This window comes from Polyodon spathula, chromosome 13 (genome assembly GCF_017654505.1).
Source record: "Polyodon spathula isolate WHYD16114869_AA chromosome 13, ASM1765450v1, whole genome shotgun sequence".
Taxonomy (NCBI): Eukaryota; Metazoa; Chordata; class Actinopteri; order Acipenseriformes; family Polyodontidae; genus Polyodon; species Polyodon spathula.
In genome coordinates this window covers 33354532-33483758 of record NC_054546.1, presented here as the reverse complement: position 1 = coordinate 33483758, position 129227 = coordinate 33354532, and the positions used below count along the sequence as shown (strand labels likewise).

Below are 129227 nucleotides of genomic sequence, written 5' to 3'. Positions count from 1 at the left end.
CCACTGGGAGCGCAAGATGAATTATACAGCTTGGACGGTGCCAGTTCACATCCAGGCTGTGCAGAGGCCAAACTTTGCTGGGGACACATTGGCTCTGACACTCCCCGGGGGGGGGGAGGTGGGAAACCAGCAAGGATTGCTTCTCCTCATTGACAGCGAACCCTACTGGCCAGACAACAAGCACATTCAGAGTGGATAGCTGTTCTCTGGGATCGGTAGCCCGCCCACCTCTTCCCTGGATTGCTCAGCGTAAAAGCGGTTTTGGCTTTAGGCCTGTGATATCGGAGGAAACGCCCACAGAACGTCTGTGCTGTGTCGGGCCTCGCTGCGGTGTATTAGAAAAAAACATAACTGAGCGTTCCAAATTGGGGGGAAATAAATCAAAATTAATCACTCTAACTTATTAAAAGAACAGAAGACTTTGCACAAGTTAATTAAACAAGCATGCTTATTTTACATATATATACTTATTTAGAAATGTTTCTTTGTACAGGCAGGTCAATTTATATTTAAACAAATGTCTTTTGTACAAATCCCTTGTGTTGATCCTTTTTTAGGTCTGCAGCTCTGTTATGCAGTAAGCTGACTTTGAAACAGGGAGACTGAAGACCTCTATCTGTCTATCCATAGGGCATTATAAATATAATGAAGTTTATTCTTGATGACCCTGTTTACCTTTACCCACCCACATTTCACAGCCAGCCAGACATCAGCATGTGAAGTACATATCACATTAATAATTATATGTCAACATTGAGTTTTTAAAAGTAAATGAAATCTCATACCTGTCAACTTTTGAAAATACAAAATCCAGAGCAGTGCAGGGAGGTGCTGGGCGTAGCTAAGTTTGTGAACTTGCCTCCAGCACTGAATGCATGCCTGCACAGGACTCCCCTGGGTCCTAAAACCTGCTTCGTACAGACAGGGATTGCATAATCACACACCAGCCATGAATTCTGTAGACAATAAAGGTTTGCTGACATAAGGGGTTTTACAGTAGAATACGGAAGAGAAAATCTGTCCCGGAAGATGTCCGGGAGAAGAGTCCAAAATACGTGAGACTCCCAGGGAATACGGGAGAGTTGACAGGTCTGCACTAATGGTTACACTGTTGAGTTCATCTCTGCAGTGCATTTCTACGGTGCTAAGGTGGGAGATTTAAATTCTTCATGAACAAAGAAGATGATGCACTTTCATGAAAGTTAGCTTCCTCACTCTTTATAATCCCTCCATCACACATATACATACACACTGGCCACTACTCACCATAACTCTTTACTCTAGTTTTCACTTTAAAACATTAAAACCAGTCCATCTAGGTTATTTTGTAATGTTACAAATATGTTTTCCTTAATATTTGTAGACTGGCGTCAACTAGCTTTGATAAACAGGGGCCATTATGTACAAAAACCATCCTGCTGCTTGAAGAGCTGCCTGTCTCCAGCCAGTCACAGTGATCCTTAGTGGTGGACCACAGTACTGCTACCCTGTTCTCCCTCCTCTGTCTCAGAAGGCGCTCTGCAGGTGTCAGTGGCAGCCACAGTCTGTGGCTCAGACCTCTTGTGTGCAGAATCAATCCATCATGTGGCTGGTGTGGCCACCATGGTCGCAGTTGAGGCAGAAATCGGAGGAGCCACGGACAGCCACATGGCTGACGGCACACTGGAAAGCGAGTCGCTTGCAGACGGCACGTATTTTACATGTACAGTAGCAACAACAAAAAATGAATCAAAAGACTATGTTTCCTATTATATGAAAGTCAGCAAAATACTAGGTAGGTAAGATGTGTCATATGCTTTGGTTACAAGACATTAAGGGTAGATATGTGCATGTGCTTCCTTGTAATTTCTAATGGAACTTGATGCAGCACAGATGAGTTTAGCCCATCACACCGAAAGGGGAGTTTCCGTTTGTTCTTTTTGCTCCTTCTCCCGCACCCTGGGGTTGTGTGCTCCTGGTTTACAAAACAATAGTCATCAGGAGAGGATTCCCCCCAGGGTAGGATGTGCTCAGAGTCCCTGCACACTGTAACCAATGGAGATAAAAAGAGTTATAGCGCCATGTCAGATGCCTCAGTACAGTGTGAAACCTCGCAGCTGACCCGCATGCCACCAATGCCTTATTCAGCCCTGCTTATAGTACTACATTTCCATTTACGATTTAAGCAAAAGCTTTGTCAACCATATATTTGGGTTTTAAAAAGTATATTTGAAAAGCAGCAAAGTGAAACTAGAAAAGTCCTCCCAATGCCGCCCCTTGAAACCCTAATGTGATGTTCCTGCTACCTACAGATACATTAGAAGAGCCACTATTACCATCCTTTAAAACGGGAGCACCTATGACCACGACTTGAGTTTAATTTTGAAATATAAGCACTTTTGCAGTAGGAAACTGTATTTTTCACAATGGGGACAACATTTAGTGTTCCAGCTAAAGACCCACATGTTTTCCCTGCACACAGAAGTAACCTAGTAAGCTAGCTGTGATAGATACCTGCCCCTCACTTATCAATATTCCAGACCACTGGTGTTGAAGCCAGAATCAGAGGTGCTGTAGCAGCAACTGATGAGATGTAGCTAGGCTACAGAGAGAAAGAAAACATTCCATTTGTAACTATCTAATGCAGTGGTTCTCAGCCCTGGTCCTGGGGGAACACTGCCTTGCTGGTTTTTGTTCCAACCAAGCACTCAATTACATAATTGAACTTATAATTTGTCTAATCTGAGTTTTTTAATTATTTTAAACAGACGGAGATTTCACTTTAGGTATAAAGTTGTAGAGTGAACATAAATTCTTAAACTTTTTATAAGCTACTCTATTTAAAAAGCTCAGATTAGGTAAATTATTAGTTCAATTAATTCAATTATGTAGTTGAGTGCTTGGTTGGAACAAATCCAGTAGGCCAGTGTTCCCCCAGGACCGGGGTTGAGAAACATTGATCTAATGAGCAATCAACCAATCAATTATGTGAAAGCATGTACATTTGGACCTTCACAAAAGGTTTAAACTAACCCTATAGAAGCTATATGTTTTGAATCCCATATTTCTTCATCACTACATTGTGCAAGGTGGTCTTTAAAGTATGTATTTGTAACATGTCTAAATTACAAATGAATGTTAGTTTACATGTTTATGTGGCAGATTTAATTCTAATGCCTCCTTGGTACCCCGTGAGCTAGCAGCTGATTTACAAATCTGCTGGGTGGTGTGAAGATGGAGGCGTGGTGTGGGACTTGTCCGTAGAGAAAGAGATGTAGTCCTGGGGGCTGCTCTGCCCCTCAAACACGCTACACAGCATAGCCAGTGTCTGGATGTCATGAATCAGACTGAAGTGAGTCAGCCTGGGGAAATCCACACACAAGTAGATGCCATGTTGTTGCTGGAAGGGTTTAAAAAAAAAAAAAAAAAATATTAAAATTAAAATATTATACACTTCTAGAAAAAACAAAGCTTGACGGATAAATCATTCAAATAACATTTTCAATTTGCTTGGTCTAAGCAAGATAACTCATTCAAAACAGCAGACCAGCAAACTAATCTGGTGTATTTCCAAACATATTCATTCGTTTTACAGATATGAAACCAAAATTATTTAGTCAATTATCCAAGGGGTATCGTTCCTAAATTTGAAACAGTTCAAAAGAGAGATCCTAGGGAAATAATTAGTCTGGTAATTTACCAAGTTACAACACTTTAGGTAAAGGAAATACATATTAAAGTTAGGTGTTAATACATGTAGCAAGTAACAAAAATGAGAACACACATTATAGACAGATTGTACATTGTGAGGGGAAAACGGTATTTATACTGAAAACACGTACGTGCAAAGTCCAGGGCTGGCATAAAGGGGTATATGCACATATGCTGTGGCACATACAGTTGACCTAGAGTGCTGAATTATGGGTTTATGGATTTCAACTTCACTCCCCATTAGCATTTTGTTTATGATGGCTTTTCTTTGCAAGTAGACAAACCACAGCATGTGTGGATATACGTCAAGTGGCTTTATATTATTTTTGAGATGTAATCAAGCATCCAGGAAGGCATAATTCAGCTTAAATATAAAGTTAAATACAACAGCTGGTATGAAAATGAGACATGTAAATGTACTGAGAAAGAGAGAAATAAAGAACTATTGATGAGCACTATGCAGTCAATCAGAAACAGGCACATGTTTATCCTCATCTGGATACAATGACGAAAAAGGACATGGGTAGCTAATGAGAGTGAAGACAGTACAGGGAAGTCGTGAATGACCTGTATGGAGCAGCGGTGCGGGGGAGAGAATGGAGGCTTCTGATTAGAAGAGAGCACACCACAGGGAGGAGCAGGGAAGCCAAAACACCAAAAACAAATAGAAATACCCATTAAAAACACAAAGCATCAAGAAGAAACAAACAAGAAATATGAAACAAACTAGACATGAACCAGTGACCATGCACACTGCAAGCAGGTATCTCAACCATTGTGCCAGAGCCAGGTTTGTCTGCAGCTGTCGGTTAGACTGACACTCCCCGAACATGCAGCCAGGTAGAAGTGAGGGGCCAGTGGATATCTATATACACAAGAGATTACAAACGGGGATACAAAAACAACAATCTGTGTGCATTTAGCAGGACTAGTAGCCATTTAACATAAAATAAAGCTTAACTGAGTTGTATTACATTATGACTACTGTATATACCATTGATTTAGTGCAGGGAGGACAACAGGACTGAATCAACAGTGGGAACAGTCATCAATTCATCTTCATTCCTTCTGATCAGTAGTGGGGTGGAGAGGTGAGGTGACATTTGAATTGGGCATTTTAAATTGAATCGGGAAAAAAAAAAGACTTTCACCAACAAAATATTTCTTAAAGTATAGAAAAAGCATGACAGATATAGGATGAGCATTGCCAGACTGCTTAGAGTTGCAATAGTTGGAATTGTTTTTCATGCACACAGACCACTTTAATTGCAGAACCTGCAAAAGTTTTCCTTACTTGCATAACGATTAGCAGGGGATTGTATTAACATTTAGTGGCATACGACAGTCAGTTACCAACACAGAAAATTATGTCAGTTAAACAAAGGATGGCCTGTACCATAAAGTTGTAAATTACAGAATATTCGCTTTGTAAATTGACTGTGATTTTTTTAAGAAACTGTGCAATTAATTTGACCATCCGGACTCCATGGTGCTTTAGTATCGGTTATTATGTGAATATAATAACTTGATTTTTGTTTCCTTTTAGGTAGTTGTCAGGCACCCATCCTGTTACACTATGCAAAGGATAATTCTAGTCCAGGTAGCCTGGTTGAATTTCCCGAATTGTTTTAGGCTTGGGGTGGACCCCAGGCGTAGTGTATCGGTGGGCTCGACCTTCTTGCATGAATATCTCAGGCACTGTAATAGCTGGTTCAAGGCTTGTTTGAAAGTACATATTTGTAGTTTTCCAATGACGTATTGTATGTCCTGAACACATGCTCTATAGTAAACTGAAACTAAGGCTTGAGTCATGAGACATGAGTCAGCTCCTGAGGTTTTTTTTTTTTGTTGCCTATTACTCGTTTGCTTCAATAGATATGGTTCCATTTTCAAAATCATTTAAAAGCATAGGCTTTGTGCTTTCCATTGATGTCAGGAATGCTTTCTACCACCCCCTCATTCAGTGCTCCAGTGCTGTGACGTGCAGCAAATGGTAAGTGTGTTCAACTGCCTATAACTCAAAAACACAAACACAGTCAATATATCAAATGAAAGAGGAAGCTTGGGGTTTTCCAATGCTATCTCATGTGCCCGGATGACATTTTCCTAGAATAAGCTACAGATTTGCAATTTGACCAATGAAAACTCCTGTTGCAGGGTCTGGGGCAGCCCCAGCTGTTCCAATTTCCCAGTTGGTGTTATACTGGACAGGAGGTCAGCTCGCTGAGCTGGGAACACAGTACAGTCATGATTTTTGTGATTCCTTTTCCAGTTTCTAATTAAGGGTTTTAATTTTATTTTCTTTGGAAATTTGCAATGGTTTGTTAGGTGACATCCATTTGATATTTGGTGCATACTAGGCTGACTTATCCACCAATACCAATCTACAGGGTCTGTTTTAATGATCTAACAGTGGTAGATGCCAATACTGCCTTAAAACTCTTAAGACAGATCAAAGACCTTTTTCCATTACATTTTATTGTATTCAGTGAAGTTAATCAGGGGGACAAACAAATAAATCTTGTAGGAAAACACTTTAACTTAGAATAAAGGGAGGCACCATTTGGTTTTCATAAAGGTTGATGATCTGAATCTTGCTAACTCTATGAAGGTTGATGATCTGAATCTTGCTAACTCTATGCTCCAAGGCTACTGCTTTGTTTGTCCAAATACTGTGAAATGTTCGTGTTATTATTTTTTTGTTTAGCTTCTCTCTCACCTTCCTCCTCCTCAGTCCTGTGGCCTGGAATTTGCTGTGGCTCTGAGTCCTGCGAAAGGAGCGTCTTGTCTGACTCCACAGACATCCCACCCATCAGCTCATCCAACCATTCCAATATGTGGTTTGCACATAACCTCAATAATTTCAAGAAAAAACCCTCTGAGTTATTAAAGGAGTGATAATCAAGGAGTGATTTCTTCCACATATGTTGTTTTTTTTTAAATGCTTTAGCAGTATCATAAACCTGCTGCTAAACAAAGGTAGACAGTATAATCGTAAATCTTGAAAAACTACTCACTTCTAAATCTTTTGTAATCATTTTTGTATTACTTTAGTATAAATACATGTTAATTTGGATTCATATGTTGTTTTTTTCTGACTTTATGTGAACGAAAAGACACACATTTGCCCATTTTCCCATTGGAAATAGTGATATTTTGAAATATCACTGTCCTGGTCACAAAAGCAAAGTTTGTGGGGAATAATAGCCATTTTCTATACTTTTGAGGCATAAGCAATTAGGAAATAACACTTACTACCCAGGAACAAAAATTGTGTTACATAGTGTAATCAATAAATCGATTAATTTTTCATTTTTACTTTTCATTTTTTTTTTTTATTCCTTTAATAAAAAATGTGGTAGTCTTTGTAATGAAGTAAAAAGGTTGGTACATCTGTAAGTATAGTGTGGTGCAGGGTAGCATTTTAAAGATGCTGACAGCTAAAAGGATTTACCCTGAAGTTAAGCGAAATTCACCAAAACATGAACTGAGGGAAGTGCGAAGTCACAGGAAAAACAAAGGAAGCTTTCACTCTGGCTTAACTTCTTAATGTATGCAATGATTTAATCATTATCTTTTGAAATGTTTAACTTATTATAGAAACAGAGAAGTTTGATTTCCCTGATTGATGAAGAAAATAAATTACACAACAGGGTATCGTTCTTACTGTGGGCTGTTTAATCTGCAACAAATAGCATTATTGGAGATTTAAAAAAAAACAGAATGCTGCAATTTTCAAACAACTATATGCAGTATGATTCACAAATAACATTTCACTACATTTGTCAGCTCTATTATGTTACAACTTTCTTAAAGTTGTAATTAATTTAATTAAGAAACAATTATCTAACATAAATTGTATCATGCATAAAATATAGTATTATTTGTTTGCCAAAGTATTTTTAAACTTAATATTCCTCGAATTAGTGGCTGGTCAATAAAGCAATTGATTTCACCAGGTTGCAGCAGTCAAAAATGGTCCCCAGCCTACATTTTTGAGTTGACTATTGAGCTTTCTAATGCAAGAGGTTACAAATGAAAGAAAGGTGAGCTTTTTTTTTTAATTCTGGTAAGCTCTTGTGTATAATTCAATCAATTACTTTATTGACTAGTCCCCAATTAGATGAAAGTTCAGGTTGAAAAATACTTGAAACAAATGCTCATATATTGGACTTTATATAGGACTTTACAGACAAAATCCTTTATTATAACTTCAGATGGACTGAGCATAAATTGCTATATTATCAGTATTTCACTTGATCGTGAGTTCAACAACACCCTGGCAAAATAAGTATTAAAACACAGAAAATATTAATTGAACAAAGATCCTTGTTTTGCAATGGAAAATAAAGCTGTTGCATTGATTAAGAACATTATTGTTCCTTAAAGAAAAATGTATTACCCAGTACATGTACATACATTGTACTGTTCTGTATGCAGTACTGTGGAACTCAACTGTACATGAACTCTTCTGATTGTTAGATTTAAGTGATATTACACAGTGTGATAATAACTGATGAACTTGCCCCCATTACTGTATCTTGTAGAGCGCTTTGTGATGGTGGTCCAATGAAAGGCACTATATAAAAAAAAGATCGATTGATCAATGATTGATTGACCCCCCAATATATTCTGTCCAAGGCTGCGTTGATGAAGACGATTGTTAGCTTTAATGGGAGAGATATTAAGCGGGGTTGACAGTACTAGGAATAAATCCTTCAACAGGTAAACAGTTCAAAGCAATTTACCTTTTAAAGGCTACTAGTTTAGCTATGTATGGGCAAGGTGACCAAGTGGCTCTGTGTTCAGAAGGACAGTTTGGGATCGTTCAGGCTTTTCAACTCACAACCCAGTGCATTCTGGTAAGTGTAGTCCTGATTCTCTTAAAAGTAAGAACGGTACCTGAGACAGGTAAAACGGACCAGAATGCATTGGGTTGCGAGTTGAAAAGCCTGAACTGTCCCAAACTAAATCCCTTTAGTTCAACTGCTACCACCTAATCCCTATCCCCCGGTGTCTTCTAACTTTCCCCAGCGCCAAGGCCCAGTTTCCCGGTACGTGCGAGTCCCTGAACTCCACCACAACATTCTCGCTACTCCAACGGGCCGCCATCTTCCGGGTCTCTGTGTATAGCATGCGAGGAAAGGATAGGATACAAAGTCGCTAGGGTTGCTGGGAGTTGTCGTTCTTTGAGGGTGAAAAAACATAATTTCGAATTCTGTCTGGAAATTTGCCATGAAAAGTTAGTACAGGTTGTTTTTGTGTATATTTAGTGGCTTTATTGCTAAGATATAAGACAATGCACAATTATATTATATAATTATATAATTACTTAGCAATTTATTTTTACAGTCTAAATTCCAGCAAGACATTTTAATTACATTAGATTTTGCAAACTCTATAGTCAAAGAACATAATAACAAATTAAGTTGTTTAAAATTGTCAAACTTAATAATTAAATTATTTACTTTTGAAAATTTATACTATATATATATATATACTATATATAATATATTATAATATATAGTATTATATATAATATATATATGGATATATATATATATATAGTCTTGCTGTACATGACATATATCAGATATATTCTGGAATATAGTCTTTCCACATATTACATACTGTAGTATATGTTTAAAATATATCAACGTGGACAAAAATACATGCTTTAGACATTGAATTTTAAAATATAAAGTTTAAAGTTATGGTTTCATCAGTTTCATAGTTTTATATATAGTTCAATGAAATTTAAACGTTTTTAAAGGCATTCCTGTGAATGTTTACTACAGTACTTTAATTGTCCAGTGTTAAAAATACAGAGCGTTCAGTTGACTTTGACAGTGAGTTGGGTGCGCCATCTAAACTGTGAGTACTGTTTTGATCTCTCTAAGCCATATTTAAATTGCATTTAAAAATCAACTCCCTTAAGTGACTTTAAATACAATACAGTAACGTGGAAGTCGAAGCAGTTGTAGTATGTATTTAGAATTTTGAATGTATCTAGAGATCCGCATGTCCAATGGTCACGAAACTTGCTAAAGTTAAAGATGCATGATTCCTGGGGTAGGAACCTATATATGGACGTTGTTGTTCTGTTCATCGGACTGTCTTCCCGTGTGTCATTTTAGAGTTATATATATATATATAGTACCGGACGTGTTTTTATATATAACTTGCATTGATATTTTGTGGTTAGCTAATATAACCTAGGTGACGGTGATCAACTTTTTTCCGTTAACAGATATATTTTGAATTTACAGGTGGGGGTAGAATTTCAAGGACAAATATATTTAACTATGGAAACTCCGGGATTGCACCATAGAAATGCATGGCTGTTTTTACCAAGCAGGGCAGGAAACAAGATCTGCTCTCTCGCGAACAAGCTTTACAGAAATAGCTTAACAAACAGAAATAGATAGCCTTGTATGTGTATTTGAAAATGAGAAGCACATATTTGTTAAGAAACAAAGATCACCTGATTCCACGTCTTTTATATGTATCTCAAGAAAATGTTTTTGAAAAGTCATTTGTAAGGGAATTCATTGTATTCGTCATATTACTTTCTCATTAGTGGTGAAATGCCTTTACAGTGAACTTTATTACACAAACTGCTGAACACTATATAAACTAAGGGTAACTTTGGGTACCCGTCTAAATAATTTTTGGATCACTGTAGTTCTTCATCATAAGTGATCACAAAGCAGGCACATGCCGTAAGAAACATGCACCTGTGTCATGGTGTGGGATTTGTCATTAACCCTATGGGGCTTTAAGGATTAGGAGACACTAGGGCCCAGGGGAAGAAGGGCGGGAGGCGTGGGCCGAGTGGGAGGGATGGTTGTGACCCGCATTACAATAAATGTTTGAGGACGGTAGAGCAATTTGATTTTCAACCTGAATTGCACAAGTCGAAGGAGCTGAAAATTGCAGTTTCTTTCAGAGCAGAGGGGAATTCCTGTATAGGTTAGTACCAACAGTCTGTTCACTTTAACTGCGGATGAAGGGTCTGAATGGGTTAATTATGTATTCAAGTGAAATCTGTGAAGTGTAGACTATACACCTGGGGTGCACAATGCACATCCTGGTGTTAGTTCTGTCTGTACCATAACTTTATTGAACCAGTTAAACCTTCCCAGGTCTAAATCTGTGCATTATTTAATGATACCTTTATCGCTGAGGACCGTATTTCTGCACCTCAGTATACAATCTACATGTTAAAATATACTCTTTGTTTTGTGTGCATTTGATAAATACCAGAAAACATTATGTAACATTAGAATACAGTGTGTGTGTATGTGTGTGTAGAACATACATATATTACAAACATGTATAACAGGCCATGTAATATAATATAACTATATAATACGTTATATATATATATATATATATATATATATATATATATATATATATATATATATTGAAACTGTAAACGTACAGAAAGTTAATATATTAATGTTTCATGACGTGATTAACTATTTTGATAATTAGTTACCAATAATCATAAAGATTCTTTTGTCAAATTTAACACGTAATAGTCATTATCTTATATCTTAGTAAACTGTTGTGTTCACTGTTGCACATGTACCAGTTTTTTTAGTTAATTTTTTTTTTTTTTTAGAGGATGTGCTGAACTCAGCTGAAGAGCCTCGAGTTCTGTGCATTCCTTCCGTGTTTGCTCACTTCCCATATTCGCGTGTCGCGACCTTGTTTTTATATAGTTAGACAAGGCAAAATTTCAGTTGTGCTGTATGAGATGTGTATTTCTGCATTCAAATCTTGTTTTTCAAGCAAGGGATACATAGTTTTCAGTCTCCCCCTGCACTGACAGGCTTTGGAAATAAACATGAGAAAGCAGAAAGTACAGAAGAGAAACAGGTTTCACTTCCTGCAGCAAATAATAGTGTCGGCAGATCATGTCTAGCTGTTCAGTTTGTAAGTTTAAAGGGCAAGGAAGGCAAAAACAGCAGAACCTTTGTGATGTTCTCAATCAGTGCGTGTGGAGGGGTGATGTTCTCAATCAGTGCATGTGGAGGGGGTGATGTTCTCAATCAGTGCATGTGGAGGGGTGATGTTCTCAATCAGTGCATGTGGAGGGGTGATGTTCTCAATCAGTGCATGTGGAGGGGTGATGTTCTCAATCAGTGCATGTGGAGGGGTGATGTTCTCAATCAGTGCATGTGGAGGGGTGATGTTCTCAATCAGTGCATGTGGAGGGGTGATGTTCTCAATCAGTGCGTGTGGAGGGGTGATGTTCTCAATCAGTGCGTGTGGAGGGGTGATGTTCTCAATCAGTGCATGTGGAGGGGTGATGTTCTCAATCAGTGCATGTGGAGGGGTGATGTTCTCAATCAGTGCATGTGGAGGGGTGATGTTCTCAATCAGTGCATGTGGAGGGGTGATGTTCTCAATCAGTGCCTGTGGAGGGGTGATGTTCTCAATCAGTGCGTGTGGAGGGGGTGATGTTCTCAATCAGTGCGTGTGGAGGGGTGATGTTCTCAATCAGTGCATGTGGAGGGGGTGATGTTCTCAATCAGTGCGTGTGGAGGGGTGATGTTCTCAATCAGTGCGTGTGGAGGGGTGATGTTCTCAATCAGTGCGTGTGGGGGGGGATGTTCTCAATCAGTGCGTGTGGGGGGTGATGTTCTCAATCAGTGCATGTGGGGGGTGATGTTCTCAATCAGTGCATGTGGAGGGGTGATGTTCTCAATCAGTGCGTGTGGAGGGGTGATGTTCTCAATCAGTGCGTGTGGAGGGGGTGATGTTCTCAATCAGTGCATGTGGAGGGGTGATGTTCTCAATGTGGGGGGGGGGGGTTGGGGGGTTGGGGGGGGGGGGTTTGTGTTATATGGCTTTCTTTATTTATTCAATGCTGCTCATGCATTTCCAATGAACATTTTCTGGGAATTTCCAAAAATAATCATCTTGGATTTTCCTCAGCAATTTGATCCAGCAGAAATTCCAGAATTATGTACTTAAAAAAAACAAAAAAAAAAAAAAACATATTATTCTGTGTAATGTTTCAAATAGTTTGATATTCATGGTTTTAGAATGTTACCAGAAAAAGAAAAGGTTTGTAAATGCTCTTTGTATACAAAACTTTATTTAATCCAGCAGAAAATACCTTTGTTATTATTAGAGGTCACTCTTTTAATAGTAAAGCTGCTGTTAACAATGCTGCTCTGTAATTTCGCTGCAATACCATCGCATACAATCCGAATGTGTGCTTGCATGCAATCGATCGCATGCAATCACGGCTGATCGCAGTTGATGCAATCGAGTGTCATTCGATCACATCCACATCATGACTGGTGTTTGGAAGCAGGACTGGGGAATGGGAAAGGTGTTTTGAGTAGAAAGTAGAAAAGCAAAAGACATAGAGAAGACCGAGGACGAAAATATTGCATACACCTATTGAAGCTTCCATATCTCATGATTAAAAGTACAACATTAAATAGATGGACCTGAAATCCTGCATGAGTCTGTAATTTTACATAGCCTAATTTACTGAGCCTTACCTGTTCTGAGTTTCTGATCTAAATTGGAGAGCTTGTATTTTCCACTTGTGCATTGTGCTGGTGGACTCGGGAACACGTATTATTATACAGTCTTGTATTAGGCTACATATTATAGTGCATGCTTACTATTGTGTTTGTAAAGTATCACTTAAACACATGTCTGAATGTGTTTATTTTACAGAATTAAGTTTTTTTTTTTAAACTACTTTTTTCAATCATTGTTGTTTTTGCATTTCATCGTTTCGGACTGCGTTTAGGTCATTTATATAACTATATCACCTAATTTATGACGCTGTCCTAGGTTGTTGTTGGCTAGAATCGAAGTCTGGAATAATTGTCTGGTTGCCGAGGGAATACTTGCATGCGTCCAGCATTAGTAAAAACCAACTGAAGCTATATGTGTTCAGATTGGCTGAAATCATCTTAAGCGTTGCGTAATTAATATTTACATTTTTTGTAATTTAAACCAGATTTGAGTTAAAGAAGCTTTGTGAATAGGGGGGCCCTGTATTTCTCAATTAAAAAAATATACGTGGCTCATCCAGTATGTGTGCCTCATTGGGCTGTCAGTGTTCTCATATGAAAAAGTGGGGTTTCCCTTATTACCAAGCCACAGTACAGGGTTTTCCGGCAATACTTTGTTTTGTCCTATATCAGAGTTTGTTTTGGGTTGCATATTCATAGGCTGCTTGGTTTTATGTTAGACGGAGGTGTGGCAGAGGGATTGCTCTACCAGCAAGATAAGAGGGGAAATTCTCAAAAATAACAGCCATGTGATCCTCTTTCATCATCTGAGCTTATGTAAACTCCTGGAGTATAGAAACAGAATGAAGGACACTTGACCCTGGAGCGATAATCAATGACAGCGAGCAGCTGGCCAAAATCAACACTCCCTGTCCGCTTCGCGCTCAAAAGGGAACACTCGTGTGTCTCCCTTACTTAGACTGGGGAGATTTTGGAAACTCCTGCATGTACAAACTGTGACTCCAAAAAGTATTAATTTGACCACAACATGTATGTTTCTACAATAGTGACTGAAAAGACAGGTATTGCATTACTTATCACTATGTAACACAATTTTTGTTCCTGGGTAGTAAGTGTTATTTCCTAATTGCTTATGCCTCAAAAGTATAGAAAATGGCTATTATTCCCCACAAACTTTGCTTTTGTGACCAGGACAGTGATATTTCAAAATATCACTATTTCCAATGAGAAAACGGGCAAATGTGTGTCTTTTCGTTCACATAAAGTCAGAAAAAAACAACATATGAATCCAAATTAACATGTATTTATACTAAAGTAATACAAAAATGATGACAGAAGATTTAGAAGTGAGTAGTTTTTCGAGATTTACAATTATACTGTATTTACTGTATTGTACCAATAACAAGTATAGTACCTAGTTGGTTTAAATGTGCATGTAGGCTATGATAAATATCAAGAGGAAGTGTTTTAACTTGTGTTTTAGTCCGGATTAATTTAAGCAAAATTCATAGTCAAGTATCCACTGACGTCCATTTTGTGTAACTAAATATAGGTATAAAGTGTTTCGTCCTGAACTTTAAATGGAGACTAAATTAGGCACTAGACTGTATTGCATTTGAACCCTTGTTTCAAATAGTTGAGAAATCTTACATGTTTGAGATCATTCATTGAAATGGAGATTTTAAAAAGTTTAGTGGATTTCATCCCCTGCGAGGGTTGATAAGGACACAAAGATATATGAATCCTGCCCACTTGCTTGTTAGATTTAATATTTGTATGTTCTATGCAGCAGTTGTTTATTGTATGCTATATATTTTTATAAAGCTCATTTAGATCCTTCAGTTGGTAATTGTATAATATTGTGCTCTATTAACCCTTTCAGTCCTGGCAAGGAAATCAAGGTCCCTTCTTATTTTAGTGCTGTATGTTAGGAAATCACGTTAGAACCTCATGGGACTCCTAGGTCCCAGTCTGAGGTAGTGCATAAACATGTAAAACATATTTTTTGTTCTGTTCTCATACTCAATAAAGGAGTTCCTTCTTCAGCTCGACAAAAATGATTGAAAAGGTTAAAACAAAAAGGGAGGGGGAAGTAATAAAACAGTACAAATAATTCAAACAAAAGGCAGAGCTTCTTGTGTCCCCTCCATGACATCATGCCTCTGGTATCCTGGCTGTAGGAGAGTATTGTTTCCATGTGTGTTTGTAGATTACTGGGAAGGGCAGTATTGCATGCTTAGTTTCCAACCTCCACTTTCCTTCTGCATTGCAGTTTTTGTTGACAGGCCCATTGCGTGAGAGAGGGCAATCGGATTCCAAAGGAAATGGGAACTGAGGGAATGGCATTATTGGAGGGAGGGTTGGCTGGCACAAGGATTCAGTGCCACACTGACGGAATCAGTTGTTCTGTATCCAAAATGCGCTTTTAATCAATCTGCTCCAGTTGGCAATGAACAGATGGTGTGTAAAAACAGGTACATATACTGGCTTTAATAAGCAGAACTAATTTACCTTGTTTGCACTACCCGGGTCTTACTCAACACACTCTTTCACTGTTGTGAAAAAAATTGAAAGAAAAATCTTAGTTTTATTATACATTTAACTGGTTTCACAAGCCCAGATTCAAACTAATCTGGGAGAACCATACCTAAGGTAACAATAGTTAGTCCAAGATTAGTGTTCACTCTCAAATCTGGCCTTTCAGTGGCGCTAAGAAATGACTTCTAGACAACTCTACATCAATGTACTTTGTGTTATGTTGTATGAATCTTAGAGACTAACGTAGAGGATAGGTAATGCAGTAACCTTGTATGCCTTTAATCTCTGCGAGTTCTGCTAGTAAACTGGATGTGACTAAATCGGGCAATTGATTGATTCTAGAGTAATTTCATAATATTTCAAAATCGATGGATAGGCTACGTAGCTACCAGGATCTTGTTCAGAAACACATAGCTTGTTTGTTGAGATGGATTGAGCAGTGATTTTCAGTTTGGGTGTGAGATATGTTTTGTAAGAATTATGTGGTGGCTTTTAGACAAGTTGAAACTGCTAAACTCGTGCTGTAATCGTTGGAACGGATGCATAAACAGCAACACGGATGTTGATAGGAAAGACTTTGCTGCTGTGTTGTCCAGTGTAGCTGTTTGTACTCTGAACTAGTTGGTCTTTAATATTATTTGTTTCGGTTTAAAGAAAACAGTAAATGTAACTACACCAGTCAACATCTAGAATAACTTTAACTGTACTACCTGAATGGCAGATTCACTGCAAGTTTTTTTTTTTTTTTATGCAATCAATTACAAAAAATACAGATTTGCCAGCCTCCTTAGACAAGTTCATAAATCAGAATGTTCAAATTATTTATTTTTTTGTTTAGTAACTCTAGTTTTGGCGTTTTCTCTTTTCTGAAAAAAAATTGTGCTGATAAAAAGTGAAGAGACCCCGAACGCAGAGGGATGTGAAACTAGCTGAAACATGCCTGTTTGAATTCAGTGTCAGCACCTCTGCATCTCAAGGGCATGATGTAGAGCAGTCAGAACATCTGCATAGCTGTAGTGCAAGAACAGGTTTTCCATGTATTTTTTTCAGACCCTATTCCACTGTATTGTTATGTAGTAATGTTATTAAATCAGTGCTGTTAGTTAAAGGATAGCAGTATTTACAACAGCTGTTATTTTTATTTGTTTATTTTAAATACTCCATTATCTTGTTATCTCCACATCTCGATAATTATTTACTAATTGTAACTAATATCAGCTTTCCCCCTATAGAATTAACTAATTTTGTTTCATAAAATCAAATGAAACCTGCTGAATGATGTTATGTTAACATATTGAATTACATAACACTTTGTAGTTTTCCATATACTTAATGAAAAATTGACAAATGAAAAAATGTAATATTTTAAAATCAAACATGGAATACTGTACTATTATGGCTTCCGCTAGACTTTTGCAATATAATTGTGTTAACAATTACTGTACCTTTAATAATGTATAGAATAAAATTAACAAACATGTACAGATTAACCCGTTTTATTTCACCTCGCTTAATATCATACACCGTTTATTGTCAACATTTTTCAAAAACCACTCGCCATGCCCCATAGGTTTTTTGAGAAATTACCTGTCTTAATATCATCTCTCAAAAACCACTTATTGTTACGTTTTGTGCAGCCTGTAAAATGCTTTGGCTAGGCTTTACTAAGGGTGCATTCAAGGAGATCATTCTGCGCAGATTCTGGGCTGATTCTGACCAGTTTAGCCAATGATCTTCTAAGAATGATCTCTGTGAACACACCCATTGGCTAAATTGGTCAGATTCTGCACAGAATCATCTCCGTGAACGCACCCAAAGTAACCACAGGATAGAATTAAGTTCCAACAACCAATAATCATTTTGGCTGATAAACTGACATTTTGCGCAGCCAGTCAAATGCTGCATGGGCGGTCTTAACGGGATACAGTTCAGTTACAAAACACCAACGTTTTTTTAACATAGTCGGTCTTATTCCCCCCAAAAAACCCACCAAGTGCCATGCTTAATTGATAGCTCTCATCAGTCAACAATTCATGCCTTTTTTTAGATAATGACACAAACTGTTTTGTTCCAGTTAATGATACAGAACGTATCTGTCCTGCAGTAAACTGGATTTGTTTAAATGTAAAGAATGACTACCTGTACAGTATTAAAACACTGCTCTTTAATTCACTGTTAGTTTTCTTTCTTTTTTTTCTTGCACTTGTAATGTGCTGTCACAGGCAAACGCTTTATATCATAACCCGCATTATATCACGAATTATCATGATATACCGTGGATTTATCTGTACTTAGTACACAAGTACCTACTGATGAGCTAGTAATCTATTCTATTGCATTAAGCATACAAAATTACAAAGCTTTACAAATCATTAAATTAATGCAATTCAGTATAACTTTGGCAAATTACAGAAGGTATGAAAATGTTATATCGATATCGTGCATGTATTTTGATATTGATATGTAACAAAGTGCCCGCCCCTGTGTATATTATCTGTTATGTGTTGCGTGTGGTGTGTTTAAATGTTGGTGTATAGACATTGGTACACGGGATATAAACGGGTCTGTGTAACACGAGTGTTTAAAAATGTATATGTGTATTTAGGCACGAGGATTGCACAGCACTTCACGTGCAAGTAAAATGTAGTAATATGTGAGCACGGGGAATTGCACTTTATTAATTCACGTGCTGGGATTCAAGTGAATAATTAATTGGTAATTGAATCCCAGCACAATAGTATATATAGATGCACGTTGTCACATACTGGGGTTTGGGTGTTCGGTGAGCGGAGAACGGGATTGGAGACGGAGGAAATAAGTATAGTAGTAATAATAATAATAATAATAATAATAATAATAATAATAATAACAGAAAGTATCTGCTCACCGTGTTTGTCAGTGTCTGTCCGTGCACCGTTTTGTTAAGTTTAGTCTGTTTTTGTTTGTCTATTTATTTTGGCGTAGAGTGCCGTGTCCTGTGTTTTCGTGTTTGTTTAAACCTTTTATTTTGTAGTAAACCGGCGCCAACAGGCATCTTCATCATTTCATTTCACATCATCGTCTTTGTATATTTCATTCCTTCCTGGTTCTGACGCCGCCCACTTCGGCCGTCTTTGTGACACGTGGTGTCCTGCGTGGGATAACAGCGCCTCCAAGCGTCAGACCAGGAGAGGTGTTTTGTGGGGAAAAAAAAAAAAAAAAAACAAACAAACAAAAAAAAAAAAAAAATGATAAGGACAGCCAAGGCAGCAACCACAACACCAGCTGGTCTTTTAAAAGCAGCCCGGGTGTTACTGCTGCGCGGAGCCGGGGCATTCTAGCACCAACTGCCCCCGGTACCCCCTTGGACAGCTACCCCAACTATGCCCCATCTGTGGTGGTGAGCACTATGTGGCCCGCTGCCCTGTCCATCAGGAGAAGGAGGAGCAGGGGTTGCCTCAGTCTTCCCCCACCATCAGCTTGGAGGTTTTTTTAAAGAACCTTGCAGCAGAGTTATGTCCGGGCTGTGGGGCATATGGGCACACGTTAGCCATATGCCCTACGCAGTATGGAGAGGAGGAACTGGCCCAGGAGAGGAAGGTGAGGAAAAGGCAGAAAAGAGGAAAGGAGACGAGGAAGGCAGAGGTTCCACCGCTGTCTCCAGAGTCGCACCAGTCTCCTGCAAGGGAGGGAGAGCCACACCAGTCTCCTGCAAGGGAGGGAGAGCCGCACCAGTCCCCGGTAACAAGGGGAGACTACACGCCGCTCCCACCTCCACCACCAGGAGACTACACGCCGCTCCCACCTCCACCGGCAGGAGCAGAGCAGCAGGAGCTGCCTCTGCCTCCACCACCTCCACCGGCAGGAGCAGAGCAGCAGGAGCTGCCTCTGCCTCCGCCACCTCCACCGGCAGGCGCAGAGCAGCAGGAGCTGCCTCTGCCTCCGCCGCCTCCACCGGCAGGCGCAGAGCAGCAGGAGCTGCCTCTGCCTCCGCCGCCTCCACCGGCAGGCGCAGAGCAGCAGGAGCTGCCTCTGCCTCCTCCACCAGCAGAGGGTGAATGCCTGCTGGGTCCCTGTCCACCAGCAGAGGGTGAATGCCTGCTGGGTCCCTGTCCACCAGCAGAGGGTGAATGCCTGCTGGTATCACTTCCCCCACCAGCAGAGGGTGAATGCCTGCTGGTATCACTTCCCCCACCAGCAGAGGGTGAATGCCTGCTGGTATCACTTCCCCCACCAGCAGAGGGTGAATGCCTGCTGGTATCACTTCCCCCACCATCACGAGGAGAGGAGCTGGAGCTTCCTCTGCCTCCACCTCCATCAGGGGGAGAGGAGCAGGAGCTGCCTCTCCCTGCACCAGAAGGGCCAGGACTAGATGCTGGCGGTCCTCAGCAGCCCTTGCATAGGCTGCTGAGGGAAGCACGGGGAAGAACCTCCCGGCTGCAGTGGCCGAAAAGAGGGCCAACACCCGCACCCCAGCTTGTCCTGACTGCCAGCCTCGCTTCGCCCAAGGATGCCAGCCTCGCTTCGCCCAAGGATGCCAGCCTCGCTTCGCCCAAGGATGCCAGCCTCTCTTCGCCCAAGGATGCCTCTGCATCGCCTGGGGTTGCCCGCCGCTCTGCATCGCCTGGGGTTGCCCGCCGCTCTGCATCGCCTGGGGTTGCCCGCCGCTCTGCATCGCCTGGGGTTGCCCGCCGCTCCGCATCACAGCCGGAAGTACTGTGGCCGGAACCCCACGAAGGGGAGCTGCCGGCCACGAAGAAGGGGGAGGAGGTCTGGAGACCGCCAACCCCAGCAGCAGTTTCGCTGCCGGAGAAGGGGGAGGAGGTCTGGAGACCGCCAACCCCAGCAGCAGTTTCGCTGCCGGAGAAGGGGGAGGAGGTCTGGAGACCGCCAACCCCAGCAGCAGTTTCGCTGCCGGAGAAGGGGGAGGAGGTCTGGAGACCGCCAGCAGTAGTTTCGAGGGGGTATATGTAACAAAGTGCCCGCCCCTGTGTATATTATCTGTTATGTGTTGCGTGTGGTGTGTTTAAATGTTGGTGTATAGACATTGGTACACGGGATATAAACGGGTCTGTGTAACACGAGTGTTTAAAAATGTATATGTGTATTTAGGCACGAGGATTGCACAGCACTTCACGTGCAAGTAAAATGTAGTAATATGTGAGCACGGGGAATTGCACTTTATTAATTCACGTGCTGGGATTCAAGTGAATAATTAATTGGTAATTGAATCCCAGCACAATAGTATATATAGATGCACGTTGTCACATACTGGGGGTTGGGTGTTCGGTGAGCGGAGAACGGGATTGGAGACGGAGGAAATAAGTATAGTAGTAGTAATAATAATAATAATAATAATAATAACAGAAAGTATCTGCTCACCGTGTTTGTCAGTGTCTGTCCGTGCACCGTTTTGTTAAGTTTAGTCTGTTTTTGTTTGTCTATTTATTTTGGCGTAGAGTGCCGTGTCCTGTGTTTTCGTGTTTGTTTAAACCTTTTATTTTGTAATAAACCGGCGCCAACAGGCGTCTTCATCATTTCATTTCACATCATCGTCTTTGTATATTTCATTCCTTCCTGGTTCTGACGCCGCCCACTTGGCCATCTTTGTGACATGATAATATCGCAGTCTTCCGAAACACAGCAAAGTATAATCACACGATTACAATATAAAATATATGTATGTAACCTACAGTAAAGAGCTGCGATATCCGCTTTTCTTGCTCAGTAAACAAATCGTACAGACAAATTCAGCTTCTCTGTTGCTGCAGCTGAACAGCCTCACGCAGCCCCACACACAAAGTGTAAACAAACCAGCATACACTTCCATTTCCTGCTCCCATGGAGACGAGCATGTATATATAAACATTAACATAAGAGATATTTACATATGAAAGGCAATAACTTACTTCAACTTAGTGGTGCTTTGCTTCATAAATATCCATAGAGAAAAACAATTCCATCCACCTCAAACCCGAAATATTTCCATACTTCACTCTGCACAGACTTTGAACTTGTTAATTTTCCAGCCATTTTGGAAGTAATTGAATCGTAAGCTGCTCTGCTGACTCACAACACCAATAAAAGTATGGTGTCATGCTGAATTTTGCATTATTTTGAGATGTGTTTTGATGGGGTTTTTTTTAATTGTCTCAGGTGATGCAAAACATTTGTCCATGGCTGTCCTGTATCTAGGCCTGAATATGTGGAATTCTATCACTTCCTCTGCCTTTCCTGCTGTTTCAGGCATGGATTTCATTGAGCCAATCCTAGGCATCGCTCAGGAGCTGTATTCGCTCTGCTCTAAGGTGAAGGCTAACCGCAGTCGCTGCAGGCGGCTGGCATCCCGGGTCCAGGCTCTGATGGGCACAGTGAAGACTATCCAGACTCAGGGGCCCGAGGGCCAGCCGGCAGCGGTGCGCAGGGGCCTGCGGGAGCTGAAAGGAACCCTGGAGTCGGCGCGAGAGATGGTGAAGAAGTACTGCTTCATGAATAAAGTGCAGAGGTTCATTGGGGGGCACGGCCTGAGTGAAGACTTTAACCTGCTGAACGAGCGGCTGAATGATGCCGTCAACGACCTCTCGCTCGCCCTGCACTCCGACGAGAAGGAGCGGCTCCAGAAGATCTTCAGAGTGCTGACCCGGGCACAAGAGGACAGGGAAGACAGTGAGCAGGACAGGAGGGACATGGAGACACGTAAGAGCTACTCTGCCTGCTCCAAACAAGATAATTGACTTACCACAGCTCAATGAAACAGGCTATTTTAGAGTAAATGATAGTCAGTCGAATATAGAAATATGATGGTCAGCATAAGAAACTGGTAGTCGACGTCTCACATGTCATGGGATTGTGAAGTAATTGTGAAGCGGTTTCAGATGGACAGAAGTGCAGTTGGAGTTGCAATCCCATAACATATAAATGACATTTTAGAACAATAATAAACTAGTTTTAAAAAATGACAGGCATATTTAAACTATAGTGCACAAAACAGCAAAGTGTCATGAAGCAACGAACAAATAAAGCACTAAACATTATCAATTTTGTTTAAAACTGCCGACTAGTTGACCTGTTCTACTATTTTTTACCTCAATTATTTGACTCAAATGAATAGTCTTTCAACCACGAACACACTTTATCTGTTGAAAGGGGGTAGTGATCCAGAACCACAAGTTGAAGTTCAGTTTTAATGTGTTGCTTTTATTAGGAACTAAATATTGTAACTGAGACTATGACCTCCTTGTTCCCTCTAGTACTCTCTCAGCAGCTAAAGATAAATGAGAAGGTGGAGACTGTGAGTGAGGCTGTGGACTCCACCTTGGAGGATGTGAGGGAAATCAAGAGCATCCTGAAGTCCAGTAAGTAGACCAGACTTGAAAGAAATATACCACCTGGATTGGATCCATGCAGAACCTTTAGCAAACCACTATTATCTATTGTGGAATTTTCCCATTGTCTTTCCAGAAAGTCATGTAAGACTGTTGTTTTTTGTAACTATGCTGCTTCCACTTCCTCAGTACTAGACTACTGTGAATTTAGCTGAATGCAAGATAGAGACAGCCATTGGGGAAAAGGAATGAAGTCTTTATTAAAATAGAATGACTGGTGCTTCTATTGCCCTTTGTACCCCAGTCATAGCCCTTATCAGGCCTGTTTCCACCTGGCCTCATCATTGACCAGCAGGGGTTGTATGAGCTCTTCATAGCTCCCTGTGGCCCACCAGACAGTTTTATATACAGTTGCAAATTGTATTCCACAGATGGAATGAGATGAGATTGAGTTTTCAGATTTGCTTTCTATTACAAATTAGAAAATGGCATATCTGATATATGCTGATTTTTTGTATTTATTTTTTGGCAGTGAAGGAGCAGAGTCCCCAGCTGCCAGACATCAGGGAGATCAAGATTGAGGAGCTAAAGTACAACAGCAAGCCCTTTATGAAAACCAACAACTCAGAGATGTACAAGGGAGAATACAACAAGTTCACTGTCGCCATCAAAAGATTCACCTACCAAATGAGCACTAGCGCAGAGTAAGATCCCCCCCCCCCCCCCCCCCCCCCCACACTTCTGTGAATCTGAAGGAGGAATGCTCACAGTTCCTCTAGAACAATTTGAACACAAATCGGTACCTCTCAGGTTTCTCACAATGCTGTGACAGCTGTTTGTAATGTTTTGTCCAATAATTAAAATAACCTAAAATATCATTCTCTCTTACAGTGAGGTCCGGAGAGTTTTCAAAAAGGAGGTCGAAACAATGAGACGATTCGAGTCCCCTAACATTCTGAGGATGTATGGAATTTGTGTTCTGAACGAGAATAGTGAGTGCTGACAATTCCACTAGGATCCAGTTGCAGGGGTACTTTCTATCAATTCTGGAACATTTCCTATCGTACCGTTCTACCCACTGTACGTGTATCTGAGGTGGGGTGGTTCTGCTTTTTTGTTTAGCTAAAGCATAGCCTCTGACTCCTGTGTCCTTTCTCTCCCAGGCCCTGTCCCAGATTTCCTGATCGTGATGGAGTTCTGTAAGCACGGCAGTCTGCGGCAGGTTCTGGACGGGAAGCGGGAGCTGTCGTGGCAGACAAGGATACAGATGTGCCTGGACGCGGCCCAGGGGCTGTACAGGTACCACACTGCGGACCAAGAGAGTGGAAAACACTCCTGGGTTATTTTTAGTAGGAAGCCATAGTATTTTTCATATGACGTTGCACTGCACTGTAAGGGTACCTCCCTTATAGTTTGAGTTTCCCATTTTTAAAGCTTGTTTTCTTACCTGTCATTAACAATTTTTTTTAATACACACTTTTTATTGTGATTATGAAAAAAGGAAATACAGTATTTCAATAGAACTTAAATAGCAAAACAACAACATTGTGTTTACAATTGTAGCATTATAATATAGAGCACAACATAACATAATTTGTATTTTTCCAATGGCAGCATTATATAAGTCTAAATAAATTACATTATAATAACATAATAGTACTTGTGCAGGCATATTACTTTTTAGAATTTTTTTTTTTGTGTGATAGCTTTCAAAGCAGACGCACTTCAAACCCACATCAATGCTAACGCCTTTATCTAGCACATATACATCAGAAAACTTGCGTTGCAAATTTTCAGTCACGTCATATACTGTATCTTCCCCAGTTTCAGGCACGGTGTATAGCACTGTTATTATGCATTATTAGCTGTGACGTGTAAGTACAATAAATAAATAGGTTGTTTTGACCAGTACCAAACCTGACAAGGCTTCCTTACAACCTGTAACACCAAAAAATAAAGAAAGCAATATTTTATTCTCTCTAGCTACACAGGCATCCATTTTTCACTCTCAGCTGTGTATATACAGATGGCCCAGACTGTCAAGCACATTTAAGGACTGCTGCCACCTGCCAGTGAAAAACAAAACTGCGTACAATTTTACAATACAGTTTTCTTTTTTATTCATTGAAGCACATTAAAAAGATGTGTTTAACTTTGCAGATGCACATATAAGCGCCTGCACGCTATTCTCACGGGACTGACACATTTGGACTCGCTTGCGCTCCATGTGGAAATGGCGGGTTAAGCAGCTGGGGGGTTAATATTACAGTAGAGCAGTTTGTTTTACAAACTGTTTTTTTTTTGCTTTGTTACAATTTCCTGTGGGCAGCTTGGCAGGGATGACAATTGAAAAATAGAGAAGGGCTCTGTATTGCATTTGAAGTGTTGGCTGGGTATACATTCCTTTGCAATGTATGCGTATTAATTGCAATGTGCTTGATTTATTTATTTATTTCAGACTGCATCAATCAGAGGAGCAGTTTAAAGTCCATGGCTGTATTAACAGCATCAAGTTCCTTGTTGATTCTGGGTTCAGGGTGAAGGTAAGGTGCTTTTACTATTTTAACTGGTTTCATAGTGACTTCTCACCACACATGGGGTTTATTTTTGTCACAGTGGAAGATCTTATTACTGTAACGCCACCCTTGAACTACATTAAAGACCAGGAGGTGGTTTATTAACCTTGCCAACTAGGCTAGAAATATAGGGTGGAAAGGTGTGTGATAGAGAAGGTTGCAAGTTATGCAGTGGTATAAGTTATAATTAAAAATAAATGTCTTCTGGAAGAGAGATGGAGTCTGCTGTACGTGGTGTTTAGCCTGGAAGATGAGAGGAGAGTGCTGGCTACTGACCCACTTCTGAGCTCTCCTTTACCAAGCCGTGACCACAAGTGGTTGAGTCTAATGAAAACATCATAAATGACGGTTTTACTAAACTGATTCCCGACTTAGCATCTGACTCTGTGCTTTTCTTGTCCCTGTGCAGCTGGGAGGGTTTGAGCTGGCAAAGACCGAGACCTCTCTGAGGAAGAACAAAGACAAGAAGAGCCATGCGTTGTGCTACTGCTCCCCCCAGCAGCTGGATAGCATCAACCATCAATATGACAAAGCCTGCGAGGTCTACAGGTAGACACAGCACCGTGATGCCCCACCACACTTCGCCACACAATTTATTTGTTGAGTAAATGTACTCTGCCCACCGATGGGATGGTCATGTTGGTGTGAAATATGGTCTCCTCTGGGACCAGGCTTGTGGTTGTTGAGCCTGTTGCTAACTAAAAGGTCGAATTGAAGAGTATTCAAATGGAGCAGGGCATTATTGGATTTCATTTCATTTTTACCGATTTTATATCTCTGAAATTCTCTTGACTGTCCTGGAAATCACTAGATTTGCAGCTAGTTGCTTTTGACAACAAATCTCGCCAAGTCATCCCTTAGTCACTAGATTTGGTGAGAAATTTGCTAAATTGGCAACACTGCTTGAAGGCGCAGAAAAAAAAAAATTTGATTTCTGCACGGCTGATTGCCTTGACACAACAAGGAAAAAGAGATCTCTTCATCGGTGCCCAGGCACTGACATTAGAACGACTGTGTGCCATTCTTAAGTCAAGGATCTGCCTATAGAAAAAAGTACTAGAGGATTTACTGTGCACAATTATATGATCGCTAACCTACACGTTAGATACCACTTTTATAGTAGTTAAGGAACGCAGTACAGTACTGTACAAATAAGGTACAATGAAAATATGTGTCTGAAGTAACCTGCGTGTCCTATATCAATTGTTATTTATAACTCTAAGCTCATGCATGGTGGTAGAATCCACTGATCATAAATATTGTAGTGTAGAGCTGACAGTAGATGTCACTACCGTTTGTAGCCAGAGTGATGATTGTCTGGTGTGCAGTGTCTGAATTGTCTGTGCTCTTTTTCCCTTGCAGTTTTGGTATTGTCCTGTGGGAAGTGGCCACCAGGAAGATCCCTTTCGAAGGTAGGTGTTGGAGTCGACCTTTTTGCAGTTAAGGCATTATCAGCAGGTTTGTTCTTGAATAAACGCCTGATTTTAATGGTTTAACAATAGTTTCAACAGTATCGGAGCAAAACAAAAGCTATTTTACACAACTTTCATAACCATTTTTTAATCGGATACATTTCTTGATTTTTGGTCCCCGAACAGTATAGTTTGACGCAGTTAGGGGCAGTGAAATCCCAAATTCAGCATCTGTACTGAGGCACTGGTGTCAGAGCTGTTTGACCTTGAAGGGTAGAAGCTCTCATATAACCTATAAAACTTGTATCTTTTGTTGGCTGTGGCCAGAATCTGTTTAATCTCCCACTACAGCCCTGTCTGTCACAGTTTCCTAATAATTATAATAAAATAAATACTACTGAAACCAATTGGGGTTTAAAAAAATTATTTTTTACTTGGCTTTCTATCAGAACATCTGTCCAAATGTCTTGGTTGCTAGGTGCCCAGATGTAAATATCCAGCATTTCATTGAATAGCACCGTACAACAGGGCTGCATTGCAGGCAGTCGGCAGCAATGCATTCTTTTTATGGAATGTACCTCTTAGTGGGATATTATGAAAGTGTAAATAGTATAAAGCATTCCACCCCCTTATTTGAAGGCAGTCTAATTTTTATATATATAATTTGTGTGTGTGTCATTCTCCTCTCTTCAGGCTTGACACCCAAACAGATTCATCAGCAGGTCTGTATAGAGAAGTACAAAGAGCCCCTCCCCCAGGACTGCCCCCCTGAACTGGCCAAGGTGATTGACGCCTGCCGCTCTTTCGACCCCTTCCAGCGGCCCACTGCGGGAGGTACGGTAACCATGACTACAGCAAGACCTGCCCTCTGCATAGTCTTGCATGCTAATTGTATATAAGGCCAATATATTTACCATTTATACAAGCATTGAAAGAGCACTGATTTTTTTTTTTTTTTTTTATTTCATATTCAGTGACTTTTTGACCTGGTTTCATTTTGAAATCTCCTTGCAATCATTCAAATCCAACAACAGCACAAATGAGACCACACCAATACAAAAAAATAATATGTTTTTTTTTTTGTAATACTGAATAATGGGGAATCATGTAAAAATATAATGCAAAGAAAATATAGTACGGTATTCAATGTGTTCTCTCCTGTGGTATCAATCTCTATGTCCTCTCTTACCCTGTCATTCACCAACTCTTTCGCTCCCACTCACTCCCTCCCTAGCACCTCCTCTTCTCCTGTTCTCTCTTGTGCTCACTCCCTCTCTCTTTGCCTTCCGGCAGCGCTGGTGGATGATTTACGGAAGACTGTGGAGGATGATTGCTCCCCCATATTATAGAGGACAGCTTGTGGGAATACCATGATGATGTGAATCCAGTCATCATAAAAACCGAACATAACAAAACCAGGTGCTGAAAACTAGAATGGAGCTGAAACATGTCTGTTACCACCACTACTTCCACTTCCCTAAACTGTTTTTATTGTCGAAATGCGGTGTGGTTGTTATATTTTTTTTTCCTAAAAAATCCATCCAAGATACAAACAGGAAAGCAATATTTTCATGCTGTAATGCACTGCCATTTCTGCCCATTAGATTGAATAGCAAGGCAAGGGCTGGACACGAACCGCAAACCATAGAGTTCAAAGGCAAATGCCTTGCCATGAGCTCTGTAGTCGGGAAGCAACTGTCTTATGCTGATGTCAGTATTAACTCCCTACCCTCTAGATCTATCCACCCCCCCACCCCCCCCTTATTCAAATCTCCTCCTTGAGCGTAAACACAAGTGGATGTCCACTGAGCGAGTTTCACCATTGAAGAGGAGGGAACAATTCCACCCTACAGGAGAAACGACCAATGAAGTGAACCCCATCTGCTCATTCGGCCTCCCCCAGGATCTGGAGCGACTACAGAATCACGTGTCTCACTAGCCAGCATACATGCTATAGCTTATATAATCATGCAATAAACATGAATATTTAATTCCGTGGTTCAACAACAGGGGTCACAATTTGCATATCAGTGAGCAGGAGAATGGTTTGTGAAGAGTGTGTAAAAAATTTCATGCAGGCAGCTACTTACATTGTGAAAACTGATCAAAAAATATATTTAGTGACTAGTGGGTTCGCACTCAGTTTTGCTGCATTTTGTCTGTATATTTTACCAGAGGCTGCTGCCTTTTACAGTCTTTCTGAACTTAAATTGTTTACATCAAATCAAAGCTATTTAGGAGCTCGTTCAGCCATATTCTATATGGCTGAAATGCCATCAAGTGGACAGTCTTGTTCAATTTATTGGAGGGTAGTGTACACTGATATACCTTTTGCAAACTCTTAGTGTGTCAAACCCTGCCTGACTGATGCCAGTAACAAAAAACACAAACTGCAATATTGCTACATTCAAATCATTATAGTGAACAGTCTTACATAGTTTCTACTTCCAGTAGCTATGTAGATCTCAATTGTGGCATTTTCCAAGAAACACATGGTGCAGCAAACATGTCTTTTCATTTTAAAACATGAGATCCGGTACTACATCAGGTTAAAGAAAGTTCTCATTTCCCATGCATTACTCAAGAATTCTTTGTTACATGTTGTTACACTTCCAGTGGATAGTATATTTATATAAAATGACAATCGGGATGCTTTTAGAGAGCTTACATGGAAACTTTTTATATGATTATTTTATTGATAAATACCGGGTGTCCTAGCATGGATCATCCTCTGCCTTTTGCTTTCTTTTGACAGGTGTCCCCAAAGGCTCAGTCCTGGGACCCCTCCTGTCTTCTTTCTACACCCACTCCCTTGTTCCCCGCATCTCTGATGGCTTCTTTTATTATTTCTACGCTGATGATGCCCAGACCTTTTCTTCTCCCCTCTTCCTCCCCCACTGCTAATCGCTCTATCTCTATTTCTCGTGAATCCATAACCCTTTCTCCCTTCCCATCCACTAAGAACCTCTGTGTCACCCTCGACCCCTCCTTCTCCTACTCTCAGCACATCTGTACTCTAACACGCTCCTGTCGCTTCTTCCTCAGCAACACACACAAAATTTGCCCCTTCCTCACCAACTACTCCACGCAGCTCCTAGTTCAGGCCCTGGTACTGTCCCGCCTTGACTACTGCAACTTTCTCCTGGTCGGCCTCCCTGCCTCTGCTGTCTGTCTGCTCTAGCTCATCCAAAACTCTGCTGCATGCCTTTTCCCTTCCTCGTTTCTCCCATGCTATACCACTGCTCTGCTCCCTCCACTGGCTCCCTATCGTCGCAATTCAAAACTCTTCAACTTGCCTATCGTCGTCTCAACCTTTCTACTCACTCCTATCTTCGGACTGTTTCTCCCTACAACCCCTCTTGTCCCCTTCACTTCTCATCCAATGGCAGATTAGCTGTCTTTTGCTCTTATTGGTATTTGATCTTACTATCTACAGATTTTATTGTACTTTATAACTGCTCTTATCTGTAGTGTGAAATGGTGTAATGTGATATTTTGTATTGTGATATTTTGTAACAACTAAGTTGCTCTGGATAAGGTAATTTAATAAATAAATAAATACATTATAAATAATGTAAGTCTGGCATACTGTTGTACTGTCTTATGCACCTGAAAGGTTACGTATACAGATGTATACATGGGCGCTTGAATATTAAATAACATTTAATGCAGCCACTCTATTAAATAACAGGGAATACAACTTATATTAAATCATTTTGTTTTCCCTGTAGCTATATTATCTACTCATACTGATTCAGCATAGTATCCCGTATGCATAAATATATATCGTATTATTATTATTAGAAACAGTACGTAACCTACATGCAACAGCGCAAACAATACCACAGCTTTGACCAAGAACTGCTTTGCTTGGCAGGGATTGGACGGTAAGCCAATAACAATTTGCAATATATTAGGAAGGGCGGGGCATTAAAAAGTTCCTTCCAAAAGAAATGAGCAGCACCGAAGGGGCGGGGTCTTTGGGCTGGCGGGGAGATTCGGTTGAAATCAGTAAAACCGAGCGCTCTGGAATCGAACCACCGATCGGGCTCTTCGGAAGAGATTAAAAAATAACAACAATCGCACGAAGGAAAAAAAAAAAAAAAAAAGAATAATGAAAATACACACTGTAATTGTTTGTCAGAGACAACGTGTTAAAACGCGATCGTGAGTGTTTTCAGCCAAAACACTGCTTTAGACAAAGTGAGTATAAACTTTATTCACTGCTTTAAATATTATTATTTGTGGTTTTGTTCTGGTAACATCAACAAACAGTAAATATCGCTGTTACTGGTACAAAAAAAATCCATTTTGATTCCAGTATGTATAGATTTTTCTCTCTACCACAATCCTGCACGGGCCTCTCCTTGCAGAAGAGGATCCCCGGGCTTGCGTAGCTCAGACTTCGGCGGTAAAAGCCTGAGAAACGGGAAGACTGAGCTGTTTGTTATCGTCGTGTTGTTTTTAAGTGCATGCTACAACCGTAATGTTTGTGTGGACCGAGACGCTTTTCACGAGATTTTCTTTGAGATAATCGTTTGAGTGAGACAGGTGGCAGGTTGATTGGTTTACATTTTTGTTCTACGATACTTGTGTAAATATTATCGCGAGGTAATTTTAAAGATGCTAACCCTAATTGGTTTCAAGGGGTTTGGTTAACTTTTTTTCTTTAAGCGTTTAATTTTGTTTTCCTTTTCAAAACATACTGGGTCAATTGCAGCGTACTGCACTTAGTCCACTTAGTGTCTATAACTGGCGGATTAAGCAGGTTTAGTCCACTTGATTGAACTAAATTAGTACACTTGATAATCCCGATTGCATCGGATCTGAAGTTAATCCTCACCGGTGGATCGTCTGCTAAATCAAACTAAACAAGATCATGATCGCAGCCTGTCCAATCAGTATCGTGAGGATCCTGTTCAGCGGGGTTCATTTAGTACTGTGAAGGGGACTAATTTAGTCGGCTACGCTTGAAAGTCTTGAAAGTGTTTTGCAGAGATGGCTGCATTTAACGATTAGTGCATCTGAAAACTTTATTGCGTACATTTCTCATGTCTGTCTCTTTCGGGCAGTCAGACCCGTGATAATAAACAAAGGTCTAGCACAATATGTTATAGGCCGTGCATTTAAAATATCATTTTTAATCGTGTTCCTTTGTCTGCAATCACACTGGGGCCGTTTGAAACGGACTCGGTCTGGTTCGTTTTGTCTGAAACAATGTGCTTGCTGTTCACACTTATCTGGATGCGAACTAAAGTTCAGTTTTTTGGCCCTTTTCCATTTTTTCCGGACAGCACGTTTGTATTCGCAATGCAGTTTTCATGTGAACTTGGTTCGTTTATCTGGTGTGTGAACCGGATGTTTACAGTATCTACAAGGCGTACTGAAAGATTGCGGCTATTGATGTATTGCTGCGGTTTTTAATATAGCAGGTATCAGGTTATTACATATTGCTGTGGAAGAAAGCACTGGGGGACACTAAGCTAATTTAATTAATATAAGTATTCAATGCCTACACTAGGAGAATGCAGTTTACGCAATTCTGCACGGTTCTCCTACTGTCGGCATCAAACAAAGTCATTTAAGAAAAGACTAAATATATTTCACTGAAGCTGTTCAAATAACAGTATATAATAACACAATAATAGTTTAAAAGTTAAACATCGGGTGGATTTATTGTAGATCCTAAAAGCTGTGTTTTATTTATATTGTCATCTAGTCAATGTATTGTCATTCCGACTGGGGTAACAAATTAAGGCTGGAACTCTGACAATGCACGGTTTCACAAGATGTGGCACCCTAATGTATTTGCCAGCACTTTTAGTTTTTTTTTTTTTTTTTTTTTTTTTTTTCTCTACCTGTTTCCAATAGGAGCTAAACTGCGCGAAAATATTTATTTCGAGTCAGGTTAACATGTATAGTTCGTTCCCGATGTGAAAAGGGAAAGTGTCGAGCAGCTGTTGACACTGACGTTTTGCAAGCGAACCAGACTCGTTGCCTTTGACAAAACGGACCTGGCGGGCTTTGTTGTTCACACTGCACACCAAACCCTCTAAACGGACCCAGTGTGAACACACCCTTTGATACCGTTTTCTGTTTGACCCAATACAATTTGTTAATGTGCGTTAACAATAAACAATAAATGGTCCATTATCACGCAGTTACAACTTTTTGTGCCTATGTATCAATATAGGCATCTTAAATGCAAGTATGATCTGCCAGTTTGAAATGTGCACACAAATACCTAAAAACAAAAAGAAAATACAAAGGTTAAATGACAGTGGACTTCCTGGAAGGCATGGTTTGCAAACATATTTTGGAAAATATATGTTGACGGTCCAGTGGTCAGAGAAATTGGCTTTTTACCAGGATGTTCCAGGTTTAATCCCAGCTCTGCCACTGACTGTGTGACCCTGAGCAACTCTCTTAACCTCCTAGTGATCTGTCCTTCGGAGGAGACGAAACTCGAGGTCCTATTGGAAGTGAGAGCAGCAGTTGTGATGCATAGGTCCCGCCAGGACTGAAAGGGTTAAAGACTCCTTGTTTTTGTGTTTATCCTTAGTTGCTACAATGGAAGAGATGGAGATAGACCTGCAGCTGGGGGGAACAGAGACGGTGTCACACCAAGTGGAGCAGGGTGGCTTGAGCGGTGTGTTCCCGATAATCATTCCTGAATCGGAGAGTGACATAGAGGAAGAGGAGTGGCCCGTGCCCATTCTGAGGGGGCTGCTGCAGGGGGGTACCAGCTCTGAGGTCGAGCCAGCACGACAGGGGGCTGTAACCAGGAGGAGGCGGGCGACGCGGGCGCAAAGCCAGGCTACTCGCACCTCTGCAAGGTCCAGGTGGCCCCTCACAGCAGGAAGTGCCAGGTAAAGTTCTGAGTCACTGAGTGTTGATTACAGGCTCACAGTTCACAAAGCTTCCTTGGCTGTAGATACAGTACTGAGTTTTTTTGCAGTTCAATGCCTTTTGAACCTGTTTTACTCTGAAAAAAAATACTTTAAACAGCATGTGTAAAATAAACAGTGCATTTGAAAATATTTTGGACCTGACATGCATGAATGGACCACAAAAGGTTAAAATAAAATAAATATATACTTTTTTTTTTTTTTTAAACTTTCGAATGTTGGATTCACTTGTCGATAAGTGCCATCGTTATCGAATAGTCGAATGTTCGACTATTCGGTCTCACCCCTAGTTGTAATGTGGGAATAGCATGCTGCAGCTCGCATGCTCAGTGTTGGTGAAGTCCTGATCTGACAGCATGTAACACGGGCAGCTCTTATGATTTACATACTGTTTATTTTTCAGTAAAAATACGTTTTAAATTTCAGTGAGTTTGTTCTGCTATATCTACATCTTAAAAACACCCCAGCAAGCACGTTGTCATACATTTTCATTAGCACAATCTGAAAGCTAAATTTAGTAAATGCTGTTTTTTTTTTTTTTGGTTTACTGCAATCAAGTAAGCTGCAGTACATAGTACACTTCCTAATTACAGTCCCAAGTATTCTTGTGTGTTCTGCTTTCACATTTTTTAAATGATCAATTTGACAAATAAACTTTGCTTTCCCTGCAACAGCTGGCCCTGCTTTAGTACAAAGCTCATGCTACATACCGTTTTACAGAATGGTAACTGCTCTGGGTTACTGTGCCTGCTACTTTGGCTGAAGAGAGATTATCAGCTCTTCATCTAACTATTGAATCTTGTGCAATTAAATCATACTTAAACTCCAGACTGTAAACAATGTAATTAAATCTATTATATCTGGAATGCAAGACGAAACAGATGAGAAAAATCCATTTGTGTTGACTCAAAACTATTTGGGCACTGTACGATTTGACTTGTGAAAGATAACGTTGTTTTTTTGGAGTTGATAGCTTTTCTCAGCTTGGTACGGTAATCTTTTCACTTCCCTGTTTGTTTAATTCTTGCGCTTTTTTGCTGCATTACAGCCCTTTAATTATTTTCTTTAAGTGTCCAGGCCATTTTGTTAATGGCACGTTTGCACTACACAAACCTTAATTTCTTTTTATTTGTTGCTGTTCTTGTTCTAAGTTTCTTAAATGCAACTGTTCATTTTAAACTACTTTTTTACACACCACTACTCGCATGTTTGGTCACCATCTCAACTTTTTGCAAGATACTGGGGTTCCCGTATTCTGCTGGTGTTAATACAGCAGCTCTCTGCACTTACAGGCGTTTTTATTCAATCAAGTTGTTAGTCCTTCTCGCACTTCAATTCATTAAAACATGTGATATGCATTTTTTGCACAGACAAATGTCCTGTTGCATTCATAAATATTGGCACTTGTGTTTAAAGGGAGATGCAGGATATTTGAGCCTAACTCCTAAAAAACAGCTGTCATTGTTTTTTTGATTTTGCATTTGTAACCATTTAAGTCATAGTCTGGAGCCCTGCATCATAATTTCTCATTTCTCTGTGATTCAGTGGTACAATCAGATTGATACATTATGATGGTGTGACTGAGGGAGGATTGTTTTTTGAGGAAAATTCCCAGTCTAAATGTTTTAAATGTGTTTAATGAATGTTTAGGGAATGAAATGGACTCGAACAGCCCTCATTGAGGTACGATAAGACCAAATACTTTTGACTGCTAATAAACAGTTCTGTTCTGTGGCACAGGCAGGCCTCCGCGATGGACAGCATCTTCCAGCCAAGCCGCAGCCAGACTGTGCAGCTGCCTTACACCGGCTCACTGGTGCACATTGTGGGGGACTCTGCCACAGTGAGTGTCACTGACCCGGGTTCAGGGAACACCACGGAGCAGAGTGACTCTGAGGAGAGCCTGACTGACCTGGAGGAGGCTGCAGCGCCTGCAGCCCCCGTCGTGCCCGCTGTCTCTCTCACCACAGGTACCAGCTCTTCACTGTCTGCTTTCTAACTTGCAGAGCGAGGCTTGAAACCTGCACCCAGTCCTGGGTTTCTAAAATGCCTTCACTTAACTATATTATTTAAATCAGGAGCCAGTAGTTTGCTGATAAATGAATCGTCCCTAGCCACATGAACAACTATTAATAAACCTGAAAATGTGTTCATGCTGCAGTTCAAAATAGGTTTATCAGGGCTCCTGTTCATTCCAGTAATATACCTAAACTAGCCCTGGTACTGAAACAGGATTGTTCAGCTGTTTTCCCTGGCATCAACGGTAGTTAAATGCGGTGACGTTTGTCATTTTTATACATGGAACTGTGTAGGGGTAACATGCTTTTCAATCACGCTGATTTTTCAAACGGTTCTGCTATTTAGACAAGCACTGCCCCCAACAAAACATTGTACATTAAAAAAAAATCATCCATTTTATTGAAACTTTAAATACCGATGCATTAGGAATATGTTTTCCATGGCAAACTTGAATCTTAATACTCCCCTTGCATATTACTGCCGTAATCTGGGGCTATTTTGGACAGTTTTGAGACACTTTTTTTTGTAGTAGTTTCTTTTATAAATCATTTTTTGGAACTAAGTTTGTGATATATTTACAGGAATACCTATGTAATAGTGTTGAAACATTTTTGTAACATGTGACTTAGACCCTTTTTTCTATTTAAAGTTTGTCCGATGTTCCAGGGCTTTGTGGAGTCTTTGGACACCCCTTTAAACCTTTCCTCATTTCAACACTGGACACCTGAGAAGTTTATTTTTTTAAAAACTAAAAATAGTGGAGTTTGTCCACAGGAGAACTTTAAACCCCTGAACTGCTTTTTTTGCTTTCATTACTCAAAATGCTGTAGAGAACAAACATAAACTAAGTAATGTTAACCTGCAAACAAATATTTTAAGTTTCACAGACAGCAGCTCTTCGGCAATTTCCGTGTAACCATGGTAGCTTTTTTCTTTTATATGTTCGAACCATTTCTACCGTCTCTGCAATCTAATCCCTTTCAGATCAGAGGATTTCCTAGTCTGAAATTTTCACTCCTTGCGCAAATCATACAAAGAAAGTAGGGAAACCCAAGAATAAAATAAAACTAAACTCATTAGAAAGCTAAGCACCAGGGTTTTAAAATAGTCCATAGTTTGTTTAAAATGTACTGTTTTAATTGCAAAAAATAACTTTAATTTCTGTCCAACGTTTAACGACGTCCAAAATAGCCCCAGATTACGGTGTGGGTAAAAGACTTGGCTTCACCTGTAAATGGATTTGTGTGTGTGCAGGTCTTGCAGTGCCAGCAGAGGGCCGTGCTGAGACTGTAGGGTCTGTGCAGAGGGATGTAGAAGGTCCTCTCCAAGACTCGGAGGTAAGGAGGCCTGGTTATATATTTCTTCCATTCATTTTGTTAAATATCTGCTTCATGTTAACAAGATATTCAGTAAGAGGTGCCATTACCATTAAACTGTGACCCTGGGGACAATGTGGCCTTTTATTTGCAAAATGTGTAGTTTTAAATATCAGTATAAATTACCACTTAGTTGACATCTCTTTGAGAAAGTGGAGATAATCTCATACATTTCGAGATACATGGCTGCTGAACATACAATGATAGCTTTTGTTTTATTGGGTTTTTATCTCTGTCCCTCTTTCTGTCCAGTCAAGCTCTCCAGTGAAAATTTCTGGGCCGAAAGAGGTGTCCACTGCTTCCATAGCACCCCCCAATGGTCCTGGGGAGGAAGAGGGAGATACCTGTCCTATCTGTTTCGAACCCTGGACCAATGCAGGGGAGCACCGCCTCTCCACCCTGCGCTGTGGGCATCTCTTCGGGTTCACCTGCATCGACCGCTGGCTCCGGGGGCAGGGGGGCAAGTGTCCGCAGGTTAGTCACTGCTGCAAGGTATGCCAGCTTTTAATAGCAATATTGCTTCCCGGATTACCAGCAACCCTACGGAAATGGAAAATAGCACTGTCCAAGTATTTACGGTAATCATCGGAGCGAGAAATTGCCAGCAATCTTCCTGAAGAGAAGGGCTTCAAGTAGCAACAATATACTATTTGCAAGACTATAGTAAGTATTTCACGTTTAAAATGCTGTGCCATTGCTGTACATTTTAAAAAGACCTTTATGAAACAGATTTTCTGCAGTCCCCCAAGTACACCCTCTGTCTGTGGACCATGTTGATTGATCATTTGAGCAATGGAAAATGACTTCACTTTTGCTTTATATGCAAATAATTGATATAATTAAAAAAATAAATAATTGCCATAGGTTTCCATCATCACTAATACATTTAGCAGCATTACATCCACTTGTGTAAAGGGAAGTCGTTCAGATGACTGATCAATTAATTATGCAGTGGAATTTGATATAAGACAACCCATGTGACGGACTCTGTTTTTGATTGTTTCTCTGAGCATGCTAATGCTGTAGCACTAACCAGCTGAGTGCGTCTCCCCACAGTGCAATAAGAAGGCGAAGCGCACGGATGTTGTGGTGTTGTACGCTCGCACGTTGAAGGCCCTCGATACCAATGAGCAGGAGAGGATGAAAAGGTACAGGACTGAGCGTGGTTTATAATTGCAATATTCTGTGGTGTTTGTATATACTCGGGGCCTGTGGATAATTCTTACTGCATGAAGTTGTGAGCTGCTGTGAATTAACTGGTGCTCCTCTCCTCCCGCAGCCTTCTGGAGCGCGAGCAAGCCCTGCGGAGGAAGTCTGAGCTGGAGTCGGCACAGTGCAGGCTGCAGCTCCAGGTGCTGACAGACGAGTGCGGGCGACTGCGCAAGCAACTGCAGGTACCAATGACTCCCTCGCTACGCACATTACCTCTCGCTCCATTCTGAAAACTGCTCCCTGATTTGCTCCTCCTTTCGTCATCTTCTCTTCTGTTGTCCACTGTGTTTCAGGAGTTGAAGGTGTTGATGTCCCAGCAAGGCTGTAGTTCCTCTCAATCGAATGGCTCCCGCACCACCCTCTCGCAGGGCACCAGCCAGGCCCAGGGGGGCCGCTACACTTTCAACAAGGCTGTGATGGTGTCTCAGACAGGGAACTGCCGCGTGCTTTCCTACTGCGAGCCTCTCAGCTGCCTGCTGGCCTCCCAACCCTCCCCACAAGCAACACTGGTACCAGGTGAGTAGCAAAGAGTTACTGCAGCATGGCAAAGTTACTGCAGCCCTCCACAAAAAACCACTGCAACCAGCTTTACATAACATAGTCCTCAAAGTCATGGGAGTCACTTCTCGCTCTCTTTATTCCAGTCCACGGTTTTATTAACCCCTTACGGTCCTATGTCGGACCAGGTCCGACATTACAATTTTCCCTATCCAGTCCGATGTTGGACCCTGTCCGACGTCATCACAAAGACGTAAAGCACAGGTCTCTAGCCGAAAAAAAATGGCCGTATCTGATAGCCCCATGCACCACAGAGATAACACAGGCATAAGCAAAGGAGATAGTTGCTTCTGCATTCAGCGCTCAGTGAATATTTGCAAAGCTTTTTGAGATGTTATAGTAATAAAATGACTTGGATCTCATTATTGAGGAGTTTGGTGATAAAACGAGTGATCAGGAGAGGATTTATCAGTATGCATGTCTATAAAGAGGTATGTGAAAAATACAGCGAACAAGGGGTGGGTTTTGGCTGTAGTTACAGTACTGAGTGTCCTTTTGCGATTCAATGCCTTTTAAATCTGTTTTACTCTTGGGGGGGGGGGGGGGGAATATTTTAAACGGCACATGTAAAATAAACACAACGTGTGAAAATAAATTGGACCTGAGAAGTGCTGAATAAATGGACCGCTAAGGGTTAATGAAATCAGAAATCCAGAGGTTTGTTCAAATTAGGTCATTGATTATTTAATTGAAGCAAGGTGTTCAGTTAAGCTATTAATTCAGACAGTAATATGGTTATTGATTAAGACCTACAGCTATATCCAAAGGTTTACTTCACCTATGATCTTCAGGTTGAGACAAAAAAAAACAACTATAGGAACATGATTTAGATCTTTTATTTAACATCATATAGTGAAAGAAACTACAAAATTATATAGCAAGTGTCTACTGGAAGCCATAATAACAGTACAGTATTTAATGTTAGAAAGCATGTTGTAATTCAATAGGTTGTTCAGCAGATTTCAGTTGACTTTATTCAACAAAATGCGTTTTCTACAGGGTGATGCAAAACTTGTGGCCATAGCAGTAGTATAAAAATACAGTAATGTCTGAGATTGGGCTTTAACTTGAAGTGAACTTTTGAACTTTTGATTGTTTCAATGCCAGTAAAGAAACTAAGCAAAGGGCTGCCTAAAATGGTTACTGTAGCCTTGGTTGATTTATTCCTCTAAGGTGACTAGGGCGTTATGTTTCCAAGGGCAGTTGAGTTGTTTTAGTCAGAGTAGAAATGCATTCTGGTACCTTTTGCTTAACACTGCAGAACTACAAGTACCAGAATGAACTGTGATATTAAACAGCCTAAACTGTCACAGTGTTCTGTAGTTTTTATAGGAATGTGCCTGTGTGTCTCAGGTTGCGGTGTTAAGAAGATCAGTGCAGTCAGCATGAAGGCGTGTCAGTACGTACCAATCCACGCCAAGCAGATCCGTGGCCTGGCCTTCAACAACCAGGCAGACAGTCTAATGCTCTCTGCAGCGCTGGACAGCACCGTCAAACTGACCAGGTACAGTGAAACCTACATGGTCAAATCAGTCAATCGCAATACAACCCCCAAGCCTTTTTTAAAATGTACACTATATGTCCAATCCAATTAGAATATATATTATCTAGACTAATAATGATCCCGATATTTTGGATAATTCTAATGTTTTTATGAAATTTTGAAAAACTGCAAGGTTTGGTCTAAGTTAAAAGTGGATTGGATTACACAGTCGAAATCTGGATCAAAGTTATCCTGATCGCATTTTGAAAAACCCAGTTTCAAAATATAAAATATGTAATGCACAAAGGTTCTTAATGGGAGTTGCCAAAGGCTTTGGGTTATTGCACTTAGAAAAGAATGGCGCTGTTTACAAGTCTGGCTCTCTAAATACTGCACAAGCTCGGATGTGTGCAGGTTGGCATGCCTGTGGGAATGACAAAGCGTTTCTCATTGAATTTCTTTTAGTATTTGAGTGTTTTAATAGTTCTGGATGTTGCCTGTGACAGTACAAGATGTGACTCTTCTCTTTCCTCTTGTCTTCCCAGCCTCCTGACCAACACGGTGGTGCAGACCTACAACACGGGCCGTCCCGTGTGGAGCTGCTGCTGGTGTCTGGATGATCCCAATTACTTCTACGCTGGGCTGAACAGCGGCTCTATCCTGGTATACGACACACGGGACACCAGCACATATGTGCAAGAGCTCGCTCCGCTTGGGTCCAGGTAACCACAGGGGGGTGGAAGGGAGGAACTGTGCGGGAGAAGTGAATGGAGTGATAACTAATACTAGTGGAAGCGAGAGGACTGTCAATGATCAGCAGGAAGTAGTGTATTTTTACAAGGTCTTGCAATTGTATTGTAGACCAATTCAATCTATTCAGGGATTTAATGAGCATAAAAATGATCCCATGTGAGCCTTGCACTCCTTTTTTAGAATGCTATATTTACAGTCAAATAGGATCTTTACTGCTACACAGAATGTAAACTATAACAAAATCTGTAGCGGTGTCAGGATAGTGGTCTTCAGGGTGAGTGTGACAATGGGGGGTAGAAACCATGGTTATGAAAATTTAGACACAAAAGATCACAGTTGAATTGAGTGCAGATATTGCTTATGTACTCCGTTTCTTGTCTGTTCCTAGGTGCCCGGTGGCCTCCCTGTCCTATCTCCCTCGCGCCGCCTCTGCTGCTTTCCCCTGTGGGGGGTTGATTGCTGGGACCCTGGAGGGGGGCAGCTTCTGGGAGCGGAAGGATGGGACGACTTACAGAGCCCACCTCCTCCCGCTGGAGACGGGTGGCTGCACAGACATCCAGGTGGAACCAGCCAGCCGGCACTGTCTCGTTACCTACAGGCCAGGTGAGTAAGAGAGCGAAGCCCTCCCAGCCCAGAGGGATGCTAAAGCAATGGATTTCTACAGGGGGACAGAGATGCCAATAAACAGTTTTTTTTATTGTGGCTTTCTAACTGACATACTAAAAGCTCTGAGCCAGGTTGCTTAGTAACCAGTTTAGGGGTCCTTCAGAAACAGCTGTGCAAATGTTGCCTTGCTTGCTTTTTAGTCTGGGATTAAGGAACGGTGGGCACAGGTTCTTTACCAACACAGCTTGAAATTCCACCTTTTAAAATAATCCAGAATAAAGAGAATTCCCAATTTTAAAATCAGTGAAGTATTTTATATTGGGTTGTTAATTTCTAAATGCCATGTGTTTTTCAATTACCAAAATTATAGATTGAACAACAAAAATTATTTCTAAGGCTAGCAGCCCCTGGCTTTTATATAAAAAATAAATAAATATCCCGCTACTATTTTCTGCTTTCATAAATTGTCATTTCTGGGGTGAAACTGGGAGTATGCTTGACTATTCTAATTGGATACCAAGATGCAAAATTGTACAAGGCCTCAGCACAATTCTAAATTATTGAAATTTCATTTAAGTTTCAATTGTTCAATGCATCCTAGAAAACTGCTTAGCCATTAAAAATGATATCCTTCTTGCACATGCCACACTTACTCCTATAATTGTAACACAACTAGGTATGAATTTTCCTAGGCACACGTTTTTAGGGTATCCATGTCATGTGACCCCCTTTTGTATGAGTTCTGATCTGGTTTTGAGAGTGATACTGATCTAATGACAGTTGCTTTTGTCCTAAAGCTTCTAAATTATGTTTTTATTAAAAAATGTTTTTATTGTCTTCTGGGTATCCAGTTACTTTGAGACATTGGTCAAACAAGAAAAAAAATCATTCTAGAATTAGGGCATTTTGGTATCTGCAAGATCCCAAAAGAGACCTATCAAACAGCTGAAGGTGTTGGTTGGTGTACTGGTTTCAGAACACTATTCTGCCCATTAAGGCTCATCCCTTGTTAACACTGCTGGGACGGTCCAAGACATGTTGTTTTAGCTGTTAATACTTTCATGCATTGTTTTCTTTCTATCTTTAATACTTGCCCCTTTCTTTTTCCCCAAGGCAAGTCAAACCCCTCTCTGCGATGTGTACTGATGGAGCTCAGCAGGGGGCGCCAGATAGACTCGTCTGAGGACCCTCCGTGTACCTGCCACCCCATCCAGTCCTTCAGCGCCGGCTCCTCCTGCAAGCTGCTCACCAAAAACGCTGTGTTTGAGAGCCCGGCACGCGACGGGGCCATGCTGGTGTGTGCAGGAGACGAGGCTTCCAGCTCTGCTATGGTAAGAGCCCTTTTGACTGAAGGGAGGGTGGTGTAGGGCCTTGAGGTTAGAGCTGATGGACTGACAGGGAGCCATTGTGAACTGGTGGTTGTGAGTGTTAGGCAGGCAGTGTCCTGGATGGTTAGAGCTTACAACTGGTAGGCTGTGTCTAGTCTTTGCTCCAGGTGACTGAAAGGGAGATTGTGTATTCTAGTCTATGGGCTAAGGGACTGGGAGGTACTCTGTAGTTTAATCTTTGGGCTGAGGGACTGAGAGAGAGGCCGGTGATCTTGGGCTAAGCTGTTTATTGGGCTGGGCTTGGCGAGAGTATACAGTAAATTCGTCTGTATGGTACTGTTCTGTAAATCCTTACCTGTGATGTCTTGGCAGCTGTGGGATGCCGGTCGTGGTTCTCTGATTCAGAAACTGCAGGCTGACCAGCCAGTACTGGACATCAGCCCCTTCGAGGTGAACCAGAACAGCTACCTGGCCTTGCTCACGGAGAAGATGGTGAAGATCTACAAGTGGGATTGAGATAAAGAACTGCAGGAAGAACCAGTATGTGTGCAGCATGTCTGGAGTAGATTGAGGGAATGTGGGAGCCCTTTAACACAGCACAACAGAAGGGCTTCTGGAAGTGCTTGAGATAAGGCAGCAGTTCATGCGGCATGATTTTGAGGGAAGGGGCATTCTGGGAGCACTCGTATTTGGGGTCGCCATAGAAATAAAAACTAATGATCCAATGAGAATTGAGAAAAGCGTCAAACCAAATACACCATGGAGTTGTGGGTTCCCACTAATTATGACTTTGTGATCTTCAGAATGAATAGGAACTTGGGGTTACAACAGTTTTAACTTGAGTAGAGTCCCCACTGTAAATTGGGACAAATGAGGGGAATGCCTATCGGGCTAAAGGTCCAGTGCTGGGGTGTGTTGAGTGCATCATATACAAGATAGTGAGGCACAACTCTCTGCATGAATATGGACCAGTGGTGACCATTGTACAGGCAGCAGTGAAGATCTTAAGTGTTGTGTGTGTTTTTTTTTTTTTTTTTTTTTTTTTTTTTAATTTAGAAGTGATCCCAAATAGCTCACAGAGCAGCAACATCGTGTTTCCAGTAGGCACTCTCTCTTCCCATTGTTTCTTTTATATTGCTTTTATTTAATACAATGTTTGCACATTTGGATTTGTCTGAGGCCTTGGTAGCTGTCCCAGATAGGCATGCTCAGTCTCGCAATACAGTTTTCAGTACTTTGCATCACCAAAATAAAATTCATGAAATCAATTCACATGGGAAGAGGAAGACTGGATTTGCCTGAGAAATTGGGCACAAAAAGCTGAATTTATCAAGATATTTACATAATGCAGTTTGCGCCATTAAAAAAAAAAAAAAAAAAAAAAAAAAAATACAGTAAACTACTTTGGGCTAGAGGGTGTTCTGATAATCAAATTACAATTGAAATGTTAATGACTTTCCCTATCAAGAAACCTGAAGACATAATACAAACCCTTTACCCCGATGACTGGCCTGCTAGGGCATTTCCTGTGATAACAAGGCAGGAGCGCACGGCACTCGAGGTTAACAAGTGGCTGTTTGGAAAGTGGAGGTGTTTGGATAATCGGAGTTTGAAAACTGAGTCTGTAATTCTGTCAGTGTTTCCCCACTTACAACAATTAGCCTAGGCGTGCTTTCTAGTAACTTAGTATTACATTAAGTTTGTTTAGGTACTTGAGTTTTATTCTGGTCCTATATTCAGGTTGTCACTAGCAGCTTAACCTTTAAACATAAGCCTATTTTTTAAAACTTGATTGCTTTTGTATTTACAATTTATATCTACAGTGCCCTGCATTTGTTTTCAGTTTTCTGCTGAATGATTCCTTGTTGACTGACTATGTTCTTCCACAATTCTTAGCTTTTATGTGGATACTTGTTTGCTGCCCTGTTTGTTTACATTCCCTTAAAGCAAGGGTCTCCAATCCTGGTCCTGGAGGGCTTGTATCCTTCCTGGTTTTTGTTCGAACTGTACCCTAAATGACTTAATTGGACCAGTGAAGTGCTTATTAGAAGCTTAATTGGTCCAATTAATTTTAGTGAACAGTTAGAACAAAAACCAGGAGGGACACTGGCCCTCCAGGACCAGGCTTGGAGACCCCTGCTTTTAAAGTGCTGCTGCTGTCAGAACTAAACAGGAGGTTATTTACATCACCAAGCTCAGGAAGAAATAAGGACCAAGAGTATATGGTTTCAACATGGTCTTGTAAGCCTTGGTTCACTCAACACTAGTTACAAAGCTTTGTTGCCCGAAGTTGAAATAAAATTAAAATACGGCCTCTAACCTCAAACTTCCACTATTTAAATGAATAATATTAAACTAGAAAATGGAGGTTGCTTTTGATTTTTAAACAGGGTATACATACATAGTCAGTGTGTGTGCATGCTATAAACTGTGCAGAGGGAGAATTATTTATATATGTGTGTCTGTGCTTTATATGTTTCTCGATTTATGATTGTTTAATTTTGTAATAAAGTAGATTCTGTAATTCAGTTGATTGTGTTCTGTTTCTTGTAGCTGCCTACCAGGAATGCCTGTATGTGTATATATATATATATATATATATATATACGTCTAAATATATATGGTACGTACAAGGTTGTGTGTTTTAAGTGGTGTTTACAGTCAAATTACAACAACATGCTGGACTTCTACAATATTTAACTAATTAAAATTATTCACTGGATACAAGACAGAACCTATCTGTCCTGCTGTGACACCTTTGATATTTTATCATGTAATTTTACCAGTATGACCTGAATGGATTGGAATAAAGTAATGGGACAAGCCAGAACTTGTCAAGTAGAAATATGGTTATGACTCACGCTAACTAAAAGAGGAATAAGTGATTTTGTGACTTTTCTGCCCACCAGGGGCTCATGTTATGCTATGAAATATATAGAAAACAGTCCCATTTACACGAATGTAATCGATTGGCACATTCTGTGCATGCGCCCAGTGGGATAAGAGTTTGATCCACTTGCTTGGACTAACATTAGTACCATTGCTAATCCCAATGGCAGCATAGTAAAAATGGATTAGATCATTGGAATCAGCAGTTAAACTAGATTAAGTTTACTGATTGCAATTTATAAAACCAGACCCTTGTGGTTGCAAAAAAAAAAGGGGATTAAGTTATTCCTGTGAAGTCACTATATGCTAGTCTGGTTGTTCTGATTTGTCCCTTTTTTCTCTATTTGCTTGCAAACCTGTTTAATATGGGATATACATGTGAAAACTCTGTTCTTTACATTCCTTATGTATGTATTACATCACCCAGGAATAATGTATATTTTTAATAAGCTTTTACTTCTAATGCAACTACGAAGGCCAACTTTAAAACCGGTAATTTTACACTGTAATATTAAACTTTCAAATCTTGTTCTAATGTGAATACTGTGCATTTACATTATTATTATTATTATTGTTACTCTGCTCACCTGTTGCTCATGCTTAACAGTCAATTGTAATACAGTGCTATGTTACTTTTTTTTAACTTATTTTTCATTCTTGGTAGAATATGAATATTGTTTAAGCTGTGTACAGTTATTATATAACAATAAACTGTTCAGTCTGTAGATATTAGAATCTTGATACAGCTGTTTAAATAACGTACCTGTCATTTTTCATTAACATCCTGACAACTTTTTACACTTATAACTTTAAAGTGTTTCAAAGCTTGTTTTAAAATGGCCACTGTACACAGGTTTGAGATCTGTCTTCTAAATCACTGCAGGAAGAGCGATAAAATGTGTGCTCTGGCTTTTCTGTTTCTTATCACATCGTGGATCGTTATCAGGAGGGGATATATCAGGTGTCTTCATTTATTGGTGTATTTAAAATGTTTGACTAGAATAATCCCTCCTCCAGATTAAACAGCCTGGTTATAATGAGATGCAGGACTAATCCTGAATATCCTGCTCACCCCTACATCACAGAGTGGCATCATCCTGCTACTGCTTGCAGCAGTGCGAGGTTATAGACTGCATGTCATCTGCTAACATCCGGATTTGAACTACTTCATGAAAGATGCTTTAACGTGTCCCCTGCAACAACATGTTTAAAAGTTGCCAGAATATTGCTTGGTGTTAGTTGGGCAGCTGTACTGCTTCATGTTATTTAAAATACAAGATCTTACTTAGATTCTTATTATCAATCTCAATATGGCTCCCATATGACATTTCATAAAAAAAAAAAAAAACGCCAGACAGTGTGTGAGAGGTTTAGGATTAAGTGACAGGGTATTTAGAGAAGTACTATTATTAGTAGTAGTTGTGGTAGTAGTGTCATTATTATTATTATTCATTACAATAGTAACAGTAGTGTTATTATAATTAACAATCAATCACAATCCCAACAATACTAAATGACTGGTAAGTACTGGTATACACAAGTTTAGGCATCCGTCTGTGTTACAATATGTGTGTCAATTGTTATCTGGTTTCATAGACCCCCTATAGCACTGTTTATGTACTTAATATGATGTTTACAGTGTTTAAATGTCTTGCTCACAGCCTTAAAAATACAAACACATAATCAGAGAACTCAAAATATCTTTTTAGAGGTAGTTAGCAGGCAAATACACCTAGCTGATATTTACCTATTTAACACATGAGGTTATCTTAGTATATATTTGAATATTGTGCTGCTTGGAGCTGAGGGAAGGTGGTTACAAAAGTACTTTGCATATAAATGCTTATCTTCTTGATCTAGTTTTGAATTGAGTTAACAAACTACCCAGGAATTAACACGTGGCCCTTTTCAAAGGCACCAAAAAACAAATGCAACAAATTCTGTGTTATAGACAGATATCATAATATTTTTTAAAAGATGCTGTAAGGATAGCAGTTCAGTGCATAATACAGTACGGGGTGTAGCAAAAAGTCAAATTTCCACTTGGCTAAGAGGAAGACAGTTTATCCTGTCCTGTGTTGGTCCTGTAACTTTTTTTTTTTTTATTCTGATATGTCCACATCTCACTTGGTGTGTGTGGTTTTTTTTTTTTTTTTTGTTTGCTATAGCCCCTGGTCTAAGCTACAACCACACCAAGGCCCTTTGCTGGCTTGAGTCTGATTGGTTGAAGCTAGCCTTTCTATCTAAAGGTTTACTCTCCTTTCTCTGCTCTCTCTGTCTCACCCTCTCTCTCCTTCCCTTCTTTAATATTTTTAATATCGTAAATATTTCCAGTACACATATTTGGTTAATTCACTGGTAAACATGTTGAGAGTAAATTGTCCTATATTTTCCCTTTACAAGAGCCCTTCACTAGTTCACTGTTTTCAACATTTCATGTTTTTTTCAAGTCAGATAGAAGAATAAAAAGGGTGTACTCTTATCTTTTTTTCTAGTAAATTAAAATTAATACATGGAAATCAATTCTGTCCAACATCAGATCCAATATGTTGACAGCCATGCAAAGGCTCTTTAAAACTTACATTTTAATCTAATCAGTGATCAGCACAGCAAATTATTTTGCATTATAAATCCAGTATGAGAAACATTCCTGTTTCTAAAGAACAAAGCACATCCTGTCCACAGTTTCGCCCCATTCTTCCTTCAAAACAATATGCTCTTACAGGTGTTGAACTCAGTTTCACCCCAGCCTTCATTTGAGCTCCTGCAAGCTTTGCAAAGTTCTTTATTAGCAGTCAAACTATACCTGCTTCTCTCTTGCTATGTTTCCAGCTAAAGTTCATCTCCACAAGTCTGCACAATTTATTTATGATCCTTCAGAAATTGAGCACTTTTTTTAATCTAACGTGATAGCAGAGATGAGATATCATGTTTTCTATAATGTGTTTCTTTCAAAGCTGCACACTTGAGACCTATGTAGCTAATGGAAGTGCAAAACAGGTATGATTTATGGAAGCATTTGTTAGCTAAAATTACTTTAAAAGTTTATTTTTTATAAGCTTCCTGGCTATGCACCATAAAACTTACAGTAAATGTTGTTACAGAAGCTCCTTGTTTTACTACGGATTGAAATAAACTACACCAGAAGGGGAAGGGTTACATTATATTCGTGGATTTGTTTGCACAAAGTAAAACACTGCTATCTTGGAGCTATTACGCATGTGTGGAAGGCTGAGAGCTGCAGTGAACACCTGCACTGCACCCTGCAGGTACAGTGTAATCTAATACTGCAAGCCTCTGGAAAACCTTCAATCCACCATTCCCAATTAAGTTATAGCTCATAAAATGAGTGAAACTTTATGCCCAAAATATGACACTGGACATCTTGCAGAGGACAGCTGTGTCTGACATCCTATGTTAAATTGATCTACTATGATAAGCTATTACATGTCCCGGCCTTTACAGTCGTAATTTGAATACTGGCTCCCTGCTGACAATTAGGACACATATTCACTGTTTAAAAAGGTATTTGTTTTCTTTTTTTTTTTTTTTTTTTTTTTAAAGACGGACTGGTTTTATGGAGATTGACACTGGAAATAATTGCTATATGCTAGTTTTAAAGTGCATGTTTTTATTCATCTGTTACCAAGTGTTCATTAATTTGTTTGCAGAGGGCTAAGAGAGCTAAGATGCATTGTGTACTTAATGCATCTCAGATAGCCACTTCACTTGAGCCAAATTCAGTGTATGCAGTTTATTCTGCATCTGCAGTTCATGAGGATTCTAGTTATGACAGTACCTGTGCCCTAAAATCCTTATCGTTCAATTGATTTAGTCTTTTCCTTACACAATACAGCCAGATTGTGCAAAAATGTATTTTGTAGGATTTTTGCAAAAAAAAAAATAAAAAAAAAAAATCTCAGAATAGGAAAACTGTACTGCTCCAAAAATATATTTAATATCTCAATGTCAATTTCAGAAAGTATATATAGAATGAATGAAGAGTTTGGGGGTCGGCCATAAGGTCAAAGTTTAATGGGTTTGTGCATTTTTATGGATTTTGACAGCTAGATGATTACAGTCATTTAAATCTTTGACATTGCTAATAATAGTTATTTCCAATGGAATTCAAAGACTGCAACGGGGAAGTCAAATTAACACTATAAAAAAAGGCATTTTGTATGAATTATCAAGGTTGTTATAATATCAGATGGATCAACTCATCCCGTTCATGATGAAGCAGTCAGTAATTGGGCAACTGGAGCCGGAGCCAGAGCCAGAACCAGCGCCAGCTCAGTACATTCAAATCCTTACATCTCTGAACCCATTTTAGATGCGGGGATCATTTGTATTGTTCCATACCTGTAACTGAATTTGACTGAGAGAACCAAATAATAAATAGGGCCATTCTGCATAGCTTAATGCCAGTCCTCCTTTAGGCTGAAGATACATGAGACTTAAGCCTGTTAAAGCAACAAAGATCAACTGAAAACAAATAAAATACAGTACAGTATTGTCTGACCAGTGCTGGTTATTTCTAGACTTTTATAACATGGTTAAAAACATTGCTGTAACACTGGGCAAATAGTACATTAACAGAATACCAAACAGAACGCTTCACAACAAGGCAGTCGCAGTGAGTAACACTAAAATCGTCACACAACTTGAACCAATACTAGCCATGTTGGTGGAGGATTTCCACGGTAACTACTAGAAACGCTGATGGCCACTCCATCTTGTTAAAAGGGGGAGCGTACGTTTCCACCGCGCACACCGATAATATAAACAGGAGTGGCTTAGTACAGTGCTGCTGCTGCTGGTGTTGCTATTTCCACCGAAGATGGCGGCGTGTAGACGTGTTCAGCTGCTTCTTCTGTTGCTGTCTGTTGTGGTCTCTGTGTGCTTCTCGCAGGTGCAAAAACTACATTTAAATGTCAATGATGGTATTCCAGGCCAGATGAAGATCCAGGGACCAGGGCAAGCACCCATCGCGGGGAACCCGGTAGCGCCCGCAGCCGGGGCCCCCCAGCCCCGCCGGATCACCGGCTGGAAGCTGGCCGAAGAAGAGGCCTGTCGGGAGGACCTGACGCGATTATGCCCCAAGCACACCTGGAACAACAACCTGGCCGTGCTAGAGTGCTTGCAGGATCGGAAGGAGGTAAGCTAGTGGGGGAGACAAGAGGGGTGATCGGTGGAGTGAGACGGGAGTCGGGGTGTGCCTGCACATTACTGTGAGTGAGGCAGGACCGAGGTAGGGGGGGGACCGAGGTGGTCTGCATGTAGCTGTGTGAGGTGATGGCGATGGCGATGGCGAATGATCTTGCACATCTGTAGCCAAGGCCGATTCCCCAAATTCTATTGCAAACCAGACCAAAAGATGTAGCATTTTTAATCGGCGGAACTCTATTTTGGGATTTAAACAGATTTGGGAATCGGTGGGCTCCTTTTGCACGGATACTGCAGTGTATGCCGTAGACGTAATTTGGTTGTTACATAGGTAGTGGGTTAGTTAGCATTAGTTTACAGAGTAATGTGGATTAATTAAAATCAGCACCAAGCTATTGCTGTAGTGTGCACGTAATGCAAGTGTGCAAAATGGTAATTGTATGTAGTTACTTTTTCCTCCGACTAAAATCTCGTGTGTCATCAGAGCTAAATATGTCTTAATTTGTGTAGCAATGTTATTACGTTTCCTTTCTCCTTATGGACATTGTCTGTCTGAAAGAAAGTTCTAGAAATTCATATTATCTTTCTGACATTAGTCAGATCGGCCGTGCCGTCTATATAAACTTCCGTAATCAGATTGTCAAGCTGATGAACAATAAATACATGTTGAAGCTGACACCCTGGGATCCATCAAGAAGCTGCTTGATGAGATTCTGGGATCAGTAACCTACTTGCAACTAAACGTGCAAGATGGGCCAAATGGCCCCCCTCATTTATAAACTTATGTTCTTATGTTTCTTATATCAGACTTGATACAGATATAAAAATCTACCAGCAATTTAAAAATACCGCTTGCATTTTGTTCGCTTGTAAAACTGCCACTTTGACAGCAGAGTGTCTGCCCTCCAGAATATCTGGGAATATTTCTAAAGTGCAGGACCACAATGTGGTAACAGTGCACCAATGCTAATGATTGTCATTTCAGTGCAATCATTCTAAACCTGAAGTACTGTTTGAGGGTGAATATTTAAAATCACTGAAAATATGCACTTAAAGCATGTTTTCCTTGGTTTTAAAAACAGGACAACACTTACATTAAAACAAATAAATATATAATATATATTTATATAATATAGAAGCTAGCTCCATCATTTATTTTTTTTAATTAATCTGTGACCAAAACGAATGTATCTGCCATGTACTGTAATGTCATTTACAAGTTTAGGATTCTGCTTTTGTTTCAGGGTTTTTGTTTTGTTTTTTTTCAATATCTTGATGTGTGCCACACATTACTGCTCCAAAGTAGCATGAAGGTTTGAAGTAATGGCATTCGGGAAAATAAATGTCCACCCAGTGTTCCTCATTTCCACACATGGGAAAGGCAGTGAAATAAACCGGAATCCGTCACTATGAATGGATGGGTACCATACTGACACCGTGGCACTTCAAGATGCAAAGGTCTTTCTTGCTAGCTGTTGGGACTGACCTGCCTTTAGGCAAACCATGCAAAATAGCAGGTAGTCGGTCCTTTATGGTTCACCAAGGTATGGTCATGTTGCAAACCGGAGTATATAATAAACAATGTGTTGTAACTACTGATGTTCAACCGTGGCCTCTTAAAGGATGCAGTTGTGATTTTGAGCTCTGCTGCTCCAGTGTTTGTCGGTTTTTATCTACAGATTTGATTCGATGGGCCATGTCTGATTAAGTGACGTGATTTCTGAGACCGGGAAAAGCGAACGAACTGCATGAAAAGTGAGATTGCTGGAATTATTTTATAGCTAGGACCACTTTAATGTTGCTGCTTTAGCATGGCAGTTTTAAGTCCCTTATTTATTTGTTTCCCCTTTTGAAGCCCATTCATCGTGGCACAACAAGGATTCAAGGATGGAAGCCCTTTGTTTCCTCTCCCCTTTTTACTTTCTGTGTTGGTTGCCTGGTGCAGCATTGGGGGTATATATAAAATATTGCAATGCTGGTTAAGATATGGTATGTATCGCAGTTGGCCTGATAAACTACTTTGTATGAAATACACGATCAAATGATAATTAAAGATAAAAGAAAAAAAATGAAATTATAGGAGTATGCCTTCATACCAACTATAAATCACTCTTCTCCCTCATTCAAGAACCATTTGTTAAACTACATTAAGCTTTATTGTGCTTTTTGGTCTTCTGTTAAAGTACAATCTGTCACATGGTACTCAATAAATGATTACATTTCTACCCCTACGCAACACTGACTTCTACTGTGCCACATGGAAGGCAAGTGTAAGGTGGAGGTGGTCCTATAACCTGCATTTGTTGTGTTGTTGCAAGACGAAACAAGAATGGGCTTCTTGCATAGAACTGCCTGTTGAGCCTTGGTTATACTAAGTTTGTATATTTAGTGTTTTGTTTGATCCATACTTGCTGTTCAGCATTTCTTTCTATTGCACAAGCAAGCCCACTGGTGTGTTTCTAATAGGAATGGACGGCACTCGGATGTTTCCCAGTCTTTGCTGCGATAACTAAAAAAAGCTGGTATTTCTAGCACAGTAGATGTACGTAATGTTAAGAAGATGTGACTAGCTATACCAGTCTAGTAACGTGAGGCTTTTTGCTAGCAATGATTTGTAAATGTGGAATAATTGCACTGTGAGCGTGAGATAGATACCCATGAAGTGTACATACCGTGACATTAGATAACCGTTCACCCCTAATTAAGACTCCAGCATTCTTTTCTGGTGCAGCAGTTGCTTTTGGATTATCCTCAGTTGTTAAATTGCTCACTAGACATGGGAGCTTGCTTGTGACGATGGGGTACTTAGTGTTAAATGATAAAGAAGCAGGATCCCACAATGATATTCTTTTAGGATCGTTTATGTGTCTTACATACATTTGAGGCTTCACCGCCAAAGCGATCTTTTGTAGATTGTGTTTCTAGAATCTGTGGTTTTGTGGCTAGTATGGTTTTTTTCTTCTGATAAACATGACTCTGGTTTACAGGGTATTTTGTTGTGATGGCGTGCTGTTGTAAGACGGGCCAACGCGTGAGAACTCCGGGAATAGATGGGGTGTTCACATGCCCTTTTCTGTTTCCCCAGTGCAGCCAAATGAAGATTATTCCCTTGGTGGGGGTTTGCTGAGGGGTAGAGCTATGCTGTGTGGGCTTTGTCATGTGAGGTGATGCTGTTTTATGCAACGCTGATTAGTAATTGGCCACCAAGGACTATCAAGAGTGACCTTTTGGAAAGATACACTCCTCTTCCCTCCTTGTGAGTGTGTGAGCGAGGGAGGGGACCTCAGGTAACTGCAGAAGCTGAGGGAGACGTGATCGTTGAAAGGTTATCTTCGTACTATTCTATTCATTTGAAGGAAGAGTAGCTGCATCATACCAGCCATTCCAGAGAGATATTGCAGTTTATCTTATCTGGTACACGATTGAGACATTGTGTGCTACGCCACTTGAAATGAGCAAAGTGTTATTTTGTTACAGGCATTCATATTGAAATATTAACGTTGCTACTCTTACATGGGGTAAAACCTGACCCAGTAGAAACCAGTTGTCTTATTGTACAGTAGTGTTGATGTTTTGCAGTGTTATTTAGTTTTCTTTGGTTAACATTGATCAAGAAATGAAAGGAACAACACTTAGTTTCAACATTAGGTCATTTGCAGAATGTTTTATTCTGGAATGTGTTTTGTTTTTGTATTTCTTTGCTTGTGTGCAGTATACTCCTCATTAGGGGTAGCACTGAATAGCAAAGTGATCGACTGATCGCACTTCATGTAGCTGTGAAGCGTGCAGGTCATGGACGGAAGTGCAGTGACAACCCATTATCATATCGGTTACATTTTTCAAACCCTAATATAGCTGCAAAAAAGTCCAAGGTGTTTTACAAGATAGTGCTCAAACAGCAAAGTTATGAAAGCAATGCATTCCCAAATAAGCACCAGACATTTTAAAATGTAATTTTATTAATATTTAACTTGACAAGTTAACCTGTTCAGGTATTTTAACTTGGCTTTCTCAGCTATTGCACACTGTCAAATTTAGGAGTAGCTATAGTCCAACTCTTGCAATATTTCTATGTACTCTGTCTAATGTTTGTCCCTCTTTTTCAAAAAGCTTACATTTGTTTACATAATGTGCTTGATGTATTGAGATTGATTCTTTAGAGCAGATCTCATTTCTCTGAAGTTCATTTTAATAGCCTGCTTTCAGCCAAAACAGTGCTGTAAAACAAATCTTGTATAGTTTTGATGTTATTAAAATGTTTTAAAAATCCTGAAATAACCTGGATGAACGGGGATCAGCAAGAATCCATGCAACTGGATTAATCTCATATCCTTGTAAAGGATTTGTACCAAAATACTATTGGAATTATTTTTGAATTGAATACACAATTCCAGTGAGAGCAGTCTAATCTTGATGTGAGTCTAATACCACTTTCACACACAAATGCCGCTAGTGAGCCATTCACACAGCATGAAATTGTGCAATCTATGCTGGTATAATCCCGTCAGAACCCTTTCACACAGCCACAAATTCTACAGTTCAAAGTGCCGCATCTGTTAAGTAGCTGCCACTAGAATTGAAAAGTTGAACAATTCCTTAAATTCTTCCGGTCTTCAATTACTACCTCGTTCTTGATCAGCCATTGTGTTTGAAAAAAAATGAAAGCATGTAACACAGAAGACAGATGCCCAACACATCTGGTATACAGTCATGAAGTAGTTCAGAGTCTGCATAAAATATGATGGCTCTGTGACGGTAGGCAGTTCACAGAGACCAAAGTGCCAGATTGTGGTTCTTAACTGTCCATAAATAGTCTGTGTGAAAGGGGTGAAAGTCACTTGGTCTTGGCTGAATATTTTAAATACTGAAAGTAGTGCTGGGAATTGCGGATGTTGGAGAGGCACTTTTCATCATGGAGGCACTACTGTAGCTGATATGTATTCAGTTACATCCTCAGCCATATCTTTTCACCCCGCCAGCTTCTCTATTCAGTAGTGTCAGTCTTGGTTAGTGCTGGACAATATGTGGCTCTCAAACTATGGGTGGTTGAAAGGGAATGTTTTCATGTATGATTTAACCTCATTGATTGAAACTTGAATTAAAATCTCGTATAGACACAGGGTTATACGCCGTTTCTCTGACAATGCAGCGACTCTCTTTTTATAGTAGTTGTGTGGTTTGAGATTCGCCCAGTTCAATAAATGTGTACAATATCAATAGATACATGGAACTACATTTAAGCAACTGGCCTGAAGTCTGAAAAGCACTGAAACGTTTGCAATTTAAGATCCTGAGGCTTCAGTGTGACAAAATGGTGAAACCAAAGACTAATTTGTACTGAAGCATCCCCGATTTACATAGTGCAGTCATGCCTTTTGTTCTGCTTACAGGTTTGTGATCCACCAAAATGGATTGCACTACTTTTCTGTATTTAAAAACCACTGGTAAATAAACAAATGGGTAGCTTTGTCAATGCAAGTGCAGTTTTACAACATCTAATCTAGTCTAAACACTAAAACCTGAAAACGGGAGCAGCAGTACACTGTGCTGGTTGATAACAGATTATATAGATGTTGTGTAATTGCTGGCTGTATGATAGCGTTCCTATTAAGATTAGCAGCGTAACAAGCCTTGTATCCCATTCCCTATAATTTTGTGGACATGACATCCACAGGCAGCAGCAACCTGGTATAGCAAGTTTTGACAGTGGCTCTTAAGCTGTGGATCCACCATTTAATGAATTGATTCGAATCGTGTCGGCTCAAACAGCTAGTACTGCGTGGATGATTGGCTTGCAACCCATTTGTTATAGGTGGGTGGGACAGAGTCACCTGGTTAATCACCCCCTCCCCCCCATCCTAATTGCCTACTACTTGACCTAAGGTGAGTTCTGTCAGTGTGCTTTGTTTCTCTCCAGATATGTTTCTTAGGTTTTCTTTGTGCCTAAATAGATACTTTTATTGGATTCGTCACCCTTTTCTTGCAATTCCTCACATTAATCCCGCAACAAGCAAAGACCTGCTGGACTGATCTGTACAACATGTTTGTTGCAGGCTCTTGAATTTCTTTTAAAATTCACTCTCCAGCAGAGCTTGACCTTTGTATAACACCACCTTTAGCAGCCAGACATCAATGATTTCCTGTGTCACTAGTGTTAATGCTACAACATTCTATTTTATATCTCTGTTCTAAATGTCTTTGGGATTCTGAGCTTTGCAGAGAGGCGTATTTATGGCACGTATGCTGGGGTACACTGTTTTGTTACGTTCTGGAGTGCCTTTCATCTGCTGTAACGCGACGGTGTACCCCCACCTCCCACCCCCCATCCACCCCCACCTCCCACCCCCTAGGGGGGGGGGTGGGGGTGGGGGTGGGGGGGTGGGGGGGGGGGGGGAATGTTCTACATTGTCAGTAAATGGATGATGTGTACCTTACCACTGCACTGGTGCGAGCTAGGGTTCCTAACTGCTACCACCCCTGCGCTGACTCAGGAGGGGCGAAGACTAACACACCCTGTCCCCCGAAGCGTGTGCTGTTAGCCGATTGTGCCAATTGTGTGCCGCCCCCTGGGAGCTCCTGTTCTCAGTCAGCAAAGGAATAGCCCGGACTCGAACCGGCGATGTCCAGACTATAGGGCACTACTTTTCTACGCAACTGCTTTTACTGGATGCGCCACTCGGGAGCCCCAGGCTTAAATGTTTATGGAAAGGCTTAATGTTAAGTAGTAGGGAATCTGCATTGGATATGATAGTGGCATATCCTCCAAACCCTGTGAAGCTCATGGAGTGGGAGTGGGAGTGGGAGTGGGGGTGGGGGTGGGAGGTCAAGCAGCTTGACTGCAGGGAGAGCGCTGGAGGAACTGGTCTCGCCACATGCTCATCACTGACCTGAAACGACAACATGTGGGGGGCATGTGATCACTCGCACGAGAGCTGCATTCCGGCTGACTCAGGGCCCTATCCAGTCATATGGAAGCTCGACTGCAGAGCTAGACAGGGGCACCTGCACAGTTCATGATTTCTGTTTGACTTCTGTTTTAGTGTTCAGATAACAGCCTGATACCTGTGGCCAGGATCCGGCCTTTTGATACTAGTTTTGTTCTTTTCTTCTGATAGTGCTGTGCTTTGTCAATGCAGTAATCCGTTGCATATCAGATTGTGGTGGGACCAGAGTAAGGGTGGATATATAAAGTCAGATGAATTAATCCTAATTTTAAATGGCATTATACACAGCTGTAACAATTACTATATTCACCCAATTATTGAGATTCAGGTTTTATGATGGCGCTCTCCTAAATCCCTTGTTTATAAAGTTACAAGGTATTCATGCTTGACAGAGTCGCCATCTGCTGTGTGGGTGCATGCATTTGCTGCCGAGTGACAGGCAGGAGATGATGAAATGATACACCCCGCAGGCGAACAGGATTTTACATAACACACTGAATAGCTCACGTGACGGAGCACAAGAAACAGTGTACGAAAAATTTGGTGGGATCTACAATCTCTGAAGTAATTTTCTCTATTCACTTATAAACTAGTGTTGCTGAAGAAGTTGATATAATGGCAGATAAGTGAATATGTGATGGATGGATACTATTCAAGCAGTTCTCTTTCTCTCAGCCAATACAAAGATCACACAATCTTAAGATAAATAATACGTTATCTAGTATCGTAACTTTTCATTTTTGGTTGTCCCGATTTATTTGTTTATTTATTTTTTTAATTCTTCAACCGCCCACCCCCAACCCCCCCTCCTCCCGCACAACCAGATCTCATTTTGGAATCCTATCATGCATTCATTGAAATCGAACGCCTGTTCCAAATTATGCTTTGTTGCTCAGATGCAGAGTTGAGCGAAGTAATTCTCTGATATCAGCTGTTATATTTAAACACTTTATTCCCTTGTTATATGAACAGAATACTTTATACTCCACTCCTGTGTTTTTCACTCATGAGTTTGTGGATCAACTACATTAGGGTCCTGCATTGGGTTGGGTACTATTTTGCAGATTGTGTTTGGGTCGGACTGTGAACTTTTTCGTGGTTCAGGTGCGGGTCAAAAAATAAAAATTTTCGGGGCAGCTCAGGTCTGAATTTTAATCACCGAAAATTGACACAGTGTACGACAAAACTGGTACTAATCTCTGCAAAAGGACAAGTGTAGCTCTTTCCACTGATGGCATGAAAGGAATATATTTTACAGTAAAGCAAGTAGAGATTGTAACATATTAACTATGTTAATATATCCAGACCACTAGAGAAAGCTACCACGCTATATAGCCTATTGTATAAACTCAATCTGAGGAGAATGGTAGAGATGTGTGTGTATGAGATTCAGTCATCTGCAGGCAGTAGGTAAAGAACAAACGCTTGCGGATTCGGGTCGAGTCGCGGGTTGTAAAAACCGCACTCTGAACTACAGTACTCTTTCAACATTTATGGTGTATCCTGTATTTATCTGTATATGTTTGTAGCTTTGCTGATAATGCCAACATCAAAGGGGGCTATCTTTACCCTCCCACTCAGTTGACAAAATGCAGTTGGACAGGGATGGGTTATCTTGGCAGAAATTGGATATGTGCCGTATGTTCATTGGCTTCTAATTTTATAGTGGATTTCATATTTTTACATATTCTACAAATACGTTTTTTTTTTTTTTTTTTTTTTATATAGTGCATTTCATAAGAGTTATCACAAAGCGCTGACCAATTAAGAATAAGTCAAATCAAAAAGATACTTTTTAAACTTACTTTTAAAAAGCCAAGTGAACGCTCCAGGAGAGCGAGTCTGGAATTGTGATTAGCGAAAGCTCTAGCACCCATAGACAAGGTTAAAGAAGGAACAGAGAGCAGACCCGAGTTTGAGGAACAAAAAGTGAAGTCTTTTATAAATGAAATGTACAATCTCCTGGTCTGCCCTGAATCTTTACATTTTCGCTGCTGTGTTGGATGTGCACTTAGTGGGTAACCTGAAGCTGGAGCAACCTGGTCTCTACAGGGAGTGCATGAGAGAATCTCCAAAGACGCACCGGTGACACTCAAATGGACCTGGGCTGTATTTTTAGCAACAGCTTCAGGCGATATTGAATGTTTCTTTTAGGTTTCTCCAGGAAGCATTGTTCTTCATTTTTTTTCTGAAAAAAAAAAAAAAAAAAAAAAAAAAAAACAGTTTATGCCAAGTTGAACATCTTGTGTAACCATGTCTTAACTGCGTGGTAAAATAACTGTTCATATTAACAATATGAGGAACAGTGAAAGTGATGCTGAAATACCTGTACAGCTCGAAACATACATTTCAGAATCGACCTGTTGGGGCGAGCCAGTTGTCTAAGCTCACATGTGTCTTGTATGAAAAAGTCTTCAAGTTCAGTGAACACTCTTTTCCATGTATATTCCATAAGTATTGATGCTGCAGTGTGGAACGCTGCCAGTAATTGGGCTATGCTGATTAATGAGAAACGGCAAGTCTGACACCGCTGTAGGGATTAAAAGCACAGTCCGGGAAGGGATTTCGAGGAATCTAATTTAGAAAACAATTGATTTCCTATAATGCGCCCATCCTCCAGCAAATAACAGAACTTGAGTCGCAAATCATAAAATATCTGTCTTCCAGCTCACATTGTTGATTTGTGCTGCTTTTTGAAAATGTGTTTTCTTCTGAAAGACATGCATGCAGAAAATGGGTGTTGGCCTGGGTGTTTACATAGTAGTAACTGTACAGTGTAAACCAGTTAATATTAAATATTTATTTGCGGTCTTTTCCATTTACAGTTAAATGCTGTACATTATACACAAATGCATGTTGCAGATTTACAGTATAAAATGGAGGTCTTTCTTATTCTGGCTTTTTCTGACAGGCTATTTATTTTGAATATTGTAAACTTTAGTATTAAACAAGTTTAAAGTTAACGGTTAAGAAATTAAATGGGAACTAACACCCTTGCAGTTTAATCTCTAAATACTTTCATTTTTTTATTTAGTTTTGGAAAGAATCACTTGCTTGACATCTTGGCAACAAAGAAAGTGTCTCCCTTTCAGTACAGATTTCACTTCGTTAAATATTAACCAACGTGTAGTTTTCAACATTAAATATTTAGTATGGGAATTAACTTATTAAATATTAATCATAAACATGGTGCAACATGCACTTCAAACCAATGTGTATAAAAATCAAACTCGCACACCATAAAGATCTTGAAGGGATGTAAAATAAAAGGGGGCAGCTAATGAAAACAATATTGGATGGCTGGCAACGTGGCTGAATGTAGATCAGTCTCATCCTCCCTCCCTTGGCTGGTAAAAACCATCTCTATCCTGCTTGGCTACCCAGGAATCACCCCATACAGTAACTTGGTTGACTAGCCACTGTGGGTCGAGTTTACCAATGGAAAAAGTGAAGTCTTTCCTGGACACGCAAACGCTGTTTAAAGCCTCTGCTTAAATTGACACCTGCTTGGCCAACCACAGCAGAGTACAGTTAATTATTTAAAGCTAATAAAATGTGTTTGTTGATAGCTTGTCTTGTTTCTGAAAGAACCGCACTCTGTCATAATTTATAGTAGCAGCCTCCACTTTAAACTTGCGTGCTTCATATGAGGAACTGTGTTTATCTGGTCCAGTGCTCAACCTACTGTACACATTTTTTCAGCTCTGTAAACAAAGCAAATTCCGGCTCTTTCTGCCTCCCCTTTTTTATTACATTAACTTATTTAACAAGTTGGCAAACATTCAGCCTGCAGCTGTTTATTTCAATACAGTAGTTGTATGTTCTAAATTATACATAAATAAATCGCAGTGCCCAAAATGATATCTCCAATGCCTCTGTGAATAAGATTACAGTATGTGACAGACTTTTTTTCTGTTTTCTTCTATCAATTGTCTTGTGTGAGCAACTATTATTGATTGGGAAAGGTCAATCAACACTGAATTTAAAGAAATGTACAGTATTTGTGTTTTTAAAAAAGCAGTCTTTGTGAGCCTGGAAATACAAATGAACAGTTACAATTAAGGCATTTGTAAAGAAAGTATTGCATGCTGACAAACTATTTAAGGAATCATGTGGATGTTTATTTTGGTCAAAGGTTCGTGTACAGCGGAAGTAATCGGTAATTTCTACTCTAGTTAAAACCGGATTCTTTATTCAATGCTTGCATTGGCATTTTTTGTCTTAAGATTGCACCATGCGGAAATGAGCAACTGGCTGCTTTAGTGCCAAAGTACTTGCATGCATTCACTCTGGGGCCATATTTAGATATCAAAGTTTCTCAGCCTGGCTCTGGTACGGCCCTACAAAAAGATCACATGCCTGTCTGCCCCCAGGCCAATCTTCATTTCTTTTTGCCTGCATAATGAATACTGTACCACAATCTTGAATGGTTTGTTAACAAATCATTCAAGATGTGTTAACAAAATAGTCAATGTAAGTATTGTATTGCAGTTTCTAGTATTAGGTTTGTAAACATCAGAGTTGTGTTTTTTTATTTTTTATTAGGGGGATTTCAAACATATTTTTGTGTTTTACCCCCAGTTATGGCCTTGATCTTTGTTGGTCTTCCCAACGCTACAGCCAGTGTGGAATGAGGGAAGCATTCCCATCTTTGATGTGGAATTCTGATAGTCTAATTTGACAGCTTTGCTGCTGCAGAGGGAAGTTTTTTCTTAACTATGTTGGATCTCTCTCTTGTTTAACCAGGCATATAGTTTTTCCTGGTACTATCCAAACAGGACCCCCTGTCTTTCCCCACCATACTCTGTGTTCTCTTTGGAAAGGTCGTTGGGTTAGGGTTCCTGTGCCTTAGGCTTTCCGCCATACAAATTTAACCCATCCGGAGTCAGTTATGTATTCACTTTGCAACAAAACGTCTTAATCTGTAGAACATCATCTAGTTTCACTTGATACATTTAACAAGTGGTTTGTTTTAAAGCGTACGCCACACTTGTTGTAGTTAAGGTTTTAGTCCATGTGATGTGCGTCCAATCATGATTAGTCATGGCAGTTAATTTAGCGTCCTGACATCTCAGGTGTGCCTGTATTACTCATCTGCATTAAATGCACTGTGATGTTTAACAATGTTACATGTGGACATATGACAAATGTTAATTGACATATCAATTTTTCTGTGCTTGAGTTTGTTACACGCTGCCTTCCACCCTGCATGCTGTGTACCAGGGTCTGTTTGTGTTTCATTTTGAAGGGTTTGTATTATAGGTTGACATGCAGGAGGTAACAACTCGGGCACTCCTTTGTTTACTTGCTTGAAACAAATCTGGTTTATCTGAATGTTAAGGAGTCCTGTACATGTTGTTGATGCAACCAAGGTCAGGAATGAAAATGCATGGACTCATTGCGTTGTAGTCTAAATATGTAATTTCCTTGACCATAAGAAAAGAAAAATCAAAGGGAAGAATTCTAGTACAGTGAGATTCATTCTTGCCACGCTGAGTTGAAGCTGGACTGCGTGTGCTTCTCTTTCAGGTGCTCTTGTACTGTAGCTCGGTTAGAACAGGGACTGATATACAGTATAGCAAGCTGCACCATTTTAGCCTGATGGAAGAGAAAGTCTCACTTAATATCTATCTGTTTCAAAACCAGTGTTAACTGATTTATGGCTGCCGATTTAGTTGGGTAAACTTGCTTAATTATTTGTTAAATACAGGATGTCCCCGCCCCACAAGTGATTGTTTGATGTGCATATTAACTAGCTGGCTATGTTTGGTAGTGTTGAGAGCTGATGAGATTTGGAGAGGTTTAGTTCAGTAGTGTGTGTGTGTGGTGGATTATGTTAATGTTTGATTTGCATTCATTAGTGTCACAGTTGATTTAGATTTTTTTTTTTTTAATGGTTCAGGAGGTCCCCAGCCTGCCTGGGAGGAGGATCAGCAGAGTGGCTGCCTCGGCTGTGGTTCATCTTGCTGATCAACTCCTCCACAGACTTCACCTCCAGGACTCTACTTCCATATAGCTCATTGTTCTGAGCTGCAAGCTTGCATTACGTCATAACTCGTATTACTTGTTGTATTACTGTGGTATCATGCATTTCAACCTTTACATTTATAAAGAAACTGGCCTTCCTGGAATGCAGTAAGCTTGACCTGAGGCAAAATGTTTCTACTGCATAAACTTAAGTTAAACATAAGTTGTGCAGTTTTATGCAGGAATTCATTAGCTTCTATGCAGGTTTTGAGAGCAGTTTGTCCATTTTCATCTTGATCTTTTTTTAATGAATGGTTTCAGAGTGATAGGTGTAACCTGCTCGGATGTCTCTGGCTTCTGATCTCTGCAGTGAAGAAGGAATGGGTGAGAGTGGGCTGGGGGGGGGCCCTCAGCCTCCTCCTCCTCCTCCTCAGTGTCTTGCAGAGCGGCTATGGTATTGCTGTGCTGTTAGTTTTGTGGTCTGTACTTCCTGGAGATTGCATGACAGTGATGGTCAAATGCACTCTGTTTAGCTAAACAACGGCCAGCTACACGAAGACACCCACAATCGACATTCTGTGTGCGAAATAAAGTCACAGCAAACCCCTTCAGGGCTACTTGGGTGTAAATAATTAAACTTGAAAGATGAGTAAATGGGAAGTTTAGCTATTCTGCTCAGACAAATGTAGAACATTGGTTCATGTCAGTCTCCAGAGTGTCTGGAAAATGACTTGGTTTGGGATCTCTTCACAATGCATTGTGGTTGCTGGGTACGAGTAGCACAAAAAAAAAAAGCAGCACACGAGAGTTAAGGAGAGTATGTATTCATACTGTACATCTCTAAAACTCATCTATTTATTCAAGAACCACTTGGTAAACTATAATGAGCTTTGTTATGCTGTTGGTCTTGTGCCACGATCCAACACATAGTTCTCTTACAATACGGTATGTTATGTAAAGAAGGCAAGACTATTTATTCATTGATACACCCGTATTTATTCCTTGCATTTAGAGATTTAGAACTTTGTGGATAGTAATACCCCTTCTGAGTTTAAGAAACATTAATATTGATGCAAATTGCATTATCAGGACAGGGGGATCCCTGTACCACTGCACTTTTTTTTTTTTTTTTTTCCCTTGTTATATAGTTTCCCAGAGGACATTAATAACCTGCACCTGTTTTCATTCAGATAATTGCAGTGGGTGGTCACAGTAAGTAAGCTTCAAATAGCAAGCATTGTGTCTGTCTCTTGAAACCACCTTTAGTGAACATAACTATTAAGCCTTTCAGAGCACTCATTTCAGATGGCTTTGTTAGAATTGTTATCCTCATTTTCTGCGGGACGGGGGACGGGAACAACTCAATGGTTTGTCATTTGAATTTCAGTTTGAGTATTTCGGACACAGCTGTATTGAATGCAGTTTTACTCCCCAGTATGTTGGTAGAAAACGGAATGAACATGACTGATTGTGTGTTTTTGTTTAAATAAATATTAGTCTGGCCTTGTTTCTGAGAAGTTCGTGTGGAATCCATGAGACGAAGGCAGTGTTTGTTATGATGTGGTCCCTGGAGTCCTGTCCGATTTTTATGAGGAGGCTTTGGTTTGTGTATCGCTGCAGTTGGAATGGATATCATCAGGAATGACTGATTAAATAAGGCTTGGTTTCTTTTCTCCTCCTGAAAGGGTGATTTTTTTTTTGGTGGGGGTGGTGGTGATTGTGTAACATTGTAAGCTTGCAGAAAAGGTTTTGCTGGTGAGGGTTCTAGTCTAAAATGGCTACTGTTTACATGTTAATGGAACCTTGGAATACAAAAGGGAGTGCTGTTTGTATTGCCTTGTTTAGCTGGTACTTGTAAATAAACAAAACAAAAAAAACTATACATTAGACACAATAGGTGTCATGATATGCAGGCCACAATACATTTGATGGTCTTGAAGGGCTGATTATGCTTTAAGGAATGATCACTAGGGCTGTGCGGCAGCAATTTCTGCATCTGACCAAATTAGAGATAATGGGGAAAATCATTCTACAGAATCGGTTACCTTTTTAATTTAAACCATTGGTTAAAAAGATAAGCCTGGTGATTTTAATGAGATTGATAACAGTAGGAAATAAGGAACACAGATACAGGATATTGAGCAGGTCAATATATTTTAGTGGTAGATGGTATAATAGTATACATTGCATAGCATGGGCTTCAGCATTTCCTTTGCCCTTTTGCTTGACGCTGTTTTATAACAATGGAGCTGGAGCCTGCTATTCAAACAGTGAACAGGAATTTGCTGCATGCATTTGTGTCCTCATGTTTTGTTCAGTCTAAAGGTCCCAGTTTCAGTGGAATTTACAATAACTGTGGCTGGATGCACAGGAAGCCGATGAAAGATTTTTCTTCTGAATGATCATTAGAAGCAAATTCACATTTTATAGAAAATAAGTGGGATGCAGGATACTAAAATATGTTGGCCATATCCAGAATGATTCTAGTAGAAGGTTAGATGCTGGATAGGTCGTAGAAGTAAATAAAATGAGAAAATGTTGGCCGATTTTATATCTTAATGGGTTACATGCCAGTGTCGTGTGTGTGTGTGTTGTGTTTTTTTTTTGTTTTTGTGTATTTAGTCTTAATTTAATTAAATGCATTGGTCAAGTAATTAAATTACCATACCAGAAATATCTAATTTCTTGAGCATGTACGTTTTTAGACCATCAAACTGCCTGTCTGGTTCAGCTCTTCACAGCTGGTGCATGCTGTGAGTGTAAAAGTAGAGCTGCAGTTCTGAATTTTATACTTATTGAATTTGCCCTTCCTTGTATGATCAGCTGACCGATGTTTCCTCCTTTTTTACTGTGTTTTTCAGGACACGGAGATCGCTTCAGACTGCAATCATGTAAGTGTTTTTATCCTCTTATTGTATTTTCTCTTGTGCTGATCCCACCCAGAGGATTCAAGTACTGCTGGGACAAAATAAGTGTTGATTCAGAGGTTAAAATTTGACTCCGTAAATTGGAAAGTCAGCAAGTATGCAGTACCTCACTCTCAACAGGTCCCTGCTAAACAGTTGTTGTGGAATTGCTTGTAAGATTGTTTTGTCTGGCTAAAACAGCATCTGGTATTCTGTATTTTAAAGGGCCAGTTAAAAAGACTGTAAAATAACTACTGTACATTATGACATACTCATTATTAGCTAAACCATATTTTTGGGTTACATTTTCATGTAATATTTGGGTCGGTCTCCAATTCTTTGTACCAAAAGTGGGAACACATGGTCAAAGTTTAAAAAACATTTCTTGTATGTATTTCTTTAGTTATCCAGTGTCTAGTGTGTCAGTTTATAGAACAAGTAAGTCTTAGTCATTTTTGTTTGACAGTTTTATTCAATGACCATCCTACTATTTGTATGTAACATTGACAGCAAAAAAGGGGTACTTTTTATATTTAGCAAGGTGCTTGGAGCTGTAAACAGTCTTTTTGATTGATTTCTTACATTTAGCAAAATATAATCCAAGTAATGTTTTAACATCCTCAGTCATGTAATGCATGTAACTGTGTTAATATTATCTAAGTTTGTTGTCTTAATATTTCTGCCGTGAAACAGATACTTTTATTTTAAATATGCTTGTAACATGGACACTGTATTTGTTCATTTGTTCTATTTTTTTTTTACATGGCTAACATACTATAATAGAGGGCATTCAAGAAATAGTAAGCTATATGCTTCATTTAAATGTCCATATTTATGTATAGTGACATCTGTAACCTGTATTGTCTTTATAACCGCAAGCAAAACTTCACTCGGCAGTAAACGGCCCACCATGCTGAGACTGGGGTTGATTAGTTGATTAGGTTGATTAACGATCAATCAGCGCCCAGCCACCTGATAAAAGGAGGCCTCTGCTTCTCATTTGGAGAGAGGGAGCTGAGGAAGCAGGTTGGTTTTTTTTGGGTTGTTTGGAAAGTTTGAATCCAGTGAAGGGATTGCCCAGCCTGGAAATTTGTTATTTTTGTAAGTTTTGCTTTTTGTCTTTCTTTGTGTTTAAATTGCTTTGTTTTGGCCCTTGTGCCCTTTCATTTTTGTGTTTATTTATAATAAAAGTTTATTTTTTTGAACTGCAGTCTGTCTCTGGGCCTCTATCCACTCGCCAGCCTGCCACATTTGGTGTCAAAGTGGGATAGCGCCACCTAGAGGCTCAGAGCAGTATTTTTGTTTTGTTTTGTGGAATTTTTGGGATAAATTTTTTTTTTTTTTTTTTTTGGAAAAAAAAAAAAAAAAAAAAAAAAAATGGGAAAGAGCAGACAGCGGCAAAAGCAGGAAAAGCAGCAGCAGCTGAAGAAATGTAAGCTGCTGCAGCCACCGCTGGAGGACCCGGCCAGCCTCTTCCCCTGGTGTTCCTGGTGTGGGAAGGAGGACCATCGTTGGCGGTCCTGCCCAGACGTGCCACCGGCAAACTGGTGTGGCCGGTGTGAGGAGGACGGCCACAACTGGGCAGGATGCCCCTACAACCAGGCCCAGGAAGAGGTGCCGTGTTCACCCCGGGCATCAGGGGCCACCCCACTACCTCCAGCACCACCACCTTCACAGGAGATCTGGGACTGGTTGATGCACCCTGAGGCAGACCTCGTCCACGATCTCCCCATAGTTATCAACACGCTGTGGCGTCGAGATGGGGAGAGGTGGGAACAGTGGGAGGAACAACACCACCCGGCCTCCTTCCCAGAGGTTGCCCTCATGGTGGTTAATTACCTGGCTGTAGACATGGGAGATGCCCCGGTCACTCCAATAAAGAGGGGTGAGCCGCCATCCCGAGAGCCCGAGAGGGGTGAGGAGCTGCCGTCGCTCCCAGAGCCCGAGAGGGGTGAGGAGCTGCCGTCGCTCCCAGAGCCCGAGAGGGGTGAGGAGCTGCCGTCGCTCCCAGAGCCCGAGAGGGGTGAGGAGCCACCGCCGTCGCTCCCAGAGCCCGAGAGGGGTGAGGAGCCACCGCCGTCGCTCCCAGAGCCCGAGAGGGGTGAGGAGCCACCGCCGTCGCTCCCAGAGCCCGAGAGGGGTGAGGAGCCGCCGTCGCTCCCAGAGCCCGAGAGGGGTGAGGAGCCGCCGCCGCTCCCAGAGCCCGAGAGAGGTGAGGAGCCGCCGCCGCCGCTCTCAGAGCCCGAGAGGGAGGAGCCGCCGCCGCCGCTCTCAGAGCCCGAGAGGGAGGAGCCGCCGCCGCCGCTCCCAGAGAGGGAGAGGGAGCCCGCCGCCGCTCTCAGAGCCCGAGAGGGAGGAGCCGCCGCCGCCGCTCTCAGAGCCCGAGAGGGAGGAGCCGCTCTCAGAGCCCGAGAGGGAGGAGCCGCCGCCGCCGCCGCTCTCAGAGCCCGAGAGGGAGGAGCCGCCGCCGCCGCTCTCAGAGCCCGAGAGGGAGGAGCCGCCGCCGCCGCTCTCAGAGCCCGAGAGGGAGGAGCCGCCGCCGCCGCTCTCAGAGCCCAGAGGGAGGAGCCGCCGCCGCCGCTCTGCAGAGCCCGAGAGGGAGGAGCCACCGCCCCGCTCCGCTCGAGAGGGATGAGCCGCCGCCGCTCTCCAGAGCCCGAGAGGGAGGAGCCACATCAACCGGCCCAGGAGGGCCACCACGAGTGGGCGGGTCTGCGGGCGAGAGCGAGTATGGCCAAGGATGCCTGCCTTGCACCGCCCAGGGGATGCCACGGCCCGCTCCGCATCAGGGATGACACATTTGGATCGCCTGGGGTTGCGCTGATCCGACATCAACCCCGCCCACCACCACCCACCATAACAGCCCACCCAAGGGACATAATTGGACTCTTGGGGGGAGGGGAGTGGGGAGGGTGGGGGGAAGGGGGGAGTTGGCCGATTGCGGCCGGTGTACGTTGTACATGGGGGGAGGTGTGTGGCAGAGCAAAGCTCTGCCCTTTAAATTGGCAGGGATGGGGTTAACTTCCCCTACCTGCCTGGGTTTATTATGTTCAGGTGGCTGGGGTTGATTAGTTGATTAGGTTGATTAACGATCAATCAGCGCCCAGCCACCTGATATAAAAGGAGGCCTCTGCTTCTCATTTGGGGAGAGGGAGCTGAGGAAGCAGGTTGGGTTTTTTTTGGTTGTTTGGAAAGTTTGAATCCAGTGAAGGCATTGCCCAGCCTGGAAATTGTTATTTTTGTAAGTTTTGCTTTTTGTCTTTCTTTGTGTTTAAATTGTTTTGTTTTGGCCCTTGTGCCCTTTCATTTTTGTGTTTATTTATAATAAAAGTTATTTTTTTGAACTGCAGTCTGTCTCTGGGCCTCTATCCACTCGCCAGCCTGCCACAGTCATATTAAAAGGCAAGTCAAAACTGTAAATTAAACATCCTGTAAAAACAGCGTGCGCTCTGAGCGGCCATTTTGAGAACATCTTTTCTGTGGACTTCAAACTTTTAAAGTGTAAAAGTGTCAGAATACTTACTTACTTAAATTGATTACTTAGCAACATGCGGGGACGGATAACTCCTTATTTTTATTTATTTATTTATTTATCTGTCTCTCAAAACCCTTATAGTTGCTCTTTAAACCGAACTATAAAACCTGCTGGACAGGATTGGGGAACCCTGCTTAAAGGACACAAGAAACAGCCTCGTAGGGGCAGTGTGCAAGATGGGGGCTCTGAGAAACTGAGATTTCTGGTACAATTAGATGTAGTGAAAAACTTGCATGCTACAAGGTCCATTTCATTTAAACAACTGATAGTTAGTTTATCATGAAGATGTAAATATCACAACTTGTGATTTTCAGGTTGTTTGTGTACTATCAATTTGAGCCCGGATTATTTATTTATATTGCTTGTAAACACTGCTTTCTGCTGAAGTGTTTTTTTGCTGACAGCTTGTAGTATGACAAATCTTTGATTTGGAATTCATGGAATTTCATCTCTTTGCATGGTCTTCTGTCCTTGATCGCCTCTTCAAAGTTTCTGCTAGTACTTCTCATTAAGCGGTACTTTTTTAGCACACAAAACGCACTGGCCAGATTCCCTTTCAGCTGCCTGGCCTCCTTCCTTTTATTTTTGAAGTACATACTTTTTATTTTGAACTCTTGAAATTCTTGAAAAATTTTGAAATTTTTTTTTTTCCCATGGTAGTGCTTTGAGATCAATAACTGTCTCTGCATATTTTCGGCATGGCATTTCTTGCCCTAGAGAGGGTTTTTCGTTTTGCTGAGTCAGTCCTGCAGTCACTGTCAGCCCCACATTGGGATGAAGTGTCCTCTGTGCTTGGGTTTCTTTGTTTACTCCAACCTTGCTTTTTTTTTGTATTGTTTTTATATTCTTTTTTTATAGCTGTCTTCGTCTCTTTTGTGCAGGTTGTTTGGCTCGTTCCTCTTGCCTCTTTGCGCCAGTATGCTCTTTTGACTGCTTGTTTTTTTAATCCCCCTTAGTCTTTATTTTGTTAGTCTTTGGCATACTACTCACTTCTGGTAAAGACAACTTTTTTTTATTTTCTGTTCTCTATTTTCTAACATGTCATTTTGCATTTTCATTTGCTAACTTTTTGGGAAGTGCATTGGTTTAAGCGCTGCAAACGCCACGTGGCAGCATACTTCTTATATTGCTCATACAGTTCTGGGTTCTGATTTATTTATTTATTTTTACCTTGTTTTTTTGGCAGAGGGTGTGTAACTTTACTCGGTGAAGGTTTCATTGCTTTTAGCAATCTTCCGTGTTCTCAGTTTCATTTTTAAAGAAATATGTGAATAATAATAAACAAATGGGCTATATTTTTAAATCCTTTCCTTTAACTGAAAACTAAACTTAGTCTTTTATATATATTTAAAAGTAGGGATTATAGTTAAGAGTCACGTACCAAATACACTTCTAAAATAATATAATTGAATTTTAAACAAACCTGATACCCTTTTTCCCCCCAATTTGTGTTGTGTGGGTTGTTCCATTTCCACCGACGTAAAATAGCTGGACACCAATGTGGTGTTGTGCTGAGGTAAGATTCGTGCTTCGAGCAATGCGTTTTTAAAAAAATAAAAATAATATTTAAAATCAGATTGGCGTAAAACACAGGATTACGACAGTGATGAAAAAGCAGTTTCAGCTTTTGAGATTGCCAACAACGTCGCAAATACCAGGGTATTTTTCAAGATGTGTACATTGTTTTGCCAGGTTTCCTAAATATGTCAAGTTACAGTGATGCACTTATGTTTGTGTGTATATAACGTCCAAAACACATACAGTCATCTTTAATAATATATGTATTTAATAAAAGATGTACTTGATCAAATGTTAGTGCTTGTTGATATACAGTACTGGAATGACCAGTTTAGATTTTGTTTTGAGTAGCTTGTAATACACAGTTTAGTCTCCAACTACCATTTCTTTCTCAGACTGCATTCAATTACTACATTCCAGTTAAGCCATGTTTATCTAGGAGACATCAACAAACAGGAATAGCTTTTCATTTCCAGATTTTATTTATTTTATTTTTATACATATACCTGTATAGTCCACTGTATCCCGGTGATTAAAAAAAAAAAATCTGCGCATGTCGTCATTCCACGTAGTCCAATCAAGACTGCTTATATAAAGGATATCCATACTGAATCGAGATAAAGGATATTAAAAGTGAACCTGATCTTTAACATAGAGCCACAAGCCACTGTTCGTCGTAGCCCTGCAGTCTACCCCCCGCCCCCCCCCCCCCCCCCCCCCCCCAAAAGTAAAAAAAAGATTTAACGGGTAGTACAGTAGTAGTCTTGTGTAACTACTGGCCCTTTTAAAATCAACCTCTTTAAAATAATGGTCATGAAAGCTTTCATTTAGTCTATTAGTTTTCGCCTTACACTTTTTTTTTTTTTTTTCCCATGCAGTGGTATCCCATCCCACACCACTCTCTCCTCTGTCAAGGTCAACCTGTGATTTTTGTCTCTGCTCTTTCTCAGTGTTCAGTTTCACAACATCAATTACATGTTCTGAACTGCAGTTGCTGGCTTGTAAACATTAATGCATTGCCAGTAAAACAGTCAGGGTTTTGGATAACTTGTTTTGAGCTGTGCTTGTTGGGTATCGTTGTTGCACAAACCTGTAATGCACATTCATTTGCAACACTGCGTGCTAGTGTAGCATAGGGGGGAAAATAACAACACATCAGCTGTCTTGTGTATTCTCCTGTAAAATATGTGTGAATACAAAAATAACGTTGGTTGCATATTTGAAACTGTCTTGTTTATATTTTATTTATTGGGTTAATAACTTTGCTTTTGCCCGCCTGTTTTAAAATGTTACACCATTCTCCCAGTGCCAGAAATCAAATGTCTTATTCTACTTGTGCACTCCAGCTAAATTCTGACTGCTTTGTCTTCTAGCTACTCTGGAACTACAAATTTAACCTGACTACAGACCCAAAATTTGAATCTGTTGCGGTAGAAGTCTGCAAGAGCACAATTCCAGAGGTAAGGGTTCCTTCTATTTCTGTTTGTCTGTTCCACCTATTCAGCAGGTCTCCTAGGGAAATAGACCTTTATTCCAACACAATTTGTAACGTACAGATATTTTTTGATTTGATATTTATTTAATTTTGGGTTGGGAAAGTTATTGCATTTTGCAGCCAGGTATATTGCAGTAAGTGTCAACTGTAAACTCTTCCTGTGTTTGCCCAGCCATTTGTTGGGGAATTCTGTCCCCTCAATAACTGCATGTTCTGCCAATAAAGACGATCAGCTTCCAGCAGCCACTGTAAATTGAGAAGCATTTGCTGTGCTAATCCTGGCACTTTGCTGCCCAAATCATTGCTAGGACAGACATTTTATATATTGTACATGGAATCTCCCCACAGCAGCCACTCCAATGATAGGGACAGATGGATTTATTTATTTTATTTTTTAACCCTATTGTAGTTCTAGCCAATTCTGCTGGAGCGCCCTCTGCTGGGAGTGAAGTGAAACCTGGGTAAATGGGCACGTTTTGAGTAGAAAATGACTGAGTTGTTCAATATAGGATGACTATTTTCATCCAGCATGTAAGAGTGTGGACATGAGAGGAGGCTGTTCAGCCCATCGATGGCCGTCCTGTTCCTAGTAACTGATTGTATCACTTAATTTCCATCTGTATCTTCTGGTCTAGGTTTCAGTGCTGTGCTTATTATTGGTGAGGGTTAATTTGGTCAACTCCTTCTATTAAAACAAAAAACTCTCCCTACAGATTAAAGAATGCGTAGAGGAAGAGAGAGGCAAGGGCTTCCTAGTGTCCTGCCTGGTGGATCACCGTGCCAACATCACAGAATACCAGTGCCACCAGTACATCACAAAGATGACGGCCATTATCTTCAGTGACTACAGGCTCATCTGCGGCTTCATGGGCAAGTGCAGGGAGGACGTCAACGCACTCCGCTGTGGCAGCATCTCCACTGGAGAGAAGGTAGAGAGCTCTGTGCCATATAACACATGGCAAAGTGGGCACTTCCAAGTCAGGTCTTTGTTCCAGCCTTGTTCTAGATTGCTTAATTGAGTGTAAAACCTCCACCCAGATCCTAACGTAATTATATCCTTATACAGTATGTATTTAGCTTAGTAGCAGATAGCCTGCTGTAGCATCTAATCACATGCTTATAATGTGAGGTCTTTATTAACAAAGCCTAAAGAATGATTGCTATATTAAATATAAAATTTACATAGTCAGTTCATATTTGCAATTTACATGGTTATGTATGTGTTTTGTTTTTTTTAACCTTGCAATAAATATGTGCATACCAACATGGTGTAGGCATGCTGATTTTGCCAACATCCAATGTAGTGCGTTTCAAATAACTGGGTTCCATGACATGGCAATGGGTGAAAACTTTTCACTAATCACGAGTTTAGCTGTGCTATGAATTGTGTATTTAAAGCTGGAAATCTAGTAGACTAACCTGTAACTGGTGATCTGTATATGGAAACAAAGATTCTGAGTTGCATTCACTAATGCACTAGTGTTGTGTTTTTTGTGTGTGTGTTCTCCCCCAGGACATTCACTCCCAGGGTGAGGTGATTGCCTGTCTGGAGAGGGCTCTGGTGTTGGAGTTGGAGGAGCGGGAAAACCGTTACGAGATCAAAGAGGAGTGTAAGAAGGCCATCCTGCGTGTAGCTGAGCTCTCCTCTGACGACTTCCATCTGGACCGATACCTCTACTTCTCCTGCCGCGAGGACCGTGAGCGCTTCTGTGAAAACGTACGTACACACCACTCAACACTCGCGTCCCTCTGGGGACTGTATTAATATAGTTTAGTCTTTGTAGAGGACTACATGGATAAATTAAGGAAATTGACGACTCTGACTGTCCATGTGATGAGAGCTTGTGTTTTTTGTAAATCTGCTACCGCTGCCACTGCATGTTCATCTGCGTCTATCTCAAACCAGTTGTTTTGCCAACTTCATACGTACAATGTGATACAAACTGTCAAATTGAAGGGCACCCTCCTCTTTGACCCAATGTGGCTTTGGATGATGAAGAAAATATGTTTCACCATTCAGTTTCCTTTACATTACTTTGTACCAGTTGTGCAGTATACAGTTTAAAGGGTTGGCTAGTTTGGTTAGCTAGACATGGTTTTTAACTCTCTTGGCAAAGGATGAAGCAAACATGGAAGGAAACATTTAATATTCTAAAATTTGCTTAACTGTGGTGAGTTGTTTCCTGCTATTATATCTTGAAGAGATGTTAAGTAACTGCAGGATGGGGATCTTGCTCTGTGACTTGGGGTTGTATGTTAAATATGTTGGTAACCATGACGTTCACCTCTGACCTGATATGGCGCGCATATATATATATATATATATATATATATATATATATATATATATATATATATACACACACACACACACACACACACACACTACTGTTATTTTAAAATTAATTCAGCATCTGGACCTTACAATATGTAAGATGTCAGATATTATTATTATTATTATTATTTTTGTCAACAGGCCTGGAATCTCAAGTCTGCCTTTCTTTTTAATGTGTTTTGCTTTTTCTCTCTCAGACGCAGGCTGGCGAGGGCAGAATCTACAAATGTCTCTTCAACCACAAGTTTGAGGAATCCATGTCGGGGAAGGTCTGTGAATGAGATTATACCGGTACTCTATGCAATGAAATGCTATTCCACTAGTGGCGGGGGGGGGGTATTTAATTTTGGTTAAATAAAGAACCTCATTATCTAAAACGAAACAGGGATGAAAGATTTTGTTGTTTTTTTGTAAATATGGTTGTGATAAAAAGCATTAATGGATTGTAGCTAATAATTCCCATACGTCTTGCCTGTTCCTTGTACAGATCGCAAATGTGCAGTTTTCAAAGAAACATAACATCGCACATTTTAAAGATATCTGGTTCTACACTAGGCTAAAGGAATCTTTCTGCAGCTTTGCTTTCAAATGTTGCTCTTCCTTGGTAATTCCACTTGCAGGAATACATTGCTCCACCCCTTTAATGGTTTCTTGTTGTTCATCAACCAGCTGCTTCCTCTATTGACTAGCATGCTTTCACCCAGTTCCGTGATTTGACTCAAAAGACAGTGTGTGGGTGAAATAACCTATGAAGAGCAAACGTTAACAGATATACTTTGAGTGAGGCATTGAAACGATTTTTTTTCTTAACCTAATGTACAAAGAATGGCAATGTTGGGAAGATGTATACCCCAAAGCACTTTAAGATTTCTAAATCCCTACTTTACATTCCTGCGAAGTTAAAATGTCTGCCCCTGGTTGTGTTTTCTTTTTTGCTTATTTTAAGATTTGCAGAATTTATATTCCTGATAACTGTATCTAGTTTCCATTTCCTCTTTGTAAACAAACAGCCCATCCTTTTCAGTGTTCCTTTCATTCATGTACATGGTGGCCACTGGAATGATTGGCAGAGAACACCAGCTTATTTTATTCAGTCAGCATTTGCATTTAGTCAGTCTTGGTCTCTTTCAATAAAGCTCCAGTTTGAAGAAGCTGACTGTCTTGTTTAAGAATAAAATGAGCGACTAACCCTGTTGTGTTCTGAGCTGAATTGAACTGTACCACCATTTTACTTCAACTCATCAAGGAGAATGGCCTAACAAAATAGTGAGACTGAATTGTATCAAATAATGTAACATTAATGTTAGGACTGAAGATTCTTAAAAAAAAAAAACTCTGCTCTCGCCAAGATAAGCACCAACTAAGGCGTAGCTTCGCAGTAAACTAATGTGATCCATCTGCATCTCCATCCATTTGCGTTGTTTTCCATCTGATGATGTAGATATCCTTCTGTCTGGTGTTGATTGCTGAAGTGTAATTCTGACTCCAAGGATCAGCTCATTTTGCCTCCCCAGCACATTGGCACACACAACGGCTGCAATGCTGGCTGCAGGGATCAACCCAGTGCTGTCTCCCCAGTTCATCAAGATGACAACCGTCTGGATTGAGCGAAGTAGGGTGCATCTCTGGGGTCTTCAAGTGGGCACCTTCCATCCTTGGTGTTTCGTTGACTAGGCCACGACACCTCAAGAGGGCTCAACAGTGATTCTGTCGTCCCAGCATCACCCCACTCCTCCCCCCACTCAGCTCAGCCCAGCTTTCTTACCTGTACATCAGCGTTGCTTTCTTTCTATTGTGCTTGAGATCCCCATCCAGAATTTTTCTGTCGCAACCACAGCCAGTTGCTGCTCCTTTGTGCTGCCTCAGAGAAGTTCTTCACTGTGCGACGCAACTCTTGGCCACTGAACCTGACGTCTCTGAGAAACCGTGTTGTAGAGTGTGCCACAAATCCTCGACAACTCGCCTCCACTGGGTAAACTCTGACTCTCCATCCTCGCTGTTCCGCTTCAGCGGTTAGTTGAGCATACCGAAGTTTTTTTCTGTCATACGCCTCATCCACAGCATCTTCCCATGGCACTGTTAACTCTACCAGATGAACAAGGCGTGCTGATCCAGACCACAAGACAATGTCTGGTCGAAGGTTGGTGGTGGCAATCTCAGGTGGAAAAATAAGCCGTTGACCAACATCTGCCAGCAACTTCCAGTCTCTAGCAGCTTCCAGTTGTCCTGGGTGAGGCTTGGTTTTAACACCTTTTCTTAGTGGTTGCTGTCCTGGACGGAGGAATATTGTCTTTTGTGTGTAATGCTTTGATGGAACTGGTGGCAACTTATTGGTCAAGTTACGCTTGTCTTTTAATGCTAAGGCCAAACATCGCAGCACCTGGTCATGGCGCCAAGTAAACCATCCTTGGCTAAGACCCACCTTACATCCTGTCAAAATGTGCCTTAATGTTGCAGGTGATGAACACAAAGGACATGAGGGATCCTCACCCACCCAGGGGTTTAGGTTCTGTGGTGATGGGAGAACATCATATGCTGATCTGATGAGGAAACTGATCCTGCTCTGTTCCATTGTCCATAGGTCTTGCCAGCCGATCTTGCGTTGTTCCACGCTCTCCCATCTCATCCATTCTCCCTGCTTGGCCTGGGAAATGGCCTTTACGCACCTGATCCTTTCCTCCTGCTTTTGCACCTCATTGACTAACAGCTTCCTCTGTTGAGCCGGGGTTGCCTTGTGCCATGTAGGAGGAGCTGAACTGAGACCAAAACCTCCTTTTCCATGCTGAACTTGCCCCATAATATCTCCGATTCGAAAGGCAGCCTTAGCATCTTCCACAGCTTTCTTTGCTGTCCATTTTCTTCCAGTTTTCAACAGGTGCTGCCCCCCTTACGCATTTGTCACGTGAATCTACTAACGTCATTTCCAGTCGGACTTAGGCGCACTTAAACTCCTCGGTTAGAGTCGAGCTTGGTAGCTGCAGTATTCCTTTACCATAAAGTCCCACTCTGCTGAGGCAGCGTGGAACTCTCAGCCATTTCCTGATGTATGAACAGATTAAAGCTTCCAGCTTCTCAACTGTTAAGCAAACCTCGGTCACAGTCAGTGGCCACAGCAGTCTTGGCAGTAGACCAAACTGAAAGCACCAGAGTTTGTTTGCCTGGTAAAGCGCTGCTGTCTATGCTCTTCAACCCTTCCACTGCTTGTTGTCTAACTTCTGTCACACGAACTGTGTCCTTTTAGATCCCTGTCATACCATCTCCCTAGACTTTTCACTGGCTTCTCGGACACTGTTGGTATTGTAGAACCTTTTATCTACTACTTTGCCTTTTAATTACAGAGATGTTCCTTGATTTAGTGGGCTTGAATTGCATTCGTGCCCATTCAATGTTATTGGTTAATTTGCCCAATAACAGATTAGTGCAGGCTACGGTTGTAGTCATTGTTGTCATGTCATCCATGTATGCTCGAATTGGTGGTAGTCGCATTCCAGAAGCCAAGCGCTGGCCTCCCACTACCCATTTTGATGCCCTAATAATTACTTCCGTTGCCATGGTACAAGCCAGTGGAGAAATGGTACATCCTGCCATTATTCCAACTTCTAGGCATTGCCATGTAGTACTGAATTCTGAAGTTGAAAAACTAAATTGCAAATCTCCAAAGTAGGATTTCACTAAATTTGTTATTGTCATCGGTACGCTGAAAAAATCAAATGCTGCCCATGTGGCACTGAACCATATGCATTAGCCAAATCCAGGAATGTTACATGGAGCTCCTTCCTCTCCTTTTTTGCTGATTGAATTTGTTGCCAGATTACGCTGATGTGTTCTAAGCATCCTGGGAAACCTGGAATGCCTGCTTTTTGTACTGAAGTGTCAATGAAGCAGTTATTTTAATAGGTAGGTTGACAATCTCTGAGCAATAATGCTGAAGAAAATTTTGCCTTCTACGTCTTAATAGGGAAATAGGACAGGTTGGCTATTTCACTTTGCAGTTATACTGTGGGAAAATGGGGAATGGACTATTTTATTAAAACAAACGAAGTTATAAGGAGAGTATGTGTTAATACCAATTGTAATTACTTTTATTTTTCAAGAATTGTTTTGTGTAGTACAATCCCTGAAGTACAGAGTAATGTAGCCCAACACCACACAACGATGTCCAATGCAATGTTTGACAATTTTTTTGATATGCAGTGACCCCCGACACGTCTGCAGGGTTGTAACAAGTCACTGTATTGATAAATCATAATACATTATATTGTAATTGTGGTGTGGTATTGTGATACATTACTGGGTACTTCAGAGATTGCAGTCCACAAAACTATTCTTAAATGATAAAGAACATTTTAGAATTTGGTATGAACACATACACTGTCTTTTTTTGGTTTTTTAAATAAAATATTTTAACTGCTAGTGATTACACATCATACAAGATCGCCCTTCAGGACCATCCCATTATGAAAGTTATTGTATCATGATAGTAGTGCATCATTGCACACACACTGGGTGTTCAAATTGGTTTAGAAACGTTTTTCCACATCAGCAGTTCAAAACTGCATGCAAGTGCTTCACATAACTATGAAGAGTGACATTGAGGTTCTAGGGAAGCATAATATTGGTTTTCTTCCTCTATTTCTCTTAGATATATGGGGGAGGGCCTAGATGTATGGTGGCAACTATAGTTTTTTTCTTAAACTAATTTGCTGACGTTGCTTGCGGTTGTTCGTTGCAGTGTCGGGAGGCACTAACGACGCGTCAGAAGCTGATCGCTCAGGATTACAAAGTCAGCTACTCGCTGGCCAAAGCCTGCAAGGTGGACCTGCGGAAATATCGGTGCAATGTGGACAACCTCCCCCGTGCCCGTGAGGCTCGCCTTTCCTACCTGCTGCTGTGTCTGGAGTCTGCTGTGCACAGAGGTGGGGCTGTGTGTGGAATGCTGCTGGGAATTAAGCCCAGTATTCTTTGTTGAGGTCCTTCCTTAAAGCAGTAATAACCCAAGGGTTTGCAACTATCTATTGCTGTTCTTCTCTATACATTTTTGCACCACATTTTTTCAATTTTACACCTGCATTTAGTGTACAGTCTGAACAGTGGGTGAGAACTGACCTGAGATTTGCTTTTAAAATCATGCCTAGGATTCATTGATTGCAGCATAAATTCCCTGTCAAAAAGCAGTGTAATCTGGGCCCCCAAGTGGCTAACCTGGTAAAAGCATGGTCGCATGGTGTGCTAGGTGAGTCATACAGTCAGGAGAGCACAGATTCATGTCCTGGCGGTGCGAAGTCCCCAGAGGCATTGTCGTATTGGCTCTAACTATCCCATGGGATAGTGCCTGGTAAGCTTGAAAGGACACCTGCAGGGGCTGGCTTTTGTCCTTCAGAGGCCTGTATCTTGACGACCTCCGAGTTTCCTGGGTGTAAGAGGAAATTGGCTTGTTTGTGGGGGGTACACCCACTGACCATCAGTTCTTCTGAGCTGTTGTAGGGAATTGCTGCCGTGAGGGAATGATGTTCCAAATTGGGGAGAAAATCGGGGGTAAAATAACTGGTCATTTTGAATTTAAAAACTGAAGCAATGCAATGTATTTGAGTAGTGTGTGTCATCTGTGTGACGAGTGTGCTTGTTGTTTGCAGGCCGGGTGGTGAGTGGGGAGTGCCAGGGGGAGATGCTGGATTACCGGCGGATGCTGATGGAGGATTACTCGCTGAGCCCTGAGATCATGCTGAACTGCCGTGGGGAGATTGACCACCACTGCTCCGGGCTTCACCGCAAGGGACGCACCCTACACTGCCTCATGAGACTGGGGCGAGGAGAGAAGAACAGCCTAGGGGCCACCTGCCAGCAAGCAGTAAGGAATGAGAGTCTGGGGCACCCTTTGTCTTATACAGATCTATAGATGGCAGGCAGATCGGACAATTGGTGCCGATGGCAATTCTTTTAGCTTGACAGCCGTAGCGCAGGTAGTTTGAGGAAGCTGTTGAGTCGGTAATTTTACAGGTAGTGAAGATGCTTGTGTCCTGTTTCAGCTCCAGACTCTGATTCAGGAGACGGACCCTGGCTCTGATTACAGGATCGACAGGGCACTGAACGAGGCCTGTGAGTCTGTCATGCAGACAGCCTGCAAACACATCCGTACCGGGGACCCCATGTGAGTAGTGCTCCCTCCCTTGTCTCAGCCCCTCTGTGTGATCCTGGGAGTAGAAGCAGACAGCTGAGTCTTGTGAATTGAAGGTTAGAAAGTTGTTTGAGGGTGAGGAACATTTTGTAGTGTTAAGGTGTTTATCTTGGCTATTGCCTTGAAACATGCACACGTTATGGTAAGGGTGAAGATTTATTTTTTTTAAATTTGCATTTAATGGCTGGAACATAGTTTAAGTTACTGTAAAGTATATAAATAGCAGACATTAAGAATGTTTCCCAGAAGAAACTTACATATTTAACTTTGACTTCCTTCCTTCCTGCCTTCCTTTTGACCAGAACCACTGAATTGGAAAACCTTTTTTTCATTCACTAACTGGCATGAAAAAATAAGATTAAAAATAAAATATAAAATAATCCAATTGGAGAATAATACTAGATAAACTAACTTTTTTATTATTATTTATTATATTACTTTTTATTATTATTCCAGCATTGTTATTGTATTGTGGAAGACTCTATCCTAATTCCCTGTTTCTCCCTCTCCTGCCCAGGATCCTGTCCTGCCTGATGGAGCACCTATACACAGAGAAGATGGTAGAGGACTGTGAACATCGCCTGCTTGAGCTGCAGTACTTTATCTCTAGAGACTGGAAGTGAGTACAAGCCCCTTTCTTGGGCAGATATCCTGTACTGTGAATTTGTTCTTGTAATAATTCCACCTCCTGTTAATCTGAGCACACTGTGCAGTATACAATTTCCATATCCTTAGAGTGGTGGGTTCTCTTTTAATTTCTTAAATCTTCATACCTTTTAAGTAAAACACATTAACCATTTGGAATAGATTTGTTTTGAAAATTGTTTGTGACATTAAAATGTCCAACATTAATCTGGAAAGGTTTTGAAAAAATGTTGAAGATTTAAAAATGAGCGTTTCACTACACAAGTACAATTGTATAAACACTAAGGCTAGAACATTAAGTCACTAAAATATGCAAAATTCTAAAAGATTGGCTGTTAAGAACTGCCATTGTAATTGTAATGTTTTATGCATTGTTGTACCCATATGAAGTTAAGGCTCACTGCTTGATGCACAAGGTGGTAAACTGTGATGGATAACGTGGTCCTATCCTGTCCTAGGCTGGACCCCATCCTGTACCGCAAGTGCCAGGGTGATGCTGTCCGTCTGTGCCACACTCATGGCTGGAACGAGACAAGCGAGATCATGCCACCAGGGGCCGTGTTCTCCTGCCTGTACCGCCATGCCTACCGCACTGAGGAGCAGGGCCGCAGGGTAAGAGAAGCTGAGGGTCACTGTGCTGTGTGTGTGGGGAATGGGATACTAGGTGGTTTTCGTAGTGGCATTTGTTGAGCCCATTCCATTGCTGTTGCCATGGTATCATTTTTGGCTTGCGTTTGGATTTCCTTTGTTACTACTGGCCAGGCCTCTTGTTCCCTCTTATTTGCAGTGATCAGCTGAGCCTTTATTCAGTTCTGCACTGCATTTTGTTATTTTCATCACAAATCTGCCCCAAGCTCCTCTGACATTGACCAACTCTGGCTGTCTGGCTATGAAAGCACTGATTGATTGAACTTTGCAAACTGCTTGTTGATACTGAGTAATTTGGCTAACACTTTTTTTTTTTTTTTTCCAGTAAACAAAAAACTATTTTTAGTATAATGTCGTGCAAGAAATTAAAGTATCACATTTAGCAGTGTGGCGTATGAACCAAGGAGATCGTGTACATTAGTGTTGTGTTACTAAATTATCTGCTGTGCCCACCCCATGCTTCCTTTTTTGTCCCAGCTGTCCCGGGACTGCAAGGCTGAGGTGCAGAGGATCCTGCACCAGCGTGCTCTGGATGTGAAGCTGGACCCCATGCTGCAGGAGCGCTGTATGACTGACCTGGGCAAGTGGTGTAGCGAGAAAACCGAGTCAGGCCAGGTAAACACAAGCACTGCTCAGTAATGGAGAGTCCGGCTTCTGTAAAACTGGCAATGAAGGATATGGGTTGGGGTGGAAATGGACCTGTGGGCTACAGGAAACTTGGCATGCTGTGCTGTTCTACAGATTCAATGCAGTCCCAACAGACTATACATACAATTGTTGTGCTTATAAATGTATTTGCAGGGGTCTTTTTGAAGTCTAACCCCATGCTGTTTATTTCATGTGTTTCGGTTGCTGTCACTGTTGTGTAGGAGCTGGAGTGTCTTCAGGATCACCTGGAGGATCTGATCAGTGATTGCAGAGATGTCGTGGGCAACCTCACTGAGCTGGAGTCTGAGGTGAGGTGGGACTCTGTTAAAACACTTAGGATTTGTACCCAGCTGCAGTATTACTATTAAGGGGGGGGGGGGGGGGGGGGGGGGGGTGTGGGGGGGGGGGGGGGGGGGGGGGGGGGGGGGGGGGGGGGGGGGTATTCTTCTGAACTTTAAATTTTGGCACACTGATCTGTTGGAGCCCATTTCTTCTCCTCATTGGGGAGGTCCAGAACAGTATTACAAGATTGTCTTAATGAATAGACGGCTGTATGGCTGATGTTCTAAGTTCTAAGTATCTGTGCATAATAAGACACAAATATGTAGAGTTGAGTTTTCAGTAACAGGTTCCACTAATCTGTTTCACAAATGATGAAATAAATGATATGAAAGTAGCAGATATATTTCTGGTATTTTTCTAAAACTGATCCTATAAAACAATGCTGTTTTTAAGAAGAAAAAAAATCTAGTTTTATTTTAAGACCCTTAAATTGTACAATTGATTTGCACATTTTTACATACAATGTCATTTAATGTCCAGTATATTGGATGCAGTACAAAAGGTTGAAACCATCTCCTAAAAAGCCAAAAAACTGAATAAAAGCAATTTGATAATTAGTTCCTGTAGCACTGCAGTAAAAATATTGTGCTTCTAGTACTCCTAATAGTTTGTGGTGTGCAGTGCTCCAATACTCTCCTTTCCTCCCTGCAGGACATTCAGATTGAAGCTCTGTTGATGAGAGCCTGTGAGCCAGTGATCCAGGCCTACTGTCATGTGAGTTAACTATTTTTTATGTGTTTTTCATGTAGAAAAAACAGAAAACCTTAAAGCTTCAAACACTTAATCATAAAGTCATATTGGCACAGGTTGGAATGTATTGCCTTGTATGATGTTAGGTAGCGAATGTGTGTGTGTGGTATTGATTCAGACTACAGAAAGTTTTGCATCACCCTAAAGAATTAACACATTTTCTTCACACTCGAATGAAACGTGCAGTAATAATGTTACGTTAACATATTGAATTGCATACCGCTTTGTAGTTTTCTATATACTTAATGAAAAACTGACAAATTGAGAAATGTGATATTTCAAAATACTAACATTTAAAATACTGTACTACTATTATTGCTTGTGGTAGAATTTTTTTTAGTTTCTTTGATTTGCATGAAAACTATTGTGACAAAGTGCCCGCCCCTGTGTATATTATTTGTTATGTTGTGTGTTTAATGTTGGTGTATAGTCATTGGTACACAGGATATAAACGGGTCTGTGTAACACGGGTGTTTAAAATGTATATTTGTATTTAGGCACGAGGATTGCACAGCACTTCACGTGCAAGTAAAATGTAGTAATATGTGAGCACGGGGAATTGCACTTTATTAATTCACGTGCAGTTGTACCGAGACTCCAACTGAATGATTGATTAGCAATTGAGTCTTGGTACAGCTGCATAAAAACATCATGTTTTCACCCAGTCGCGGTTGGGTGTTCGGTGAGTGGAGAACGGGATAGGAGACGGAGGTAGTAATTGTGATAATAGTAAAATATCTGCTCACCGTATTTGTTTAGTATTAGTCCGTTTTTGTTTGTCTTTATTTTGGCATAGTGTCGTGTCCTGTTTTCTGTTTGTTTTAAACCCTTTTATTTTGCAATAAACCGGCGCAAGCAACGCCATCATCATTTCACATCATCTGTCTTTGTGTTCATTCCTTTTCCTGGTTCTGACGCCGCCCACTTCGGCCGTCTTTGTGACAACTATAAATTATGTTCATATCCTAAAATTCTATGTGATGCAAAACTTTTGGCCATAGCTGTACAATCGGGTGCTGTGTCACAGAAAAGCGAGCAGTTTGATTAATGGTGCAAGTTGACAGATACATTTGAAAGCCGTCATCGTTTCCCTCCTTGTCCCTCAGGAGGTGGCTGATAACCAGATCGACACAGGAGACTTGATGGAGTGCTTGATCCAGAGCAAGCACCAGAAGGAAATGAATGAGAAGTGCATGGTCGGGGTCACCCACTTCCAGCTGGTAAGAGTCCCATCATATGAGAGGACAGCAAACTGGTAACACGAGCATCTGTCATTGGTTAAGGTTCTCCACCTGCTAGAGACTAGAGGTCTGACTATCTCAGCTGGTACCTGAAAAATTCCTAACATAGCCATTAACACACCAATCCCTCCTTGTGCTACATTACTGTACACTGCATATCCACATACAAGTGATATGCCGAACACAAAACTCCTATATGTTCCTGTAAGTAGAAGGTGGTGACCTGTTTGTCATGATAGAATGAATCATTTAGGTCATACCGAATAACATGTATTTGCACTGTAAATATTTTGGTAGAGCATATAGTTACGATTGCTATCTGATAGGGTTCAACGCTCCCAGTTGTGTAGTCAGAAAGTATTGGAACAACAAACCAATTTTTTTCCTTATGGCCACATTTAAAACAAAAAAAGAATACATTGTATATAGAACAAATGTATTTGAAAATATTTTATAGTATTTAAAGTGCCAGTGCTACTTCATTCCTTCTCCACTTGAGGCACATGGTGCCGAGAAATAAACCAAGGGGTCCCCAATTCACGTGTGCCTTTATACTATGCTATCCTGTGTTGATGTGTCTGAGGATGCTTGTTCATAATCAATGGTCACTTAGCCTCTCCTTTCTCTCTGCAGGTCCAGATGAAGGATTTCCGGTTCTCCTACAAGTTCAAGATGGCTTGTAAGGAAGATGTACTGAAGCTCTGTCCCAATATTAAAAAGAAGTACGTTGGGGATGGGTTCTGCTGTGCAATTTCAATTAATTAATGAAGCATGTGATAAGCAGTGTTGTCACCTCCAGATTTTACGGAGTGTGAAAGTTCAACTGCAGAGGGGAGTAGTGAAGAAAACCTATTAAAGGTTAGGAAATAGATATACCCCTTTGAGTACACATCTTAAGGTCTCTGCTTAACCTGCAATGTCCTTGGTGCTAGTGTTTGTCAGCAGCCCCAGACTGTGGCACTGTGTGTATAGTGACTGTCCTGTTCCTCCTTGGCAGGGTTGACGTTGTGATATGTCTGAGCACCACAGTGAGGAACGACACTCTGCAGGAAGTCAAGGATCAGCGTGTCTCAGTCAAGTGCCGCAAGCAGCTGAGAGTGGAGGAGCTGGAGATGGTGAGTGACTCTCTCTCGCACAGTAGACTCCATAGCCAGACTGCTGATCAATACACAGAACTACAGGACGATTTTAGAAACCAGGCCAGCATGAAATGGCAGCAAAAGAATGATTGTACAAGAACATGGCATCAAGGGGTGCCACCAACACCCTGAATGGCTGGGATGGTTACTTTTCATAAAGTCCTTGTTTTGTATCTCCTGGGAAAAAAATATTTCATAATAGGGTGATAAACACCTCTGCAGCGTAGCTTGATATTTTGTTGAAATGTAATGTGCAGCATGCTGTAACTGCTTATCCATGAGCTGCTTCTGACTGCAGCTTGAGTCTTCATTTTTAATGACTTGGTCATAGGATGCATGTCGTGTCCAAGTTAATCTTTTTAAGCTCGCATTTAAAACTGCAATGGTTACCTTAAAGTATTCCCCATCAGCCTAGTAATATGTACTCCTTATAAATGCACTTTTTTAAAAATCAAATAATCCACTTAAATATTTAAACTTCTTAATTTTATTATAAATACTATGTTTTATGTTTCAAATCCACATTCTATTGAAATGCAGTCAACTGTAAAAATGTATCCAGTGGTACTTCCAAACAAAAAATCTCTGGAATAAACCTTCCAGTAGTTACTTACCTGACCTCTCACTAGAGATACAGGTGAAATATATATTTGTTTCTAAATACAGTAAGCTTTTAAACACATCCTGTATTCGAATAGTACTCCATAGTAAATGTTTAAAAATATAGCACGTTCTCTGTTTATATTGCATGATGCCGCTGTGGCACATAGAACAGGTATGGGAGTCGACTCTAGCGGTCCCATATTTAACACAATCTAATGTCTTTTCCTTCGCAGTCTGAAGATATCCGTCTGGAATCGGAGCTGTTTGACTCCTGCAAGCAGGACATCGGGAAGTACTGCCAGAATGTGCCTTACGGGAACGCTCAGGTATATACAGAGACTGGCAGACAGGACTGTGAATACTTTTAAAGTGTAGATTTTGCACCATTTCCCAGTTGTTAAATGTTTTATTATAAATCACCTATAGAAAACCAGTTAAGGATTTGCTAAAATTCCAGTTCATCTTATGGGTACATACGTCAACCTGGCACAGTTCTAAAGTGAAACTAAGCTGCAGCACTTTTTATGTTCAACAGTTCCTGCAAATGACCATATTTATTTATTTATTTATTTTTAAATACGTTAATGCATCTCAATGTAGAGTTTCTGTTACTATAGGACATCATTTTCCATAGTTTGAGCAGCTCAAACTGAAAAAGATGACATTTCTTAGACACTAAAATACAATGTATTAACTTACAGAATTGTTCCTAAACCATTGTCAAAAATATGCAAGTCAAAAACAGATGTATAACCTGTTCTACAGGAATTGTCATGATGATCTTAAATATCCAGTCTAAATATGTGTTCATCCATCCTAGTGTTAAACCAGTTTTTTTCATGCGTTTAATGATTAGTAGCTGAAAGTAACACCACTAGTTTTCACTATGTGCTTTTTCCCTCTGTCTCCACCCCAGGTGATTGAGTGTCTGAAGGAGAATAAGAAGCAGCTGACCCAGCGCTGTCACCAGAGAGTCTTCAAGCTGCAGGAGACTGAGATGGTGGACCCTGAGCTGGACTATACCCTCATGAGAGTGTGCAAGCAGATGATCAAGGTAAATGGGTGTGGGAGGGTGCATACAGTATGTAGGAAAACAGAAACATAACCCAAAGAAGAATTCAGCTACTTCATTAGCCAGTCCCAAGGATATGTCCTTTTAACCCTTTAAGTCTTGAATTTATATTTTTTGAGCTGAACAATGCAAAATTAAGTTCTGCAATTCAAAAAGGAACCCTTTTTGAGTGTACCTGATAACAACATATTTTGGTAAATGAGAATGCTAAGCAGTGCCAAGGTGAGAAAGGGTTAAGAGCTTCATGGAAATGTATAAATGCAATGCAACGGAGTGTCTCATTTGAGCAAAGTATTTGGGAAGTTGAAGATTGACGGTACTGTGTGTGTTGCAGCGGTTCTGTGGTGATGCCGACACGAAGAACATGCTCCAGTGTTTGAAACAGAACAAGAACAGCGAGCTCATGGACCCCAAATGCAAACAGATGATCACCAAGCGGCAGATCACCCAGAACACAGGTGATGTGAACACCCTTCAGTGATTCAGTCATTGAAGGACAAGCAGAGCCATACAAAAAATATCCCACCTAGGAGGTGGTGGGAGTACAGTAGCTTACTAAATATTAGGGCTGCAACGAAGGGTCGGAACACATTACCAAAAGGAAGGTTCGAACCTTCTGTGGTACTAATTTGCATAATGTACTGATGACGTCACCATAGGTACTTATATTTGATTGAAAATCCTATTACTTTACAGGTAATCCATATAAATAGAATAAAACATTGACAGTAGTTTAAAAATGTTATGTAGAACCGTAATCAAGTTTTTATAATTTTTAAATACATGTTTATGTACATGTAATTGATGCTGCTTGCAACGTATACAGTAAGTTTGCATTGCAGCAGCCCTTTATAGCCAAGTAAAAATGCTGCAACGGATTTGGCAAAACAAAGCTTTATTTAACAGTCACCATTCTAAGCAGGTTATCAGTCAGTCACATTTGACTACTACCAAAAACAGAAATATGAACTTTCGCTTGTCAAGTGACCCCGCATATTGGTTGTGCCTCTGATACATCAACAGTCACTTGCACAGTTTTCATTAAATTTTTTTATTTTTTTTGGTCGTCTGGGCATTTAACAAAAAAATCCCAAACAGCAGAGGGTGAAACATTTCTTTCAATACAGCTTGCACTATATAGTGCTTTGCTGTCGAGATGGTGAATGAAGAAATTAAAGTTCTGCCTCTGGGTAGCGCGCGCTGGAGGGGGAGGGGCGAACGGTGCTCAGTTTTTGAAATTAGAGTTGTGTTGGCGTATGTTTTCAGACACCTTCTAGCATAGCATTTTTCTTACACTGTCTTGTACGCTAGGTATTCAGTACATGTTTTACTGAAGCACTACAACCGCTACAGGTACCCCTCCTCCAAGTGCTTGTGCATAATATACCCTGCTCCAATGCACGGCAGTGGTGCCATAGAGTTGCTACGTATAGCGATTTTGGTATTGGATTTTAGTACAACTTTTGTTTTAAGTAATATGCATCATAAAAATCAAAAAAATGCATGTGTGACTGTGATTTTATAGTATTCGCACATTGTCAAACTGTTTCTGTTAACAGAAAAAAAAAAAAAAAAAAAAAAAAGCACAGTGCATGAATACCCCGATGAACCTTTGAAGGTTTAGAACCAACATTGAATTCCTGGCTAGTGAATGAACCTTTGAACACAGCCCTACTAAATATAAACTTCAGTAGTTTTCAGCTCATTTAAACCTGTTTTAAAATACAATTTTGAATGTAGCTTAATACTAGAGAGTGGTCCTTTCAGTCTTAAACCTTTAATGGGATATAGTACTGTGGCCCAAGAAACATTTATTAGACAGAGTATAGATATGATCAAACTGAATAAACAATTCAATATCCCCATTGCATTTCATCCAGGCATATTTACTGTTGGGTTAAATAAATTAATGAGGAACATGTTTCTAATATTTCCGTGAGTATGCATCATCTGACGCAACATCTAAACCTCTACGCCTGTCATATTTTTTTTTTCCATGTGGAGCTGCTTTATATTTAAATATTCCTCCTCCCTCTGTCTCTACTACAGATTACCGTTTGAACCCCGTGCTGCGCAAGGCCTGCAAGGCAGATATCCCCAAATTCTGCCAGAACATCCTGAACAAGGCAACCGACGGCAGCGAGCTGGAGGGACAGGTCATCTCCTGTCTGAAGCTTAAGTATGCAGACCAGGTAAGAGCCCGGGACCTTGGTTTTATGGATGTGTGTGGACTGGACTGTAGAGCTGAGAACAGGGTGTGAACCTCTGTCTTCTCTCCAGCGCCTCTCCCCAGACTGCGAAGACCAAATCAGAGTGATTCTTCAGGAGTCTGCCCTAGACTACAGACTGGACCCCCAGCTGCACATGCACTGCATGGAGGAGGTAAGCAGTTCCAGTCCCATTGGACCAGCCAATAAAAGTTGTTGTACCTTAAATCCCCAGCAAAGGGGATATCGTGGAGGTGGTTGCACCTCCGTAAGCGCTTGTCACATTTTTCCATGCATCTAGCGAACCACTTAGCCATTCATTGTAAAACTTGGTATCCAGATTCAGTTAGCATACGTATCAGATTCTGGGGAAATATGAAGCAGTCTGTCACACCTTTGCATACATCCTGGTGTAGTTTATCCAATTGTTATACATTGAGTTGCTATTTTTGATTCTATACTATTCGGTACATACTGTTGTATGTTATACTCATAGCTCTAATTCTAAATTTATAGCCATGACGGGGGGGATGTATGTTTTGATCCTGATTGCCCCTGTGTCTGTTTCACACTCTCTCCAGATCACCAGTCTGTGTGCTGAGGAAGCTGCTGCCCAGGAACAGACTGGCCAGGTGGAGGAGTGTCTCAAAGTCAACCTGCTCAAGATAAAACAGGACACCTGCAAGAAGGTACAAATCTTACTCTACACTTGACCTCAATTTTTGTGGTTAAAGGTGCCCTATTGGATGCAGGGATTTCTGTCATTGCAGTGTTGTATTATTATCATTCAATAATACAACAATGATATTGTTTTAAAGCACATTTGCCACATCAAGGACAAATTCTGCTAATTAGCTGTATTATGAAGCAAACCTACAATTGCACACCATTTATAATTATGAACTATGCACTAATGCTGGGGTAGATGACTAGCACTGTAGTGTAATTACATTACAGGTTAAATTTGTATGCAGACAATTTTCAAACTATGTCCTTAATTATTAAATTGTACCCTGAAACCTGGAGGTGAGGTGTCATTTTGGCCTTACTCTTTGTTAATGGTAACTGTGTATAGATTTTAGTACTGGAAGAATTAGTGTTCAATAGGTATGTTTTGTAATGAAGTTCTATGTATGGCCATTATTGATGTGGCTTTCCCCTTAAAACTCCAGTTGAATTGTTTGTACTGACCCTGTGTTGAAATACTTGTCCCATGTAGGAGGTGCTGAACATCCTGAAGGAGAGCAAAGCAGACATTTTTGTGGATCCTGTTCTCCACACAGCCTGTGCCCTGGACATCAAACATCACTGTGCTGCCATCCCACCAGGCAGGGGGCGACGTAAGTGTCTCAAACGAGGGAGGGGAGGGGAATGTGAATTGCATTAGGTAGGCCTCTGTTTGGAACATCAAGCTGTGGCAAGAAGTGTCAGCATTGAGTCCAACACTGGGGTGAGTAAGATTGGAGTACAGATGATTTGAATGCTCCCCTTCCTCCTCACAGAAATGTCCTGTCTGATGGAGGCCTTGGAAGACAAGCGGGTCAGACTTCAGCCAGAGTGTAAAAAGAGACTGCAAGATCGCATTGAGATGTGGAGCTATGCAGCTAAGGTGGGTTCTGTGACACTTTTTTGCATTTTTATTTCACTCTTAACAAAGGTGATAAAAGCATCCCCTTTGCCTCATTATCCAGTAATGGTCCGGAGGGCTTTGCAGAGCTACTTGCAATATAGCACCTTGTTGCAGCCTGTGGAATGGGGCAATAAGACGGACCGTTTCTATTTATAAGGGTTTTTATCTCAGTAACCAAAAATATTAGCATTTGCTGTAAATTCCTTGGAAATATTTTCTATTTTAAACCTGGCTGGGTTTTCACTTTTACATTACTTGGCATTGGAACAAAGTTATATCCTATACAGGAATATGGAGAGGGCCGTTACTGTTCATATGATTCTCATAGTTTTATTTGTTCCTCCTCACTTCAGGTGGCGCCAGCGGAAGGCTTCTCCGATCTGGCCATGCAGGTGATGATTTCTCCCTCGAAGAACTACATCTTGTTGATGATTGCGCTGTGTGTGTCCATCCTGTTTGTGGTGGGGCTTCTGTGTGGCCGTCTAACCAAACGGTTGACACAGGAACAAAAGGATAGGTAGAGGGGGGAGCCAGCCCATCCACCCACTCTCTTCCCACCTTCCCCCACCTTGTACAGCCCAGCCCTGTGGAACACAACACAACGCAACGCAGCTAAACTCCACCACCAGTGCCATTTGCTGCCAGCTGGGACCCCCTCCTCCCTATCGGACCCCGCTAGACAGGCAGCACCTCGCGTGCCCTCTAGAGGACCTGTTTTAGTGACCTGTAGCCTCATTTCTCCATTGTGTATATCTGAATCGCTGCCACCTTTCAATCGGATGGACTTTGACTTGATGGCTCAAGCAGATTTTGTTGTAAAAATCAGACTTTGTCTTTTTGTTTTGCAAATAGGTTTTGCTTTGTACCTTTCTTTTCTTGCCAAATAAATATAATTTTTTTTCTGCACCAGGTGGCGCTAATGTACATTGGCATCTAACCTTCTCTGCCACCTGTTGGGTCAATGTTGAATTTTTATTTTCTTGTTTTGATTTACCAACAGAAGGTGTGGGATTAGGGGGGATTAAAGTGGGGGCAAGAATAGAAGTCTTGTTTTGCTGGCTTTAAGGTTTATTGGCTATTATTGGGTTTTTTTGTACAAGGAAGGACTGCCTGCTTTGGAAATATGATTGTTTTCTGAGCCATGGAGGAGGGAAAGTGTTGTGGAGAAATGTAAAATAGCCCTGCTTTGTTTTAATAGTGAGACACAACCAATTGTTCAGAACACTCCCAAGGCGGCAATAGCTGGTTTCAACACTCCCAAGATTCTCAGTTATAGACTTTCCGTCCTGTACAAAGTAAAATTTCTCACCCCATCCGACAACTAGAAGTGCAAACCTGAACCTAGGCTCAGTTTTTTGTTTTTTTTTGTTTTTGCTTTTCAGTTGATTCCACTGGGAAATTGAGAGGAGTTATTTTCAGCAAAGTAAACAATTATCCTAATTGGAATAAAACTTATTGCCTTATTTTCACCTTTGGGTATCCTCTGCTATATGTACCTCGTTTTAGCTCAGAGGTCCAAGACAGCACTTCGGCATCAGTACTGGTGCCAAGTAGTGCCGCCTTATTTTGGTCTAAAGCAGTTTTGTGTTAGTTGGGTATTGGGTTGTAGAGCTCAGAGAAGCTTAATGTATCCAAAGCTTTTAAAATAAGTAAAGGATTGATTGATTGGCGCTTGGCAAGCACGTTTATATGGAACATTTTACTGTGTCAACTGAAGTGCCACTTGTCCAACTTATTTTTTATTTTTTTGTGCTGCTGACAGTCTGGTACAAATGACCGTTTGCCCTAAAAATTGGTACGAGAGAAAAAGACAAAGACTGTACTCTGTTGATAATGAGTGTTGAAAAACTGGTCTGTCTGGGGATCTCTGTTGTGTATTTCAATTTGTTTCTTCCCATGCGTGGATGCAGTACACGCTGTGTGTGTCTCTGGTTCATTTTTAAAGTTCAAAAGAATACAGGAATTGAATTTGAATAAACAACTTGAGCTGTATCAACAGACACACGTGTAATAAAATGGTATTCAAATTTTGAATAAAATGTCACTGTAGCAGACACGCACACATTTTGGCTTTAAGACTTCTTGGTGTTCTTGCCTGCTTAATTATGACTATCTGAATTTAAGCCCTGGGCCATTCATACATATGTTCGTTCTAAAGCAGCACCAGGTAGATGGTCTGTCTGAGACTTGGAGTGCTGCAGATCCTATGTATTGTCCAACAAGTCGTCTTGACTCGGTCACTTCTGAACGATTTCTGGGGTTGTATGGATTAATTTTAGAATCAACTGATTCTTTTTCAAGAAGCATATATATATATATATATATATATATATATATATATATATATATATATATATATATATATATATATATATATATATATATATATATATATATATATATATATTGCTAAACAGATGTGGGTTTTTTGTTTCCCTAGCATGCATTTTGAAGGTCAGAAGTTTTGAATGTTGAATTATTTTTTGATCTGAAGATATCTGACTTGGTAAAAGGGGTAGGTTGGTGGTGATGGTGGTGGTGTTTTATTTATTTTTCTACTGGTTTGCAAGTGCTTGAGAGGTGTAAGTGAGGTGGCAGGGTAGCACAATGAAAGGGGAGGTGGAGCAGGGTGGGAGAGTTGACAATGAGCTGCAGCAATAATGCTGAAATAACAGTACTCAATCTTTGGTTGGGCGGTGGTGCATGCTTTAGGTGTTTCTAATGATAGACTAGGAAGGGAGACTAACTGAAGAGGAACCGAAGACACTGCTATGTCTGCCTGATGTGTGGTATGAAAGTTTTAAATCAAGATTTTTTTTTATTTTTTTTTTGGATAAATATGATTTTGTACATATGTCAACCAGAATTAATGGTGCCCTTGGTGAATTTACAAGGTAGCTTGTGTAGTAAGAGGTACTGAATTGAACTGGGGTCCTAGAAACATATATATTCCCTCTCCTTTTTATTACTGTTTTTTTCTTCCTCTTTCATCCATTGTCTGCATGTTGAGATTAAGTTATTATCGATGGGTTCAAATTTTTAAGCTTATTTATTTGTCATTACACTTGAGCTTGGTAGTCCATCTGGATTCCCTGTGTTCTCTGGTCTCAGTTTCTCAAAGCGCACAGGGTTTCAAACCTCTTTACCCATAAACAGCCAAGTTGCAGGTTAGCTGCTCGTAATGAATTGCAGACAGAGCTGGCCTTCTAATGCCTCTACAAAGTGGCCTCCACAAAAGCCCTTAGGAACCAACTGCAGACTACTGTTTTGGGGGGGGGGGGGGTCGGCTAGATTAGTTGTGAAAGGATGCGAAAGAAAAAAAGGCTTGTGGAAAGGGTTTTCTGGCCTCTCATTCGGACAGCATTCTCCACAAGTCCTTTTACTGTATTGCTGATGGTTTCCCAGACTTCAGTGGGAACCAGTTACTCTTTTCTATTCCTATTCGCTTCAGATACAGGTGAACAGACCCCATCTAATTCTCCCATAGTTAGTGCAGTATAGAAAGTCTGGGGAAAATGGCCAGAAAAAGGGCCTTGAGTTGTGATTTACAAGGTGGTTTTTAAAACACTGGTTATCATAAATAACTTTTGTTGTAAACAAAGTGCTTCAGATGGAGCATGTCTCTGTGCATTAACACCCCCCTCCCAAGTCTGGATAACTCCATTATACAGACCCCTCCTCTCCCAAGTGTACAGACAGCATTAAATATCATTCACCATTCTACAGATCAGTAGTTACTGTTTTTGTCGGTTTAAAGTGAGATTTACTCAAAATAAATAATGTTTTTGTAATATCTTTCTTTTTGTGTATAAAGTCATGAATGTACTATTCTGTTCTAACTGATTGCCATGTAATATTGAGATGTTACAGATAAATAACATCATGTGCATTGTTTTCGTTCTGTACAGATGAAATGGGACAATTTATTAATAAAACGGTCTGCAGGTTTTTATATCTTGGCTTTGCTGGAGTTCTGGTTCCCCCACATTCATTTCAAACCTGTTATTTTCTTACTACAATCAAGTCTCTTTCACAGAATGAACTACATATGCAGTTGCACTGATATAGGGTAATCTAAAAAAATATTCACTTTTTTTACTAGGTGCAGCACTTTTTAATCGCTGACAGTAAAATACAATTCTATCAAACCTACTTCAGTGAAATTAATCTCTGAATTGACATTTGTGGGGGGGGGGGGGGGGGGGTCTTTATTCACCACCTGACTATTTAATGGGATATGTTTTCAGAAAGGCCTAGTTCAGAAAAGATCATAAACATCAGATGTATTTCACACTGCTGGGTGTTTCTCTCCCTTGGTGGTCAACACAAAGGTTTGACTGTGTGGGGAAATAGAGCTCCTACTGAGAGGGGCTTTAGCTCTGGAATACTTGAATATAGGCTAATATTGAAAATTTTCAAACCAACATTACAAAATTGTATTTAGTCTTTTTTGTCTAGACAGTATTAGTATTCAAACACACTGCATTTACTGCCACCTGAAATAAACAAATACTGCTCGTATCGGCAACATCGGCTGGTATCGGAAAATTATAACTTCAGTATCAAAGTAGATTACCCTAAATATATATAAAATTGTAAGTGAGATGGACTGACAGGTTGCTCAGTATAGCCCTTGGGTTCTTATCTAAAAGGTGTCCTAATTAAGTGTCATCACACAAACTCCAAATTGTGAAATTTTTCCTGCTATATCCCTCCATGTTTTTCCCCAGCAATAACGTCAATACTAAAATATTCCAATGAAACTGCCTTTAACCGATTAGACTCAGTATTTTAGGATCCTTACACAGCATACCTATTTGGAGTGGGTCAGATTGTCCCCAAGCGCTTATTGTATTAACTTGCTAACTCAGTGTGTTAATATAAACAGGAAGTCTTCTCGAAACAGCAGATCCACAATTCGAATAGCGTAGCTGAAACTCCTGTATTTAAAATGAGTGCCCTCTTACTGTATTGTTCCCAGAAGGGCCTGTGACTGTGTGTGCAACCTTGACCTTTTCTTGTGCCCTTGAAAAGGTCCGTTCGGGTTCTTCTTGTACTCGGAATAACACCGAGAATCTAATATAAATCCAAAATTCAGCACCCTGTACCACTCTTAAAATCTCAGTTTTGCTTACATGTCTGGATCGTCCTTAACTTATCAATTGAGTGTAAATTAATTGCAGTGTATTTTATGGAGGGCAGTTTGCTCCAGGATCTCCACTGGTTCGCATTCCCTGTTTACAGAGGTACACATTTTAATATAGGCAGCCTGTGCTTCAGTAATCATGCACAGTTTGTTTCTATGAAAAAACAAATAAAGTTTGATTTTCCTAAATTTGGGTTCTTTAACAACTACTTCCACACTCTCCCCATATCAAGACCGCAGTATTTATGGTGACCGTGGTGAACTCAACTGTAACTCGGACCTTACAAAACTAAACATTTATTGTTTATTTTAATTTATTTTTTTTTTTTTTTAAACTAATTTCTCTCTGTATATATTGAGTCAGTCTTCTAAACCAGCTGTAAAGTTATTGATAAATCCAAAAATATTATTTTGTTATAGTTATGTATACAACATAAAAAAAAAAAAATAAAGTTATGGTCATTCTTACAGAACAACACATCGTTTAGAAGTTTGTGAGCCGCTATGTTACACCGCAAGTAAAATATTCCAATGCAATTAATAAATTAACAATGAACAACATAGCTAACAGGCTATATGAAAGCACGCAGAATAACATTTCAATAGTGTAATAAAGACCTTTCACCTCATTGCCGCCGGTCCAAGCACTTCACCGCACACAGTTCAGGATCTCTCCTGGGAGTGTTTTGAAAACATTAATCACGTGGAGCAGCATTTCCTCTATAAGCGCTTCTGTAATTGGTCGCTTTTGGGCTACTGGAGGTGTGTCGCACCAGTTCATTTAATGATTGGTTAAAGCACAGAAGGCGTGACTTAAGATATCGCCTTACGTGCAGACGCAGAGTTGTAGTGTATTGCTCCCTCTACGTTTAGGGTGGCAGTGTTGAACTGATCTAGCAATAAACCGACAGACAGAGAGTTAATTGCGTATAGGCGGTACTCGGAGATCGGGGATTTATCCGGGGGTTAGGCCGTCGCTGATCTACAGAGAAAGACGCTAACTCGGAATTCAACTGCCTTTTTTGGGATGACACTAGATGTCTCCCTGGGTGACATTATGGACCAGCGAGCGTGAAAAGGTGAACCTCGTTCGATAACAAATAACAGGTTGTAGAGTAGAGTTGTACGAGTGTCTAAGGGCACTCAGGACAGGCGAGCTGTCAGAGAACTGAGATTGGGAGTCAAGTGGGAAGTGTTAAGGTTAAGCAGGTCCGTAACGAACGAGGAGGCCGGGCCCGATCTAGAAAACCCCGGGTCGTCGTTGAGTTGAGGAGGAGTGGGAACTACTAAAAAAAGAAACAGAAAAGGATCAGTTTCCCGCAAAACCAGGCGGGGGGCATACCGCAGGCGCAGGGAATCTCGGCTTGAATCATCAGGGAACTCGCTGATAAAGTGGGTGGAGTTACAATTTGCTTTGAAAACAACATAACGTGAGCAAGGATCATAATGTAATTTGTAATAACATATTTGCAAATGCTAGTATTTCTCTACTTATAATAATAGTCTTTCTGGGGCCCAATAAACCTTTTGTTTGGCTATCAGTTTGATCTAACATACCAATGATGAATACATTTGATTTCTAGAACAGAAATTAGAACATGATACAGAACACAACTGTGTGTTATTCAGAGTGACTATCTTGTTTGAAACGGTTGCTTGAGATGCCTCAGTAATTTGTGCAGTCACTAGGAAAGCACCTGCTACCTGATCTGCTGTCTTTACTAGCTTTTATATACAGTATTACATAATACATGTTGTGCAATACACACTCATCCATTACCCAGGGACTGTCCTTTAACACAACAGTGTGTGCTGCCTATTGATTTTCACTCCAGCCCCAATCTTGGTGTTGGCTACTGTGAGATTCTTGTATAGAAACTACAGACCGCAGTTCTTTGTAGTTTGTGGGTCCCTGTGTCCTAACTTTGCCCCTTCTCCCTCAGTAGGCACTGTGATGCGAGGCTGCGTTCGAAACTCCAAGGCTCTGTCCCCTGCCATGTTTCCCAGGCTCCTGTTTGACGTACATCGGTGGGGCTCGTTGATGGGGCGACGGGGCCTGGCCTCTGTAGGGGAACCCCACCCCACCCCACTGCCCAGCCAGGCCCGAGTGGTGATCTGTGGAGGGGGCATTGTGGGTTCCTCTGTAGCTTATCATCTCGCCAAGCTGGGCTGGAAGGACGTGGTGTTGCTGGAGCAGGGAAGGTAGATGGATAGCATTGGCTTCATGCGAGTCTGCTGCACTGGATTGTTTTTTGGCCTTGTGCAGCAAAAAGCTACACTCCCCTTAAGTTAAACAAAACACAATAAAATTGTGTAAGAGTATTTTTGTTTTGTTTTTAGTAGTGTATATATTGATGACCGTGGCATTGACAAGGCTGCCATATTGAGGACTTGTTTTAATAATATAATTCTTCTTTCGTGTGGAAATAACTGCTTGACTCTTTCTGTGTGTCAGGCTTGGCGCAGGGACGACTCGGCTGTGCGCTGGTATTGTGAGCACAGCTAAGCACATCCCAATTGAGAGTAAGATGGCTGACTATTCCAACACACTCTATCAACAACTGGAACAGGAAACCGGGGTGAAAACAGGTAAGTCTTTCAGCCTTTAGAGCAGCGCCTGGGAAAAATGATCACTGAGACTATAATTCTGCTATTAGCACAAAAAAAGTCATTGTCAACAATGTCTTCTTGCTCAAACTGAGTGTGTCAGTCAGAAAAGCAGTACAGAGTAAGCAGTATATATTGCCCGGTATTAGATTCCCATGGTGTGTGATGCCTCTTGTCGCCTTGCAGGGTATGTGAAGACAGGGTCCCTCTGCCTCGCCCAAAATCAGGATCGATTCATCTCGCTAAAGCGCCTCGCCTCCCGCCTCAAGTGAGTGCAGCTCCGGCTTTCTACCTTTATCCTTGTGTATTTGTTCTCAGTAATGTGGCAGCTCCTGTGAAACTGACTGGATTGTTTCTGTGTCAAAAAGAGTAATAACCTTAAACAAGCTTTTGGGTCATGCTCATTTATCCTGCCACAACGCTAATCTGTTTTGAGGAGAAGCACTTTATTTTATGTACAGCAGGTAATAGGATCCCCCTGAGCCTCGAACTTAGGCTTATTATGCACCTGTGCTGGTCATTTCTAATGTCATAGTCCCTGGGAGGAGTAATTATCCCAGTCTAACTTCACTGAAGTAAGACAAATAAACAAATAGATAATTACAGTAGTCCGTCACATATCCAATTACGGTGGGACAGGAGTAAGGGAGATATGTAAAAAGCGGATAAATGAATCCTGTTTTAAATGCCATTATACACAGCTGGAACAATTACCATATTCACACAATTATTATTTTGAGATTCAGCTTTTATTAAGGAGCTCCCCTAAATCCCTTGTTTAGAAAGATACAGGGTATTACTGCTTGTGACTGAGCAGCTGTCTGCCGTGTGGGTGATTGCATTCGCTGCTGAGCGACAGGCAGGAGATGGAGACGGAGGTGGAAGTTGATATGCCCCACAGGCGAACAGGATTTATTTACATATCAACACGCTGAACAGCTCACGTGACACTACCAGAAATGGTAGCGCACGGAGTACATACTACACAGTGTACGAAAACTTTGGTAGGATCTACCATCTCTGAACTAATCTTCTCTGTTCAATAATAAACAAACTCCGGCTACTCTCCTGGCTGTCGGCGGTTTTGACTTGCTTACTCACTCTTTGGTACCCAACCCTTGTTCTCATTCTCTCTCTCTCTCTCTCTCTCTCTCTCTCTCTCTCTCTGACACAGACACACACACACACACACACACACTGGCGAATTTCAGCTTCTTTAGCCCAGTGGTGAATAAATGGAACCTTTTTATACCCGACGCCGTGCTGGAACACACCTACCTGCTGATTAGATTCCACACCTGGTAATCACACACAGCAGACAGGCTCTCCCAGGAGCGTCAGGTACTTAATTAATTACAATAAATACACAACTTTTACAATATACGTTTACACTAAAACCCGTCTTCATGCGCAGGGCTCCTGCACTGCCACCGTTCTGTATACACTTACATTAGTGTAATTTACATACTAGCAAAATACACAGGTTTACAAAAAAAAAAACCCTACATTTTCAATTGTAAGCGCAACTCACTTTCACTTTAATCTAGCCATTTTGCATTAGTGCAGCACAAGTGGGTGATAAACGGTTAAGAAGGATGTGTGACAGGCGAATACTTATTGCACAGGAAGTTAACTTGGACAGGTAGTAGTGCTTCTCATCAAACCTCTACGGCCGGTTACACAGACCCTGGTTAGCGCAACTCTGCCTAATGTTACCTTCGTGAGGAAGTCCAAGATTAGTGCTAATCAGGAAGGACAAATGGACTTCACTGGAGTCAAGGTCAAGGTCCAAGACTGAATTTTGGGGTGTGTTCAGCTCAACATGGAGACATTCTTCCTTGCAGACTTGTGAGGGGTTGTAGCCAGTGTCGTTGTCCCTCGCCTTTCATGAGTAATAAAAAAGGGATATTCTAGCAGTTTCCACATGCCCTCTTAACGTTTCTAATAGATGTGGTTACTCTGTTGCTTTCATTTTCATCATATCCAGAGCATTGTGGAATGGGCCATCCAGAGTATGCAAAGCCATACACTGTGTTTTGCTGTCTGCAGGGTTTTGGGGATCCGTTGTGATGTCATCACTCCAAAGCAGGTGGCAGAACTCCACCCACTGGTTAATATTCATGATTTGGTGGGGGCGGTCCATGTGCCAGGGGATGCTGTGGTCTCTCCTCCCGATGTTAACCACGCCTTGGTGGTGGCTGCAGCAAAGAACGGTGAGTTAGTTAGTTGTACTTTTCAAGATTATATTTAGTGTTTTTGGGTTTGTCCTTAATACTAAGATACACTGTGGCTCCAGATGGTATTTGTACACCCCTGCTGGCTTGTGGTGCTTTAGTGGGCCATTTCTTGCCTTTTTTTAATCCCACCTCTGACCCCTTGCTTGCTAAAAATCTTTGAATCAAGGATAGGTTATTGTACTCTCTTCAGACAGATGCAAATGAGTTAAGTAAGAAAGCAGTTTGCTGCACATTTGTAAGGATAAGTGCTAATTTGATAACAGCAGGTGAATTGTTTACATACGCCACATTTTTAGTGACCGCTAACTTTATATTGGCCCCTAAGTTTATTAAATATCTTGGTATCCCTAAATAGTGCTCCCTAAATATTATATATCTGCTGGCAAGAGTGGGAGGAATATTCTTCACGTAAACAGTAAAGTGTTTTTCTTTTTGCAGTGGTGACTGACCAACAACATACAATAATCAGTGTTATATCTGTAGATTCAATACTCGGACAATTACCTAGGGATACATATTTAGTAAGAAAGAGGTGATTTCTATAAAACAAAAGTTTCTCTGTCCATGTCTTTCAGTGTCTTTATATGTTGGCACGCTTGACTAAATTTATTAGAATGTTTCCTTTTTTATTACAATATAGGCTCCAAAGCTTTATATGTAGCGAAGTTATTTCTTACTGGTTTTGTAACCAGATAAACTTCTTTTGACAAGTGACACAAAAGACTTTCACACCTCACCATCTTTTATAGACTTTTAGAAATAAGTATAATTTTTTGTACAATCAGTCATGATTGAGTGTTTATAGTTAGGAATGAGTTGTGTAGCAACATGATCATTTTAAAAAAATCAGCCACTGTGATCTGTTGTAAATGGCGGCAGATCTAAATGCACTCTGCTTTTCTGAGTGACTTCTGGCCCTTTTTATTTCAGGAGTACAGATCCATGAACACACAAGTGTCAATCACGTCATGGTCCAGAAGGGTCACGTGACAGGGGTGGAAACGGACCGCGGGAAAATTGACTGTGACTATTTTGTGAATTGTGCCGGACAGGTGTGTATCCTTACATGTGGAGATTCCATTAAACAAATCACACAGTAACTTGTACTTGCTTGTGCTTCTATTTGTGAAAAAACCTTTCCTAAATCAGAGTCAAACAGAGCTTTCTTAAAATATTAACTAACAAGAGATTATTAACACATTTTTTCCTCTCAATCTTCATCGGCAAGCCCGTAATTTAAAAATGTTAAAAAAAAATCCACATTTGGTTTCTTTTACCTGATGTCTATATGGAGTCATGTCCTCTGTCTGCAGTATTTTCTTGTCCAGTTTTGTTATTTTTGGCCTGTGTAACACAGTTGTATTTCTTGTTGAAAATCAAATGCAATTTCACTGGTTACGAATATCCCTAACTGCATGGTTCCTTGTCTTCTGCTGGCAGTGGGCGTATGAGCTGAGCCTGTCCAGTGAGGAACCTGTATCGGTGCCTGTGCATGCCTGCGAGCATTTCTACCTGCTGACCAAGCCTCTGGAGCAGCCTCTCCAGCCACACACACCTGGTGAGCAGGATGATATTTTCTCCTATGGATTTATCCCAGCTCTGTCTTGACCTGCACAAGTCTTGGAGTTACTTTGCAATTCAAATGATCTGTTTCATCTTCTCGGCACAATAACACCGTAACTCTTTTTCAACTTGCTACAGTTGATATTGGAGTTATGGGGACTGGTTGGGTAAATTAAAGGCTGACCACCTGAAGCTGGTTTTTATGTCTCCTGCAGTGGTGATGGACCTGGATGGTCGGATCTACGTGAGAGCCTGGCAGGGGGGCGTGCTGTCGGGCGGCTTTGAGAAGAATCCGAAACCCATCTTCACAGAGGGCAGGAGTCAGCTCGAGATCCAGGGCATGCAGGAAGACTGGGACCACTTTGGTGTTTAAAGTTTATCTTTCTCTTTTTTCTATGTTACTTTGGCTCACTGCAGTGCCATTGCCACTGAGCTACCCCACTACCTTCCACAATTCAGCCCATATTGCAAACTGAGCTACTCAAACCTACTGCCTTTCACACCACAGCCCTCTCTAACCACTGAGCTACTCAAACCCACTGTCTTTCACACCACAGCCTTCACTCTAACCACTGAGCTACTCAGACCCACTGCCTTTCACACCACAGCCCTCTCTAATAACTGATCTGATCTGCTGCACTTCTCTCTGACCAGAGCAGCACAACCTTCCATTCTACAACAGTAACTGTACAGATACATAGCGTACCAAAAAGAAACTTCTTAGACAAATCTGACAGTTCGATATGTCACCTGCTTGCATGTTTAAAGTTGTTGATGCACAGATATCCACAGCTGTTCAGTGGGGGTTGATGTATAACAGGAACGTATTGCAGCGATTGAAGAGATTGGCACACACACACATACACTTCGCTCTGGGCTGTCCTTTTTGTCCTCCTAGCTGACAGCGCACACCACGACCGTTAAAAATAAACTAAATTCCACAGCAGGCTAAAAACATCTTGCCCCCAGACCAACATTGCTTAGGACGTTGTGCTGTCAGTCTTGGTGAACATGACTGACCTAATATGGCCTAATATGTCAAGGTCATGTGACTAGGTTTGTGCTGTGTAGAGACAATGCACTGAGTTGTTGCCTTAATGTTTGGTACACATCCAGGGTTGGGGTCAATTCCTGTTTTAAAATCAATTCCCAGTTCTAATTTGAAAAGAATTTATATTTTAGAGCAATAATAATTGTGATTGTTAAGCTGCTTTCATTTGAAGCCTATTTAATTGCCTAAAAGTGCCTTCAATTGAAGTAATGTGCTGCCACTGTGTGAAGTTAAAACAGAATACTGCTAATTGTAATTCTGAACAGTGTTGGAATTGATTAAAAGGGATTGTGAATTGGAATGGACCCCAACCCTGTACATGTTTGTATTCTTTGATGTTCTTAGTTCCATTCCCAGTGATGTCCAATAAAAAGTAACCATTCCTTTGCAAGATTGCTTTATCCTCTGGTCATATCGATGCTATAGACCACTTGCTTTACAGGTGGTGAGGAGTGAACATTAAGTGTTTCAGTGCAACATTGTTTTAACTTCTGACCATTTTAACAGCAGTGATCTTTTTCACAATTCTTAGATTATGCTACCGGGGATGCTGTTTGTAAAAACACCCATTTCTAGTATTGGACTACAATTCAGTGGACAAGTTCAGCTCCAGAAGCTGGTGACCAGCCTTGCTGTTTCAATGTTGTGTGTCTGTGCCCACAGAGCCCATGCTGAGTGCCCTCCTGCGCAGGATGCCCTCTCTGGATTCCTGTGAGATCCACCAGCTTGTCAACTGGCCCGAATCCTTCACCCCTGACATGCGTTGCATCATGGGGGAGACGCAGACTGTGCACGGCTACTTCGTACTTGGGGGCATGAACTCGTCAGGGCTGTCGTTTGCAGGGGGTGGCGGGAGGTGAGATCACAACCGTCCCAGGCATTTTGGGGCCCTGTGCAAATTCTAAGGCACAGGTGCAACATGCTTGCACCAGTCTACATATCGAGAATTTTAAGGCCCGCAATGGGAGACATAACTCGGGTGAAACTGGGTTTAAAGGGGTACAAAGCACAACTTGGTACAATGTTAAAAACAGTTTAGGTGCTAAACAGTTTTAGAAGAATGCTGTATAAAACAGCGATTCAGGTATTATGGAAACCCCCAACCTTTAAAACTGTTTCCTGTAGAGTTGTTGGTATTTACATTAGCTGGGTTTGCTAAACTACAATTTAAAAGCTGTGTCTACAATTAGAATCTTTTAACAAGACACAGCACAATTTATTACTGGTATTTTGCATTGTTTTGATTGGCATTGCTTTATTTTACTGTAGCAATGCTGATGCTGTAAACCAGGCTCATATTAAATTGTTTCTGTATGTTGTGTACTTATATGGAATATCAAATACTGTCAAGGGTCTCTCTAGTTTAAATTTAATGACCATCAAGAAATAAATGTTGCACTTTTTTACATTTATTTTATTTATTTATATATTTTAGTATAAAGCCCATAATTTCAGTATTTTAATAGTGAATACAATACCTGCCAGTTCATATTTTGGGGCACTGTATGCTAATAACTACACCTGATACACAGGCCCCTATTTGTCTTGAAGTCTTTTACTTGCTCCCCCCAGGTACCTGGCAGAGTGGATGACCCATGGGTACCCTTCAGAGAACGTGTGGCCCCTCGATGTGAAGCGCTTCGGCACCCTGCAGAGCAGCCGCACCTTCCTGCGCCATCGTGTTATGGAGGTCATGCGTGAGTGTGGTGGGGACTAGGGGGGAGAGACAGTTTAGACTGGTGGAAGGTGGGAATTAGGCACAGGATAGAGGCAGTAAAGCCTAGTGGTTAGAGGTTAGGGGCTGGGAAGGAGGCAGTCGGGGCCTAGTGGTTAGAGCTTCTGTACTGAAATACTTTTATTTAATTTTTTTAGTATTACTGAACACTAACCCCCATTTGTTTCTCCTGCAGCCCTGCTGTATGAGCTGAAAGTGCCTCGCTGGGACTTCCAGACAGGGCGACAGCTGCGCACCTCCCCCCTGTATGATCGTCTGGACACGCAGGGCGCGCGCTGGATGGAGAAGCATGGCTTTGAGAGGGCCAAGTACTTTGTACCACCCGGCAAAGGTCTGTGCTGCTCTCTCTCAATACAATAACTACATGCTTTATCGCCACAGAGCGATGAACAATAAAATAGTAATACAAAACTAAGAAGGATTAAAACTGAATCCTACTTTAGTCATTTAGAAACAACTCTGACACAGGCATAACCGATAAACTAGATTCATCAACAGTCCGTTATCCTTATATCTAGTGTCCAGACGTCTGCTGGCAAAGGCTGCTATGTTTACATTTTCATCCCTTGCAAGGGGGTGAATATCCTTGGCAACAGGGCTATAGTTGAGGTGTCTGCTTGTATTTGTGTGACTCTTCTGCTGTGTGTCCAGTTTCTAGCCCTCTGTCCTGCTCAGCCCTCTGTCTCACCTCTCTGCTCTCTCCCACTGCAGATCTCCTGGCGCTGGATCAGAGTAAAACCTTCTACAAGCCGGACTGGTTTGATATCGTGGGGGCAGAGGTGAAGTGCTGTAAGGAGGCTGTGTGTGTTGTCGATATGTCATCCTTCACCAAGTTTGAGCTCAGCGTGAGTACCTTATTTTAAAATGTGTACTTTAAACAGACAATTCCCACAGTGAGTTTCAGGGCGGAAATGAGAGTGATTTTTTGTCTCGGAGGTTCTCAAACTGCAGGGTTTGCTTTTTTAAATCTGATTTGGAATAGGGAAGGCTGAGTGGTTAGGGCTGAGGGACTGTAATTGGAGAACATTTGAGGTAGACTTAAGATTTGCAGGGTTATATAAACACTAAATGTTAAATGTGTCTGACCTTGACTTTAGACCTAATATTGAGGTCGTGTGTCTTAATAAGTTTATGTCTGGTAGACAGGTGTATTCTTTGATTACATCACTAAAGTTATCCAGTAAAAATCAAACTGAACCAATGTCAACGATACTGCTCCTTCCCTGTCCTGCACACAGTCATCAGGGGACCAGGCCTTGGAGCTGCTGCAGAGACTGTGTGCCAATGACCTGGACGTGCCAGTGGGTCACATCGTCCACACGGGCATGCTGAACCAGCGCGGCGGCTACGAGAACGACTGCAGCGTGGTGCGGCTCAGCAAGAACAGGTTGGCATTTTCCTACCTGCTTGTTTACACAACATACGTGAGCAGCACTCCCCTTTTTTTTCTTTGTTTTGAATACAGTCGCTTGTTTTTACTTTTTTTTTTTTTTAATTCATCTCCATTCACCAAGATACGAAACTTCACTTGCGGTTAGGGCAACATTCGGAATGCAAATATTGAAATACCAGTATAAGCAGGTAATGAGCAGGATTGATTGATAACCAATACTTTCACTTTTTAACACTGCAGACAAGTCTGTATACAGATATAAGACTAGTATGCCTCTTGTAGTTTAGGAAAGGAAAGCCTAGCCATATGTTTAGCACAAGAAGAAGTGGACCGGTAATGGTGCTGGTGCTAAAAGGATTTTAAAATGTGTTTTAAAATGTGTTTTCACTTTTTGGAGGTGTTCTAAATCAAGTCGGGCCTTGAGGAAAGTCTCCATAGATTCTTATAAATACTTTACAATTAGCCTCCTTCAGATACCCAAACTGGTACAACTGAAAATGGCTTAAGTGTCACAGTGATGGGCAGTCAAGCTTGTGTCTGACCATATAGTTGTGCTCTCTACAGCAGTAGCTAAAGGGTTTATGTACAGCAAACGGTCCTGCCGACACAATAAGTCTTCCCATTTTGAGTGTTTCTAGGTCTATCCAGCAGTTGTCCTCATCTTGTCACCAATGTATGTGTCTGCCTCTCCTCCTTGGCCAGGTTCTTCATCATCTCCCCCACCGATCAGCAGGTTCACTGCTGGTCCTGGATCAAGCAGCACATGCCCAGTGATTCCCACCTGCAGCTTGAGGACGTCACCTGGAAGTATACAGGTAGGTAATGGCCACCAGGGGGTGCCGTCCTTTAGACAGGAACTATGATAAACACTAATGAAAAGAGCAGCCAGCTGCAAACTTAATGTTGTTGATAGGGCCAGAAGAATTGTTCATACACACATTTAGTAAAGAGAAATAGGTAGAGAATCATGATCAGGCATCTTCCATGGCAACCATAACCATCGATTTGAAAGTAACCATTCGTTCAGCATTCTTACAGAGTAATCAAAGGACCTGGGAAATATCGTGAGAACACACCAGGACAATCCCAGATATATTTGGGTAGACGGGTCTTAATAATGTGGCCAGTGAGTGAGATACCATGTACGGATATGTGAAGATGTGTGACTGTGAAAAGAGCTACCTGTTAAACTCTCTCTGTCTTACAACAATGTGCAGCGCTGAATGTCATCGGCCCCCGTGCAATGGATGTGCTCTCTGAACTCTCCTACGTGCCCTTGACCCCCGACCACTTCCCCTCACTCTTCTGTAAGGTAGATGTTTCCACAGTGAAATTACCTTCTCCCTTTTTTGACAATTTAACACGGGGATCAAATGTAATGTCCAAAAAACATTGATGTACTGCATTTGGTTAGGATTCTTCACTGGTGGCTGAGCACAGTGAACGGTTGGGCGGTTGACATTATTTTTAGCTAATATTACAAAATGTATAGAATATGTAACTTTGGCTTCCTCTATTATATGTATTCAAGGGAATGCACACCATTCATGTAATCATTTAAGGGAACATTCTATTTAAGAAATGTTTGTTTTGGGTGTCAAATAAGCAGATGTCTAAGGGATTGTGCAGCAGACTCCTGTTCAGGTCACAAGTGAAACGTGTTTGATTATTTCAACCTAGCCCCCAGCGGACATCACAAAGCCAGCACATTCAGCAGACTCTGCTTCAGAGAGGCACAGGGGTGCTCAGGTTAGGTTTGAGATGCTTGATTGTACCTCCATGATACTTCTGGTAGTGTAGACCTTCCTTTTGTATAGCACCAGATTAATCCTTAATTGTTGCCTAGCTGTGTGAAAGAGTTGAATGGTCATTGAGCCAGAACCAGAACCACTCCCTCTCCTTTTATAGTTGTACTTTCTCTAAAAAGCAGGATGGAAGCTCCCGACTCCCATATCTCATCACTAGGCCATGCTGTATGTACCCTTCAGGTCTGATGTTCTTTTTCCCTCAGGAAATGAGTGTGGGGTACGCCAATGGGATCCGGGTGATGAGCATGACACACACAGGAGAGCCAGGCTTCATGCTGTACATCCCTATTGAGGTGAGTTGCTTGTCTAGGAAATTGTTAATTCAAAACTGTTCTTATCTGTGTCCGGAATATTTTGGAGACTTGGTTGAATAGACTAGACAAAGAATAGACAAGGTGCAGTGGTATCCCTATTATTATTATTATTATTATTATTATTATTTACTACCAGTAAAGGACAGGCTGACACAATGTTGACTGCCAGGGCTGGCATCACATAGAACGTTGGCAGTCTGTGTGTCAGGTTTTGTGTAAGCTGTGCATGCTGCTCCTATACTCTAGGGGTGTTAATAATTTTGAAAACGTTTTTGCCTAAACGTTTAACCATTGTCAAGCTTGTAGGCTGAATACAGGTTTTAGTTAGTCTTAGTGTTTACATCAAAGTAACTGTGTCTAGTATTTCTTCACAGTCTTTCTCTTGTACAACTGATAAAATGATAAAATAAAATAAAATTTCTCTTATAAAATTGTGATGGAGGACTTCTTACAATGGTTACAAACATCCCCAATATTAAAGTCAAATTTGAAATGTGTTTGATTCTCAGGTTTAAATGTTTATTAAATTCACACCGCTGCAGTACTCTCTCTCTCTCTCTCTCTCTCTCTCTCTCTCTCTCTCTCTCTCTCTCTCTCTCTCTAACACGTGCCTGTGTCCCCTCTCTCTTGCATCTTGCAGTATGCCTTGCACGTCTATAATGAGGTGATGTCTGTGGGACAGAAGTATGGGATTCGCAACTCTGGCTACTACGCCCTGCGCAGTCTGCGTATTGAGAAGTTCTTCGCCTTCTGGGGTCAGGACCTGGACGCATTCACCACCCCACTGGAGTGCGGGCGTGAGTTCAGGGTTAAATTCGATAAGGTCAGTGGATCTGGGATTATGTGTAGCGTTTAAGTGCAGTGAGTGTACACAGGGATGGATTTCATGTCATTGGTCACTTATAGCCATTTACAGCTTTGCTGTATTAGCCTCATCTATAGTTCATTGTGTTGAAGGTATTTAAGGTAACGAAATTCATTTTAATTTGTGTGACAGAAAGACCATTTGGAAACTAAATCAATACACCAGTACAGTTCTGGTTGGTAAGGCTACAGAAACCATGATTTTAAACTCTTCTTGTTAAAATGGTGCAATATGTTTTAAACAAAACAAAAAAAAAAACTGTTTATGTAATCACAAAGCAAATAAACAAAATGCTTAATCAATTAGGTTGAGTTTACAACCTAACAAACATGGCAGGAAAATGTCTTCACCTGAGTCCAACTGAAAAGTCTGGGGAAAAACAACCAAACCATAAGAAATTATGAGAAAGTTGTGTTAGTTAGAGGCAAGACCTATTAAACCATTTACCTGTGTTTTTTGGTCGAAGCAGAGAGATTCGCTCTACTTGCCAGTGGGATGAATCAGGATAATGATGACATTTCCAGTTATCGAGAATTGTCTCCTGTTTTTCACTGGAGTCACAGTTATCTTAAATCTTGTTTTAACTCCCATTAAATGCCACTGATTTGTTACTGAATTTAATACTGTTACTGATTTTTTTTACAGAACGATTAATCCAGACATACAAAATTGTAGATAATACTGTCATAACTGATTTCAGTCCAGCTTGCCAGTTGCATCTCTAGCTGAGGTTCCCTGTGTATTCCCTCCTCTCAATCCTGCCTAGGGGACAGAGTTCATTGGGAGGGAGGCTCTGCTGCAGCAGCGGCAGGCAGGGGTGAGGCGTCGCTTCATCATGTTCCTGCTGGAGGACCACAATACGGAGCTGGACCTCTGGCCCTGGTGGGGGGAGCCCATCTACCGCAATGAGGAGCTGGTGGGGGTGACTAGCAGCAGCGCCTACAGCTACACTCTAGAGAGACACGTGTGCCTGGGCTTTGTGAAGCCACCACAGACCGATCCAGGCACGCCCACCGTCGTCACGGCTGACTTCATCAACCGTGGAGAGTATGAGGTTGAGATCGGCGGCCATCGCTACCCCGCCAAGGCCAAGCTGTACCCCTTCAGCTCGCTCTTTGCTCAGCAGCGCCGCCGCAAGGACGACATGGAGCTCAGCAGCTTCCAGGGCAAGTAGAGGAACACCAGCTTCTCTGTGGCCTGTGGGTGCGTTTATGTGCGTGTGTGTGTGTGTTTGTTTGGAGCATCTGAAATGCCTCAGAATAACCGATCGTCGTTTACTTTTCAAATAATCAGTAATTAACAGTAATTGCCAAAACCCAAAGAACATTGTCGGATATCTTAAACATCTTGATAAAAATTTTAAGGACATTTAATGCGTTCAGTCCTGCAACCCAGCATAATGAAAAGTCCAATTTCCTGTTTTTTTTTAACAACAGTGTTGACCATTAAGGTGTACGTGTACCTAACTCAGTATCAGTCTGATGATTGCTGGTTCATTTTAGTGATGCATTTGAATGTATCGTCTTATTTGGAAGGTGACCATACCCTTTAGACACTTGAAAACTTACATACCATGTAGTACTCATACCTGAGTATGGAATCTGTCAACAAAACAGGAAGCCTCACTTTTTCAATACATCATCAAGGACGGATGCATCCTCCTTTCTCTGATCTTCATTTACCTGTTGATTTAAAAAAAAAAAAAAAAAAAAAAAAACAGATCACTTGTCTTCAAATTCAGCCTTCTTACCAGCATGGGTTTCTAACAGGACACAAACCCTTCACTGCAAAACCATGAACTCCTCAACATCTACAACACCAGCAAAGAGACCACACACTAAAAACAGCTCAGTTCTTTGCTGGGGATTCCAGAGGGAGCGTTGCATTGGCTGTGACGCCTGTGAACCCTGCTGACCAGGTGCCCAGTGAGCTCAAATAGACACCTGCAGGTCTGCACTTTGTCTTCCAGAGGCCTGTATCTCTCTGACATCCGTTCTTGCGTTCCTGGGTGCAAAAGAGGAAATTGGCTTGGTCACGGGATCTCCTGAACTGTGGGGGAATAAAATCTGGGGCAAAATAATTGGACACTCTAAATAAATAAATAAGTAAAAACAATAAAATCAACTGCATGCAGTAGAAAACAAATTTAGTAACAATCCTGAAACACTTTTGTTTGTATTACTTTTGTTAGTAGTATGTAATGTCAGTTCCAAGTTAATGCCAAGTGCAGCAGTGATGGCAAATATAGTGCTGTATATTCTTTTTCTTTGGGACTCCTATTTCAGTTTCTATAAAGAAATGTCACAAAAGCTCCCATGCACAGCACAGCACTGTTTGCCTGAATGAGAGGTTCTGTAGGGACATTTATCTTTGACTATGACAGCGCTATAGCAACCTCTCCCACTCTGTTCTCTCCATAAGAAACTGTCAGACAGGTGAGAACTCATTCCCTGTAACACAGGAATTTAATAAGGAGAGGAGATCCAGTACATGGTATATTCAGAACAGTATTGTGGTATGCTAATGAGAGGGAAGAAAAAGTTTATAATACTCCCATCTGGTCTTATTTGATCTCTGTTCAGTCCAGGTCTCCAACTTAAAGTAGTTATCCACAATGGACAAGGAGAAAGCAACCTAGGCTTTTCAAATCTTTATTTCAACCATGTCCTTAAACATTAAATTGTTTCATGTCTATCTCAAGTACTATTATACCTATTGAACCTGAAATGGCACTTCGGGATCCCTGGTATTGACTGCTGAGAGGTAACCTTTAATAACATTGAATTATTTAAAGGCTATTTATTGGATAGCCTTTATACAAATGGTTTCTATGCATCCTAAGAACAAAGGTTATAGTCCATACAGTAACTGCAGTATTTTCAACATAAGTGATTTATTTACAGTAATATTAAGCAGACTCATTTTTTTGAGTTGCAGGCGGTTCTGAATCATCTAATAACCTATACTGTACTTGTACTTATCTGTATATATTTGTGCATATGAGTTTACATATGCACACATATACATGAAAATCTATGTGTATAATAAAGTACCATGTACACACATGTTCATGTATGCATATAATATGTACTGTGTATTCATTTTATATATGTAGAAGTATTTGTGTTTTGTATATAGATGTGAGCGAGGTGTTGAATACTGTAATTGCTAAAAGACTGGTATACTTTTTTCAAGACCAGTCAGAATCAGCTTTTCATCTGGTTAAGTTGCATGGATTTAAAAAAAAAAAAAAAAAAAGATTATTGCTTGGTATTGTACAACTATTGATTTTGTGTGTATATATATTTTTTTAAAACTAAGTGAGAGCTTTTGTTTTTTTGTGGTAGGGGAATGACCTACGCCCATTTTGTCCGTCTATTTGAACTGAATGCAGTAAACCCAGAACAGCAATCCCATCTATAACAGTACAGCAAACCCGTCTAACACTGGGTCAGTAATCAGCTGTGCTGTGAAACTATGCTGCACAGGTACGTAGAAAGTGAATGTTTTATCCATGGTCCATATTCAAATACCTGCACAGCGTGAAAACTAAAACTTGAATATCAAGTATCACTCGCATTTGCGCTGAAACATATTGCAGGAACAGGTACTTCACAGGAGTACAGGAATGAATTTGCTGTAAACATTCTACCCTTCAGACCTCGTTCTGTATACGCTTGGTGTGTTGGGTGTTTTGAGTTTTGTGTAATTTTATAATTGGTTTGGTTTGGTACAAGTTTACCTTCATCCCCCCACAAGCACTTTGAAATGATCTGCACTCCAAGAGGACATAGGATGATTTGTTTCTGTCGTGCCTAAAGGACCTTGTTTTTAATTGATATAAGATTATGAGGATTGTTAGAGGAGAGAGAGTTGTTTTCCAGCCCAGCAGCAGGATGCACTGAAGTAGTCAAGAAGGAATCGAGTCGAAACTAGGGTTTCTCCTGCACTACCAGTCTCCAGCAGTAGGGGGTGCTGTGGAGTGGGCGTAAATACCGTTTTATTGCACATGTGAAATGTATGTTTGTTGAGTTCTCCTTTATGTTGGTTGCCATTCTTTGGGCCAGTCCGGCATCAAGCACTCCCAAAGCCATCCTCTGTTGTACACTGTACTTCTTTACTTGCGTTGTGTTTCTTTGTGTATTTAAAATAATAAAGTTTTGAAAGTGAAAATTTATTTGAGCCTCCGTCTGTGGTTTATGCAGCAAGAAAGTGGAACGGACATGATTACTGTCACAATCGTTTTTTATTGGATGGACTGCCTTGCTAATGATAGTGAAAATGCACACGTGCCAGCCACCGCATTCACAACAGCTTAAGACACAGGAGACTTGGCTAACTGCAGGATGCTAAGGTGATAATGCTGTAAATCCTTTTGGCAAACAAAACACTTGCTGTAATTTATCATCACTAACTTCAATTTAATCAAAACCTATAGATTATTGAATGTCCTCATTTCTGGAGTAGGTAGTTAATTGTTCTCGAATTTGACTGTTCATTGGTCTTGCTCAGCAGGACAGTACTGTTTCTTTTTGTTTTAATTACTCAAGTGCCTTCTTGACGCCCAATTGCTGCCTTTAACCGGCCAGGCATTGAGCTTTAGTAAACAGCAGTTGTGAGCTTCTTCAGAAATCTCTTCTAATGAGATACACTCCATAATGAGACAGGAACTGCAGCTGAGCATCAAGTGATTCAAGCTGTACCGTGGTGGTCAGTGCAGGGGATGACGTGTCCACTGGATAAGACCTCCTGTCAGACCAAGCTGTCTTTTTATTAGAACAATGTACACTTTTCCATGTAAGCCATATGGTGGCAATCTAGGTTTACTTCATTTGCATGTTGCAAGTCCACAGGAATACTAGGACATGGCACAGACCTTTATTATTTTTTTTATTTTAAACTTCTGGCTGACATGCAGGCCTGATGCCTTTCTGAGTGTTTTTTTTTTTTTTTTTTGTGCCTGGGTGGTTTACTTGTGTGGACTGCCCTGGACACCACAAAGCCATACCCTGGTCTGCCTTTGCTGCTTGATAAGGACAAGGACCCCTTTGTCACAGACCACTGGAACTGTACCACATTGGGATTTGGCTGTTGCCAGGGTACTTCACTGTTTCAAGCTTTTTATTTTCAATTGTTCTTACCACTGTGTTATACATTTAATTCCTGTGCTACAGGTATAAGTACTGTACCTTACCTGAGATTGACACTTACAGGATTGGCTGTGGAGCATTTCTGTTAACCTTAGTTCTCAGTAGCTGATTCAATAGTTACAGTACTTGTGCCAGTGTGCAATGCTGGCCAATTTGTGTTTCCTCTCATGTATTGCTCTGCTAAAAATATTTTGAAAAGCTACAAGAGTACACTTGTTTTGTTTTTGAGCCACTTATTTTCATATAAATGATAAATATGAAGGGGGGGGGGGGAGCTTTGGTTGTTCCCAAGTATGTTTTTTTTTTTTTTTTTTTTTTTATAGCTTTGATCAATTCCCTTGAGGTCCAGTCTGTGCTTTTTTTTTTTTTTAAAACATAAGTTTAATTGTTTTTTAATTGTTAACAATTGTTATTTGTATCCTTGGCCCACTGCTAGTGACCCCTGACCCCAATTGTGTGCCACCCCATGGGAGCTCCTGGTCACAGTTGGTTGTGACATAGTCTGGTCTTGAACCTGCAATCCCAAGGCTATAGGGCACATCTGTGTGGAGTACTTTTGCTGGATGCGCCACTTGGGAGCCCCCCAGTCTGTACTTTTAAAATGTGGTGTTGATGTTGACTTTTCAAGAGCAAGTGGTGATAGGCAGTCATTCCGTGGGCAGCAGGGGCTGCTTTATGAGCTTAGCTTAGCTTTCATTCGGAATGGCTCCGGAATGAGTTGGCAGGAGCGACTGGCTTTGTTCTCTGGCGGCCCTGGTGTTTGTGACTGGACTTCCTGGCTTCCTCTCTAAAGAAACTTGCCTCGCTCAGGAATGCCATTATTTAAAATCACTGAGAAAGATTTCTCTAAAAAGCATGCCTCTCTCAATAGGGAATGGGAATCCCAGTCTGAGAATGCATCCCTCTGCCTGTGCTTGTCTCTTGGTTGGTTGACGTTGTCTGGTATAGTACCTGGAAATAACTGGTGAGTTGTTAATTGAAGCAAGTGCAAATTTAAAGGTGATTGTAATGATATAAAACTAGCAAGAAACAACTTAGGTACAGGAAGGAACCACTTCAATTATGATTTTAGCTGAAAGAAGCTAGCTTACTTGCCAGCCAAGGTCTCCTACTTTGTTATTGGCTGCGAATTAAACCCAGGCTATTCATTATTTGCTTCAATCAAAACATAGCCTTGTCAGGCGCACAATTCTATTTTTAATCAGCTTTTCTTTAGGCCTCCCCCGTATGATGTGTTTCCACGGTGACCCCAGTCACTGACATAGGACTGCACTGTCCCTTTCAGAACACGCTTCCCCACATCCTCTCGTCCTGAGTCAATGCCTGAACAAAATGGGTCTCTCCACCCACTCCCACTGCCTGCTATTGTCCCACACTCCTGAGTCAGTGTGGCGAGCTGCCTATGACTCGCATTCCAGACCCGGCCTCCTGTGAAAGTGCCATTCTGGTGACGACAGTGGGGTCACGAGAGGTCCTGGGGGATAATGTATTGTAAGACTTGACAGGGTGATATGCCTTCTACACAACTGTTGCCAAAAATAATAAAAAAAAAAGGATAAATGACTACTCTTGGATTTACATAAATATCACATATTTTGTTCAAGAACAATTTCACTTCACATATATTAATTGGAAGTTTGTCTGTATCACACCTAAGGTTGTATCCGTCTACGCTCCTGCACATTGCATGCCTTGAAAAATGTTCCAATTTTATTATCTCCAGTTCTTTGCTGTTAGGCAGTAAACTGTAGTGTTGTGGGCAAAAGCACCCCCTTCTTTTGAGCTTCTAGTTTCCACATCACAATTCAATTATCAGTGTCTAGTTGAGAAGCCCAGGACTGGTTGGATAAAGTATTATTGTAGCAATGTGTCTCACTGTAGTCATTATTCATCACAGTTTACCAGCATCAGAATAAAATTCAATAAATAAATAGATGTGTAGTATGAGTTCTTCAGACTCCAGTGCTGTCAATGTGACGGCAAGTATGAATCCGATATTGAGCTTGCCAGCACAGAAAACTAGAGGAAAGAGCTATTGCATGCTGATTCTGAATCGAGGGTCTGTTTCTACAACTGAATTGCTCCACTGTTAAAAGAGCAGAAGTGAATGAAGTCTTGGAATGTAATGCTAATCCTGTCTAACGTAACACTGAGAAGTTGAATTACAGTCAACCTGCTGCTTAGTCCTACTTTTAATGTCACCTTTATTATCGCCACTCTGAAAATAATTGTCAATGAGGACAAGGTCTTGATAATATTATCAAACAGTCCCATTAATCAGCTATAAACCTAATCGCACCCCATAAAAACAAAGTTTACAAGGAAACATTTCTATACAATACTGAAGAGTTCTAGCTAATAATACAGAACAAAGCAACGTTTGTTGTCAATGCCTGTCAGTGCTTATTTGCCTAGCCTGTGTACTTTTTGTCAACATATTTTCTCAGTCCCTTTGAAAAAAGGGAAAAAAAAAAAGAAAAAGAAAAAGTAATTCCCTGAATACGACTGTGGAACTAATTTGGGCTTCACTTTGAGGTAGCCTCATTGTGTGGCGTTACTAAAACTAAAACTAAACGCTAGGGGGTGCTACAAGTGCGCCTTTTCAGCTCTGCTGAATAGAAAATGGATGGTGTTTCATTGAGGTGCAGGGTAACAGCAACAGAAAGCTAAAAATGGGAGTTGTTGTGCTCGTTGTTAATGTGCAAAATGACAATGCTGGGAATCTAAGAACAGAATACTTTGAAAAATACCATTGAAATACCACAAGAATAGTTGGCAAGCAGAGCCATGAGCAGACCACAGGATTAGCAATAGCTATGGAAATACGTTGGTGATCAGTCTTTAGAAGTGGTTGAAAGGGGATATTTTTGATGAAATAGTTAGTAAGCCTGATAAATCAGGAGCAGAAACAATAAAAGAGAATGACAGAGCCCTTATTAAAGTTTCCCACAGTAAAAGCACAGCAAAGTGTAATAAAGCATAGGAAAGCATTGGTAAGAATTAACAAGGTATGGTAAAGCATATAGCAAACCATGATGAACTATGTTAATGCATTATATAACCATGGGGAAAGCATGGTACAATGGCAAAAATACAGTATAAAAAAATACAGTGGTAAACTTTTATATGGGAGAACGCACATGACAGGATAATAAACTGGTAATATTCCCAAAATGCAACTTCCCTAAGCAACGCAGACTACGTGTAAACTGTACTTGTCCATCAGATGGAGGGAGGAGCAGATGGAGATTTTCTTCAGCTCCATGGAAACAGGAAGATAGAGGGAGGAGAACCGGTCTGTAAAATGAAGCCGGTCCATTGCTGTACAGCTGATGATTGATGTGTTGTGGGTGCCCACAGAGAAAAAGCTAAATGCAGTTTTATTATTACATTTACTCATAATCGCAGTATGATGCAGTACTGTAATCATCTGCAGTACAACAATATGAAACATCTGCTTTGCCATGCAGTTTTTCACTTTTAATTTCAATCATTTTCTACATGGGAACCCAAAACATAGTTAAATTCAGACAGCTATCATTGTTACTCTATAATTCTGCAGTACCACAATGTTATACAATAACAGGGTCGTCCTTCGATTTCACTTTCATCAGTGGTCTCAGGGGCCAACTTAGTTTTTTTGGACGAGTTTCCTGAATTGGGGTTGGGTGCTTCAGAGTGACAGGTGTTGTGTGCTGAATCTGTCTGCTCTTTGGACAGACAGACAGACAGAGGGCTTCAGTCTCCAGCGCTGTCAGCCTCCTCATTTCAAAAACCTTTCGTATGTTTAATTTTACTGCTGAGCATTTCCAGATATCTTTTTTTTCTGTTTTATTTTTATTGCTTGCTTAAACGTTTGTGTTCAGCAAATAGGAATTAATAATGGATCCCGTCTGAGAGCTGTCTGAATCTCCTGGGCGACGAGGCGTCTGGCAAGGAGGTGAAACATTTCACTCTGATTCAAGAAAGGAACCTGGAGAACAAAACCCTGTCTGCGATGCTGGGGCATTCCGGCAGAGCAGAGCAACACACTTAGCTGCTATCTGAAGGGGGAGCAAGCTGATGCAATTGCACTGCATAGGGAAGTATGTGCAAGATCTGTTTTAAGGGTGTTTTTAATGTACACAGCTGTTGTTTTTGGCTGGAAAGAGCAACAATATGTATGTTTTTTTAGTTCACCTATTTAGTAAAAATAGGTTTATTTGCATGGTGCAATATCATTAGCCTTTCATTTGCTAATTAAAGTGAAATCAGTTTGGTCGACATTTGGCAGGCTCTGCTTGAACCAAGGACCAGTGCTCAGTTCAGGAGAAATGTTTGTTTCAGTGCTGATGTCTTCTCCATGTCATGTTATATTTTTTTCAGTAAGTATATGACAACAATATACAGCAATTCCTTTAATAGTAAACAAATCACAGCTTGGACCTGCAAAGTCTATAACAGCATAATGCAGCATATATCATTAAAAAGAAGCTTAATTAATAACAATACCAGCACATCAAAGAATGCGAACACGCTTCAGGAAAACAAGCTTGGGCCGGCATTTGTTTACCATTTCAATAATGATAGTGGGCCCTAGATGGCGCACGGGGCTGTGCATGCTTTAGTTCCTGCTCAGTTCTGATCACAATTTTCAGCAGGATTTCTGAAAACGAGTGTACATCACAACTGAATGGCATGCAAGTGTGCCATACATAAACAAACAACTCAAGACAATTACACAAAGGCATTTAGCACAACCACCTTTTTCATTAGTTTTTGGCATGCATGTGGGTTCCTAATGTTGTGTTCAGTTAAAATCAGTTAAGTTTTTACTGTACCTTATAATACTGCTAAAAGGCACACACGATCATATGAAATTGCTCCTTTGGTTCCCAGTATAAGTAGGTCATGCAGACACGTAAATAAATCCTCCTGATAGCTAAAGATTGTTTTACAGCAGTCTTCAGGAACGGCACTCGAGGTTAAGATCTTCTAGGTGGTTTCCTAATGGGTTTTTAATTTATTTTATCTCTGTTGCGCTCCACTAAATAGTCCTGTGGACTTTATCAATAAGAACATGCACCTAATAGTAATAGCACAATAACACTGTACTCATTTTTAAGTTGTACATCTACAAATAAAAGCAAATAAAATTTCAGTATTTCCCAGAAGTGAAGGGATAAGTTCTCTTCCCTTGCCGTCTCTCTCTGTCTGCCAGCTTGCTTGTGTTGACAACTGTATTATGAAGATTGCACTTCACCAACTCCTTACCCTTTGAGAGCAGTGTTGCTGTAAGATTGATTACATATCTAGATGGTGTGGATCAAGGTGCTCCTCGTAGTCTCGTGGGGAAGCCTAGAAGTCGTACTGCGAAATGAAGACGGTCACCTTGGAGATGAACCTACCCAGGATCTCAAGCTCGGCCTCCAGCACAGCAGGCCCCAGGACAGGGCGGACCAGGACCAGCTCCCTGGTAAGCCGGTCCGAGCGCTGCACAGTGAAGTGACTGCGGCCACGTCCCTCCCAGGAGACCGAAGCGCAGGCTGTCCCCATTCAAGCTGGCGGCCGACACGCGGAAGCGCATGTGGGGCACTGTCAGGTTGGACACCAGAGACAGGTAGCTGAAGGAGATGGAGGAGGCAGCCTGGATGCAAGCCTTGTTGTCCACTGGACACGGGTTCCTCTCGCAGCGCCTGCCAATGAGAGCAGAGAAACCGGTTACACGCATGGCTTATCTATTCATTAAACCAGGACTTCCTGTGCTGTAGGTGACATGATCACTGGAGAGTATGTGATCTACTGTAAAAAAAGAATGTAAGGTATACATTTAAAATTTACACCAAGTATAAAGTGTATTGGAAGGATGTTGGGGTATGCAAACTCACAGCAGACAGGTCTTGACGTAACTGGTGTTTTGTCGTGCTCTGGGACAGTCTGGTTGCATGCACTGAAAGCCTCCGGACGTGTTCACACACAGCTCATCGCGGCTGCAGTTGTGCTGGCGGCTTGCACACTCGTCCTCATCTGCAGGGAAGGTATCAGAGTTCTTTAGGAACAGATTACAGGCTAGCGCCTCTCTCTCCAGCAGAGATAATAGAAGACAAGCAATGCAGTCTCTCAAACTCAGCTGGTGTAATAACCTTGCTATTCTTTAGGGTCCACAGCTGAACTTCAACCCCTCTATAATCCGTAGAAATGAATACAATCTCCCTGAATTTAATAGCCAGACATTGGACACAGTGTAAGGTGATTAGCACTTTTAACCTGGAGAATGAAATTATTTCCAACCCTTCAACCAATAACTGACATGCTTGCTCCACACTGCTGATATTGCTCTGGTGAAGTGACCTAAGAAGTACAAGCGTAACAGATTTCCTGAAAGTAAGGCATACAAACAGAGAGCTTTTATTAGCCTACATGAAAACTGCACACGTGAGACCTACACAGCAAATCGAAATGTACAACAGGTAAGATTTGTGGAATTATATCACCGCTCTATTCTTATACAAATGGCATCTCAAAATATGAAAACTTAACGACTGTGATGCCATTGTACCTGGCTGGTGGCTCACCTTTGCAGTTGCGCTGGTCGTCGTGAAGGGTGTATCCCGGGGGGTAGGTGCAGCGGTAGGATCTGAGGGTGCTGACATAGGTGTGTGAACAGAGGCGAGGAAGCCTCCCCAAGTAATAGAGCTCACACTCATCAAGATCTGAAACACAGACACAGGCTCACACCCTGAACCCAGGGCTGGAGTCGCACTGGACTCTAGTTACAAAACTATTCTCTATTCATTCAGAAACTCTATTCATACAGAAACTCTATTCAAACAGAACTCTATTCAAACAGAGGCTTTATTATGCAACATGATTCAGTTCATTTGTGCAAGATACCCAGCCACAGTCCACAACAAATCACCCAAACAAAGGTCATCCTTGGGATTTGCTTGCAGAACTGTGAGGGGGAGCTCTCCTGGCACCCTGGCAGACTTGTGCCAATTGTCCCTACCTTTCTTGAGCACTAAAGTGAAAAACTATTTTCCCTTTTAACAACAAAAAATATGAAAAGGAAAAATATCTTTGATGGTGAGAGGGTCACTCACCCTGGCAAAGGCTGTTGTCTCTGCCTGCGATCTGAAAGCCCTCATCACAAGTGCGCTGAGTGGATCCCTGCATATCGGCACAGTGAGGCTGTCGGCTGAAGTAAGAGATGGTCTGGCTTGTCCAATCTGTGGATAATAGGGGGAGGGTGTAATCTAGACGTGAATGGATTACAGATTTCTAATGATCAGAATAGCATATGCAGTGGTTATAGTAAATTGCTAAATAAAAATATGTAAAATCATTGAAATTGTGTAAATAGTTCTCTAGACTTAAGCAAACATCCCATGCTTCATATTAACAGGTTAATAAAAGGTTTTCCCCCATATATCCCCTGATAATGTCCTTACCAAGTTTAATCACAATTAGCTCCACCCCATTCCTGTGGAGGATACTTATTACATCAGCTGGTCATACTGCTTTACAACATATATAAGCACTATTTTTTGTTCCCTATCCTTTCTTTAGTGAGGTACCTACAGGAGTACATTGAGTTCTGACAGTAAGTCCCAGACCAGCCTTTGACGCATATAAAGGCAAATCGGCAAATCATCCACACAGGTGCTTTCATTCAGACAAGGGGACTTTGCACACTCATTTATATCTGCAGGAAATAAAAACATAAAACACGAAAAGCAAATATGTGACACTGAATGGTTTTCTGTTGTGGTGTGATGACATGGCTAAGCAGGGTCACCAACAAAGCCCATACAAAGTCTAATTACATTTCTTTTTCACAAGAAAGTTGTCACCATAATTAGAAGTTTGTGGTAAAGAATCTGTATGCTTAATATGATGTACCTACAGTTAGATGGATGAACAACAGATGTACAATGGCGTACTGTACAATCTGTACTGTACTCAATCTGTACTATAGGATAACAAATAACAGATACAATACATAAGGTAATTTCCATACTGTGACAGAGATCAAATGACGCTTGGCGTTAGATCTCCCTCCCGACCTGAGAGGGTACTAGATGAAGGGAGCAGAGTATCCTGGACTAAAAGACACTTTATTCCTGTGGGTAGGTGGAAGTCGGCCGACTAGAAAAGGGACTGAGCTACCGAATGGGAAATGGCGATGTCATCCACGGATTGGAGAAGCGAATGCGCTCGTTAACCAAGGGGTCATGAGCAAGGGTATAAAATAGGGGCGTAGCAAAGTAATCTGTTCCTTTGTAAATGGTTAGAAAAACAACCTAAAAGGAGTCCCTGCATTTAAAAGAAACCGTGAGTGTTCTGTTAGTCTGTCTTGTAAATGTTGTTTGTTTGTTTTGTTTGTTTTCAAGATTACTAGCACGATCTGGAGCTGCAGCTCCAGCACTTCACTTTCCACCAGGAACTGTCTTTTCACCACAACTTAATTCACGCACCGTAGGAACTGTGTCTGTGTCTTTGTGTTTTGTGTGGGTGATTAAACTGGACTTTGCTTGTTGGTCAAACCCATGGGATTATACAAACTGAAATGATACACACCGCTGTATCGCTTCTATCATTTATTATTTACAGGTATTCGCCACAAGGCTCTGGACATTGTAAACCATTTGAATAAACAGCCTTGCACCTGTTCGTAATTGTCTGTGTGATTTGTACCTGCACTGCACTCACCTTTATCTACTCACCACTTTTCCACACATACATAATGGTTGGATTTGAAGATGAGATGTAACCATTTTCCATTAGAGAGCTTGTTATTTATAGCTGAAACTGTTTTAAAATAGTGCTACGTAATAAATGAAATACGCCCTTACAGCCCCTTGACACACTCCTTGAGAAGGGCTGCTGGCCGCTCCAGCTGTGGGATTCCTGACAGTCTCTGGTCTCGGATCCTACCAGTTCAAACCCTTTCTCACACAGGAAGTGCACCTCATGTCCCACTGCTGACATGCTCCACAGCTTCCTGTTGTTGTTTGGGACCTCCAGCTTGGGGCAGGTCTGTGGAGAAAAACACACAGCATGGGGAATTCATGAGGTAGATGGGATAGGACCTAAGTCTCCTCATCGCTAGGGCTGGGAAACATATCCTATCCCTACGACTAAAGTTCAACTCTCCAAGCTTGAGAATTTATTGAGCCTCCAGCTCAGCGCCTGCCTCTTCCTGAGACAGTAATGCAACACTGCACAAGAGGGAACGTGTGCTACAGAGGATTTTCAATAGAATTTCAATGTGCATTCCACATCAGTAACATTTTTCTATTTCAACATACCAATGATATTACATAATTTAGACCACGGGTGATCAATCAAGGTCCTGGAGGCTTTTTAGTGACTTTTCTTCAAAGAAAGTGGATGCGTTTTGAGCATGCTCAAAGATCTTAAAATAAATTTGACTGACTTGGAAAGTTTGTTTTCATGCTTGAAGTTAAATGGGATCCAATTTCTTTGGGTGTGAAAAAACATCTTATTTAATAGTTCAGGACCCTGTCCTAGTGTGAAAACTGTATAAGAAGCTGAACAGAATCAGTAAATTACAAGTAGAACTTGAAGGGGTGCCCCTGTCCCTGTAAGCTTTACTCTGGAGCCATCAGTGTGCAACACAACTCTCAGGGCGTTGGTTTAGTCTCCTGGATGACTAAGGGGAGGGGAGGGGAGTCTTATTTACTCAAAAAGAACAACCAACTGCTGCTTGGTGAGCTGATGCCCAGAAAAATATGGTAATCTGTTTTTTATTCCCCCTTGCGCTAATCTGTAAAACCAACCGATCTGGTGTTTAATGAATTCCCCTTAAAAAAGAGGGGGTCGGTTCAAGTGTTTCTTAAATTCTGCCAATCTGACAGCCTGCCAGCGTAGCAGCACAGAGGGCATGTTGAAAGTTGTTGCTGATTAACAGGCTGTTTAAAATTCCTCCCATATTTTCATTTGCAGATTGACAGGAAAAACCTACCCTCTTCAGCACTGTGACGAAAAGGGCCTTTTCATTTTAGATGTGCAGACTTGCAAACTTTGAAAGAGTTTTTAAATCTTTTGACAATCAGGGGAGCTGGGAGGTTTAGGGGACCAACATCTGTCTTCAAAAAGCAGATGTGGGATCCAACTCAGGTGATGCTCTGAGTATAGGGACCTAGCCATTTAATACATATTGAATTATTATTCAAAATAGATTTCAACCCCAGAACCTCAGTAAGGTTGCTACTGACTCTTTGTTTCTTTGTAATATCTGTCTTGTTTCAGTGGTAGTAGGCACATATCATCCAACATTAAATCAACAAAGAGGAGAAGGCTTCTGAGGGCTCAAATGCTATTAGAATATGGACACGTTAAACAAAATTTAAAAAATACGTTTTTCTAATAGTTTTATCCTGACTTTATGAAGAACTATTTTTTGTTGCTAAGCGTTTACCTCAGTATTCCACGAGTAATGCGATTTTCTCAAAAAACATCCATGGGCTTACATTTTACTTCTGATACTTGAGCACTTTTAAAATTATTCTTTTGTACTTTTACTCAATTAGTTTTCTAGAAGGATACTTTGATTTTTACTTCATTTTTTTTTTCCCAAGTAACAGTACTTTTGCTCAGGTAACACGTTTGAATACTTTTTCCACACCTGAAATTCAGACAGATTTTATTTACGGTGCGCAACATACAAAGTATTTTCAATGTTGTTTATTGACTAGAAGTTTATTATGAATTCGCACACTGTGCCTTTAACATTATAGACCAGGCTCTCTGGCAAGACTGGGTGCAGTAGGAATTTGTGGCAGGTAAAGAATCCAAATGAGAAGAAACCGACATTATATATATTTTTTTATAATCCACGCGGACACCGATGCAATCCTAGGCGAATTTGCGTCCCTTCCTCAAATCTTCAAGGAAATGTGTGTTGTTGTTTGTTTTTCTCCCACTTGTGGCTCTAGTTTCCAGAGGCACCTTATTTGTGTTGAAAACGTTGTTGAATAATAATAATAATAATAATAATAATAATAATAATAATAATAATAATAATAATAATAATAATAAAGATTAAAACACATGTTTTGTGAATTATTTTAAATACGTTTAAGTAAATTATTCGATTTCTCAGTTGATTTATCGTCGCATAACAAGTTAAAAGTGAGACTAAAATAGCTCAGACATATTGAAGCTGAACTTTAAGTGCTACTATTAAAGGTATTTTTATTTTTTAGGAATGGACGTGCAAAATATTTTCCTCCCCATAAAAGCAACCCTGGTGTGAAATTTGAGAAAGAAGAGCGTGCCGTGTCGTACGTGTTTGTCCCTGGTGCTGAAGAGAGTGATGCTGTTGCCCTCGCTGAGCTCTGGGACAGGACGCTGAGTGCCAGACAGGACTGCTCCTCTTACCCGCCTGACTAAGGTAGCGATACCAGGGAGAGGCGGGCTTGGGTACCAGCCAGGAGTGCGCTAAAATAGTGCTAAAACTGTCACCCTGCCCAACAACACCCCTTGGCGTCCAGATACGGGACCTTATTTTAACACCCTGTCATGTGCATTGCTTTCTTAATGATATATACAGCTCTCCGTTGCTTGATAAAGTCCCACTTTATTTGAGGTTGAAAGATGCCTTGCCCTACTCTGTTAACAGAAATAATTTAATTTATAGGATAAAACACAGAACCTTTTTTTATGTTTGCTAGATTACAAAATTATGGTGTGTTTGTACTGGTTGTGACTGCATTTATGTGTCTCCACTCGCCTATTTATAGACAGAAGGCTGTAGTAGAGGTTTTCTATAAGCTCTGGTACTTAATTGTCCACAAGTGAACTCGGATGGTTTTTATTTGTGGTTTCAATTCAATTATGATGCGGGTCGATTTGTTGCGGATCATCAAAACTCTCCCTTCGCGGAACAAAGCTGACAAAACAGTTGCAACATTTTCTCCACCATGCACATCCATTCATTATAGGTCTCAAATGTGCAGTTTTGAAAGAAACACGTGTTTCAGCAAACATCATTTTGAAACATGATGGAATGTTTACATGCTTGTTTGAGGGTTTTTTTTTTTTCCATTCGCTTGCTTTTGCATTTATGAATTCAGAACATGATGTTTGTTTGCTCACGTATAAAAGAGTATAAACGTGTTACTGTGGAAGCCGTCAACACAAAAGTGTCTTGCAATGCTGATTTGGGAAAATACTGTAATGCGTGTATCTGTACTGTTAATAGGGTAGCTCTGCCCCCTGCAG

At 41.0% G+C, this 129227-nt stretch overlaps 4 protein-coding genes and 1 pseudogene across 8 annotated transcripts; 4 read left to right on the top strand and 1 right to left on the bottom strand.

Moving 5' to 3' along the window:
• Window positions 1–10572: 10572 nt before the first annotated feature.
• Window positions 10573–30075, top strand: LOC121326275 (mixed lineage kinase domain-like protein). Its single transcript, XM_041269515.1, has 11 exons — window positions 10573–10662; window positions 21966–22415; window positions 22970–23074; window positions 23577–23748; window positions 23936–24036; window positions 24208–24343; window positions 25503–25587; window positions 26030–26169; window positions 26983–27032; window positions 27726–27866; window positions 28326–30075. The coding sequence occupies exons 2-11, from the start codon at window positions 21968–21970 to the stop codon at window positions 28379–28381; spliced, it is 1434 nt and encodes a 477-aa protein (XP_041125449.1). The 5' UTR covers window positions 10573–10662; window positions 21966–21967; the 3' UTR covers window positions 28382–30075.
• Window positions 30076–30974: 899 nt separating this feature from the next.
• On the top strand, window positions 30975–45842 carry LOC121325948 (E3 ubiquitin-protein ligase RFWD3-like). Its single transcript, XM_041269036.1, has 13 exons — window positions 30975–31235; window positions 33595–33901; window positions 35681–35910; window positions 37214–37296; window positions 37588–37809; window positions 38392–38483; window positions 38615–38729; window positions 38841–39063; window positions 40459–40609; window positions 41134–41310; window positions 41730–41944; window positions 43061–43278; window positions 43648–45842. The coding sequence occupies exons 2-13, from the start codon at window positions 33603–33605 to the stop codon at window positions 43789–43791; spliced, it is 2169 nt and encodes a 722-aa protein (XP_041124970.1). The 5' UTR covers window positions 30975–31235; window positions 33595–33602; the 3' UTR covers window positions 43792–45842.
• Window positions 45843–50930: 5088 nt separating this feature from the next.
• Window positions 50931–97082, top strand: LOC121325256 (Golgi apparatus protein 1-like). The gene is made up of 26 exons (XM_041267660.1): window positions 50931–51322; window positions 67103–67132; window positions 73574–73660; window positions 74409–74624; window positions 75209–75412; window positions 76228–76299; window positions 80763–80946; window positions 81664–81878; window positions 82057–82178; window positions 82723–82824; window positions 83309–83462; window positions 83976–84113; window positions 84368–84454; window positions 85140–85202; window positions 86345–86458; window positions 87113–87201; window positions 87477–87594; window positions 88455–88547; window positions 89138–89275; window positions 89628–89751; window positions 91343–91485; window positions 91574–91675; window positions 92082–92189; window positions 92720–92840; window positions 93003–93109; window positions 93484–97082. The coding sequence occupies exons 1-26, from the start codon at window positions 51005–51007 to the stop codon at window positions 93649–93651; spliced, it is 3417 nt and encodes a 1138-aa protein (XP_041123594.1). The 5' UTR covers window positions 50931–51004; the 3' UTR covers window positions 93652–97082.
• Window positions 97083–99111: 2029 nt separating this feature from the next.
• Window positions 99112–116026, top strand: LOC121325559 (pyruvate dehydrogenase phosphatase regulatory subunit, mitochondrial-like). Of its 5 annotated transcripts, none has more exons than XM_041268230.1 (18): window positions 99112–99355; window positions 100223–100478; window positions 100732–100865; window positions 101070–101151; window positions 102933–103096; window positions 104051–104172; window positions 104561–104678; window positions 104899–105048; window positions 106398–106590; window positions 107307–107431; window positions 107645–107800; window positions 108181–108314; window positions 108708–108856; window positions 109565–109677; window positions 110080–110174; window positions 110874–110963; window positions 111625–111807; window positions 112616–116026. In XM_041268230.1, exons 2-18 carry the CDS (start codon window positions 100231–100233, stop codon window positions 113021–113023), a joined length of 2664 nt encoding a protein of 887 aa, XP_041124164.1. In that variant the 5' UTR covers window positions 99112–99355; window positions 100223–100230; the 3' UTR covers window positions 113024–116026. The 5 variants fall into 5 exon arrangements, with proteins under 5 accessions (XP_041124164.1, XP_041124167.1, XP_041124165.1 ...); XM_041268233.1 differs by having other exon boundaries at window positions 100220–100478; XM_041268231.1 differs by having other exon boundaries at window positions 99112–99668.
• A 5368-nt stretch (window positions 116027–121394) lies between these two features.
• Window positions 121395–126887, bottom strand: LOC121325310 (annotated as a pseudogene).
• Between the last annotated feature and the right edge of the window lie 2340 nt (window positions 126888–129227).

Excerpts from the sequence above, each read along its gene's own strand:
- LOC121325256 (XM_041267660.1), top strand. The coding sequence starts at position 51,005 with ATGGCGGCGTGTAGACGTGTTCAGCTGCTTCTTCTGTTGCTGTCTGTT. Across the intron at positions 76,300-80,762 it reads AGGAATCCATGTCGGGGAAG|TGTCGGGAGGCACTAACGAC; the intron begins GTCTGTGAATGA and ends TGTTCGTTGCAG. Across the intron at positions 91,486-91,573 it reads AGCTTAAGTATGCAGACCAG|CGCCTCTCCCCAGACTGCGA; the intron begins GTAAGAGCCCGG and ends TCTTCTCTCCAG.
- LOC121325948 (XM_041269036.1), top strand. The coding sequence starts at position 33,603 with ATGGAAGAGATGGAGATAGACCTGCAGCTGGGGGGAACAGAGACGGTG. Across the intron at positions 37,297-37,587 it reads GTCCTCTCCAAGACTCGGAG|TCAAGCTCTCCAGTGAAAAT; the intron begins GTAAGGAGGCCT and ends CTTTCTGTCCAG. Across the intron at positions 41,945-43,060 it reads TCTCGTTACCTACAGGCCAG|GCAAGTCAAACCCCTCTCTG; the intron begins GTGAGTAAGAGA and ends TTTTTCCCCAAG.
- LOC121326275 (XM_041269515.1), top strand. The coding sequence starts at position 21,968 with ATGGATTTCATTGAGCCAATCCTAGGCATCGCTCAGGAGCTGTATTCG. Across the intron at positions 23,075-23,576 it reads CAAGAGCATCCTGAAGTCCA|TGAAGGAGCAGAGTCCCCAG; the intron begins GTAAGTAGACCA and ends ATTTTTTGGCAG. Across the intron at positions 24,037-24,207 it reads TTGTGTTCTGAACGAGAATA|GCCCTGTCCCAGATTTCCTG; the intron begins GTGAGTGCTGAC and ends TTTCTCTCCCAG.
- LOC121325559 (XM_041268230.1), top strand. The coding sequence starts at position 100,231 with ATGCGAGGCTGCGTTCGAAACTCCAAGGCTCTGTCCCCTGCCATGTTT. Across the intron at positions 100,479-100,731 it reads GTGTTGCTGGAGCAGGGAAG|GCTTGGCGCAGGGACGACTC; the intron begins GTAGATGGATAG and ends TCTGTGTGTCAG. Across the intron at positions 108,315-108,707 it reads TCACCAAGTTTGAGCTCAGC|TCATCAGGGGACCAGGCCTT; the intron begins GTGAGTACCTTA and ends TCCTGCACACAG.